Genomic DNA, 108,552 nt, shown 5'->3' with positions numbered 1-108,552 from the left:
TACTACTTAAGTGACTGAAAATGTGAAAAATATTAAAGGAAATAAAGAGATAGTTAAAACACTTGACCAAGTTTTCTTTTTAGCAGAATGTAATTTAGTGCCCAGAAAACATTTACTAGCCCAAGATTACAAGATTAGAGTTTAAAGGCTGTAAAAGCCTATGCATCTGTCTCCTTTACTCCTAGTTATCACCATAAAGAGGGGGTTATCAACTGAGAAGCACAAAGGTTAATCACAAGTGTGTTGTTCTAACACTGGCCATAAAATACCTCTGCGAGTTCATTGAGGAGAATGCTGAAGAAGCGCTTTGCTGACTCCAGAATCCACCCTTCCCGCAGGTGATCTTGTCTAAATCAAAGGGTGAGCAGGTTTGTTCAAGCTGAAAGCTTGGGTGGAAAAAAGGGACAGGTAAATTTAAAATTTTACAAAAAATGTGACCTTCAAAATCAATCTGAACAGTATCTCCACATTGAGAAATTAGAAACATATCTACTGACTTAATAGGGTATATTCTTAGAAAAACTACCTGCTTATTTAAACTGCTATTTACAGGTTAAAATATATTGGTTGTAGCCTAGAGAGAGGGGCTGATTTTATAATTTTTATCCAACTTGGCCTTATGTGATAGAGAATAATCTACAAGATAAAATATTTAGGGAAATAAACAAAGATCAGAATATGTGCATGGTATTCTAATTCTACCATTTATGCTTTTAAAACGAGAGGGAATTTTATATACATTTATATATAAAATACACACACATACATCTATATACATACATAATATGCATACATGAGTGTGTGTGTGTGATGTAATATGCATGAAATCTCTCTGGATAGAGACACAAGAAGCAAGTGACAGTGGCTACCTCTGGGGAAGAAAATTCAAGGACTGGCAGATGGGTTGGGAAGAAGGCTGACTTTTCATTGTATAAATTTTTCCAGTGTTTGAATATTTTACCACATTCATGTATTATCTTCAGAAATATTGTTTTTTAACCTTTTTATTATAAAATAAAACACATAAAAAAACACATAAAACAAATTAATGTCTTAGTGAATTATTATAAGGTAAACACTCTCGTAACTACCTACCAGGTCAAAAAATAAAACTTGGCCAGCCACCCAGAAGCCTTTCCACGTGCTCCATCTCAATCACAGTCCTGTCCCCTCCTCCGAAAGTAACTACTCCTTTGACTTTTATAGTAATCATTTTCTTCCACTATCCTGGCTTTGATAACTTTCTTGCATTTCCTTATAAATTTTATCAGCCAAGTATGCATTCCTAGCTGCTGTAGTTAATCTTGCCCATTTTTAAAAAAAAATTGGTCTTTCATGTTTTTTGTAATGTACAGGTTCCCCCCTCCATTCCTTTCTTTCCTGACACTTTTTCTATTGAATAACCCAGGCCATTTGGCCTATAGAGATTTCCCGCACTCTGGATTTTGCTGACTGCACACTCGCAGTATAGTTCAACGTGTTCCTCCTATTGCTTTTCCTGCAAATTGACAGCTGAATCCAGAGGCTTGATCGGACTCAGGTTCAGTCCCTTTGGCAAGATCTAGGTGGTGGTGTGTTCCTTCATCAGATGACACATAATGTCTGATTTTTGTTCTTCATTGTCAGCAGCATTTCATGTTCAATGCCTAGATTCATTAACTTATTGGGGGCTGCAATATGGTAATATTCCAATCCTATCATTTCATTTTTATTAGCTGAAATAATTTTATAAGAAGAGTCTTTCACTCATCTACTCTTTGGTTACCCAATGCTACAGTTCATATAAGAAAAGTGTGCTTCTTTCATTTCCCCAGTAGTCAAGATAATGTATGGTTCTCTGTCATCCTCAAAAAGAGACCGATCAGTTTGTTTTTTGATTTTTTAAAAAATTTTACTGTGAACTCATGGATGTAAGCATATCTGACGGGTTTCAGACTGTGGGAGCCAGAGTCCAAGATGGCCCAAAGGATCCCTGCCTCCTGGTATTCATTCACACCCTTGTGTAGTCCCCTCCCACATCGTACAAGGGTTTATCTGTGTAACCAATAAACTACAGCAGAAGTGATGTTATGTCACTTCTGAGATTAGGTTATAAAAGTTTGCAGCTTCCACCTTTGGTGCTCACTCACTGGATTGCTCTCACTGTCTCTCTACACTCACTCTGGGGGAAGCCATGCTGTCAGCAGCCTTATGGAGAGGCCCATATGGTGAGGAACGAATCTTCCTGCTGAGAGCCACGTGAGTGAGTTTCAAAGTAGATCTTTCACACCCAGATTCAAATGAACACATTCCCAGTGAACAGCCTGACTGCAATCTCATTAGGGACCCTGAGACAGAACCACCAGTTAAGCTGCTCTTGGATTCCTGACTCTCACAAACTGTGTGATATAATAAGTGTGTCTAGCTTTAAGCAAAGCTTTGGGGCAATTTGTTACACAGCAATAGATAACTAATTTACAATCCATTGCATTACTTACTGCTATTGAAACTCAATTTGTCTCCCCTTTGGTCAGTGGGGGCCTCTTCAAATTGTGTCCTGAGTTATTTGAGATAATCCTAGTAGTCTTTAATAGCTTCTTTGCTATCTAATATGTGAAGATATCCCAGGGTTTTCTTCTACATTTCCAGCTCCAAAAATAGAACTAGCAATTTCTCCAAGAAGTTCTAGTTTATTTATTGGGAATGGACTTGAGAAAGGCCACAGTCTGGGTGCCATGTGTGCTTGGTTAGTCATTATCTAGTTCTTTTCAGTAGAGAGATAAAATATCTTGTGAGGTCATACTTAAATTTCCAATTTAAATTCAAGATTAAAGATTTTTATTTAACGTTTTAAATATTAAATCTGATTCTTTTCAACTACACAAAGAATCCTGGTTCTCAAGGACAGAGACAATAAAATTAAATATCCATCAATTAGTCATTTGCTTTATCCCACATAAACACACAATAGTCTCAGAAAGCAATTCCAATCATTATGATTTCTGAAAATCATTTGAAAATTTTTGCACATGCTACCATAATTCTCCCCCTTCTCAAATAGTTGTGCCACATCTACATTCTCAGATCATGTAGCCATTACATACTATACACTGTCCCTTTTTAATACTCATTTAGTGTTAGTTCTACAAGAAACCATACAATATATTTAATGCCCACTACCAGGACTTATAATGATGTCTCTCACATCATTTTGGTTGGTGTTGTTCTTTAGTAGATTACTCAGGAAAAGCTCATAAAAATAATATTCTCTGAATCCTTGCATGTTGCTAACAGCTTATGCCCATCACACGTGAAGGTCAATTTTGTTAGATATAAAATCCTCAGCTCGCATTTTCTTTCCTTGAACATCTGAAATACGTTACTTTGCTTTCTTCTCGCATAGATTATTGCTGTGAAAATGTCTGATGATAAATGATTTTCTCTCTCTTATACAGCACACGCTATTTTTTTCCTAGATGACCAAGGATTCCTTTTTCTTTTTCTTTAAAGTTCAGCAATTTTACCAGAATATGTCTTAGTCATAGTTATTCCAGGTCAATGTTCTCAGATATTCAGTGTGCTCTTTCAATACATATTTCAAATCTTTTTATTTCAGGAAATCTTTTTCTAATTATGTTTTTTAGTATTTGTTCTGTTCTCTTAGTTTTTCTTCTTTAGGGACTCTTATGACCCATACATTGAATCATCTTTGTCTATCTTCAATATTTGTGTTTTTTCCTCAATTTTTTCCCCTTTTTCTTCTCCTCTGTTTTTTTTCTTTCCTATTATTTTTCTGTCTTTATTATTATTTGCTGTGTTCATTTACTCTTTTGTATCTTCTGGTTTAGTCATTTAAAAATATATTTTTTGTTTTATTCTAAATCTTGCTTGAATTCTGTCACCTCATTTCTAAATTTTTCTATTTCTGATTTATATTGCTCATTCATGTCTTATTGTCTATTTGTTTCAAAATAGTTACAATTTTTAATTATTACATTATTTTTAATCATGTTTACATGATTACATTATTTTTAATCCTGTTTTTCTGACATGCTTTCATATTCTATAGGGATGTTTTTCTGATCCTTACTCTCTTTTTTGCTTATAGTAATTTTGTGTGGGACTTGAACTCAATACTTTTCTGTTGCTTATTTTATGTAAAATCAATTTTCCTGAGATTTTAAAAGGAGTGGAAGTTCAGATAGTTTTTCTGTCTTCACAGAGCTCCCTCTTATAGTTTCCATGTAGTGTGCAGAAATATGGTGACTCACTTTCTGAAATTTCCTGGCTCTACTTCCATCTCAACTTTTCTCTTGACTTTCTCTTTCCTCTTTCTCTGATTTCCCCTCTTGCCCAATTTTGATTTCACTTCCTGCAGATTTTCCCCTGTTTGGGCCCTTCTGGGAAGAAACTCCATAGGGTCCATTTCAAGAGTTCATGGGGTGGACTGCACCAGGCTCTTTATGCTTTATCACAGGACACTCACCCTCTCTCACTAGTGGAGTAGGCAAAACCCCTTCCAGTTTTAGCTTCTGTTCTCAAATTAGCCCACCACACTTTTCAGTGAATATCTATTGGCTCCTTTGAGTTTCTCCTGTTCTCAGTCCATCTGCCACCCATTGTTTCCCTCTGTTATCTCTCACATAGATAATAACATACGCAGTCTGTAGGTTTTGGTGACTTCTCTCCACCTCGTTTCATCTGGGGTTTCCTAGAGCTAACTTGTCACTTAGTTTGGTATTTACCCTGCTTGGTATTCTCTGGGCTTCTGGATTTGTGGTTTTGTATGTATCATTAATTTTGGGAAATTCCAAGTCATTATTGCTTCAAATATTTCTGTTCCTTTCTTTCTTCTCCTTCTGTATTCCCATTAAATGATGTTACATATTTTGTAACAGAATTGAATATGTTAGGTCTTTTTCTTTTTTTTTTTTTCTTTGCATTTCAGTTTGGAAGTTTCTATTGACATTTCTTCAAAGAAGAGTTGTTGACTTTTGGTTTGTTCAGCTTTTTTCTTGTTGTGGCATTAGGAGTGACAACTTCTAAGCTCTTCACATGCCAGGCTGGAAACAGAAGTCTATTTAGTTTTGTTGTAAATGTTGTTCATGGGTTTTTAGTTTTGCCATATATTTTATATGGGGGGATTTGGGAGGATCAAAAAACTATACAGCCACTGCTATCTTCTCAAAATCAGAAATAATGTTTAACAACAATAAAGTAAGAGGTATTCAGTACAAAGTAATTCAATGTTACCATTTAAGTTAATTTTCTTGGTTTAAAAATGATTTGATAAGCATTTAATTATAAATTAACAAGAAAAAGACAAGAATTTCCTTAGAAAAAAATAGACAAAATATTTTCAAACAGGCAATTTGTAGAGGAAAGTCAAGGAAACTGAAAGAAACATGAAACAAGATTTTGAAATGCATTAGTAAAAAAAGCAGCACCAATTAAAACAACAATGAATTATCATTTTAACTCTGTTAGACTAGCAAAGATTGGAAAGCTAGGTAACACTAAGTGTTGGTAGGGTTGTAGTTTTCTATAGAAGCTCTGCGCGTTGCTTTGGGAGGCAGGGAGGGAATGTCTGCATAGACTAATGCCACCATCCTGCAGTGAAATCTGGTACTTCTTAGTCAAATTAAATAGATATATACTCTGTGATCCAGCAACACCATTCCTGGAGCTATATCCCAAATAAATTATCACATTAGGTCTATGAAGGAACAATACAAGATTGCTCATATAGTTTATAATAAAAGGGTGTTGTAGGTGATACTGATTTCTATCACTGGAGGTATAAACAGGTGAAATGTGGTGAATTCACACCATGGAGTACTATGTCGCAACTAGAAACAATAGATCTATACCGTAGCAATATATATAGATCTTAAAAACCTTAGCGCTTAGTGAAAAAACTAAGAAACAAATTGAGATCCACAACACATTACTACATATATAAATGTTTTAAATACATGCTAAAAAACAAAAATTACAAATTTTACAAAAACAGGAAACACATTAACCACATTAGAATGGTTGCTGTGGGAGTGAAGGGGAACGATAACAGGGAATGGGGATAAAGAAGAATACATAAATAAATAAACAAACAGATAGATAAAAACAAGAGCAGGATCTCGCACAGATCAATAATGTTAAAGTGCCCTAAACTGAGAAGTAGATTAACTTATTTCTCTACATCTGAATTTCTAATAAAACATTTTTTAATAAATTTAAATAGTTTTCTTCAAAACCTGTACTTTTTGAGAATACCTCTACCCACACAGTACTAATTATTTTCCTTGTACTATTAGCCTTTCTTCTAATTATTTTCCATTCTCTGACTTCCTTTTTTAGCAGCATTTCCAACCTCATAACTTTTTATTCAACTGACTCATTTATTTATTTATTCAATGAGTATTCAAGTGTCTACTCAAGTACTAAGTGTACATAAAGTATTGCTCTGGGTACTAAGAGGATATGAGGGAAATGTCTTATGATCCCTGTTTCCGGGAACCTACATTCTAATGGTGGATGCAAAACATTAACCCCTGAAATGGCTCGAAACAGTCCCAGGCAGCACGGACTTAGTGTCTAAAAGTGAGAGGTGGATGTCAAGGTGTGATGGAATCCAGAGAAGAGACATCAGTGAGGACTGGGGTGGGTGGGAAAAATCTGTTGGAAGGGTCATAGTTGAGTTGGGTCTTATATAATGAATAGTGTACAGGGAGAGGAAAGAGCATCCCAAGGAGGGGACCTGTCTTTTCACAAGGCACAGAGTTAAGATTGAATAAAGAACAATCAGAAAGCATAAACTAGACAGTGGGAAGTGAAGTAAGGAAGTAAGGGCAGTAAGATTGAATCAGCAGAGAACAAATTAGAGAGGACTTGAAGCCCTCACCAAAGAATGGAGATTTTATCCTGTAGGCAGCAGGAAGCTTCTGGAGATTTTCAAGTGGGAAGTTGAATAGATTTTTGTTATATTTCATATCAAATCTCCCATAAAATATTGCTCAGGATCATAGTTCTCTTTTGTCCAGTCCCACAGTGGTAGACCTTGTCCCAGACAGGTCCCTTGAATTCCTACTACGACCCCTCCCTCTTTGCTGGCGTCCCCTCTTGTGGCCTTTTCTCCTTTCGCTTCTTCTACTTCTATGGCATCATCCCATCCCATCAGAGTATGGGTTAGGTATGTTCCCCTGGTATCCTGTGCTTACCTCTACCACATTAATTGATCATTAGTTCATTCATCAAATGCTTCATGATCCCCTACTGCCTACTAGGCACTCTGCTAGGGGCTGAACCCACAACGATGAATAAAAATGGAACCAAAGCCTGCTCTCCTGTAGCCTAGAGGCAGAGCGAGATGTTATCATATTTCAGAATCCTATTTTTCAGTAGAATTTATTGCACTGTATTTCCACTGAGCTCAGAGTGTCCAGCACTTTGTAGATGCTCAACAAATGTTTATTAATTGAATGAATGCGTAGATGCTTGGGGAATCCTACTCATACAGCCACAAGAATTATCATCAGTCCCGGACTGATAATGGCAATCTCATCCCTTCTCAGAACTGCTGATCACATGAGAACGTAAACTCTAGATTACAGGTTGGCAAACTTTTTCTGTGAAGTGCTAGGCAGTCAATACTTTAGGCTTTATAAGCCATATGGTGTCTGTCACAACCACTCAGCTCTGCCACCATAGGGCAAAAGAAGGTGTGTAGACAGTATGTAAACACATGAACGTGGCTGTGCTCCAATGAAATTTTATTTATAAAAAAAGGCAGTGGGCTGGATTTGGCCCATGGGCCCTAGTTTGCCACCCCGTGCTGTAGATGATGCCTCTTCAGTCAGTTTCTCAGGACTGCCTCCATGCCTGGTCCATACTCTACTCTTCAGTTGGGTAAATTTAGTTGGTACACCCAACGTCTGAGTTTGCCTTTAAACCCGTGGCTGATATCTGCAATTGGGTACTGTGAAAGAGGATGTAATCTGGAGCCCAACAGACCTGTTTTATTCATTGGTTGGCTTTTTGGCAAGTTAATTTAGTTTTTTTTTTTTTTTTTTTAATAATTTTATTTATTTATTTATTTTTCCCCCAAAGCCCCAGTAGATAGTTGTACGTCACAGTTGCACAGCCTTCTAGTTGCTGTATGTGGGACGCGGCCTCAGCATGGCCGAAGAAGCGGTGCGTCAGTGCTCGCCCGGGATCCGAACCCGGGCCGCCAGCAGCGCAGCGCGTGCACTTAACCACTAAGCCACGGGGCCGGCCCTAATTTAGTTTTTTGAACCTCTATTTTCTCACTGTGAGTGGAGTTAGGTTTTTTTTAATTGTGACTATGAAGATCAAGTGAGAAATGTATATTGAGAACTGAGCATGATACCCAGCACACAGCAAACAGTCCACAAATATCTCCCCTTTGCTCAGTCATGTTCTTTCCCTCCTTTAAATCAAATCACCAGATATTTATTGAGAATCTACTATATCCAAGGCACAGTAGCAGGTATCTTTAAAACTATACTAAATCCTCCCTGATATGTCTCTTGACTACTAGTTCTCAAACTTGGCTATAACACGATTTACCCGGGAGCCTAAAAGTACTGATGCTTGTGTCCCAACACTAGATAGTCTGCTCTAAGTGTGGTAAAGAGTAGCCTGGGCATCAGAATTATCCCCAGATAATTTCGGTATGGAGCAAATTTGAGTCATTGCTCTAGACTAGGACTCCGGCTTCAATCAATTCAGATAGTCTCCCCCTTCCATCTGCCTCCTCTTTAACAGTTAGTACCTATATACACATCCTTATAGAGATAGAGTTGATGGATTCTTGCATCTGTTACTTACTCATTTTGAATATATTTATGTTAGGGAGAGTAGAAAAGAAGAGAATGAAATAATCATCATCCTTTGTGTTTGACATTTGCTATTTGACTATCAGGCATCCATTCCCGTTTCTTATGGTGACAGCCCTGATTTTTATTTGGGAATCCACCTCTCCCCACCCTCAGTCCACTTGGCCTGCTTGAGGCTTTCTCCCTGGCCCTAGAAGCTCGTGAAACCAGTACACGAACTCTCCTGGCTACAGTTAGAGTTGGTCCACTCTGAGTGTTGTGATTTAGTTTTCTAGGAATGCTGAATGACACTCACTGTTTTCTGTTGGATTGGACTCTGAAAGAATATCGTTTCTGGAGAGTCTGGCAGCTATTATTTTACAGCCTCGGAAAGAAAGCTGTATGAGAACAGAGTAAGAGAGAAACAGACAGACAAAGAGAGAGAGCATTCTGAGCCACAGTGTCTAGCTATTTCTCAAGCCAGGTGCACCATTAAACTGCTATGTGAGCCAATAAATTAATTTCCTTTTGCTTCTACTTCTGCTGATTTTAGCCAGGTGTTCTGTCCTGGGCAACCAAAAGGATCCCAAACTGATTCAGCCTCCTCTCATCTCCCTCAGAACCAAATCCAATCACTTATATACGCAGAGATTATGTGCCAGAGTCAAGGCCCAATCATTCATTCAACAAACATGTACTGAGTGCCTATTGTATACGATGCTTGCCTTAAGAGGAGGGATTACAGTAGTATGTCATTATCAAGAACTGCACAAATGTTTGTGGAAAAATACCCAGCAACAAAACCGTCCCCCTACTGTGTGTAAGGCGTGTGCTAGGTGTGGAGGGCAGAAAGGATCATAAGACAGGGTCTGTATTCTCCAGGGTTTGCAATCAAATTGGAATGATGGCATGCACATAAAGAGATAAGCAGCAATCTGGGATGTTAGATGCATGGGTTCCTGGGGATGGACATCAAACCCAAAGCAAAATGTCTAGGCAGAAAATCTTAAGTGAACACAGGCACCACAACATTTTCATTTCCTTTTGAACCAGAATTGGCCAGAAAAGGGAAGGAAAGTGTTGCAAAACGTGGGAAAGAAGAAGAGGTAACACGAGAGGAAGACAGATAAGATGCTTTGAAAGTTAGTTCTAAGTCATGTTTTTATTTTAAAAAATGAAGTGGATTTTATCTGCTTACAGATTAACCATGATAATTTTTAAGAATTTAACTATTACAGAAATATCTTCATTCATTCATTCAGCACTATTTATTGCATGCCTGTTACGTGCTAGACACCATTATATTCACTGAGGGTTTAACAGTAAACAAAACAATGTCCCTACCAATTACATTCTAGTGTCTGCAAAGTAGAAACTTTCTCATTCAACCACCAAAAATGGCCACTGTAAATGGCTTGGCAAATATTGCTAAAGACATAGTAAATGTAGATACTGGTATTTTTTGTTTTTACAAAAAATGATAATATACTATACTTATTATTTTTTGAAACTTGCTTTTTTTTTTTTTAACTTAGCACTATAACTTGGACTGGTTTCGTGTTAATAAATATAGATGTACCTCATTCCTTTTTATGTGTTTTGTAGGTTATGTGGTATTCCATTGTATTTAACCACTATCCTGTTCATTAACACTTTCTCGTTTCCAAGTTTTCACAATGATGAACAGTGTTGTAAAAAATGTGTGTCATCTCTGTAATTTTTCAAACACTCAGAAGAAAAGTGTTCAAGTTCTCCAAAACGGAATGGTTTGATTCATAGTGGGAAAGATGTGAATTAAATTCCTTTGAAGTAAAGACCCTATCTTATACTTCCTTTTTGATTCATCATTGACTTATTCATTACTTAAGTACTTAGTAAGATTCTACACAAGCGATAGAAAATATCTTTTAAAATCCATTAACAAAAGTGCAGACTAAAAAATAGATAAATAATCAATAGCTATTTCCACAAAGTCTTCTATGTGCCCAGGACTGTTCTAGGCCTCAAAGAAGGGAAATCTGTATTTTTCTTGAAATAAAAGGTCACCAGGTCACCACATGGAAATGGGCAAGAACACAGTCATTACTCTTCTAATGAAAGTCCTTTTATTATACCCAAATAGCATTTTCCTTTTCAGGAAAGACAATAATTGAAATATCAATATAGGTCTCACATATAAAACTGTTATGACCACTTCAAATAGATTTCAAGAAACAAGAAAAAAAATCACCTTGCTGAATAGAAACACACAGCCATACAACAATATTTCTATTACAACCAGAATTATTTGACATTTGAAGTCAGACTCTAAATGTTCCATCCAGTTCCTACCTTGGTTATTTCCAATAATCAAAATTATTTATGTCTTTTCATTCACATAAAATTGTCTACTGTCTGTTTACTGAACAGTCCAATGTTTCATCAATGTGGAAAAACATTTCAACAACAGTTCGATTAACTAAACAAGTAATTTAATAAAAATAATTTTTTTCAGGAGGAAACTGAAGCAATTTTATTTGGCATGCATGCTTCATTGTGTGTTTTAATTTCTTGGTTTTGTCCTGTGATGACTTAAAAACAATCATCAAGCAAATCTAAATGCTTAACTGTAATTACGAGATTACGCCTTTTGCATTTTATGGTGTATAAAATCTAGCATAAGAGAAAATAAAGATAGGAGCAGCAAAGAGGTTCATTCACTTACCCTCTTCATAACCACAGCCAGGGTAAACTTCACTCAGCCTTCGGCCACTGACTTCTGTCCTGAAGTTTCCATCTACCACACAATCAGATAAACCCCAGCTTGTGGGAGCAACTAATGAAAATAGAGCTGTAACAAGACTTGCTGAACAAATTTCCATGTGCTTAATCTAAAAGGGAGAAATTGCAACATGAACTGAGTAAAAGTTTTTAGCTGTTTTTAAACCAGAGGCATGATTTCACTTTTAGCAGGAACTTGTGACTAAGATTGCCTGGTCGGGAAATGATTAACACTCCTGTCGTCGTCATCAACTTTAGCTCTCCAGCTGCGGGATATTGGCAGAGGGAACCTTATCAATTTTGTTTCGAATACACTGTCCTGAGCCGGCATTTGTGTGCTAAATTCAACTTCAGTGTTCGGTTATTTTAAATAAAAATGTATTTAGAACCTCTGCCAACTTCATTAGTGGTTATTTTTACTGAACTATTGTTATAAAAGGTTTTATTTTCACTTTTCATTTCTATGCCCCACCTTAAAAGATGGGTTATCACTCAGACCCTTTTTCTTAAAATTTCAAAGTTCTACAAGTAACATTAGCAGGATCTCTGGGTTCCCTCAACCTTGTTCTCTTCTCAACCATGCTTGAGTCTAAAAACTCCTGTGCCTTTTCAAACTGTCAGTTCTCATTCTTCCGGAAATCAGGGGCATGGAAAATTGGAGAGGAACTAATTAACAGGTGTAAATAACTTGGAGGTCCAAGAAAGTCATCAAAAGTTTTTTTTTTTTCTTTTAATGATTGTTATAAAGAGCAACTACTACATGATCAGTCCTTTATACATGCTTCTATGAGAAGTGAAAAAAAAAAAATTCTCACTCAGGTATGAGAAAGAAATGGCAGATTTATTTAGATAAACTTCTGTGCAGTATCTTGTGAATAGGAGCCTGAGATCATACTGCAAACTCCTGGCTTCTCTTAGGCCATACCATGGAATTCCACTCCACCAACAGGGCGAACTTGATTGTGCATTTCCTGTCAAATAGCTGAGGAAAGTCACCACTGGGTCTCAAATTACAGCGCCATGTAAGAGTTTAAGAGCTACTTGTTGGTCATGTTTATTGGGCTATAAACTTGACTTTCCTCCTGGCCCTTAGATTGCTGATTTAGAAGCAGATTGATGACTCAGAGTTCTTATCGCCCTTCCTGAGGTATTTTCCATGAATTGCCAAGTTCATTTTAGAAACTCAATTACATCTCCCCTCCTATCTCCCGACCCCAACACCACCACCAAAAAAGGCAAGTTTGAACGGTTACAATGCTCAAAAACTATTCTAAATAAATTCAATTAATTTCTCCCTCTGCATTGATATATTGCTTTTGTCTCTGAAATTTAACAAGCGCTCTAAGTGAATTTCAAATACTCTTTGCGTGCCTAAAATGGTGAGCACTTTATAGTCTTAACTATCATACCCTCACTTCCTTTTGTTGGGCTACAACAAATCACTAGGAAGTTGGAGAAAAATGCCACACACACACACACACACAAAAAAGCTTTAAATCACCTTTACTGTTTAGCATTATAAAGTGCCTGGCACATAGTAAGCACTGAAAAATCATTTACCATTATTACTCAGTTGTTCAAAAGGATGGTGTCCACAATCATATGAAACAAACAAACAAACAAAATCTTCCAGAACTGAGGTTCTTAACCTAGATTTTAAGGGAACCAGAGGATCTGTGAACACCCTGAATTGTATGTAAAATTTACAGTTGTGTGCATTTTTCTGGGGAAAATGCTATTAGGATTCATCAGATGGTTAATTGAATACGCCAATGAGACACATAAATGCCAGATATGCAGACAAGAACAAGAACCTCCACCCTGGAGAAGTATTAAAAATATGTAGTCTCTCAGGGTGGGCTTGTGAAGCAGACTCTAGAGTTGGACTGAAACTTTCAGGGAAGGATTATATCATCTCCATAATACGGGAAAGCCCAATATTAACTATTTTGAGTGACATACAATGTCACTACCACTGTTTGTTTTGCAAATATTCCACGGTTACTATCATTATAGCATAGTAAACACACATGAACAGACAATCACAGTGGATATTCAACTGAGTCAGAGTCAGTTAATGACAGCCATACTTGTGGCGTTACAAGGTAGTTAGACATAAATAATAAGAAAATGCAAGTGCCTAAAACCAGCGTTGCTTTTATGTGGTCAAATCAAATCTCTCTCTTCATGGTTTAATTTGTTAATAGCTGCAATAACCCTAATGTCAGCATTCGGTATAACCTGAGATGCTACCTGAGTCCTTCCTGAGATGATTTCATCCTCACCCAGACAGGGGAGATGGTGCTGGGTTGCAGAGAAGTCCCAAAGAAATGAACAGCATATCTGGCATTTGGATAGAGAGAAGGAATCTCATCCAAGTTGAAAAGAAACAGGGAAGGCAGGAGATCAGGACAGGCAACAAAGGCCTAGAGCTGGCAACTGAACTCAAGCAGGGAATGTCTCAGACTGGAAGAACATGCACTGCTCCATCTACCTCACAGCAGCTGGGCAACTGGTGTCTGGAGGAGGGTGGGGAGCATTCCTTCTCCTATATCCTCTCTCCCTTTCTAGAAAGACTTCATCAGGTTTATCGACTTTCCCCCTACCTGAAATTCCTCCCACAGGAGAGAAAGCAAGTGCATTCCTCTCCAACAAACGCTTTGGAGGAGAGCATGCGTGAGGAGCTTAACCACCATCATTCAGCAAGCACCAATTAAACACTGGGTGCTTGCTTTACACTCATTTTCTTATTTATTCGTCACAACAATACTATAAGGTAGACACTATAATTATTCCCATTTAACAGACTAAATCTTCTCCGGCTTGAAGTATTGCAACTTGGAAAGAAGTATGCCAGAACTCTCCAATTTTCATCACAATGTCTTATCGATAACTTTTGTTTATTCTCATTTGGTATAAACCTTTATTTCTTCATTTCTGAACCACTAGACTTGCTGCCTACCTGGTCTCTTATCCTCCACAGTCTCTGTCCAATTCATTCTGCACAGTGCCATATTAGCACATGCACACACACATAGGGCCCCACAAGCATACCGTGAGCCAGTCTAGAGGCCTCACCACTGCAAGGGGCTGGAGTAGACAACAATAAACACTTTTCTGGCTTCATAGAAAAAAGTGGAATTATGAACACTTTAATATTCATGGCTTTTTTATAATTTCAGTCAAATTTTCAGGGTTTTTTTTTAAAGGAAAGATGTATTTTGATATATTTATCTTTAGAACTCATTGAATAGAACATTGTTAAATATTTACTTGGAGTAAATAAAACCTAGTAGGACTATGATTCTGATAGAATGTTAACATACGAGTGACAGTTCCTACTACAAAGACAGCTCTTGAAGCATTCTTTTGACTTGGCATCACTGAGTGACATTTGGCCCAATGAGGCCATAATTCCTGGTCACTTGATGATTATTTGCATAGAGCTGATTGTTTCGGAGAGCCATTAGTACTCCATAACAATGGAGTCATAGTTGGAGTAACACTTGATAAGCAGCACAGATGAGCTAAAACAAAATCTCTTACACTAAGTGACCAGCAATTAAAATAATAAAATAAGATCCATAGCAAAATTGTGCACAAGTCAGAGAAAATGTGACAAAGAAAATTCTAACAAGGCTTTGCAAAAAGACCAAATAGGAATATATCTTGTCTGAAGTTTGACTTTCACCTAGAGCTCTGCAAATCCTAGAATCATGCATATATCTGTATAATATGTTGATGAGTAACAAAAAAAAATAATATGAATCATACGTATGTAACCGTGCAGTTGTCAACAAATGCATGCTCTCAGATAACTACCTAATGGGGTTATCCTGTCTACCTTTCTGGCGGCTGAGATATCTCTAAGGGTGAGGATCATATTTCCTAACCATCCACTCTCTATAAGCCTCTGGCTTTCATTCCTGAAAAATCATTCTTGAAATACACCAACAGCTTGACTTGACTTTTGCTAAGATCCATCTTCTTTGATTTCTCCAAACCTTCATGACATGTAGTCAAATAGAAACTCTCCCCACCCACTTGGTTTTAGAGATGCTGTACCCTCTTCCTTTCTCTCTGTCCTTCTTCTGCCTCCTACACTTTCTATAGCTTTACTGCGGCAGTGGTCCTGGGCACGTGGCCATAGTCGTCTTTCTGTCTTCTCTCTCAATATCTCAACCAGTCTCGTTGCTTCAATGGGCACCTCCAGGCAAATGACTCCAAAATCTAGTACTTCAGCCTTAAGACTTCTCCAGTCTGAGATTCCTCACTACCTCCTGAACCTTTGCAACCACCACCAAGGTCAGTTCAACAATTCTAAACTTGCCTTGTTCTCATTCTCACAATTCTCATTCTTACTTCTCTATTTCTAGCAATGGTCCAATTATTGGCTCTCCTACCAAGGTTTGAAACCTCAGTGTCATATTTTACCTACTTTCTCTCTCTCATGGTTCCTTTCCATTCACTAGTACATTTAATCATTGCCGAAGTTTTGTGGGTCTTTTTCCTTCATTAAAAAGCTCTTGCCTCCATTCCTTCTTTCTCAAAATTATTTTTAATTCCTACTGTCATTATCCAACTTCAGCCATTCATCCCCAGATTTCTGGGTTATTATAATTTCCTTCTAGTTGGCATCCCTCACTCTTCTCTATTTTTTTGCCACCAAATGAAATTTTCTTAGAACATCACTTCAACAGTATCCTTCCTCTGATCAATAAGGTTTAACAACAGTATCTCATAGAGGTTTAGACTGGGGCTTCTCAAACTTAATGTGTACATGAATCACCTGGGGCTCTTCTTAAAATGTAGATTGGGATTCAAGTGGTCTGGGGTGATGCCTGGGAGTCTGCATTTCTAGGTCCCAGGTGATGTTGATGTTGTTGGTCCATGGACCACGTGTTGAGGGTTTACGACCTTGGCCATGTCCAAGTCTCATTTTCCTCATCTATCAAATGGGGAGACTAACAGCTAATAACAGGCCACCCTTCCCTCACCCTTGCCCCATTCAGTCTATTCTCAATAAAGCAGATAGAATGATTTTCTTAATATGTAACCTGATCACGTCCCTCCTTTGATCAAAGACTCTCAATGGTTCCTTCTCATTCAGGTAAAAAACAAAGTCCTTACAATAGCCTGCAAGGCTACATGATATGACCCATCCTTTGCCTCCCTGACTGCATCTCCTTGCACTCTCCTTCTTGCTCACTCCATTCTAGCCACACCGCCTTCCTTGTTTTTAGAACACCAACAAGCTCCTTCCTCCAGGCTTTTGCTCCAGCTTGGAATGCTCTTCCTCCAGAGTTGCACAGCTTGCTCCCTCACTTCCTTTAAGCTTTGACTCAAAGGTCATTTTCCCAGTGATATCTTCTTCCTTAGCCTGCTATCTAAAATTGCAAAAATCCCTCCTTCATCACCAGCTCCTCACATCCCTTTCCTTGCTTTATTTTTCTCAGTAACATTTATCTAAATCTAATATACAAAATATTTATCTTACAGGATGTGAGCTCTGGAAGGGCATAGATTTTTGTCTGTTTCATTTAACTATTCATAGATTTCTATCTGTTTCTTTTAGATGACTCCCCCAACACCTAAAAAGTGCCTAGTGCATAATAGGTACATAAATAAATATTTTGAGTGAGGAATGAACAAATGAATAATAGTACCTACCTCATAGGATTATTATGAGGATAAATAACATAGCACACAAAAAGCATTTAACACAGTGTTTGACCGATTTCATAGAAAGAGAGAATAGAATGGTGGTTGCCAAGAGCTGGTGGGAGGGGGAAATGGGGTGATGTAGGTCAAAGGGCACAAATTTTCAGTTACAAGAAGAATAAGTTCTGAAGATCTAATGTACAGTATGGTGACTACAGTTAATAATATGACATTGTATGTTTGAAAGTTGCTGAGGGTGAATCTTAAGCATTCTCATCACACACAAAAGAGTTACCTATGTTAAACTATGTGAAGTGATTGATGTGTTAATTATCTTGATCTTGTTAATCATTCTACAATGTCTATGTATAAAGTCATCATGTTGTACACTTTAAATATATACAATTATAATTGTCAATTATTCCCCCAAAAAGTAAAAAAAAACCCCACAGTCTTTGAAATATAGAACCATAATTCTTTGATTCTAACTCAACTGTCTTTCAATCATCAAATGGATAAATAAACTGTGACATATTCACATGGTGGAAGTCTATGAACCCATGAAAATAAACAGCTACATGTAATCATACGGATAAATCTCGGTAACATAATGCTGAACAAAAGAAGCCAACACAAAGGGAAATTATGTGTGTGTGTGTGTATGTGTGTGTGTTTAACAACAGGCAAAACTAATCTAGAGTGATAGAAGTCAGAATATTAGTTTCTTTTGGTGGTGGGAGGGCAATGACTGGGAAGGCAGACAAAAGTAGGCATCTGAGGTGCTGATTATGTTCTATATCTTGATCTGGGTGGTACTTACACAGTTGTGTTCCCTTTATAAGAATTCATTGAGTTATACACTCATGATGTGTGTACTTTCTGTTGGCATGTTACATTTCAATAAAACAGTTTCCTTTAAATAAGAAAAAACGATCTTTAGACTAGGAAACACTAAGTACAATTGAGGGTAGAGAAATTAATCAAAATATTACATAATAAATATCTAGACCACCAGTCTTCTCTTGGCTTGACTTCCAGAATGCAGTCAGTCAGGGTTTCCTTCTCCAGACAGGAGATTAGAAGATTCTTATCTGGGAACTCTGACTACTTGGGAGAAAAGACCTAAAAGTACTGATATTAGGAGTTCCCCAACATAAGGCCAAGCCAGACCACTCTATGAGGAAGGCCCCAGTTGACATGCCTCACACACGCACAAGCATCTAACTAGTTTTTTAGTATGCAAATCCTAAATATGAGCAAATAGCTAAGAGCTACCTGATATTTCAAAAAACATTTAATAGGAGTAAACAAGACAAAGCAAGGAGAAAAAATTTTCAAAAGAGAAATCTTTCCTGTCCTTAGACAGTTAGGAACATATTGCATCCATGAACAAGAACAGGATTGTTATTTTAAAGGGAATATTCTGAGAACAAACAAAAGCTCTTAAAAGTTAAAAGTGTAGTAGCAGAAATAAAAAACTCAATAGGATGGCTGGAAGATAGAAAAAAATCCTCCAGAAAATAGGACAAAAAGACAATGATGTGAAAAATAGGATGGAAAGCTAAGAAAATTACTAAACCAGCCCAAGAAGTCTACGATAGAAAAGAAAAACCAGAGTCAAGGACATTATCAAAGAACAGATTCCAAAAAATTTCCTAGAATACAAGAGCCTAAACTTGCAGTTTGAATGAGCCTATTGAGCACTCAAAACAAAAGAGGAAGACAGTGTCAAACTACTGGGAAATTCTAGAACACTGGCAACAAATAAAAGCTCCTAAGAGAGAAAATTTCAAGAGAAAATTGTCAAGCTTTCAAGAGAAAACTGTCATACAGAAACTGAAGAATCAGAAGGGCATTGGTATCTCAACAGCAACAATGGAAGCTAGAAAACAATGGGTCCAATGGCTTCAAAATTTTGAGGGAAAATTATTTCCAATCTACAATAACAAATCCAGGTAGACTATAAAATGTGAGGTTAAAGATATTTTCAGGTGTTCAAGATCCCCAAATTTCCCCCCTCTATTTCCCTCCTTAAGAAGCTGCTGGAGGGTTGTCTCCACAAAAACAAAGGAATAAACCAAGACTAGGAAAGTTCGGTATTCAGGGAACAGGGGGTTCAACACAAGGAAAAGTGAAGAGAATCCACAGGACAACAGTGAAAGAAGAGCCCAAGGTGAAAGCCGTGCAGCAGGCCCAAGGAGTAACGAGACGGAATTGAGCAGACCTGCAGAACATTAGGAAAACTTCTTCATAAGTTGTAAGTGATAAAATTCCTACAATACACTTAAAATAATTCACAAATTTGGGGAGAGTTTAGGTTTGAAATATTAGTAAATACATAGAAAACTAAGCAAGCAATAAAAAGCAATTATTGGGGCCGGCCCGGTGGCGTAGTGGTTAAGTTCGCACCTTCTGCTTTGGCAGCCCGGGGTTCACAGGTTCAGATCCTGGGCACGGACTGACACACTGCTTGTCAAGCCATGCTGTAGCGGCATCCCATATAAAGTAGAAGAAGATGGGCACGGATGTTAGCCCAGAGCTAATCTTCCTCAGCGAAAAAAAAGAGGACTGGCAACAGATGTTAGCTCAGGGCTAATCTTCCTCAAAAAAAAAAAGCAATTATTAATTCCAGGAAGAGAATAATCATAGTACACTATACTTTCCTTTTCTGTGCAGATAAGGAAGAGTAATCATAGTACACCATATAACTCCCCTGAAAAGAGCAATTCTACAGTCGTAACACTGTAAACCTGAGGTTATATGTCTACTTGGGGAAACGGGAGTGTACGCATGGTGGGGGTGGTAAGAGAGTTACCTCCACAGCTTCCACGTGAGGCACCAGGACAAAATACCCAAGGCGAACCAAGAAACAACAATGAAAGCATTTTATTGAGGGACATGGAGCTAAAAACAAAATAATCAGCTGAAAGAGTTGAAAGTGGTTGCCTGGGAGGAGAGAAAAATGGGTGGCAGTGCTGTGATGAGCCTTGTAAAAGTATTTTATGTTTAAAAAAACATACATATTTTGATAAAAATCAAAGCTGACTTTTAAAAAACAAGTTCAATAAATGACTTTTTAAAAACGTCTGGTAGCTGTTGAGAATCAAATTGTACACTGTGAAATATTAATTGGAAGAAATATCTCACAATGTAGAGAAAAAGAAATGGAAATCATGCAGGAAAAGATAAGTGATTTGGAAGACAGATCTGAGCCCTTACCTGCAGACAAGTTATTCCCTGAGATGAAAACAGATGAGATGAAGATGTAACAATTAAAGAAATAATTTTTAAAAAGTGTACACATTTCCCTTAGTTGATGAAAAACTTGAGCTTGACATTGAAAACATTCATTGAAGTCAGGCAAGGTGAATGAAAAAAATTTATGTATTTAGCATATAGTTATCAACTGCCTATTATGTGTCAGCATTATTCTAGGCTTCGGAAATACAGGTAAACAGCACAGAAAAGGTCTGTATCTGATGGGATTGCGTGTGGCTATAAGTTGTGGAAAATTCAACAATGGCCTAAGGAAGGCAGGATTTTATTTGATGCATAAGAAGTGGGGAAGTTGGACTCCATGGCTGGTGCAACTGTCCAAGGATCTTTTTTTTTTTTTTTTTTTTTTTTTAAAGATTTTATTTATTTATTTTTTTCCCCACCAAAGCCCCAGTAGATAGTTGTATGTCACAGCTGCACATCCTTCCAGTTGCTGCATGTGGGACACAGCCTCAGCATGGCCGGAGAAGCGGTGCGTCGGTGCGCGCCCAGGATCCGAACCCGGGCCGCCAGCAGCGGAGCGCGCGCACTTAACCGCTAAGCCACCGGGCCGGCCCTGTCCAAGGATCTTGAGGAACCATGCTCCTTTCAATCTTTCTGCTCTGCCACCTTTAGCATGTGATTTCTTACTTCATGGTTACAAGATGGCTGCTGCACAACCACACAAGAAACACATGATAATATTAATTAATTAACAAAGGATAAAATTTAAGAGAAATCCCTAATAAAATACCTATTTGAGTTTTCTAGCTATAAAATTTTTTAAATCTGCATAGAGAGATAATTTTCTCTTTTCTTCTCAATGTTTCACTGATTATTTTAGCTTCCTAAACATGAGCTAGAACCTCCAGAACATTTTTGGAATAGAATAATGATAACGGACATTGTGCATTGTTCTTAATTTTTCTAGAAATTTATCAGTAATTCACTATTTTTATTTAATTCTCTTACTGTATTCGTAGGAATGCCAAAACAATGTTGAATAATAATGATAATAATGTACCTTTTTATACTGTTCTTAATTTTACTAAAAAATGTTTCAGTATTTTATATTTAGTATGATATTTATCATTTTTAAGCAGTTTTCTTTTATTTGAGTTTGACTTAGAATAATGCCTAAAATGTTCTGCGAGGGAAAAATGAGACAAGAATATTACACCTAGTCAAGCTTTGTTCACATGTGAAGGCAACAGGCAAGGTCCACCGTGCACGAGCTGAAGGACTATAGGAATTGGGCATTCTTCTTGGGAAAACTCCTCAATTATCAGTTCTAGACAATCAAAAATGAAAGGAGGAGCTCTTGGGAAAGTACTAGAGCACCAATAAATACCATAGTGGAGTAATATCTACAATGTTCTAAAGGAAAGACAGTGTAACTAAAGAATTTTATACCAGCCAAGATGTAATACAAAGTTAAGGCATAGGCACTCTTGAACAAGCAAAGCAACACATATAAAAATGAACTTTAAAAAACTATACAGCAGTGAAATCAGCCAAGTTGGAGATGAAATTTTTTTACTCCTCTACAATGGATGAGATATAGTAAAAAAAATGTTAAGAAACATTTAATGCATTTATATATAGAACTAAAAGTAAATAAATATGGGAATTATGATACAGAGGGAATGTAAATGTTTTTAAATTGACAAAATAAAAATAATTTAAGTAACAAAAAGGAGAAGGGAAATTTTAAAAAAGTATAAGAACGCTAATTTCCTTGTCTTTTAATAAAGAACAACAATCAATATGATCTAAAATTGAAACATCTAGGTCATGTAGTGTTCTTCATAACCTTTTTTAACTTTCAATAATCTTTTATTAGCTAAAATATTTAGTGATAAATATTTAACTGAGGTTTAACTATTTCTTCTATTTTATTTCTATTTTTTCTATTAAATTCAAGTAAAATTGCATGTAATACCTTTTATGATGCCATTTTATAAAACTCCTTCTATCTTTCCTCTATCCACCTATGTATTTCCATCCATCCATCCCACTATCCATCAAGAGGTGCTAGATATGGTGCTCACTTAGTGTTATCAAACATTACTTCTAAGTGATAGTGGTGGCATTTCTTACACTCTTCTTTGTACTTATCTATATTGTATAAATTTTTATGAGTGTGCTTCTTTTTATAAAGCCAAAGCCCTTATATTTTAAAGTATTTGGGGATTTCAAGCTCACAGAAAGGTCACAAAAGATGAGCATATTATGGGGCCGGCCCGGTGGCTTAGCGGTTAAGTGCACGCACTCTGCTGCTGGCGGCCCGGGTTCAGATCCCGGGCGTGCACCGACGCACCGCTTCTCCGGCCAGGCTGAGGCCGCATCCCACATACAGCAACTAGAAGGATGTGCAGCTATGACATACAACTATCTGCTGGGGCTTTGGGGGAAAAAATAAATAAATAAAATCTTTAAAAAAAAAAAAAAAAAAAAGAATAGCATATTAAAATAATTCAAGAGTGTTCTACAAAAACACAATGTGAATTTGGAAAAAATTATATATTTAGCCATGTCCATGTATTCCTTTGATTAAATCAATAAATAATGATAAATTCAAATATATATGTATAACTATAGATAAGAAAAAACAAGCTAAAATATTAACTGTGGTTGTCTCTGGGAACAGAATTTTAATTTTTCTGTATCTTTTTGTGCCTTCATGAATTTCCAAAACGTGCATATATAATTTAGATAATATATATAATAGAATTTAGATAATAGAATTAGATATATATATAATATAGATATATAGAATTTAGATAATCAGAAAAAGAGTATACATTATTTCTTTTGCTAAGGAAGATTCTCCCTGAGCTAACATCTGTGCCAATCTTCCTCTACTTTATACGTGGGTCGCCACCACAGCATGGCTGACGAGTGGTGTAGGTCCGCGCCCGGGCTCCAAACCCACGAACCCAGGGCTGCCGAAGCAGAGCGCACAAACTTAACCAGTAGGCCACGGGGCCAGCCCCTACATTATTTTTTTTAATTGATGGATTTAGTTATGTACAGATAGGGAGTCATGTACTAGGTTAACACCTTTGCTTGCAAGACATTTCAGCCCCTTGTTTAGCAATGAAACACAGTAATCAAATGATGCCCGTAAAGCTTAGGGTTGGAATGCTATTAGACGCTATTGAATACACCCACACTTTTGCACCTGCAGTTTTACAAGCTTAGGTTAGAAAACCTATCATATTAATAAACATTAAAATATTGTCTTCAAATTTTCATAAGCATTGTAGAATTATGTAATAATGCCCTGTGTAATTCAGATAATTACCAGCTTTCATCTAAAGGGCAAGTCAACATATTTTAAAGAGTTCATTAAAAATATTGAGCTATTTATATGGAGAACAATACTATTTTAAAAATTCCAGGTGTTCGAAAGACTCATTAAGCCTTAGAAATAATCAAATAAAACATTCAGGAGTAAGAATGACTAAAACATCACTCGATCTTAGACTAAAAACCAAAACCAAAACAAAACAGACAAACAAAAACCAGAATTATCTTATTATAAGGACAAAAGAATAACATTTGTATCTATTCAATTTATTTTAGTAGATCAGAGAGGAATATCTATTTTTATCTTTTTATATATTATCCTTTTAGTATATTGTTAGATTTATTTGTCAATATTTCCTAGAGGATTTTTGTGTTTATGTTTATGAGGGGTATTGATCTATGGATTTCTTTTCTTGTAAAATATTTGGCTGGTTTTGGTATCAGGGTAATGCTGGTCTCATAAGATGAATTGGAAAATATTCTCTCCTCTTTTATTTTTCTGAAAGAGATTATATTATTGCTTCCTTAAATGTCTGGTAGAATTCTCCAGTGAAACCAAATAAGTCTGGAGTTTTATTGTTGAGAGCTTTTTAACTAAGAGTTCAATTTCTTTAACAGATATAGGACTATTCAGGTTATCTACTTCTTCTTGAAAGAGCCCTGGTAGTTATGCCTTTGAAGAAATTTGTCCACTTCCTCCAAGTTGTCAAACTTAGAGGAATCAAATTGCTCAAATATCTGGGACTCTAATGACACACATACATCACACATTTTGATACTGTCCCACAGGACGCAGAGGCTCTGTTCATTTTTGAAATCTTTTTTCTCCTTGTTTCTCAGATTGGAGAATCTCTATTGATCTACCTTCAAGTTTACTAATTCTTTTCTCTGTCATCCCTATTCTGCTACTTAGCACATTTACTGAATCTTTTATTTCAGATACTATATTTTCCTCTTCTAAAATTTCCATTTGTTTCTTTTCTGAAGTTTATATTTCTCTTCTAAGAAATTCTACATGTTCATTAAGTTTATTTCCTTTATGGAGTATAGTTTTAATAGCTGCTTTAAAATCTTTGATAATTCTAAGTTTTGTGTCATCTTGTAATTGGCATCTGTCAATTATCTTTCCCTTGAAAACTGGTCACATTTTCCTGATTCTTTGCATGCCAAGTATTTTGGATTATGTCCTGAATATTATGTTGTGAGATTCTGGATCTTGTTAAAATCCTCTAGAGGATGTTGATTTTCTTTTTTTTTTGAAGTGGGAACTCAACCCAGTTAGGTTCAGACTATAAGTTCTCTCTCTTCTTCAATGAGTGTGGTTCTAAGGCCAGTTCAGTTTTCAAAGCCTTGACCATGGTGGTTTGGGCCTGTCCCATGCATGCATCACTCAAACATTAGTGTCGGACTTGTGTGGAAGTTTATACTGTGGTTTAGTTCTCAAAGTCTTTGCTATATGGCTTTCAATCTGTCCTATGCATGTGTTTGCTCCTCAGGGATGAGCCCAGGACATCTGCCAGTTTATATACAGAATTATGGGATCACTTACCCAGCTCTGTCATCTCCAGAATTCTTCCCACTCTCTCTTGCTCAAAGCAGCTCCCTTTACCGGTCTTCTGGCCAAAAATATAGGTTTCTCTCAGAGTTTGGGCTTCACATGCTGCCACTGCAGTTTAGCTGGGTGTTGACTCTTGGTTCAAAGCTGGGAGAGACAGTAAGAAATAAAATCAGAAAACTTAACTGTGTGAGTTACTTTGCCAAGATTGACTTCCATTCCCAATCTAGTAATGCTTCCATTTTCAGAGACCACAGGTGCATTTTAGCTAGAGCTGTTAGTTGTAACTGATGGGGGAGCAAGTCTAGTGAGTTTACTACATCTTGATCAGCTCTGAAAGTCCTAATTTTTTCTCACTTATTTTTAAGCATTTTCCTATATCATTAAAACTCTTAACACCATTTTATGATTTCATTATGTTCTATTATGTGTATTTTAATTATCCTTCCATCCTCTTAAAAGCTATTTTTTATTTATATCTGTTACTATTACAAATACCACTGTGATATATAAATTTGCATGTAGTTTTCTGACTATAGATTTCTAGATACAGAATTACTAGTTCAAGGATTATGATAAGGCTCTTAAGGCATATTGCCAAATTGCTTTTCAGAAAGGCTTTACTAAAAATAAAGCATTATCTGCAACTTTTGCCAATTTATATAGGAAAACTATCATTTAAAATTTGGGGTCACAATTGAGCAGAAATGTTTATTTTTTATGCTTATATATATTTTTTATTTTGTAAAACTATTTTTCCATGTCCATTACCCATTTATTAGAATCATAGTTTTATAATAAATTTGCATGAGTTATAAATACATAAATAAAGAAGAAATTATATGTGTATCTGCCTATTAGTGCAAAAGAAAAACACCAGAACCAACCAGAAACTAATGAGATTGTTTACTTACAAGGGTAAGAGGGAACAAAGTAGGAAAAACAAAGGAATGAGAATGGTGTAGAAGAGTTAGAGGGACCGACATTTCTCTGATTATACATTTTTATATAGTTCTGTCATGTAGAACCATGTGAATGTTTTACAAACCTATAAAATTAAAAAAAATAGATGGAAGGTCAAAAATAAAACAGAAACAAATGAACCCGACTATATTACAAATAAACAACATAACCACTCTGAAGAGAGGAATGGAAAAAAAAGGAACCAACCTAATTAACTTTGGAAAACAATATTTTAATTGAATATCCAAAGGCTAAAGACAAAAGAAATATATACTGGTATTTACGCTAATTAGCAGGCCTGTTTTTTACAAAAATATGGGTTAGCAGTTTTCAAACTATGTTACGCATATCTGAAGTCTGAGCAAATAAATAAATATTGTGGACATAAAATCCAGTTTTCTCACTGTTGGAGAAAGGAGTTACAAATAAGGAAAGAGGGGAAGTTAGAATGAACCCTGTGGTGTTGGACTGGATTTGGAAGTATCGGCATGAACTCGTGTGTTTTTTAAAAATATATATACAGATATAGATACAAGTATACAGATAGATATAGAAATACACATATAGTTGTATACACAAACATGTATTTTATCATTTTGTTAGCTAAGAGAACCTAGAAGCAATGATACCCAGTACCAGTGAGCAGATCTTGCACCTAGATCCTCATTTCTAAATACCATTCTCCAACAAAGGAATCAGGGCTTTTGGGAGAAATGATTCTAGGACTAGGGTGGAGAAATCACATGAGAGACATCTGTGCCAGAACATCATGTGTGAGAAGGTAAGGAAGTGCTAAAAAAATGAAGAGGTCTGTATTAGTTTTCTATTTCTACATAATAAATTTCCACAAACTTAGCAGCTTAAAAAAAACAACAACAATTAACTCACAGTTCTGTAGGTCAGAAACCCAGCTTGACATCCAAGGTTCTGTTCAGAATATCACAAAGCTTAAATTAAGGTGCCAGGCTTGTCAGGCTGTGTTTCTTCTGAAGGCTCTGGGGAAGAATCCACTTCCAAGTTCGTTCAGTTGTTGGCTGGGTTGAGATCCTTGAGGTTGTAGGACTGAGGTCCTTGTTTGCTTGCTAGTTGACTGTTGGGACTCACTCTCAGCCTCTGGAGGCTGCTCTCAGGTTCTTGTCATATGGCTGTGACAAGAGCCAGGAGCCAGAATCACTCTCATAATGATCCCTCCCATACTTTGCACCTCCTCTGACTGCCTCTGTCTCTGACCTCTCACACATACTTAAAGGGCTCATGTAATTAGGTCAGGCCCACCTGAATCATCTATCTTAACATCAACTGGTTTGGGCCTTTACTTACATTTGCCAAATTTTCCAACAGTAGTACCTAGATTAGTGTTTCATCAAAAAACTGGATGTTACACCAGGGGCTGGAATCTTGCAGCCCATCTTACAATTCTGCCTACCACAGGGTCATATCAAAAGCACACAAGACACAGCAATCAATAAATATAAATTTCTAGAATATTATTGTTGTTTAGGTCTGTGGACTACAGATAATTCAATAGCTGAAATTCTTTAAAAGTGATCTTAATCAGAGTGTTTACCTCAATCAATTTTAGGTATTGTCAGATATCACTAATAGTTAACTATCTATTGATCTATCTATTTATCTACCTGAAAGATGGTGAAAACATGCATTTCAAGTACTACAGAGATATTTATTTAGCGCCCACTACGGGTTCCCCACAGCCATCATGTCATTTCATCCCCATCCTGCTCCTCTGATGTGTGTATTAGTGGCCCCATTTTCAGAGGAGGATGCCAAGGCTCAAATTGTTTAGTGAACAACACAGTGCTGCATAGCTAGCAACCGATTTCCATCCATGAATCTTGTAAACGCAAAAGTACACTCACTCTCAGTGTTAACCAGCATTCACACAATAAGCAATAAACAATGTTAAAAAAGGGGAAGGGCACAAGAGCCAACTTGAAAGGCCTCCCAATGGCTAAACTGGATACAATTTGTGTAACAATATGATAGTAATGGAATATAACTCATAAAGTAAAATATATACTCACTAATAATTGAATAAAGAAATAAAGGGGAAAAGAAAGCTGTTCCTTTACAAAATTCCAATTAATAAATGTAGAAGAGATGATGGAAATAGAAAATTACCATTTGACATAGAGCAATAAGTATTTCAGGCCAAGAATCAATAAACCCTAAAATTTGTGGGCAGAATATGATGAGAAATGGGATATTTACAGTCTCAAAGTATCTTCCCAGAAGATAATTAATTACAAAGGAGAAAATAGTAGCTTTACAGTAGAGAAAACTAGCCGACACCACCTTAACCAAGTAATCAAAGTTACAATCACCAATAATGAGACGAGTTGACATCCAGTGCCTCCTGGGATGATGCACTAAGAAAGATACAACATACAACTCCACTTCTGTGGAGTTCTTACCAAAACTGCATAATTATGAGAAATATCAAACAAACCAAAAGGGCCATTCTAAGAAAGAACTAACCAGTACTCTTCAAAAAGTAACAGTCATAGAGGCAAAGAAATTCTGAGGAATTTAAAGACTAAGGAGATACAACATGTGACCCTGGATTGAATGCTCGGCCAGAATAGGGATGTTAGTGATACAATGGTGAAATGTGAATCAAGTCTATAGATTTTGTAGATTTTTTCTTGGTTTTTCACATACATCCTTTAAAAGAGTTGTCTGCAGTCACTCTTTCCATGTCCTCATAATAGCATAACAGAATTATGTTAATTTCCTCATTATCACAATTGTACTGTGGTAATTTAAAATTTTACATTAGGAAATCTGAGTGAAAGCTATACAACTTAAAAAAAACATCCAAACTACTTTCTAATTTCCACCTCAATTTATCCACAATGCAATTTTGCCAAGTTACCTGAGGTTTACTAAATTACCAATTTTTTAAAGGATGGAATTATTTCAGATCTCTCTCTATTCAGGTATGTATATACATATGTATATGCATACACACACCCTACATGTATATACATATTCTACATATTAAACATAATTCACATAATACATATCTATATAAAAATATTATACCTTTAATACATTAACAGCAAATACTTTCCCTGAATCTTTACCTTATGGTTTTAATGTTCTTTTACACATAATGCTTGAAAAATTGTCCAAGCTACGCTTTGAATCTCCCATTCACTCAGACACTGCAACGTGGTGTCCCACGAAATTTCACGCCATATAACCATCTCCTATTTTTCATTTGGTGTACATGTCTTAGTCCTTACGTTATTATATAATAAATTCAGCAAATTTCCAATGTTTTACTATTTGATCTCTGCAACGAACCTTTTGTATACGCATCCTTGGGAAGACAGCCTAGCTTTGTAAGCTATATTCCTAGAAAACTGCTGGCATTACCTTCCCATCAACAGATAAGAATACCCATTCCCTTGTTCGTGTGATATTTACTGTCGTCTATGTGGCAGGCACTGTTCTGGGCACTAGGAAAAGCAGTGAACAAAAACGGACACATTCCTACCCTCAGAGCAAACAGAAGACAGAAGAAAAGTTTGCCATTTTATTTTTTCCCACAGTACTTTTAACTGTTTCCCCCACTTGCTCACTACCCTTGCTATTTCTTCAATTCCAACTGCTATCCTGAAACTTCTAGTAGCAATTTAAAGTAGAATGAAGTCAACTATAGGAAGCATGTTTACTCTATTTTTTTGTACCTACAATAAAGTTATTATGAGAATTAAACACGATGATGCAAGTAAAGTACTTAGTACAGTGCTTAACAATAAACAGTCTCTCCGAGGTAGATGTTATTTATTGTTTCTCATTTTTACAAGTGAGGAACATGGGGCTTGGAGATGAAAAATTATTTGCTTAATGTTACATACGTAGAATGTGGCAGTACAAGACTTTGAACTACGTCTGACTCCAAAGCCTTAACTCTCAACCACAATACTATACAATTTGTCTTCTATTCTACAATGTTCTTATTAACGTCAACCCATACTTAAATCCTGCAGTACACACAAAACATTGTTTTTGTTTTTGTTTTCTCATTGGCACTTATCATCCTTCCTGAATTTTGGATCTAATGTCATTAACAACAAAAATATATAAGCAAGGATGAGTTACCCAATTACAAAGCCAACATTCTCATGCAGTATAAAAGTTAATTAATGTAATCATTGAAACTCATATAACTCAAACTGCTTACTTTATTTAACAATGAAATAGTAATAACACAATAATTTAGTTGTAACAAAGACATCAACAAAGCAAAATAAAAACAAAGCTTCAGCTCAAATTAGTCATCTCCTTTAAACAGGAAAAACTACCATTATTAGTCTAGTGGTTCTCAAACTTTTCTACACATTTGAGGAAATGGGGGGAGAGACATGGACTGGTGCTTAAAAAAATAGGTCCAAGGCCCACCTAAGAACAATTATAAATGAGAATCTCTCAAGAGTAGTGCCCAGGCAAAGATTTCTGAACTGTGGTCAGTGTTGAGAACTACAAGTCTAAAGTAATAAGCAACAAATATCATGCCCTCAAAGCAATTCAAAACCAAGAAATTAAAAAAAGAAATATGATAAATGTCTTTCCTTTTACCCTGGGAAAAGGAGGAGGGAAGAACCTACTCTTTCTCATTGGTCTTTATCCATTTTTGATTGCCCAAAATAGAGTTTAGAGTTTAACAAACATCAAGCATTGGGAGTTATGCAAACATGCTACCCAAAATGAAATTCTCACTACTTTACATTTAGAAAGCTCTTTTAAAACACTACTGGCTTTCAAAAAGAATCTCCCACCTTTTAAGTTTGCATAGATGTTTAAGTCAGCTATTTGTTCAACTAAGAAGAGTCAATAAAATATATTAGAAAGCACTTATTAATAACAGTTATTATAAAACAATATTCATTTAATGTACCACTAATTAACATTTTGGTGCAGACGAGAGAAATATTTGAGTGTTTCCCACCTATTTCTAAAACTGTCAGAACTCTTTTTTTATAAGATCAATATCTTCAAATTTAGAAGCTAAACATAAGTTTTTCTTTAAGAATGTATAGATAAAATACTTCCCCTATAACTGCACGACATCCTTGACAAATCCCTGTTAGGAGGGTCAGCAGTGACTGCAGGCATTTATCTCTGAAACAACTTTTCCTCATTTTTCAGGTGTGGGAATGATATCACATTAAGTATGGAAAATAACTTTTTTCCTTAAGAATACATAAATTCACTTAGAAAATGTCTCCTCAAATTCAGAAAAACTCTTTTCTTCAGCTCCTTCTGTCAGGACTCCATGTCAATCTCAACCACTTCATTCTTGCCCTGAAGCACTGCTTCTGTAAGGCTGTCTTCACTTACATCTTCAATGTCTGCCAGATCAACAGGTGGTAAAGGATTCCTCCAGTACTGGAAGGTGTTATACTGCCAAAAGTCTTCATCGAGCTTTAGAGAAAAAAAGAGAGATGAAAGTACATCAATGGCTTAGAAAAAGTTAAGCTTTTTCAGGAAACAAATTTTCTTCTGTTTTAAAAACAAACTCATGTAAGATTTTGCAGTCTTTTATTTTGCATGTTCAACAAATATACATTTTTAATTCTGCCTAATCAAAGAACTTCATGGACTCAGTCAAATCTGGGCACTTTTACATTCATGGATTTGTGAAAGTATTTCTTGTTACTAGTTTAAATTTAAAAGAATTTCTTCCAAGACCATCTCTTCCCACAATTTTCTTCCATTTTTCAAGCAAAAAAAAGTCTGAAAACAGTCTTAAAATTTTTTACCTTTCGGTGAGGAAAACAATTTATTTTAAAAATAGACCTTAAAACTTATTTTTGGTCTTTTTCCTGAAGTTTTGGTATTTTAAGGTATTGATTTTACATAAGCTAAAATACTTCTGACAACCTGCTAAAAAGTATTAGGATATAAACAACGTAAACAGCAAGAAAATCTTAAACTGATCATTTTATTAAAAATACCATTTGGGGGCCGGCCCCATGGCTTAGCAGTTAAGTGTGCGTGCTCCGCTGCTGGCGGCCCGGGGTTCGGATCCCAGGCGTGCACCGACGCACTGCTTCTCTGGCCATGCTGAGGCCGCATCCCATATACAGCAACTAGAAGGACGTGCAGCTATGACATACAACTGTCTACTGGGGCTTTGGGGGAAAAAATAAATAAATAAATAAAATTATAAAAAAAAAAAATACCATTTGGTTCAAGGTATGACTTTTAAATCAATATTTAACAAAATTGATAAAACCTAGTGAGTGCTGGCCCCTCAAAAATTCAACAGCTTACTCTGAATGGCTATAAAACTGTTTCAAGTAACTATGAAGTGAAGCTGATGTTCCAATGAAGTTCAAAATTGGCACAGAATTTTAAAAGCATCCCCAAAACACTTTCTGCAAAGGAAGCAGCATTGGAATTATATACAGGCTTCCAGGTGACTATTTTGCAGGTTAATACCCTTCCCAGATGGATATATATATATCTTTATCTATTCTACTATGTCACGTTCTTACTTTAGGTTCACACTTGCTATAGCAGCACTATCCAACACATATAACGGGAGCTACACATGTAATTTAAAACTTTCTAGTAATCATAGTAAAAAAGTAAAAAGAAACAGGTGAAATTACTCTTAATATTTTATTTGACCTAATATATCCAAAATATTATCATTTTACTATGCAGCCGATATTAGGAAAAATTAATAAGATATTTTATATTTTTCATATTATGAGTTTTCAAAATCTGGCAGGCATTTTACACTTCCAGCACTATTCACACTAGCCACATGTCAACGCTCAACAGCCACATGTGGCTAGGGGCCAGTCTACTGGAGAGTACAGGTCTAGAAGGAAATCTCATTAAGTTCATTCAGTGCCTTAGACTCTAAGGCTTACAGAATTAAGTCTCTTTGGAATTTCTTAATACTGGGATAACAATGTAATAATTCAAAGGATGCCAAGAAAAATTTCATTTTAATAAGCATATAGGGTTAAAAACAAGGATCTATTTCTCTGCCTTTTGGAAAAATCTATTCAAATTATCTACTTATAAAGATGGGCCAAAAAAGGGTCCTTTAATAACATCAGCATAACCCAGTAGCTAACAGCACAAACGCTGCCACCACACAGACCTGGGTTTGCATGATAAATCCACCAACTCTGCTCTTGACCTGAGTCTATTTCTTCATTGGCAAAACTATAGGACTGTCGTCATTGCTCAATACTTCTAGGTATTGTAACCCAAGAAGCCTATGAACCATTAACCACTTTCTTCCTAGTGGGAGAAAAACATTTCTGCTTACTTTCTATTAAAAATATCTAACAGTAAGGGACAGCACTGAGCACAATGAAGCTGCATAAAGTGACACTAACATGAGAAAATACATGAATATTTAATTAGGTAATACCTGGTTTTAATTGTCTAATAAAAAAAATCTGAAACTCAGGAAATATTCTGAGGTTCTAGGACAGAAGAGAGGTACCATTATTCTGCCTAGATTGCATCCTCAACATAAAAAGAAGGAAGATAACTGAGAAAGAAATTTCCTAAATGCGATCTCAAGGGTGAAGGTAGGTAAGTTCTGTTCTGGGTGCAACATGAACCAGGTAGACATTTACTGCACAAACTGAAAAAGCATGTGCTTTTTTTTTTTAACTCCTCCATGTTTCTGTTATATCTTGGTTTCCCTTGGTAATTAGCTATAAAACCCTTAAAATAAAAACCCTGTCTCTTCAGAAGAAGAAAGGTAGGAGGGACGCTGAAAGAAAATATGTCCCACTCTTAAGTCTGCACAAGAGAATCAGCTCAAGGAACAAAACCAACGAAAGGAAGGAACATGACGGTTCCTGGGCTTCTGCCAAAGAAGAGAACAGGGGACTAGAGGAACCCCCAGAGCCAAGCTTGTTCCCTGCCATGGGGCTTGTAGTGACTACAGGAAGGAGAGCTGACAGAGGTAGTCACTGCAGTGAAAAAAGCTACAGGGGTGTCTAGATTCTAAGCAGGCATCTGTGTCAGTCTACCAAAAATGGTCTGAAAAGAGTTTCAAACCACACAGTACTTATCTCCATATCAAATAAGTCTGGATGACTATCATTCTGCTTTTTACTGTTTTATTTTTTGTTTTCTTTAGGTTTTGGACATTGGCACCAGATATGATTTAATTGGAAATTCTAATTATTTTATTTTCAGAATATAAGTGCTATCATTCAGTTTTAAATAAGCTGATTTTGAACATCTAAAAGCAATCTGAACAAAAAAGTCTACGTAAGGCTCATGTTCTCTAAATTCCAAGAAAACAGAGTGGAAGTATTTACAATTTATAATTTCATCCAGAAATGCCCACCTTAATGATTATGTCTCAAAGACGATTTCTCACAACCCAGAAGAAAAATCTTTCCCAACTATACAATTCTCCTTTCATCCCGTTTTTCACCAAGAAGTCATACCAAAGGAACCTCAATTCTTTTTTTTGGCAAGGTATTTGATAAATTCTGCATGAGATACTTAAGTCAATGGAGAAATGTGGACCAGATGCTATGATGTAGTGTTGAAGACATGGTGGTGAATTCTGAGGCCTACATTTGGTTCTTCCATTCCCAAAGCTCCAGGCAAGTCAACCCAGAACTGCCAAAAAGCAGCCTGAATTCCTAAGTCTAGACCAAAGCTGTCCAATAAATACATCATGCCAGCCAAACACGTAATTTAAAATTTTCTAGTGGCCATATTAAAAAAGTAAAAGAAATCGGTGAAATGAATTTTCGTACGTTTTATTCAATCCAGTATCTCCCAATTATTTCAGCATGTAATCAATATAAAATATTTTGCCATGTTTGAAATCTATTGCGTATTTTACACTTACAGTACATCTCCATTTTAACTAGTCACGTTTCAAGGGTTCAGTTGCCTCACATGGCTAGCGGCTGCCACACTGAACAGCGCAGATGAGACAAATCAGATCATCTTACCTGAAGAGATGGGGCAGGCTCACTACCCAACAACCAGGAACTCTCCAATGATCCTGATACACGCTTTACCTTACGGCCCAAATTAATTTTCCGCGACAATCTTGTTTCACAGGATCAGATTTACCACTGTCATTTAAAACGCCTTGTCTCAACATACGGAGGCCTCTCCTGTCCACCAAAAGAGCTGTACCAGGTCTAAAGAACGTCAATGGACGGCTACCACATTAGTCACCCTCTTCGTACGAAATCTATCACGAATTCTAGAAAAGCCCATCGTTAAACCAAAGAAGGCGCGCTACACCTGTCTTTCGTTCGTCGTTGAGCCGAACCGATCGCGGTTCCCCGTCAACGTCTTCGTCCCGCTCCAAGAGCTGTCGTGAGCCACGCTCCCGCTTCCCTCCCGCACTGCGCCGGCGCCGAAGCTGCCAGGCCACGTCCAGGTCCCCCGAGGGTCTGTCGCCCCTAGTTCAGGCAAACACCCTCAGCCCGACGGACTCTCCCAAAACCCCGACGAGGGTGGGCTCTGGGGCCCTTGGGGATAGCCTGGGAGCCGGCGTCTATTCCTGCAGCGGGAACCCCGGCTTTTCGCCTTTTGGGGCGTCTTCACCACCACGAGTCTAGAGGCGGTTCATCTGTTCCTTCCCGGGGCGCGCAGTGCTGGGCAAAAGGCGACCCCTTGCCCCTCCCCGCGCCCGCCCACTAGAGCCCCCAGCCCCTACCTGGCCCGCTGCGGCCCCCCAGTCTTCCCGCGGGGGCTCTGCTCGCCCCGCCCCGCCGTCGCCACTGCCCCTCGGGGGCCGGGCGCGCCCGGGCTCCTCCCCCGGCCCGCCGGGCCGCACGGGCGGCTGCAACAGCGGCGGCTCGCCCGTCTCGAGGCCGCGGCCCTCAAGCTCCGCGCCGCCCGGAGCGCGCGTGTCCCCGCCGTCGCGGCGCTTGCTGGGCGAAGACAGAGGCTCCGTCATCGCCCCCGCGTCGATTCTGCGCTTTCGGGGCAGCTCCGGGACGCCGAGAGGCTGCCCGGGATGCGAGGCCCCCGGCCGCGGGATCCAGGGCGCCGGCGGCGGCTCCTCCGGAAAGTCGCAGAGCACGAGCCGCTTCCAAGGCACGTGGAACGTCAGCGGCTCGGCCGCACGCCGCTTGGCCATGGGCCCCGGAGGCTCGGCGGAGCCCGCCGGGCGCGGGAGGCCGAGCGCAGACAGCTGCGAGGGCGGAGCGCGCGAGCGAGGGCGAGGACCAAGTCGGGGCGAGGCGGCGGCAGGAAGGTGGAGGCAGCGGACGAGGCGGCGCGGCCAGGGACGGCGCGACCGGCACGCGCTGCCCTCGCCGCCGCCCAGGCGCGGCCGGACGTTGGGGAGCGCCCGCGACGAGGTGCAGATTCGAACCTGCGCACAAACGTGCGCGCGCGCACTCGCGCCGGCCAGGCGGAGCCGCCGGTTGGTGGAAGCTCACGCGGCGCGCTCCCGAACGGCCCCGTGGCCGGAAGTGCGCGCCCCGGGGGAAGGCGGGAAGGCCGCGGCGGGTTTATTAAAGGCCCAGCGAGTCGCCCGCGGAGGGCGTGACCTTGTTGCTTCCGGGGTGGGCGGGGATGTGCAAATCGCCAGCCTGGGAAAACGGGGTAGAGTTAAGACTCCTTTCCTGGAGTCAGTGGCCACGGGGACGTCACCAGGCGGTGAAAACATCATACAAACTTTTAATACGCTAGTCTTAAGAGGCTCTAGTACTACGTTAAGTGATTATTCGAGACAGACTACTGAATGGGAGACTGGGCGCAGGGAAGTAGCGAGAGCCAACACGCAAAAACAAAAAGACCAACCAAGTGGATGTTTTACAGTGGCTGCTGTGGAAGGTGAAGTAGGCACCACATTCCTCCAAGACCTTTTAATTACAAGTTCATTGATGAAGCTGCAGACGTGTGTAGCTCATGTAGAATAGCTCATCCAATAGCTAAGCCTGAGGCACAGCTCTTTTCCAAGTGAAACCTAAAATCGTTTGGCTCTTAAGTGGGAGTTCCCTGCTTACTCTCTGCGCTGATCAGAAGTGAGATTCCCAGACCTTCCTTACAGCAAAATTGTGTGTATTATCAAGCAAAATGAGGAGTGGCTAACAGCAGTGTATTTACTGTAACATATATATATATATATTTTTTTTTTTGGTGAGGAAGATTCACCCTGAGCTAACATCTGTGCCAATCTTCCTCTATTTTGTATGGGGGTCACCACCACAGCATGCCCCGGAGGAGTGGGGTAGGTCCACGTCTGGGACCTAACCCAGCCACTAAACCCAAGCGCACGGAACTTCAACCACTGTGACACCAGGCCGGCCCCATAGCTTATATTTTAATAATTGATAAAGGCAATAACCCAGTAAAAAGTGAGAAAGAAAACTGTATATGTGCTTTGAAGGGAGAAACTACTATGATCTTCTAGAGAGAAAGTGTGCAAGGATGATAATTGTACTGTAACTGGTAGGTAATACCTATATATTAATTGTCCCACACCTGTACACCTCAAGGTTGTTATGAGAAGGCAACTTATTAATAAGCACAGAAATATGACAAGTAGGGTAGTAAACAATAGCTTTTCTGTTTGATCTTTCCCTTCCCCCTTCTTTGAAACTGATAACCAATCTGTCTCAAACAGATGAAGACTTTGCCATTTTCAAACCAGTGACATACATCAGATAGGAAACAGCTTAATTTTATTTGAAAGGTTTTGAGGGTGTGCTGCACAAAAATGATAAAAGTGCAGTTTAGCAAATACAGGTTCATTCGTTTGTGGTCCTCACTACAGAATCTCTTTTTTTCTAAACTGTGAAATTTATATTCACAAAAGGTCATATAAACACACATGCAGTTAAAACGATAGTAAGATACCCAGCACCCAGGTTCAGATGTAGACTATTACTAGTACCAGAACATGACAAAGTCCCTAGGTGCCTCCCCCATTCCAGGTAACTACTATTTTCAAATCTGAGTTAACCATTCTTAGTTTCCTTTGTAATTTCCCCACCTGTGTGTGTGTTCTTAAATAACATTTTTAGTTGTGCTGGTTCTTTAGCAGTATTATTGAGGCCTGACGTAAAATAAACTGCTTATGTTTAAAGTGTTTAATGTGCTGAATTTTGAGATATGTATAAATTTGTGAAACTATAACCATAATTAAGATAATGCACATATCCATCACCCCCAAAAGTTTCCTCTTGCCCTTTTGTGATCCCTCCCTCCTCCCCCAGCAATGTAACCTCCTCCCAAGGCAATGTAACCCCTGCTTTCCTATCACTGTACAGTCTGAATGAATAAGAGGCATAAACTGTAAAAGAAGCAAAAACTTTATTTGGGGGGTCCCAAGCATTGCAATTCAGGATACACCGATTTGAGTAGAAGCTCGAATGTGCTCCTAGGAAGACAAAGGAGGTAGAGGTTTATAAAGGCAAAGAACACAGCTTACAAAAGTTTACACTGAAGTTTACACTGAACAATCACTGAACAATGATTGGTTCTGGCATGGGGCGAGCTGATTTGCTAGCGTGTAGTTGGTCCTCATTTAGGCAAACTGTCCCTTCTTGGAACGATGAAACGCTTCAAGATGTGACCTCTGGTGTCAGGTAAAGTTCGAAAGTTCAGTTAACATCTAGTGGTGGATGTGGTGGATGCACATAAGCCCCACATCCTTAATGGCCCCTCCCAGCCCCATTTTAGAAGCCTTGACATACGTTACTCCATTTTGTTATCACCGTTCATATTTCCACCTTTTGATTGAGATCTTTCAGCAGAAAGCACGGCAGATCAATTGTTTGATATATATATGTGTGTGTGTGTATATATATATGTATATGTGTATATATATATGTATATGTGTATGTATGTATATGTATATATGTATATATGTATATATGTGTATATATATATGTATATATGTGTGTATATATATATGTATATATCCTTCGTCACCAGGAAGGTGCATTCCCAGGAACTCATGTCCTATGTGGGGGGAAAGTGAGATGCTCAGTCATCAGTAGCCGTCAGAGGCTTTCATCACATCTCAGCAATAAGGAGGTGGTCAGGAAAAGAGTCTTAGGCATAGTCTCTACCTGGAAAAAGTATCAAGTCCTTTGTTTGGGATTGCAAGATTGGTCGATCATCTCAAGTCACTACGCAATCATCACTCTAGCAGTACAGACAGACATGCAGCATCATGAAATGCAAATCATTAGCAGTTTAACAGTGGCAAAGATTGAAAAAACCAGAACAATAATCATTAGTAAGGCTTCAAACCCTGATCTCAGAATAGCTCCGAGCCCAACTCCAAACAGGTGAAAGTGGTCCAGGAGGCCAGCAGAATGACCTTTATCGCTAAGGAGATTTATATTATCTTTTATGACCTTTAGTTCTTGTTTTATGTGACTAGACTCATTTACATAGAAGCAACATTCCTCTCCCAGGAGTGTGCAGGTACCCTGTTCTTGAGCAGTTAGGATGTCAGGAGCCCTTCAATTCTGAAGGACAACCTCTGCTACACTCTCTCTCTGACCCTCGTGATATTCGATGGCTTGTTGGGTGACATTGAAGATGGAAGCCATCATTAGACAAAGATTGCTGATGGACGTTTCAAGGGCACTAACTCCAGAGGTGGGGAATAATGCCCTAACAAGGGCATCCCCCAATCCTGTGTCATCTACAATAGGGTTATATGTGGGGAGTCCCTCAAAGTCACAATTCCTTTTGGCTCTTTTAAGTTGATAGAAGAATGAGCCAAGGTTTGGTATGTAGGCAGTGGAAGGAAGCTTTTTTCTGACTAGCATCTGGAGAGAGTGCTGCTACCCTGCACTGTCCCTTCCAGGAGGTAGGGAGAAGGGAGAAAATATCGGAGACGCATAGGAAGAAATATCCCGTATTCTCCAGGGACAAGGCATAAGTGGGCCCACGTGCCCAGACCTTCTTGTTAGGCTCAAAGGAAGGAATCTCATGGTGCAGAGGTAGTCATTTTCACAGACGATACAACAATTAAGACGAGTATTATTGTGGGAATGCTTACAGGGACAATGGAGGATCCTGTAGACTTGGAGCAAAAGATGAGATTGATTTGGGCTGGCCAAGTTTGGTGGAGGCTCGACTGATTGATTAGGGTCACCATAGGTTCCGTCTAGTTTCCAACATTATCCTGATTTCTAATCAATGGAAGGAGGCAGGGTTGAGAGAACGACAGTGAGTAATAGTGACAGTAGGTGAGGATAGAAGGAGAAGCTCATAGCAGGTTAACCTGCTTGCGCAGAGGTGTTGAGTGATGGGAATGAAGGAGGGCTTCCACCGAGTGAGGTACATAAATGGTCAGAAGAGAGCCCATGACGGTTTCTTCGGCAGTTCTAAGAAGAGCTGCAGTCGCAGCAACGGCTCTCATGCAGGGAGGTAGTCCCTTAGATACATAGTCTGTTGACTCTAATAGCCTATTGCTCTATGTTGCCCTCCATGTTGCTGGGTAAGGACACCCAGTGCATTTCCTTCCTTCTCATGAATGAAAAGGAAAAAGGGCAACGTGTACTTAGCTTGTCCCAAGGCTGGGGTGTCAAGGAGACCCTGCTTGATGGTCTCAAAGGCATTTTGATTTTCTTCAGACCACTTGAGGGGTTCTGGTTGGTCAACCTTAAGCAGAGAGTATAAAGGTTGAGCTCTCATTGAGAAATTAGGAACCCAGTTTCCACAATAACCAGCCAATCCTAAAATTCCCCTCAATGGCCTTTCGGTCTGGGGAACAGGGAAAGGATTCCTTTTACTCTATCTGGGTCAAGCATTAACCCCTTGGTTACATATCAAATGTCCCAAATATTTAACTTGGGGCTGACTGAATTGCAGTTTCTCTTTAGAGACTTTATGTCCCTTAGAAGCAAGTTTCCTTAAATGATGTAGTCCTTCTATGATAGATGCCTCTTTTGATGGCGAACAGAGGAGGAGGTCATCCATGTACTGTAATAAAGCCGAATGTTCTGAAAAGGTTACCTCTGCTATATCTTCCTTTAACATTTGAGAGAAGTAGTCTGGGCTTTCACTGTAGCTTTGAGACATGACTGTCATGTGTACTGCTGTCCATCTCAAGTGAAGGCAAATAAAAATTGGCTATCAGGATCTACAGGAATGCTAAAGGCACTACAAAGGTCTATGACTGTAAAGAACTTGCTATTTGGAGAAACAGCAGACAGTAAGGTATGAGGGTTGGGGACAACAGGGTGCCAGGGTATTAGAATGTTATTGATGGCTCTCAAATCTTGTACAAATCTCCATCCTTTTCCATGAGGTTTATGTACAGGAAGGATGGGAGAATTGCAAGGACTTGTGCAGGGAATAATGAGCCCTTGTTTTAGATATTCCTCAATTATAGGCTTAATACCTTCAACTGCTTCTGCATGAAAAGGATATTGCTTAACCTGAGGTAAGGGCTTATTTGGACCCACCTCAATTTTTATTGGAATGGCAGAGTGAAGACAGCCAATATCCATAGAGCTTTCTGACCAGAGGCAGTCAGGAACAGCATCTGAGATAGGAGTCTGCTGCTTTTTGACTTCAGTGGGTAAGACAAGGACGGAAACCATTACACAAGCAGAGTTATCCATAGAAGAACAGTTAAGATTAGGGTCTCTTAATTCAAGAAATATTTCCCCCTTTGGAGAGAAAGAGATGTGGGCTTCATAAGTTTCAAGGAAATCACTCCCAAGTAAATGTACAGGAGCAGAGGGGACCAGCAAAAATGGGTGAGATCCTGATATTGAGCCTAACTGAATAAAAATTGGGAGTGACTTAAAAAGAGTCATGGGCCGATTGGACACCCCCACCATTTGTATGGTTTCTGAACTCCAAGAAAGGGGACAAGAAAGGCTGGTGGAGTTGACAACTGATAAGGTGGCCCCCATATGGATAAGGGCTCTGGTGACCTCACCTCCAATTATTAACTCAATTTCCCCTAAGAAATTGGCTAGGAGGAAATGTCTGCTTTAAATCCTCAGAGCAGCTGTATTACTGAAATGACTGTAAGGCTCTCCCTTTTGGAACAGACAGTCAAAACCGAGATTCTTGCTAGGGGGCCTGATTTTTCCTTTTTAGGATATAACAATTTTTCTCCAATGGCCTCATGTTTTACAGTGATGACAGACACCTTCCAGAGAAGTCCTATTGGTCTGAGGAGACTTGTCTTTTAGTTGCGACATCTGAACCTGCATGATTTATGCGACCTGGACTTTAATGTTGAGGGCTTTGCCAGTTTTCTTTCTCGCTGCCTTTTGGATTGTTCTAGATGACTGTTCAGCTAAATTAACAAAATCATGTATTTCTATGGTGGCCCAGTTAAATGCATGTCTCTTGACAAGAGTAGCAATTTCATCTTCCAACCATTGACAAAAGTTGAATCATTCAGGGAGGAAGTTTTGTCATCAGTGAGATCAATTTCACACTATTGTTTAAAAGCCTTCTCAAACCTGTCAAAACAGTCAAACCCAGATTCATTGGATTTACGTATACCTTGCTGAATCCTTTTCCAGTCAAAAGTCTTTGGGAAGACATTAGGAGTTTTTTCGGGAAGTCTTTTAGCTAACATCAACATCTCCCATGGCTCCCTTGCCTTACTTAGAAAGTCGTCCATGGGATTGTTTCAGCCTGCTTTAGAAACCATTCTTTGGTTTTCCCTTCTCCCACAAGCATGTGGATAAGTTGATACAAATCTGAAGAGCCAGGTTGATAAGTTTCAATAATTAGTTCAAATTCTTTTGCAAATTTAAGAGGGTCTTCCTTGGGATTGGGGACTCCCTTAGTCACAGCTAATAATTCAGATTTTGTCCAGAGGTTGTAGGATATTGTGGGGTTATTTCCATCTCCTGTCTTTAAAGGGAGCTGCTAGTGCAGGGCAATCAAGGAGAGCTTTAGTGTCATCATTATAAAAAGGAAGTCCATCCACAGAAGGATACAGAGGTGGGAAAGCAAAGGTTGGGGTAGGGGAGGAGCAGAAGCAGCTGCAGCACCAGAGAAAGCATTGGCTGATCTTTCTAGTTTTGCAAGCCTTTGAGAGAGATCTGAATTGACTTCAGTAAGTTTAGAATTAATGGGCTTGTAGGGAAATGACCTATTCAGTGTTCCATTTAGAGGCCTCAGGATACCAATTAAAATAAGCTTCTCCTTTGATTTGTTTGGTTCGATAGCCTTTTTTCCAATTGAACGCACAGATAAACCAATTTAGGAATTTCAAAGGCGCCCCATTTAGGGCAGTGAAGCCTTAAATCATCCTGAGAAATGTGAGCCCAGTGGGACAAAAATCTACATGTAGAAGGTCCATATTCTTTAAACATAAAACAAGCAGGAGTCCCGCGGGGACTGCCCTTCGGCTGTCCCCTTAGAAAATGCACTTCCCATTTCTCTGTACTTACCAAAGGATCAAAGGCCCAACAAAGAAACCAAACAAACAGAAGGTCCTAACAAAGCTGACAACAAAAGGACAGCCAAAACAGGTATCAAAGGACACCCAAATAAAGAGTCTGGACCTCTACCAAAAATGGGAGATCCAGGCCAAGGAGGACTTACCACCAGTAACCACAGCCATCAGGAGGAGACAATAGAGCAGAAAAGATTCTTTGCAGGCGCCTTCCTCCTGTCTGTGAAGAGGTGCCAGAATCGGAGGTCAGTAGTTATGGATCCCACTTCTGACACCATGTAAAGTCAACAAATAGGCACAAACCACAAAAGAAGCAAAAAGTTTATTTGGAGTTTCAAGAATTCCAATTCAAGAAACATAGATTCAAGTAGAAGCTCAAATGTGCTCTGAAGAAGAAAAAGGCAGGGGTTTATAAGGGCAAAGCACACAGCCTTACAAAGGTTTACAATGAACAGTTAATGATTAGTTCTGGCATGGGGTGAGCTGACCTGCCAGCACGTAGTTGGTCCTTGAGTTGCATCTAGGCAGACTGTCCCTTCTTGGAATGAGGAAACACTTCAAGATGTGACCTCTGGTGTCAGGTACAGTTCAAAATTCAGTTAACATCTTGTGGTAGGCATGCTGTGTGTGCATAAGCCCTACTTCCTTAATGAACTCACAAATCCCTTTTAGAAGGCTTCGTATATGTTACTCCATTTTGTTATTGTCATACACAACTGTCATGCAATGAGTAACGGCATTAACAATGTTCTGGTCACCGACGGACCACATATACGACAGTGCTCCCACAAGAGTAGCATCATATAGCCCAGGTGTGTACTAGGCTATGCCGCTTAGGTTTGTGTAAGTACACTCTATGACGTTCACACAAAAAACAAATCGCTTAATGATGCATTTCTCAGAACATATCCCTTTCGTTAAGCGATATGTGCCTGTACTGATTTTAGTTTTGTGAATGATGAATAATGAATTTTCTTCATTTCAATAATTTGAGTCAGCCCCACTGAATGAAGATAGGAAAGGCTGAGTGAAGCAAAAAAATTAAATTTCCTGTTCAACATTCACAAAACGAAATAAGCATACAAGAACTTTAAGTTCTATATCAGGGTTCATGTACGGCAAAAACATGCTAAAGCAAAGACGGATTTGAGGACATATGTGATTCTGAGTGTAAATGTCTGGATACAAGCAAAAATTCCAGGCATCTCAGACTTTCAAGACAGCGGAATTGGTGAAACCAAAGTCAAGTTCTCCAAACAGTACAGGAGGACTCAGGCAATATCTGGGGTACAGATGACACAAGCAGAAAATTTAATTAATGTAATTATATGATAGGATGAAAGGGCGGAGTTGGAAAACAGGATGGCAGGGCAGGTAGAGGGACCTAGAGGGCCCAGGAGAGGTGGAGAGATCTGCTAGTCTGGTGGGTGGGGGAGGGGCTCAGGGAACACCCTCTTCGTGCTGTCCCCTCCCCCACCCTCTGAAACCCTTTGTGACTCTTCAATGCTCTGTGATGCAGGCTTGGGACTATAGTCCAGCCCCTGAACACTCAGAGCTCAGTTGCCTCAGGCAGCCTTGCGATTCAGACAATGGAGTTCAGTCAATGCAATGTTCTCTCATTTCTGAATAGCCTTATTGAGGTGTGTCCGAGCGTCTGCTCAACATTCTTAGATACTGACCCCAACCTCACCATTGTGTGTGGGTTGTGGTTGCTCCTTCTGTTCCTGTGCTTGCTGGTGGGGATTCCATCTGCACCAACCTGCTGGGAAACCAAAGTCTTCCAAAAGGTAAAGATCCCTGGGCAAGCCCCCAACAGAGATCCCTTATTGTTGTTTCCATTTCTAGTCCCACAAAATGAGTTTGGTTGGCTCAGAGAGACACCCAAGATGGGAAGTCTGAGTAGAGGATAGAACATTATCCTTCTAGAGAAACAGGCTGGGCAGGGCTAGGAGTTCAGCTGAGACTGTTTCTATTCGAAGCTCACAGACCATCTGGGTGTGGTGGAGGATTCCTGGATAAAAATCCCAAAACAGTGATTTTGTGGCCCTGCACTGGGTTATTTAGAGAGTTTGGGATCTGTGCAGGGAAACACTGTTCCCAGCACTTGATCATGAGTCATATCCCGGTGTCAGGCGTCACTCGACCAAGGCTTCCTTTGTATTGGGCAGATCAGGAGAGCAGGGCTGAACCTCTGAGCAGAGACCGGAGCCTGAGGTCTCTTCCAGTATACAGGGCTCTATCTGAGGAAGCATAGATGTGACTGTTGGCCTCAGATTCTACGCCCTCCTTGAGCAGAGAACTTCTGACTGAGAATATCAAGTGTGTAGTAGAAGATAAAAACAACAAAAAACAAACACATAGAGACAGAGATTGGATTGGTGGTTACCAGAGGGGAAGTGGGGAGGGAGGAGGGTGAAAGGGATGATTAGATGCATCTGTGTGGGGATGGATTGTAATTAGTCTGTGGGTGGTGAACATGATGTACACTATGCAGAAACAGAAATATAATGGTGTACACCTGAAATTTATATAATTTTATAAACCAATGTTACCACAATAAAAAAAATAGTAAAAAAAAAAGAATATCAAGTGTGGACCTCATAGACAAAAATCCTTCAAGTTTTTCAAACAAGGAAAAATTGAAAGTATTTTATCACCTTTAAAAATTGATAAAAGGAAAGAACACAAAGTTCTAGTAATTAAAATAGAGAGTCATATTATTCTCAAATAATGGATACCTGAGTTTCCTAGAGAGAGGAGCGAGAGAAATGAGGCCCAGCCCCTCATTCTTTTCTGTTTGTTCTCAGCGTCAGGGCAGAGCCAAGAGGAGAAGGAAAGGGGGAACATCGAGAGGTAAGGTTCTGCCTACTCCATGGGAGCTCTCCAAGGGTGACTGTTCCTGTCCTTGTCCTTCCCATGAGCTCTCAGCTCCATGATCTCTGAGGATGTTAGTCGCTAGACCCAGTCCCTCTCAGAAAACAGAGCCCTCAGGGGAGAGGCTCACAGGAAGGCAGTCAGAACCTGAGACACTTCTCAGATTCCCTGCTTGGCCCACCCCTGGGCGTGAAGCAGTGATGGACCTGGACAATGGGTGTTGCCCAGTAGGTGGCCATGGGAGATGTTGAGAGTCAGAACTTCTGTCTCCTGACCTTGTGCAAGTACTTTGACTTCCTGGATGATCAGACTCCTCTTTGAGGTAACCACTGACCTACACTCCTCACAGGGTGGTTTGGAACATCACATAGGGTACTGTATGTGAAAGTACTTTATAAATGAAGCAACATACACATGTGAACCTTGTTAATATTACCACTAACCATTTGACCCCATCTGCTGATTCCTGGGGCTTTCAGAGTCTAATATCCCAAGGGTCTCCCATAAAGGGACTCCTGTATAACACCTATACTTCTACTCACTCCATTTTTAACCCACTCTGCTGATTTCCCAGGTTGGAGCTACTGCCAGAGGGAAATAGAAGAGAAAAGGAAGCTGATTTCTATTCTGAAAAGGTGATTAGTCTTTCCCCTTCCTTCCTGAGCCCCCTTTAGCATGTTCTATGTAACTCCAGTGATTTGGTGCAGCCTGCAGTAGTCATGGGAGCGGGCAGCCATAGGAACGGCTTTCGGAATGAAGGCCTTGGGGTGAGGGCTACTGAGTGTATTGTGAAGTCACGGATGTGGGGGGATGTGAAGGGGCAGCAGGCTTCAGGTGGCCCCTCCCCTGCCAGGCCAGCAGGTCCTCCTTTCCTTGTTCTGGTCCTGGCTGCAGCTCTGTACCTCCTGTCTCCTGCAGCCCCTTGGGCCAGCATCACAACACCATCCGCGTTCGTCAACTCTTATGTCCAGACCCCTTCTGTGAGGTGTGTAATAACGCAACTGCTGAGGTCAATCGGCTGCTGTTCCTGGAGGACCTGGAAGACGATACTCCCTTTGTGTCCTCCATGGCTTCCACAGCTTCTGTGACTGAGTCATCGTTCACTGTGTCCTCTGCCTTCTCAGAAGTCCCTCTAGGAGACCTCATACCAGCCCCTCCGCCTGAGCCTTCCCCACGGCCCCCCTCCTTAGCTGACTGTCTTTCACCCTCACCACCGGGTCACCATCTGCCACCAGAGCCTTTTCCTCCCTTGGATTCCAAATTCCCAGCAAGCCATTCCCCACCCCAACCCCTTGCCTTTCCCTCTCTCCCACCACAAGACACTCAGATGACAGATCCTGTTCTCCAACCAGAGGCCACTTTGTCTCTGCATACCATCTTCTCTCTTGACCCCACCCTTTCCCAAGATATCAACCCCTTACCAAATTTGTCCCAGACAATGAATCCCACTGATTCACTGGCTTCTCATCACGCACCACCGACCCTGTCTGTCTCACCACCACCAGACTGTGCTTTAACCGTGACTCAATCTAAATCGGTTTCCATCTTATTGAAGCCTATTCCAGAGAGCTCATCTCCAAATAGCCCTGGTTGGTTGTCCACTTGTGGCCCAACAATCAAAGGCACTGACCATTCAAGCCTGTCAATTTCAGAATTCTCCCGGTGGCAAGCTCATGCCAAAGACCTGTTCCCTTCCACCTTGCCACCATGTGATTTTCATCAGGAGTTTCTTGCCCTCCATTCTTCAGAGGCCTCTTTTGAGAGAGACCCTGCAGCCAACCTTATAGAGCCTGGTAACCTCTCGTTTCTCAGCCCTGATATCCGGGCACTCCTAGAGAGACAAGTCCAAAAGAGGAGTGACTTCCTGATGCGGAAGGAAAGGGACAAGGAAAGCGGTTCTTTTCCAAAAGAATTTGGGGCAGATGACCAGCTAAATTCTTCGGGGAAAATGTTAGAGTCAATTGCTGATAAGCATGACTCAGCCGTCTCCCTTCCTTTTTGGAGCGGCAAAGGCAAACCAAAGGAGTTGCACGTGCAACAGCAGCCCTCATATCCTAAAACCTTGGAGGACCATTTAGAGCAAAAACGTATCCAGCTCTTCTGGGGTCTCCCATCTCTGCACAGCGAGTCCTTCACCTCTGCTGTCCATGGGTCAGGTGACTCTTCCTCAATCTTCATTTTCAATACCATCTCGAATGCCTCCACAGACCATGAACCCCCAGTACCTCCCCATTCCCTACCTCTGTCCTTGCCTGAGATAGAGCCTCAACCCTTGCCTCAACCCCTGCCCCAATCTCAGCCCCTACCTCTCAGTCAGGACCAGCCCCAGGCCCACCTTCAATGCCCACTCCCAATCCTACCATCTGGTCCTCGACCCCAGATTAGGATCTGTGGAGTGTGCTTCCACAGACCCCAGAATGAACCAGAGTCTCTCAGCACATCTGAAATTCAACACCTGGAATGGAATGTGTTGCAGAAACAACAGGAAAGTTTGTGGGGTTTACCATCTGTGCTCCAAAGATCTCAGGAGGACTTCTGTCCTTCAGCTCCCAACTCAACTTGCTGCCGGGCCTCCCAGGCCCATGGTTCAGTCTCCATCCTTCCCGCAGAGTTTCCTCTCAGTGATGAGCTGCGGAAGCAACTAGACCATCACCTTCGAAAGAGGCTCATCCAACACCGGTGGGGCCTACCCCGCAGGATCCATGAGTCTCTGTCACTGATGATGCCTCCGACCAATTTTGCAGAGACATCTGAGTTGGAGAGCAGTCACGGACTCTCGTTGATCTCTGTGAACAAAAAGCTAAATGTTGGATTGAGCCAACCTGAAAGCTTCCATGAGAGGGGCTCAGAACTGCTTCAGCTAGAGAAGGACGTGGGGAAGGATCAGCAGCACAGCCCAGAGAATGGCTCCAAAGCTCATCTATTGAGCGACACAGAGACCTCTTCCCATAAGGATCTGGGCTATGACTCTGAGAAAGACCTAAGTAGTCACATGCCGAGTCTGTCAGGGAAAAACTCAGGGGCCTCAGCGGGGAATCTAGATCAGAAACAACTTCAAAATGTCCTGAAAGTACATCTGAGCAAGAAGTTTGAGGAAATCAGTGAGGGTCGGCTCCCTGGAACTGTGCATAGTTCACGGCATGCTATCAAGCAGACATTGCTGCTTTCTGACAAATCCCACACCCAAATAAAAAAGAGAAGTCTGCCACCATCACTGGGTGGGGACCACTCCCTGAATACCTTCCAGGAGCTTTCCTTCATTGATTCCAGAGCACAACAAATGCTGGAAGCCCATATTAAAAGGTTTCGTATGAGGATGCTGTGGGGCCTTCCCCGCAGGGTCCTTGAATCCATAGAGATCTTTAAACTGAAAGATGCCGCATCCCAGTCCCTGTCCCGTTCTCACTTTCCCTCCTCAACCAACCTGATTTCTGAGGTGGACTCCAAATCTGGGGGCTTCAAGCCCCTCAGAGGAAGTTCTAAATCTCTTCGTGGAGAAAAAGTAGGAACAACAATTTCAGCCCCAGTCCTGGGTCGTCCTCTCCCAGCCACCTCACCTGTGGGCAGGGAAGGACCGGGGACCCTGGGACAATCACCCTCTGGTATCAACCAAGAGCTTGCAGAGGATGTTCAGAGAAGTAAAGGTGCCAGACAGACTCTCCAGCCTGTCACACACGGCATCACACGCAAAGCAAGTCAGAGACAGACTCGACTGTATGACAGACACCCCCCAAAGCTGCCCGCAAGGCAAGCCGAGGTCGGACATGTGCCAAAGGATAACAGAGTGAGTTCCAGTGATAGAGCAGAAATGCGACAGGGCAAAAAGATGGAGAAGAAGTCAGAACCTCTCTCTGTGCCCAACGTGTCCAGGGAGATATTCAGGGCCAAGGAGCTCAATGCTCTTCAATCGAAAACTGGTAACATCCTGACAACCAGCAAGCCAGGAAGCTCCCAAATGATAAATGCGAATGAGAAGGAAGTAGAAATTACTGTGACCACTGAAAGCCCCTTGCCAAAAACATCAGTTCCCCGAGATCCTACATCATCAGACCTTAAAGAACAGCTGTTGAGAGAATTAAAGTCTAAACTGGAGAAGAGGGAGCAGAGCCAGGCCCAAGGCCAACCCACTGACAGGCCCCTTGCCTCAGAGAGCTTGACTGACAAGGCCTCACTGACTCATACCCAGGGTGTCTCCAGTGGGGACACGTGCGCTTCCCAGGTGCTGCATGTCCATCTGGAGGACAGAGGAATCAGCTTGGAGCAGCGGCAGGAGAGCTGGGTCCCTAAACATGTCTTAAGGAGGTGCCACGATGAGAATTTCCCACCAGCTGCAGAGAGAGTGAGCCCTACAAGGCCCAAAGCAGAAGAGCGTGGTGGAGGGGATGCAGGGTTGGGGACATCCCAACGTAGAAGGAAGAGTTTGCCTACTCAGGACATGCCACTAGAGGAGACGCTTGGGAGCAAGTCTTCCCAGATCCCATCACAGAAGGGACAGCCTCCTCCTGAGAGCCTCTTCAGGAAAAAAATGAACCACTTTTTGCAATGGCTTCATCCCGGGATAGAAGGCAAAAGGCAAGAAAATTCCCAGGGAAAGGGCAGCCCCATATCATCTGCACAGAGCAGAGGTCTAATTACAAGGAGAGCTGCTGTTACTGGGACAACCACAGCTCAGAAGACCATGACAGACGCTGGGAAGTTCCCAGAGGAGAAACTGGGGCGTAGGCATGTGATAGATACCACCTGCCCTCAAGGGCCCCTTCCCTCCCCGAGGAAGTCTGGGAAAACTCAGCAGAAGGCAGAAGCACAGGGCAGGGCAGAGCCTGTCCAGGGGCATCCTTCCAACTACAGGGTTCCCTCCTGCAAAGCAACAAACACCAAGTCCTGCCGCCAGGAAGCTCTCACTGGCAGCCAGAGTTATCCTATAAGCGTTAGACGGAGCAGAGACGAGGACAGACACCCCCTGAAAACTGTGAAAGATCCGCAATGGGGTCAGAAACCTCCCTCATCCGTGCCCCCCAGGGAGCTTGTGCCCCACCCAAACCCCACCTGCAGGCATCAAGCTGGCCAGGGGCCTCCGGTCGCTCTCACCTCTGATGAAGGCACTGTGTTCAGAGATCTGTCTCTGCTATTTCAACAGAAAATGCTTCTCCAGCATTTCCAGACAGGAAAATTTCCCACCCCAAAATAATTCCTTCCTTGGGGAGAATACTCATTCTCCCCAATAAATGATCCTCTAATAATAGTTAAGTCTTCTCTGTGTATTGTGTTGGGGGCATGGGTTTTGGATAGCTCAGGACTCATGCTTAGGGAAAGGAGTTAGTTAGTTCAGCTCTTACTAATTGCTTCCTTTGGCTTCTAAAAGGTGGCCAGTCTCCCGGAGCTGTTGTGGAGAAATTGATATCACGTGCCCCCCCAAAGCCCATTTCCTCCCTGATGAAGTCTGAGATGGGCTCTGTTTCCTGCCTCTTAGCTTAGCCTTAATAAAAATGTAGGGGCCGGCCGAGTGGCACAGCAGTTAAGTTCACGAGTTTTGCTTTGGCAGCCCGGAGTTTGCCGGTTCGGATCCTGGGCGCGGACCTACTCACCGCTCATCAAGCCATGCTGAGGCAGCATCCCACATAGAAGAAATACAAGGACCTACAGCTAGGATATACAACTATGTACTGGGGGCTTTGGGGAGAAAAAGAAAAAAAGGGAGGAAGATTAGCAACAGATGTTAGCTCAGGGCCAATCTCCTCAAAAAAAAAAAAATAAAAAATAAAAAAAAGAAAGTAGAGCAGCCCACACCTTGCCCTCATTAAATGTTTTCTATCCTCAGAGCAGTAGGGAAGACAGGTCTTCTATACCTGAAGAGGGTCAAGGACAGGTAGATTTTTCAGAAAATAATGTGAAGAAGAAACTGGCTTCATCATGATTTAGAGGTCGGTGACCAGAGGACCCCAGAGGTGGGTGAACCCTGGATGGGAGTGTTTGGCAAGGGTGGGTATTGCTGCAGTGGATCCTGGGCTGGTGGGGCAGGGGCTAGGAACAGCATAGATGCTGCTTAAGAATCTGTCATATGGGTCATGGCAATGTGTTGGGGAAGCACACTTGAGACTTGACACTGAGGTTTCCCTGCTGGAAATCCACCTGGGGCAAGTGGTTCCCCTTGCCGGGTATTTCTTCAGGCTGCAGAGTGACAACATTTTGTTGCAGAGCAAAAGCATCACTCAGCTGCCAGTGGTAGCAATGTTGACCAGGCAGCCACCTACCTCCCAGGGAAAAATAAAGCTGAGAGTAAGGAAAAGATGCCTTAGAGGGAGTGGGGAGGGAAGAAAAAATGAAGAGGGGAAAGAGTGACCCTGCTGGTGGAACAAAGGTTTATGCCACGTCATCCATATTGTGAGCCTGTCCTGCTCCCCCGCGTCCTCAATCTGATCCAGGCTCTACCTCCTTGAGGCTGATCTGAGCACGCACAGCACACCGATGCCTTATACCAAAAGGCACAGGGCTGTTCTTTGGGTACTGAAACAATATCTGCAGGCATGGCATCTCCCTCTTAGGGAAAGGTGATCTTGGTGCTTTCCTTCCATCCATGCTGGATGCAAATATACAAGATCTTGCCCTTAGTGTGTACAGTTCACCTATCAGGATGGAGGTGCCACCTTTGACGTTCATGGCCTCGGTGGAGCCATGGTAGGTCTCCCACAGAACACCTGCAGCTCGTGAACCAGAGGTGAGTCCTAGACTATGCACCAGGTTACAGATATCTGGGGGGCTCCCCATGGACTGCACACATACCCACCCTTACAATAGGGGTCTGGAGGGAAGGCCACTCCACTGTACAGAATGGGACTCACATATGGGGTGAGTATCCTAGAGAGCACTTGAGGTCGTTTTTCCAGAAAGACTTGTGAACGCCGGGTGTTAAAACAAAAAACAAAAACAAAACCGATGTCCCCCATAGCCCTCTCTCACTCCCACACTTTATCTTCTTGCACAGAGTTATGCCATTGACCCTACAATATCTTCTTGTCCAGAGTTATGCCAATGACCCTACAATGTCTGAAGCTTGGGGTCAAAGAAAGAATGCAGATGCTGTGGAGGCCCTGGGAGGGACAATAGGTGGGATGGGGCCCAGGGTAGGGAACCTGAGGAGGTGAGGAGGCCGTGGAGGCTCTAACATCCATGTGGGTGGACCAGCCACTAGCCCAGCCTCTCAGTTTCTACATCATCTCATCTTAGGGTCCTCTACTTCCACTCCAGTGCAGTTACTGCCACACTCCAGAGCTTATCACCAGGATCGCTTCTGCCATCTGGATTAATACGGTCTGACATTCCACCCTTTGGCCTCATCCCCCAGTTCATATGCCCCTTGTTAATTTTTCAACTCCAAGCCATTCATTTTTCCACTTACTCCTCGTCTATCCACCAAGCTCTTGTCTTCATTTCCTCCCTCTCCAAGGCAGACTTGATGGTCTATTAGGTAAACAACATTTTAAAAGCTTCACCACAAATGGGCCCCATCTAATCCCCTTTAATCCTTCCTGTCTGCCAAAATCCCATCTCTCTGCCTTTTCCAGGAACGACTTCCTATAAGTAACTGATCAATACTGGATTAAATCTCACCATCGAGTCTACTGGTGCCACGAGAAATTCGGCCCCAGCACTACGAGGAAATCATTCACTTATTCGACAATTAATTACCCCATGCTTACTAACATGTGAACAACAAAACAAACGGAGCTTAGGTCACTGTTTTCTTAGGCCATTCTCTCTCTGATGCTACTCAAATTTATTTCAAATCTCCTTCACTTTCCTCAAACTTAGGCCGTCCCCACTGCTCAGCACATGTCCTGGACCACCACTCACAGAGGAGCCAGAAGCCATGAGATGGGAACTTTCCATCAAAAAATCTTCACAAAAACACTTTCCCGTTCCTCCTTTCCTGTTATATGAAAAGAGGTTTCCTCCTAACCTCAAAGGAATTGCACTTCCTGAAGTGTCCTTTTTGAGAGAGAGCTAAACCCTGGTCTTGATGGACTGAGCCCCCTTGCCAGGTATCCTCTCGGTCCCTCCCTCTCCTTATAGGCATGCAACTATTACTGTTTTAAGCTTTCAATTACAGAAATGTTTAAACATGCACAAGAACAGTGTAACTTCCCACGTACCCCTCATCCAGCTTTCCGTTATCATCTGGCACCTGTGATACGTCCCATCTCCTACACCACGGTTAAAGGGCAAAAGCCCATTGGGACATCCTGCCATCCGTCTCTCAGACGTATGCTTTGTGCCCATATCACAGCTCTCACACTTCCTTGATATTCACTACCTGTGGAGCACACTGATCCACAGCAGATGGACACAGCATCGGTGACGAAAAGCCTTAGAGGCTTTGGCCATCAGTTCTGCTCTGCCCTGTAGTCAAGCCTGAGGAATCATTTTAGTGGATTCCTCCTCCCTCAACCCACACAGAAAATAATCCTACTGAGCAAATTCAGTGCACAGTGTTGCAGTCCCTTAATCACACACTAACTACAGCACGCAACAAGTACAGAAGTAGACAACGGTACACGTTGAGAAGGACTTCACATCACTATATGTTTTCAAATATTTAGAAGACAATTGGCTTCCTGTCATACATTTTAAAACGAGCTATTGTGTTTCGAGTTAAACACAGTAGATCAAACACACTTGTCTATTTCCCCTCCTTCCCCAAATGCCATCAACAGATTGGATGAAAAGATGCTCAACATCATTAGTCATCAGGGAAATGCAAACCAAAACCACTAGGAGACAGCACTTCACATACACAGGGAGGGCTAGAATCAAAAAGTCAGATAATAACGAGTGTTGTTGAGAACGTGGAGAAACTGGAACCATCATACGCTGCTGGTGGGAATGAAAAACAGTGCAGCTGTTCTGGAAGACAGTCTGGCAGTTCCTCAAAAGTTAAACATAGAGTTACCATAAGACCTAGCAATTCCACTTCTAGGTATATACTCAAGAGAAATGAAAACATATGCCCACACAAAAACTTATCCACAAATGTCCACGGCAGTATTATTTATAATAGTCAAAGGGTGGAAACAACCTAAACGCCCATCAAGTGATGAATGAGTACATAAAATACGGTATATCCACACAATGTAATAATTTTTGGCAATAAAAAGTACTGATCCATGCTACAACATGCATAAAACTTGAAAACATTGTGCTAAGTCAAAGCGGCCAGTCACAAATAACCTCATATGATCCCATTCATACAAAATATCCAGAATAGGGAAATCTAGAGAGACAGAAAGTAGACTAGTGGTTGCTTAGGGCTGGGGGGATGAGGGGAGAGGGCAATGATAGCTAAAGGTTGTGGGGTTTCTTTTTGAAGTCAGGAAAAGGTTTTAAAATTGACTGTGGTGACAGTTACACGTCTGTGAGTATGCTAAAAATCACGGAATTATACACTTTAAATGGGTGAATTGTATAGTATGCGAACTATATTTCAATAAAGCTGTTAAAACCAGTAAAGGATTTAAAAAGAATAAGGCACTTGAGGATGACAAGAAGGGGAGAAGATATGACAAAGGATGTCAACACATTTTTGGAAAATGGAAATCCGGTGGAGGACTGGCCCAGTCCCTAAACCCACATGAGTTTGATCTTGCAGGCTGTGGTCCAGCACAATTGCTCCGTAAAATAATGGAAAAATTTAAAATGTTGCTGGGAAGGGCAGATTTGGCAGAGAAGACAAAGAGGGACCAGCAGAGTGAGACACTGTATGGGTGGAGGGGGCTAGATTTGAGAACCCTTAGGGGCTAAATAGCCTAAGAGGAACTTGGGGAAAAAAAGAATCACTAAAGATTTTTAAGCTGTTTGCCATGGGTCCATGGGTGTGCCATGCCCTTATCTCCCTCTTTCTCATGCTTTCTGTTCGTTGGTACAGGCTACTCTGCTCTCTCATGCTTTCTGGTGAAACTGGATTCTTTTGAGGAGCTATGGGGGGTGGGGCTGCTGCTGAGTATATTTCTGGTTTCATACAGGTAAAAACACATTATGTATGAGGGGAAGCTGTAGTTGATGGCAGAGGAGATCTTGTGGGTGTAAATCCCTGGGCACAGCCAACTTTCAAAGATGATGTGGGGTCCGAAAGGAGATCACCAAGCAGTAAAAGGGCCTCAGGCAATATCTGGGTAACAGAATAAACAGAAAACTTCAGGTAAATATATGCTATGATGAATGGGTGGAGTTGGAAGGCAAGTTGGAGGTATCTAAAAGGCCCCAGAGGGATGGACCAATCTGCTGGGCTGCATGGTGGGGGAGGAATCGTGGCTTCACATCTCCTGTGTCGTCCCCTCCCCCACCCTCAAGAACCTTTGGCGTCTGTGCTAAAGCTCTATGATGCGGGCGTGGAACTCTAGTCTAGAATGTGCACTCTTAATGCCCAGCTGCCTGAGGCAGCAAGGCACTTCTGATGATGCGGACGACCCTCTTTGTCTGAGGAGCATTACTGCACCATGGCAGAGCTCCAGCTTGAGTTCCTAGGTATTCCCATCTTTCCCTTTCTATGTGGGGTGGGGGTCCTTCTTCTGTCACTGTGCTACCTAAAGAGGAATCCACATTTCCCAATATTTTGGAAAGAGAGAGACATCAATCAGGTAAGTAAATCAGAGTCCCTCAGAAATATTAAATCTTTCTTTGCAAATAGATGCATTCCATGCTATCAATTTCCCTCTAAGTACTGCTTTTGCTGCACCTCATAAATTTTAATAAGTTGTATTTTAATTTTTATTTAAAATATTTTTTTTATCTTGAGACTGCTTCCTTGACCAATGTGTTTAGTAGTGTGTTGTTTAATCTCCAAACATTTTGGGATTTCTAGATATCCTTCTCTAATTGATTTCTAGTTTAATTCCATTATGGTCTGAAAACACACTTTGTATGATCTCTATTTTATATTTGTGAAAGTGTGTTTTGTGGCCCAGCACATGTGTATTCTGCTGTTGAATGAAGTAGTCTATAAATGTCAATTAGATCAAGTTGATTGATGGTGCTGTTCAGGTCAACTATATCCACATTGATTTTCCAACTGTACAAACAGTCCATTTCTCATAGAGGGGTTTAAATATACAACAATAACAATGGATTCATCTATTTCCCTGTAGTTCTACCAGTTTTTGCCTCACATATTTTGACCCTCTGTTGTTAGATGTATACATGTTGAGGGTTGTGTGTCTCATTAATGCCCCTCTTTATCCCCGATAATTTTCCTTGTCCCGAAGTCCGCTTTGAAATTAATATAGTTAGTGCTGTTTTCTTTTGGCTAGTGTTAGCATGGTACATTTTCCTCTGTCTCTTTATTTTTACTCAATTTGTATCTTTTTTTTTTCCTATTTTTTTCCTCCACAAAGCTCCAGTAGATAGTTGTATGTCATAGTTGTACTTCCTTCTAGTTGCTCTATGTGGGACACCACCTCAGCATGCCTTGATGAGCAGTGCATAGGTCCACCAGATCTGAACCAGTGAACCCTGGGCAACCGAAACAGAGTGTGCAAACACAACCGCTAAGCCACAGGGCCGGCCCCAATATATCTTTAGTTTTTAAGTGTGTGTTTTGTAGACAACATCTAATTGGGTCTTGTTTTGTTATCCACTCTCACAGTCTCTGTCGTTTAATTGGTGAATTCGAACCATCTACATTTAGGGATTTTTGTTATATAGTTGGATTAATATCTACAATGTCTGTAACTGTTTACTATTCATTAGACCTATTCTTTTTACTTCCCCACTTTTTCTGCCTTTTCTGGTTTTAAACAAGCATTTTCTATGATTCCATTTTCTCTTGTCTCCTAGCCTATCAATTGTTCTTTAAAAAATATTTTAGTGGTTGCCCTGGACTTAGCAATATACATTTACAACTGATTTAAGTCCCCTGTAACATTGTTGTCATTCATTTCACTTATCCATACACTATCATCACCCAATACATTATCATTGTTAGGTCAATTGAGAATAACAAAAATAAAAGTTTTATTTTACCTTAATTTATTCCTTCTCTTCCCTTTTTTAATGTAGATCCAAGTGATCATTTTCTTTCTCCCTCAAGAACTTTTTAAAAATATTTATTGCAGGGCAGGACTGCTGCTGCTGAATTCCCTTACTTTTTGTCTCAGAAAGTTTTCATTTTTCCTTCACTTTTGAAGGATAATTTCACTAGATAAAAAAATTCTAGGTTGGTGATTTATTTTCTACCAATACTTCAAATATTTCACTCCACTCTCTTCTTGCTTGCATGGTTTATGATGAGAAGCCCATAACAATTATACTTGTTCCTTGAGATGTAGGGTGATTATTTTCTTCGGGGTTCTTTCAAGATTTATCTTTTGGTTTCCTACAGTTTGAATATGATATGTCCAGGTATAGACTTTTTTTAGTATTTACCAGGCTGGGTTCTTTTCTGAGCTTGTACAATCCATGGTTAATTTGTCATTAATTAATGACAATCCTTGGCCATTATTACTTCAAATATTTCTTCCCCTCTCTTCTCTCTTTTTTCTCCTTCTGGTACTCCAATTACACATATCTTATACATTTTGAAACTCTCTTGAAGTTCCTGGATATTCTGGGCTTTAAATTTTTTTTTTTTTAACTCTTTTTCTCTTCACATTTCAGTTTGCAAAGTTTCTATTGACATACATTCAAACTTACATATTCTTTCCTTGGCCATATACAATCTACAGATGAACCAATCAAAGGCATTCTTCATTTCTCTTACAGTGTTTTTGGTTTCTAACATTTCCTTAGGATCCTTTCTTAGAGTTTCCCTCCATCTGCTTACATTCCTAATCTGTTCTTGTGTGCTGCCTACTTTTTCCATTAGAGCCGTTAACATACTAATCATCGTTATTTTGGATTTTATGTATGATAATTCCAAAATCTGTGTCGCATCTGAATGTGGATTTGATGCTTGATTTGTGTATTTAGACTGCTTTTTCTTGCCTTTTAGCATGCCTTGTAATTTTCTGTTGAAAGCCAGACATGATGTATTGGGTAATAAGAACTAAAGTAAATAAACCTTTAGTGTGGAGTTGTATGTTAATCTGGCTAGGTGCTGGGCTGTGTTTAATATTTACTGTAGCTGTAGATGTCAGAGGCTTCAATTTCCTCTAGTGTCCTTGTTGTTGTCTCCCCTGGTGTCTTTACGTTTCCCTCAATCTCCTCCTTAAATAGAGCCTATGCCTTGCAGCTCCTTCTGCTATGATCCCATGACTTGACTGCAGCCCTGTGGATGTGGTGGTAAGGTGTTGGGGGAGGGGATATGATTAAATCTCAGTCTTTTAGGAATCCTGTGTCCTTGGGCATGATGTTCACAAGTGTTTCCAAGCTTTTTTTTCCTTTTCTTTTCACTCTTTAGATGAGACAGGAAGGCTAGAGGCATTGTAGCTGGGTAGTTTCCCTTTGCCCATGTGAGATAAGGCTTGGTAGTCTTTTCCATGGCTCAGTAGGCTTCCGTAATGGAGAACACTTGGGATATTTCAATGTTTTCAAAATGGTTACATTCTCCCTCCCCACCCTCCCCCACTAGAAACATCAGAGTTTCTGCATGGCTCTTCACTGTCAGAACCTGGTGGGGTTCCTGGAGGTAAAACTTATGAATGGGTGGGGTCCCCTAAGACAGCAACTCCTGGAGTTTCTCACTCTCATGCTAGTCCACATGCATCCTCCAGCAGTTTGTCCAAGTGTCCCTCCATGTGTTTCTACCAGTTTCCGGCTCCAGGGGCTTCTGCTCCAGGTAAGCTGATACTGACTATGATTCTCTGCCGTCACCCTCTCTGAAGATTTTGGGTAGTGGTTTGCCCTGCGACCTCAAAGTCTCTGATGACTCCAAGAAAAGTCACTGATTTTCAGTTTGTTCAGCTTTTTGCTTCTTCTAAGACTGGACTAACGACTCCCAAGCTCTTTAAATGATGGAGCTGGAACCAGAAGTTGCCCATCAAAGGATGATTCTTTATTTTCCTGTTCCTCTTCTCAAATTTCTAAATGAGTTTGGTTGGGTCAGAGAGACAATTAAAATGGGAACTCTAAAGAGGGGAGAGAACATCACTGTTTTAGGGGAAGAGACTGGGCAGAACTAGGGGTTCAGGGAGGTCTAAAGTTTCCATTTGAATCTCACAGACTGTCTGGGTGTGGCAGCAGGTTCCCAAATAAAATCACAAACATGGTGATTCTGTAGTCCTTGACTGGGTTATTTAGAGAGTTTGGGGTCTCTCTAAACAACTCTCCCTGTTCCCAGCACTTGATCATGAGTCATATTCCCACATCAGGCATCACTCGACCAAGGCTTCCTTTGTATTGGGCAGATCAGGAGAGCAGGGCTGAGCCTCTGAGCAGAGACCAGAGCCTGAGCTCTCTTCCAGGATACCGAGTCCTATCTGAGGAAGCACGGATGTGACTGTTGGCCTCAGATTCTATGACTTCCTTGAGCAGAGAACTTCTGACTGAGAATATCAAGTGTGTACCTCCTAGACAAAAATAACACTGAGAGTTTTTCAAAGAAGAAAAAATTGAAAGTATCTTATCACCTTTAAAAATTAATGAAAGGAAGGAACATAAAGTTCTAGTAATTAAAAGAGAGAGTCATATTATTCTCAGATAATGGATACCTGAGTTTCCTAGAGAGAGGAGCGAGAGAAATGAGGCCCAGCCCCTCATTCTTTTCTTTTTGTTCTCAGCGTCAGGGCAGAGCCAAGAGGAGAAGGAAAGGGGGAACATCGAGAGGTAAGGCTCTGCCTACTCCACCTGAGCTCTCCAACGGTGACTCATCCTGTCCTTTCCATGAGCTCCCAGGTCTATGATCTCTGAGGGTGTTAGTCGCCAAACACAGTCCCTCTCAGGAAACAGCCCTCAGGGGAGAGGCTCATGAGAAGGCAGTCAGAACCTAAGACACTTCTCAGATTCCTGCTCTGCCCACCCCTGGGCCAGAAGCAGTGATGGACCTGGGCAATGGGTGTTGCCCAATAGGTGGCCATGGGAGATGTCAAGAGTCAGTACTTCTGTCTCCTGACCTTATGCAAGTACTTTGACTTCCTGGATGATCAGACTCCTCTTTGAGGTAACCACTGACCTACATTCCTCACAGGGTGGACTTTAACATCACATGGGATAATATATAGAAAAGCCCTTTGTGAATGATAAAGGAAGACAAGTATGTAAGCACTGTTATTACTCTCATTAGCCACATGATCTTGAATCCTAATTCTTGGGGCTCTCCAGATCCATCTACCAAAGGTACCACTAAAGGACATTCTACTCAGCCTCCTAAAAGATCTCTTTGCTTCTATCTTTGTCACTTTCCTTGTTTCCCAGGTTGGAGAACTTGCCAGAGTGAAGCAGAGGATGCAAGAAAGGTGCTTTCTCTTCTCCAAAGGTGACTAAACATTACCCTTCTTTCCTGTATTCCTCTTTTTAGCAGAGTCTATAAATTTCTAGGGCCTCGGTGAAGCCTGGGATTGACATGGGAGCGGAAGTCCTCAAAGTCAGAATGTGAAAGTCTTGGGGAGAAGGAAACAAGGCAGATTGTGAGCTCAAGACAGTGGGGCAATGTGAAAGGACAGTATGTATTGGGTGGCCCTACTTCTGCCATACATGCAGGGTCCCAAATGTTTGTTCCGGTCCTGGCTACAGCTTTGTACCTCCTGTCTCCTACAGCCCCCTGGGCCAGCATCATGACACCATCCGCGTTCGCCAACTCTTATGTCCAGACCCCTTCTGTGAAGTGTGTAATAGCGCAACTGCTGAGGTCAATCGGCTGCTGTTCCTGGAGGACCTGGAAGATGATACTCCCTCTGTGTCCTCTCTGGCTTCCACAGCTTCTGCAACTGAGTCATGCTTCACTCTGTCCTCTGCCTTCTCAGAAGGCGCTCCAGGAGACCGAATACCAGCCCCTCTGCCTGAGCCTTCCCCACCACCTCCCTCCATTCTCTCACCTAACCCAATGACACCCTTAGCTGACTGTCTTTCACCCTCATCACCAGGTCACTCTCTCCTACCAGATCCTTTTCCTCCTTTGCATTCCAAATGCTCAGCAGACCATTCCCCACCCCTACCCCTTGCCTTTCCCTCTCTCCCACCAAAGGACACTCAGACACCAGATCCTATTCTCCCATCAGAGGACACTTTGTCTCTGAATACCATCTTCTCTCTTGACCCCACCCTTTCCCAAAATCTCATTCCCTTTCCAAATTGGTCCCAGACAATGAATCCCACTGATTCACTGGCTTGTCATCATGCGCCACTGACCCTGTCTGTCTCACCACGCCCAGACCACCCTTTAACTCTGACTCGATCTAAATCAGTTTCCATCTTATTGAAGCCTGTTCCAGAGAACTCATCTCCAGATCGCCCCGCTGGGTTGGCCACTTGTGTTCCAACAGTCAGAGGCACTGACCATTCAAGCCTGTCAATTTCAGAATTCTCTTGTTGGCAGGCTCAGGCCAAGAACATGTTCTTCCCCACATTATCGCATGCTGATTTTCAGCGACAGCATGTTTCCCTCCATCTACCAGAGACCTGTCTCTGGGCAGACTCTACTACCAAGCACATGGAGGCCAGTACCCATTCTTTCTTTGGCCTTAACATTCAGGCACTCTTGGCAAGACAAATGAAAAGAAGAACGGATTTCAACACTTTCGAGAAGAAAGAAAAGGAGGAGGCACTATTTTCAAAACAAATGTGGTCACAAAAACAACAGACATCTTCAGGAAATTCACTGAAGCCATCTGATCTGCAGGACACCACAGACGCCAAAAGTGGCTGGGACATCAAAGGCAAACCAGAGCAGCTGCGCATTTGTCAGCAGCTACTGTACGTCAAGACTTTGCAGGAAAACTTGCAGCAGAAATATAGCCAGCTCTTCTGGGGTCTTCCCTCTCTGCACAGCGAGTCCCTAGTGGCCACTCTCCTGGTTTCTAGTAGTAGTTCCCCACTAGAGTCTCCTTTTGTCTTATTCAATGGAATCTGCAATGTTTCTGCAGTCAAGATGTGGGATCAAGAATTTCCACCACTTCCCCATGCCCACCCTCTTCCCCTCCCCAACGTACATCCCCAACCCTTGCCTCAAACCCTGCCCCAATCTCAGCGCCTACCTTTCACGCAGGTCCAGCCCCAGGCCCACCTTCAATCCCCACTCCCAATCCTACCTGCCTCTCCATCCCAGATTAGGAACTGTGGAGTGTCTTTCCAAAGATCCCAGAATGAGTCAGACTCTCATATCTCAACTGAAAATCAACATCTAGAGTGGCACGTGTTGCAGAAGCAACAGGAAAGTTTGCGGGGTGTAGTCCCTGGGTTCCAAAAATCTCAAGAAGCCATTTGCCCTCGAGCTCCCAAGCCTTCATCGGTCAGCCAGTCGTCCCACGCCTATGTACCAGTCTCCATCCTTCCTGGCCATTTTCATATTACCAGTGAGCCCCAGGAGAAACTGGAGCTCCACGCTCCAAGGAGGCTAATCCCACACTGCTGCCTCCACACCTGTAGGAATCTAGAGTTTCTAGCACTGAGGGAGCCTCAGTGTAAATTCACAGAAACATCTCAGCAGAAAGGCAGACACGCTCATTCACAGCTCTCTGAGCTTCACGGCCAGAGTAGCGAGGATCTAGCAGAGACTGAATTGAGTCTCCCAGGAAGCTTCCACGGGAGGATCCCAACAAACCTTCAGCTAAGGAAGGACATGAGGAGGAATCTTGGGTATATCCTAGAGAAGAGCCCAGAAGACAGCCCTCAAAGGGTCTCCGAATGCTACCTAGTGAAGGGTCTGAGGGCTGCCTCAGAGACAAAAAGTAACTGTGTGTGGCACTCAAGCATTCAGTCAGGGAATGAATTCTTAAATGTCTCAAGGAAGGACATAGACCAAAATGAAATCAAAACCATTCTTACATTACATCTAAGCAAGAAGTTTTGGCAGATCACTGAGGGGAGGATCCCCCTAGGGGTGTGTCTTTCATGGCTGGCTGATGACAAGCCATCTGCTCCTCCTGGGAGTTCCCACACCAATATAAAAAGCAGAGATTCAAAAAACACAATAGTAGGTAGGGTCTACCACCAGATTACCACTCTAGAGCTTTCTTTTCTTGATCCCAATACCCGACAGGTGCTAGAAGCCCATATTATAAGGTTTCGTGTGAGTCAGAGGTGGGGCCTACCCCTCAAAGTTCTTGAATCTATAAAATTCTATAAGTTAAGAGATGCCAAAACACGGCCTCTTCCCCAATTTGACTTTCTCTCCTCAGCCACCTGTATTTCTGGGGTGGATTCCAAAGCTGAGGTTTCCAAGCCCCTGGAGGGAAGCTCTCAAAGTTTTCAGGGAAACAAGGTGAGAACAACAAGTTCAGTCCCCGTCCTGGATCATCCTCTCCCTGCTACCTCATCTGTGGGCAATGAAGGACGGGGAGCCCTGAAACCATCCCACTCTGATACCGATCGTGAGCTTGCCGAGGATGTCCAGACAACTGAGCATGGCAGACAGACTTTAGAGCCCCTCCCACACAGCATTAAAGACGAAGTGAATCAGAGTAAGACTGTACTACACAAGAGATGCAGTCCAGAAGTGCCCACAAGGCAAGCTGGGGCTGGACATGAGCCAAGCGGTGAGAATGTGGGCTCCAGTGAGAGAGTACAAACGATTCAGGGCCAAAAGACGGTGGAGAAGAAGTTAGAACATTTTTCCATGTCTGCCATGAACTTCAGGGAGATATTCAAGGCTGAGGAGCTGTGTGCTCTTAAATCACAATCCTGTGACATCTTGACAACCAGCGAGTTACGAAGCTCCCAAATGGTAAGTGTCAATACAAGTAAAGTAGAAACTACCCTGACGACCGAATGTCCCTCACCAAAAATACCACTTCTCCAAGATTGTAAACTACCAGACGTTAAAAAACAGCTCCACAATGAGTTGAAGTTTCAACTGAAGAGCAGAGGGAACACCCAGGCTCAAGCCTGTCACACTGACATGTCCTTTACTTTAGATAGCTTGCCTTCCAACTCCCTGACTCAGTCCCAGAGCATCTCCAGTGGGGACACGGGAGCTTCCCAGGTGCTGCATGTCCACTTGGAGGACAATGGAGATTGGCAACAGCCCTGGGTCTCTAAGCGTGTCTTATGCAAGTGCCAGCATATGAATTTCCCACCAGCTGCAAAGAGAGTGAGACCTCTGCACTCCAAAGCAGGAGAATGTGGAAGTGAGGATTCAGGAGCTGGGACATCTAAAGCCAGGCAGAAGAGACACCCTGTTGAGGACACAGAATTAGAGGGCACTTCTCCGTCTCTGTCACAGAATGAACAGCTTCCTCCTGAAAGTTACTTCAGAAAAAAAATGAGGCAATTTTTTCAGTGGCTTGCTTCCAAGAGAACAATCACAGGGCAGGAAAGTCCCCAGCAAAAAGCCAAGTTCACATCAACCTTTGCGCAGCACCAAGACCCCGCTGAAAGTGCAGCTCTCCTTGAGAGTTGTGGGCCTCCTGAAGCTCATGAGCTCATGATAGCCATTGGGAAGATCCTAGAGGAGAAACTGGCACGTAGGTACGAACCTGAGCCCTCGGAGTTCAGTCAGCAGAAGGAGGAACTGCAGGCCCAGGTAGAGCCTGACAAGGCACATCCCTCCAACTATGGGGCTCTCTCTGACCCACAGCAAGGGGCATGGGCAGGTACCAAGTCCTGCAGCCAAGTCTCTGCTGATCAGAGTTGATTTAAAAGTGTTAGACAGAACAGAGACAGGATCAGACATCCCCAGAAAGTTGTGGCCTTCAAGGACCAGCATTTATGCCAAAGTCAACCCCCTTCCCCACCCTCCAGGGAGCCTGGGCCCCATCCAAGCCCCACCTGCATGCATCAAGTACACCAGGTCCCTCAGGCCACCCTCAACCCTCATGAAGGCACTGTATTCAGAGATTTGACTCTTCTGTTCAAACAGAAAACGCTTCTCGAACACTTCCAGGGAGAAAAAATGTCCCCAAAGAAATCATTCAGTTTTGGTTGAGAAAGCCTCACAGTTTTCATGGTAACACACCCTCTGATGAGAGCAAGCTTTCTTTAGCACAACCGAGGATACTGATCCTCCTCAATAAATGTTCCCGCTAACAGAGAGTGGTGTTCTCTGTGTAGTGCACTGGGGGCGTGGGTTCAGGGTATCCTGGGGCTTCTGCTCTGGGAAAGGAAGGAGAGAGGTCAGCTCTGACTGATTTCCTCTTTCAGTTTCTACAAGATGACCAGTCCCTTGTAGGAGGCCTGACAGTGGCCTTCTCAGTTTTATCCTGGGGTCTTTTATTTGACCCTCCTCAGCCGTGCCATATTTAAAACACTTTATTTTTTCATAATAAGTCTACTCTAAAAACTTTTGGGCCTTTTCAAAGAGGGAAAAACCCTTCAAGTCCACAACTTGGCTCAAACTTTCTTTTCATCTGCTCCCTCACTATCCTGAACTATACACAGCTGCAGGGTGGGGTGAGTTCCTCTGGAACGATACAGCCAGAACACCTCCTTGTTGCCTCAGGACGTCGTGGAATTGGGGGTGGTTAGGCCCCGAGGTGAGTGGTAGGGAGAAATCTTCCTTGTGGATCTCTTGGTGAGGAATAAATGCCACTTGATTCTAAGAGCACTTCTCTCCCTCATGAAGACTGGGGTGATGGGCCACGTGCCTCCCTCACCTGACCCTAATCAAAATGGCTGGCAGTTCAGCAGTCTCCTTCCTCTGCCCTTACTGAAACAGTAGGGAAGACAGAACTTGCAGCTCTGAACAGAAGCAGGGACATGAATATTTTCCTGAAAAGAGTGGCTTACCTTCAGTTAGAAAAAGTTGTTGATTCCAGAGTATCTCACAGGTAGGCGGTCACTGAGAGGGGTGTGTATGGATAGGTTTTGTGATCGTGCACACTGGGGTGGCCAGGGGTGGGTCTAGAAACTGGGTGGGTCTGGCTGAAGAATCTGTTATATGTGGAGTGTTAATCTGTCCGCAAGGCACATTTTGAGCTCAACAATGAGGTCTCCCTGCTGGTGAGGGCACCTCGAGGGATGGAAGAGCCACTCCTCAGGGAAACCTCCTCAGGAGGCCTAGCTTGACAGCATTATTGCAAGACCAACAGATCACCTGGCCATCATTTGTAGGAACGGTCATCAGGCAGCCACCCAGAATTTGGGGGAAAGGGAGACAGAGAGTAAGGAAAATCTAATGGTGGAGTGAGTGGAAAAGGAAGACAAAAATGAGGAGGGGAAGAATGAGCTCATCATCACTCCCCATGACCCCATCCTGGCCATCTACTCCACCCAACACTGCCTTACCTAGGCCGCACCTCCTGGAGACTGATCAGGGCTTGGTAGAGTAGAAGGATACCACTGCAGCATAAGAGGACATGGGACAGTCTTTGAGCATGAAGACAGTATCTCCAGGAATGTTGTCAGTGAGGTTGTCCTCCTACTCGGTGCCTGCCTTAGCAGCCATGCTACATCTTACACCAAGGTTATGGTAATTTAGCAGTCTCTTAGCTATCTATTATGTAACAAATACCCCCAAAATTTAGTGGCTTTAAAAAACAAATACTTATTAACTCATAGTTTTTGTGGGCCAGGAATCTAGGCAAGGCCTACCCGGGTTCTCTGCTCCAGGATCTCTCACAAGGCTGCCATTAAGGTATCAGCTGGGGCTGGGGTCTCATCTGAAGGCTCAACTGGGGAAGCACACACTTCCGGGCTCACTCATATAGTTGTTGGCAGGACGCTGGCAGTTCCTCAAGGCCTGTTGGACTGAGATCCTCAATTCCTGGCTGGCTGTGGGCTGGAGTTGGCTGGAGGCCACCTCACTTCCTTGTCATGTGGGCCTCTCCAACATGGCAGCTTGCTTCATCAAAGCCAGGAGACTCTGCTAGCAAGACACAAGTTACAATCTTTTGTAAACTAATGATGGAAATAACATCCCATCACCTTTCCCTTATTCTATGAGTCAGAAGCAAACCACTAAGTCCAGCCTACACTCCAAGGGAGGGGTTTACACAAGGGTGTGACTATCAGGAGGCAGGGATCATTGGAACCTTCTTAGAAGTCTTCCTAACACCAGGGTTTCTTCTTGGACACCTCACTCAGTTCACAGAAGCAAAAGTGACCAAAGGTGCCAAGTGGATCCTTGTCCTCATCCATCTCCATGTCATCAAGGTCAAAGCTGTTTAACAGCTAAGTGGAGTGGTGGCTGGCAAGAAAAACAACAAGGGGGGTGGCGCATCCAACGAAAGAGGAAAGGTGGCATAGAGGTAAAGGTGGTGTGGGGTCCTCATGAATGGGAGAGTGAAAGGAGCCTGTAGAACCACCTGACTCACCACTGCCAGTATTCAGACTTAGAGGGGAGGAAAACTTAGGTGGAATAGGGCTCACCCTGGCTCCACCACAGTCTCTCTACTCTGCTCTAGCTCGCAGACCACAGGCCTAAAGATGCAACCTTCAGCTCCTGTAGAGATAGCCAGGCTTATCGAGGAAGCAAACCCTACAGGCTGCAAAGTTTAACTTCTCCTCTTATTAATAACTGTAATAGAGCACATCCATCATTTCAAATTTGGTTCTCACAGCTTGAACATCAGAGAGAATGAGTCACACAATTGATGGCAAAGCCTCTACTAGAGAATTCAGCAGATAACTCCCATTCTGGGATGTTTTCCATGTACCCAGGGTCCAAGGACTTCTAACCAAGAGAGAGGTCATGGTTTAAAGGGGCTGAGTTACTGGCTTGAGGTCACATAAGTCATACCTGGTGCCCAGATATTTGCTTCCATTCAGAGAAACATTGGAGGAGGCAATGAGACAGAATCTGCACACTGAGCACATCTAGGAAGTGACCTGTCCAAATAAGGTAGCAGCACCATCCAGGAGTGATCCCACACTCTTGCTCTGCTTCTAGGACTGTTTTCCTTTTCACCAGACTCCCGTTCCTATCAGAAAGCAGGACTGTCATCAAAAGCAGAGGACTGTATTAGCTGAACAATGATTGGAGAGATGAGGATCAATTTCTCTAGAAAAAGATTTCATGTGCTTTGTGCCCACACCTAAGGATCAGTGTTGTGCAAGTTCAGAGGCATCTCATTTAGATCATACTTTGTGGTGCCTGAAGAACTGTCACTGACATAGAATTTAATGGGAATGGGCTACCTGAATTTTTACAACCTCAAGCCCACACTCCAAACCTAATGTTAGGGCAAATAAAATGCATGAATTGACTAGCACCTTGGTGTGCACTGGGCACAGGAGCCCAAGATGCCAGCTTCAGGCATTGTGAATTTCTCTGGTGCCAAGCGCTCCCTAAGGGGATCAGCTTCCCTCAGGCAGCCTTAATGGGGATTAACACTGAGAACTCTGCCGCAATCTGCAGTCACAATCAGTGGGCCCAGGCTATGAGAAGGGGCTCTTCTCTTGAGGCCTCTAGAACTTCCACTGGCCTTGAATCAGAGCCTAAATCAAGCTGTTACTTTCCTGGGGTCACAAGGACACGTTTGGTCTTCATTAAGGAGGCAAGTCGCAGCTCAGAGACTTGTGGAGGCTGCCACCTTCTCTCTCCCATGAGACTCAGGGTCCGTTTCTTCCTTCTAGGGGGGCAGGGAGCAGCGAAGCAACGGATTATTATGCAAGTTTAGCAGTGCTTCACTGTGGGAGGGGGTTGGGCTGACAATGACAAGAATGGGTAATTCTCCTCTGCAGGGATTCTCGTCCAGCTTGAGGCAAACTTCATTTGAGGCGGGATAATTTACCAAGTTGTTGAGTGCCATTTCTACCCTCTGCCAGAGAGGACTCCAGAAAGAATAAAAGTTAACTTTCCCCATTTGTCTTACAGCAAGTTCTGGGCTTCTAGTCTCAGGGGTTATCAATGGCTTTCACCTTTCCTGACCCCAACCAGAAGTTGGGAGGCACCTGTTGTCCAGTCCTGTCCAGACCCTCATGGGAGACAAGAACTTAGCTGGGTGCTCCCAGGAGAGAGGAGACAGTGGTTGACACATATGCTGGGGTGAGAGAAGGCGAGTTGCCTAAAGGTAGCAGTGGCTCCAATGCCCTGAGAAGCAGGATGTAGAGACGAGTCCCTTAGGTGGACAGGTTCTGTGTGGAAGTCCTCTAGGAGACAGCACAATGTTTTATGGGATGAAGTGATGTGCTGAGGTGACTAATCATCAAGCCCCACCATCTTTAGAGCTGCAGCAGACACCCCATCGTTCACACTTGGCACAGAGGCCGTGCAGCCTCTGGCCTTACAAGGGCCAGAAGGCAGAAGGGCTTGGACAATGGAAATTCCAGTGGCAACCAAGACGGACTCAAGATCACAGGCTCTTTCCTACTATTGGACAGGGAACACTAAACTACTCAAGCAAAAGACCCCAGTAATGACCAATATTGGATATCTTCCTACCCTTTAAAATGGGGCTTTGAGCCAGATTTAATTCCCCCCGCGCCAAAGCCCCAGTAGATAGTTGTATGTTGTAGCTGCACATCCTTCTAGTTGCTGCATGTGGGACGTGGCCTCAGCATGGCCGGAGAAGCGGTGCATCGGTGAGCGCCCGGGATCCGAACCCGGGCCACCAGCAGCAGAACGCGCGCACTTAACCGCTAAGCCACAGGGCCGGCCCGAGCCAGATTTAATTTAATTTAGAAAAGTTAAGTACTGCTTGTTGTACTTCAATGTTGTGGAACAAATTTATGCTTTTATGTATATTATCCCGCTTAATCTTTACAATCCTTTAAAGCAGGTTTCTTTACCCTCTTTACAGAAGGGCATGACCTGAAGGTCAGAGAAGGTAATACATATTCGGTGTGCTAGCTCAGAAGAGGGAGCCAGGGATGGAGAGCCTCCTTACACTGTGAGGGATTCTCTGGATGTAAATGACAGCAAACACAAAGAGGATCTGTTGACTCAGGCACCTGAAGAAGTCTGGGAGTAACGCCGCCCTCAGGCAGGAGGGTTCATGCTGGGGCTCAGTTGATGTCATCAAGTTACAGTTTCTATCCATTTCTTGGCTCTATATTCTGCACTGGCTTCACTGTAAGACTTTCTGTCTGGCAAGTTCGTAGCTACATCTTCCAAACTAAAAGTGCAGCTAAAAATGGGTTGTCTCTCCCACTAGTCCCTTCAAAAGTCCTACTGTGCCTTATTGGTCAGGCCCATCCCTGACCAATCACTATTGCCAAAAGCATGGAATGATCTTGTCGGCCAAGCTTGAGTTGGACACCCATCTTTAAAGGAAGAGCGTTGGGGATGGACAACTGTACTTGCCCATGGACCAAAATTGACAATGGGGTTAGTTCCCCAGAGGGCAATAGAAGGACAATTTCCAGAAGAGTGAATGCTGGGTGTCAAAACAAAAACAAAACAGACGACTACCACAGTACCACAGCCCTCTCGCTCACTGCCCCATTTCCGCCTTGTCCAGAGTCGTGCCACGGACTGAAGCTTAGAGTTGCAGGAAATGCCAGTTCTCTGGAGGACAGGACAGGAACTTAAAGCAGAAGGAATCAGTCAGAGGCCTCAATATCCATGTGGATAGACCATCCAATAATCTGACCTCTCACTGTCTACTCCTTCTCACCTTAGAGCCCTTTACTTCCATTCCACTTCAGTTATGGCCATATCCTAGAACTTATCACCAGGAACTCTTGTGTGTTCTGAAAAAATACAGTCTGACATTTCACCCTTTATCTGCTTATGCCGTCAGCAGGCCAGTTCCTCAACCTACTCAAGAACTACAAGCCCCTGTCCATCTGACAACTTTTTGTCTTCATTTCCTCCCTCTCCAAGGAAAACTTCATGGTCCATCACTTAACCCCAAACCTAAAGAGCTCTACACTAAACAGCCTACCCCATTCTCCTTTCATCTGTCCCACCTGGCAAAATCCAACTCTGCCTTTTTCAGACCTGCCTTGAATAAGAGGCTGATTCCTCTTGGATAAAATCACACAAGTGTGTTCGTGCCCCATAAACTTCAACTACTCAACTACTGGTCAGCTCCACCACTGCCTGAGAATCATCAGTCATTCCTCCTGTGTCACCATGTACCAGGCACTCTTCCAAGCACTTGGGACATCCAGTGAAGGAAACAAACCAAGCCCCCTGTCTTGGTGGAGCTTTTATGACTGTTTTCTTAGCCGATTCTCTTCTGTAAGTTCTCAAAATGATTTCACTTTCCTACAAGTTGTCCACACTCCTCACTTGTTGAGCACACGTGCTGGACCACCACAGGGGAATGAGAGGCCATCAGATGGGCATTTTTCATCATAAAAACTTCAACATAAAAACACCACCAAAACGAAAAAGTGAATCCACATCCCTTCTTTCTTCTTCCCTTCCCATCATACTGAAAGGTTTCCCTCGATGCTTTCCTTGATCCTCCCAAGCTGGGATCTGCCCTTGCTTTCCAATGCACAACACTCTTCGCGTGTGGAATATTTGGCTTAATTATCTACCTTCCCAGAGGACCTGGACTATGTTTACCTCATCACAGCAGGGCACACCTAGCAGAGCTCAGAAACTTCTGGAGAAATGTATAAGCAATGGGACGGATTTCTATGGGGAGGCCCTGTCAGGCATGCTCTGGGGACGGGGCCTGAGAGACTGAGAGGCCTGTTTGGCTTCTTAAAGGTGGCAACACCAGCGAGATGGCCAGATGTCTCACCTCAGGCTTCTGGATCCTGTTTCCATGGCTTCTGGAAGACAAGAGTTGAGATTCAATTCAAAGACAGGTTCTGACAAAGGTTTCTGGATGCCTGAGAGACCATGCCCCTGCCTTGCCTGAAGGATCCTTCCCTCCATCCGCTATTTCCATCCTGGAGGGCAGGGCCTCACAGCCTCTCAGCCCCCAAGCCCCTCACTCCAGGCACAGCCTTAGAAGACACTCAGAGGCCGGGGGGTGGGGCTGTGCCTGCCCAACATGGATCCTTGGGGGAGGGCACTCTAAGGAACTCCATCAAGGTGATCATAGTAATAACTAGAGTAACAATACTGATGTCTGTTAGGGCTTCACCTGGCACTGGCTGCCTGGCCTTGCACAAGTAACCTAAGTCTCAGATCTAGTCTATTATCTACGGAGATACTAACATGTATTAACAGGGCTGGCCCAGAGAACTGGAAAGAACAAGTAAAGAGCTTTGAACAGTGTTTACCTAACACTAGAAGTTTAACATGTGTTACCTATTATTATCACTCATTTAAAATGCTAGCCCTCCTCTTTATCATTTTAGAACTATCAATTTGCAACTCATGCATTCTTCCTTCCTTCCTTCAGAATGAATTTATTTAGTACTTGATACATGCCAGACACTGTGCTAGGCTCTGGAATACAAAAGTAAGCAAAGACATAGAGTCCCTGCCTTCATGGATCTTACAGGCGAGTAGGGAAACCAGGCAGAAATTAAACAATCATATAAGATCATATACATGTCCTGTGATACATTCTATGAAGGGTTCCTGAGCTGGTTGATGGTGCCAAGGGAGTTAAAAACATGGGGATTTGGCCTCACCAGAGAGGAGAGGGTCTTCCTCAAGTGTCCCTCAGGAGCTGACACGGGGTATGAGGTAAAAGGTGAGGAGACAACTCGGCAAAGCAGGGAGGCAGGAGTGTTCCAGGCAGGGGAATCTGTGTGATGAGAGCAGAGAGTGAGGCGGGAGGAATGTGATGCAACAAGAAGAGGAAAAACCACGGGAGGCATAGCTTATGCAGAACACTCTGTGCCAAATCACCCAGTTAAGTCTTTGGAGCAATGGGGAGCCAGAAAAAAATTTAGGTTAGGATTTATGTGTATGTGTAGGGTATTCAGATTTTAGTTGTATTATTTGAGTTTCCTAAAGATTACTGTAAATTAATACTGTAAATTAATGAATTACTGTGATTTAATGTGAAGAATGTTTTGGATGGCGTAAACAGAATGTGAGAGACCAGTTAGAGGCTACTGCAGTAATCTGCAAGAGACATGACGTCAGCATGGACCACGCTGGTGGTGGCCAAGGTGGAGTGATGTGGATGGACGTGAGCGGCATTTCACAAAATTCCTAATATGTAGAGATGGATGAGGTTGAGGATGGGGCAGGGAGAGCTGGGTACCATTGCTGACTTCATTAATTCTAATAAGTTGGAACACGCTTTCTTTTGTTTCCCTCCTGTGCCCAAGAGGTACAGGTTGGTGCAACATTTGGGGTCTTTTATAGAGTTGGAAAAGTCAGCAGACACAAAATATCTGAAAAGGCTGCTTGAGCTGCTGATTAGCCAAAATCAAAGAGGAAGTTCACCTTCAACCCTTATCTTTGTTTTTTCCAGCTGCAGAAATCATTTTCGGTTGCTCTCTGACTCAAGTAAATAACACTCCCTATCACCTTATCCCTTTTTTTTTTTTCAGGAAGATTGGTCCTGAGCTAACATCTAAAGCCAATCTTCCTTTTTTTCTTTTTTCTCCCCAAAGCCCGGAGTACATAGTTGTATATCCTAACTGTAGGTCTTTCTAGTTCTTCTATGTGGGACACCGCCTCAGCATGGCTTGATGAGCAGTGAGTATGTACGAGCCCGGGACCTGAACCAACGAACCTCGGGCAGCCAAAGCAGAACACGCCAACTTAACAGCTGAGCCACCGGGCCGGCCCCTCACCTTAGCAAAGGCTTGCAAACCCCTTCCTCACCGACCCTCAGAGGGTCGGTTCCACTTCTACATTTTCACTGGGACATGACTCTCACTGACAGTAGAAAGTTCGGCACCCAGACCTGCAGCTGTGAAAACACTTGCTCCTCTCCAGAACTATTAGTACTTCTGGGAAACACGTCCCAGTGCCAACCACTCACTGGTCCTGAAGTGACCCTGTTACTTGGGGAGGTAGTAAAGGAAATGATATTTTAAAAACCCCAAGTGGCACTCTCTTTGGCTATCAAAAGGTGTAAGTGATTAAATGCTTACTAGAGTTAAAGAACAGGCAGTAAACGGGGGCTGGATGCTCCCCAGAATCTACGTGTCAGCAAAACATATCTCAAGCTCAGTGAAATAACCCAGGACCAAGTGTTCTCCTCAGTGGGATAATTAGACAACAGAGGTGGTCAATTAGAAAAGCTAACAATTTCTTCTGTCCCTGCTTTAGAATTTTTATTACAACCAAAACTCAATCCTTAGGCAGATTTAAGAGCACAGGACAAAGACTGCTAGAAGTTGAACTGCTGGGAGTGGAGCCCATGTTTTATGCATGTTTGTATCCAAGCACATCCCCGGTGCTTGTTATGTGGTCGATTCTCAGTGAGTGTTGGTTGGCTAAAGGATTCCTCTGTGTTTTCATGGGGTATTTATATGGTGTGGGGAGTTAGTCATTTTTTGCACCACTTGGTAGAGATGGATGCTTCCTGTACTCCGGATTTATTTTGAACACTATTTAGCTACAGGGAGGATCTAAAAAGAAATAACAAAGACATCAGTTTTAGTATGATTTTACATATACAGATAGATACAATTGCTGACTAGGTGCAGATATGAATGCTCTCCCTGGAAGATGCCTTTGCAACCTAAATTGCACTAGAATAAGGTTACTGATGTGGGAGGAAGAGAAAGTAAGATAAAACTCACAGCATATATTCTAGACAGGACTGCTATTTTACAAATGGATTTAGGTGCTTACGTGTACCTGGCACAGACACTGGAGATTTAACGGTGGTTTGTGATTTGACATGGTCCAGAACATGGTCCAGTGGTCCCCTGTCCTTTGAAGCACTTGGTCTGTTCTCTTGATCACTGTTCTGTACTCTCCCACCATCACCTCCCTGTCAGGGCCCCATTCCTTCTGCTCTTTCCTGGTGGAACAGTCCCTTGACCTCCATTCCTGCACTACTCATCTCGACTTATCCTTGTTGATAGGTTATTCTGTTACCAGTTCTCCAACTGTGGTTCACAGACCAGCAGCATTAGCACTGCCTGTAAACTGATTAGAAATTGAAATCCTTGGGCCTCACCCTGGACCTACTCAAGAAGAAACTTTAGCTGTGGGGCCCTGCAATTTTGTTTCAACAAGCAAGTTAATCTCCAAGGTGAGAATCACTGTTGTACATAAATCTCAGTTCTGAGCATATCACCCCTTTGCCCAACACCGTTTACTGCCTTCCTGCCAACAACCAAGTGAGTGTGTATGTGCGTGTCCTTCTATCCAAGGCTTTCTGCAGTCGAGCACCAGCTCATGTGTCCCTATCCACGGAGGTGTGTTCCACACTGTCATTCTAATGGGTTACCCACTCTTCCCTCTGCTCTCCTGCCTCCTCTCTCTGTTAATGTTGGGTCCTCTGCTAGGAATGCACCCCCTCTTCCCTCTCCTTGTAGAAACCTTACTCATTCTTTAAAGACTTGCCACGTGACATAGTGGTTAAGTTCAGCACACTCCACTTCGGCAGCCCAAGTTCGGTTCCTGGGTGCAGACCTGCACCACTCGTCAGTGTCCGTGCTGTGGTGGTGGCCCACATACAAACTAGAGGAAGATTGACGAGAGATATTAGTTCAGGGCAAATCTTCCTCAGCAAAATTAAATTAAATTAAAAATTAATATTTATCTAAGGAATTCACACCTATGCCTTTGAAATCAAATAGTAATGAAGGGTTTACAAGGAACCACGACAGGCCCTCCCCTAGCTTGCAACCCCAATCCTTCCGATCCCCCCAGTTCCATTCCCCACAGAAACCGGTTTAGCCATTTCTATTGTAATTCTTCTTGTGTTGCCCTCTATCTATATAACTAATACACAAATACTTCTATTTAAAAGTAATTTTAAAATATTATGTACTTCTTGCCACGGTAGATAAAATCTGAACAGATAAACTCGTAGGTGGATAAAATTTGGTAGACATCCCATTCCCCTCTCCACTCTTCCTAATCAGTCCTCAGTTAAATCTTGATTCATGCCAAGTTCAGCTTGGCATGAAAGGTGATCCCTTTCCTGGAATGTTCTCAGATACAGCTCCTCTCGTGCCCGCAGAGAGCTTTGTATCTCTCTTGTGCATTGTCCCCCCCGGCCCTTGTATTACAGCCACGTTTGTATGTGTGTGTCTCCCATCCCCAGCAGCTTGGTAGAGCCAGGGAAGTCTAACCCGTCCTTTACTTTCTCTGAATCCTCCCAGGGCAAAGCACAGGGCCTGGGATGTAGTACACACTGCGTCAATGGGGCCAATTTCACCATAAAGTAAACTATTTGCCTGACATTTGAAGCTTGGTGGTGTGACGGCAATACAAGGAATGAGTCTTCCCTTTCCAGTGTGGTTTTACAACATTATCATGGGGAATACTAAACTGGAGTCAGGAGACTTGAGACAGACTAGTGTTCATGGTGACGACTTCTAAGACCCTGGGTAAGGTACTTGATGGTTTTGCTTCCATTTTTCCATCTATAAAGTGGCAACAATAATGTGTATGGACAGAGTTGTAGTGGGGACCAAATGCAATACCACAGGTTATCAAATATAAGGTATTGCATCGATTCCTTATATGTAAAACAAAAAGGCAACCTATTTTCTGGTCACACATAGGGCTATTAAGAACATTAAAAACAATCTTTAAATAGAAAACTTCATTTTTAGATTATCCAGAGGGTCTTTCTTCCAAGATCAGCCTAAGATTTTCTCGGGGGAAATTGTATTCTCATTTGTCCAAAATTTAAAAAGAAAATTCAAACGTTTAGGACCATTTGCCTATTCTTACTTGTTGATGAGAAATCAGTGTTACTGCCAACCTTTCAGGCTTTGAGGGGATTTCAAGTTTTATCTTGATTTGATGGTTGAAAAACAAAATCAACCAAAGGCACATTTTCTAACTCCTTATCTGGCCCTACTCATTAAAAAAGTGTGAGCTACTGTTCTATCAAAACTAACTAAACCTTAAATGTATTACCAACTCTCACTTACCAAGGGTAATGGGACTACAACACATACATAATTGTATCTTACATTTATACAGTGCTTTTAACTTCTTCAAAGCACTTTTCACTGTACTACATATATAGAACATACGGATTTTTTTTTTTTTCTTTTTTGAAATCCACAAATAAGGTAAAAAAGAAATCTTAGAGTTAATAATTTCAACTTTGTACCTTTCAAAAGCTATTAGAACTTGTAAATTTGTCTAATAGGACTTTCATTGCTCTACTCTCTTCTTGACCCCTGTCAACTAAGGCTAGAAATGACTGAAAGATCTAGAGGAATCTCCAGAGGAGAGGAAGCCAAGGAGGGAAGGAAGCCAAGGCCCTAGGCCATCCACAAACTAGATCATTAGTTCCAGGGTAATTACAAATAACTGACTGTCTATGTGACTATATCCAGCGAGTCCAGAAAGAGATGAAAAGGCATAGGAAATGATGTGTGAGTAACAGTATTTACAGGGCTCTTGTCACTGTCATTCTCTCAACAAGCATTATTGAGCACCTACTGTATGACAGGTGCTTTCAACAAAGAGGATGGGTACCGTGGTGAACAACCCAGGCAAGACTGCTACTGTCATGGACATGACCTTCCTGAATGGTGCAGACAGACAACAAACAAGAATATAAACACACTTCAAAGTAACTTCAGGTAGCACTAAGCTCTGTGAAGTCCACAAACACAGGGATGTGATAGTCAGAGCCTTGGGAAGGGGATGCTATTGTAGATAAGGTCACTAGGGAACCTTCTCAGTATTTGAGCTGTCTTCTGCAAGAGGAGCCCACCTTGTGCAGGTCTGCTAACCAGATGATGGGATGAGGGAACTTGCCAAATATGTTAGAAGGAGGAGGGTCCAGGCCCGTCCCAGTTCTATGGTTATTCACTTTGCATCCTTTTGGAGATATTCCTAAAACCTTTCCAGGACCCCTGAATTACTGTCTTTCCAATGGGGGTTGCTAATACTGATCTCCTCGAGAGGAGTGCTCTGAGGAATAATGGGTAAACAACTGTGAGGAGCTCTATAAATGCTAAATAATGATCACAGTAACAACGTTTCATTAAAGTCAGCACCTTGAGAGGCAGCTCACACTCGGGTGCCTCGGCAAATGCGTAAACTGATATGGCTGCTCCCTGCACACAGCAGCACCATCCTTTAAAACAGAAAAAATAAATGAGCCAATGGTCCTGATACTCAAAGTGATTAGTGATCAACTATCTTGAGAGAAAGCTGGTGTGTGAAGTGTACCATGGGAGAAGCAAGATAATGGCACATCACAGCCCAGCACAGGCAGAGGGTAACTGGTGAACCAACTGGTCACTTGCTGGTGCACACGTCACCCGCTACAGGGTGGTAATTCTGACCTCGTCAGGACGAGGCGCTGCCACCACCAACAGCCCTGGCAGACAGAAAGTGGGATGACAAGGAGCCAGATCAGCAGCATCTCTGCCAGAGTCCCCTCTTGGCCTTGGAAAGCCTCCCCTGGAGGAGGACTGAGCAGCCAGCACCAAGGGGCCCTACCTGGAAGAGCACCAAGGAAGCGGGGATGGACACTGCATTTTCTCCTTTCTAGAACGAAATATCCCAATGACAAGACAGACTTCAGCTGTCTTCAGAGCTGCGCCTCCCCACATAGAGATATGAATCCATCCTCCTGGCACCAAATCTTCCTTCTGGAAGACCTCTCCCCAAAACATAACATTAACATCACAAAAAATGAATTCTTTCTTGTGGGTGCTACCATCTCTTTGATATAAATATGCATGTGCCTAAACATTCTTTCCTGTCTCCTACCCCCCCCATCAGAAACCACATTGTGTGATATACACACAAGCACATGCACACATACACCCAACTCCTTTGTTAAGCCCTGGCTCAGCTATTACACAGTGCCTGTGGAGTGTAGGTCACATAGCAGAAAAGTTTAAATTATTGTTGCTTCTGCTCTAAAAAGCAGAGAGGAAGAAGAGAATAGAAAAAGAAACCCTTATTTTAAGGGTGATAGTAAACACTTTGCTCCAGGTTGCTGAGCAGGTCACTTTCCCCCTGTGGGACAGGGAGAATCGACATGATCTCTGAGGTGCTATGAACCCTCAGTGCAGATATTTGAGGCGTGACTGGAAATGAGAGGGGTTAAAAAGAATATGGCAAGATAATCCTCGTCTTCAGGAAATTATGGTTTAAATTGATTGGGTGAGGCCCAAGACCCTCAAAACAATCTGATTTTAATAAAATGGAGTAATTTTAAAATGTTAAATACACTGGGAAATTACATTAAAGTACTTTGGGTGAGTATGCTGCACGGGACATGGTGAGTGCTCAGTAACTTCCTGCTGGTAAGTGAGGCATTTCCATCTGCCAGTGTCTCAGGCTGCTCGGACCTGAACCATTTATTTAAGTAGACCATTTGTTCAAGTGTTTTGTTTCCCAAAATAGGCAGCGGAGGAATCTAGGGAGAACTGTTCTCAGGAGATGTGGTCATTCATCACCACGGCCAAATCAGTCTGGACTAAGTTGGTTCATGAGCAGGACTGCCCAAATGGCTTCCAGATCTTGTTTGGTAAGTGTTTTTAATGCCTTGGCGATAGCGGACTATCAATCAGGTGGAAGATACAGTCATAAGGAGGGAAGGTACCTGCTCAGAGCCTCTGCTTTTAAATTAAGCTAACCACATTCAATGAAATCCAGTAACAAACCCCAAGGAATGTTCCCGATTATTGTCTTGGACCCTTTATTTCACTGTGCCTTGTGTTTTTTCAAATCTCTATTTCTGTTTTTACCTGCCATTGACTTTCTGGATTCCCTTCTCCTTCCAGCTTCTGGCTCTGTGCTCCCCCTTTACACTTGATGGGTATTTTGGTTTTCCTGCTTTTCACCTTTGGCACTCTTTCGAAAATGGGTTAGGTTTATCTTCTGGCTCTTTCTACTTCTGGCTGCTCAGAAGTCTTAACCCTACTCAGCCGAGTTTTGATCCCAGGACCATTTCCCGGCTTTGACCCGGCTCAGTGGCATCCGTGCTGGGCTTGACCCCTCCAGGTGGGGGCAGGGGCAAGAGGAAGGATCAAGCAAAGAGCAAGCAGGGAAACAGGAAGAATCTCGGGCTCAACTTCAACTGTGCAGGGCACTGAGCCCTTGCTGGCTGTCCATTCTCTGCCTCCTTCTTCCCCTGCTGCTTTCATTCCCTCCTGTCTCTGAATTTTTCATTTTTACTAAGTCTCCACCTTCTAACTGGTCCATCTTCTTCTAGCATCCTCTTGTAAGATTTAAATGGCAGTGAGAGTAAGTGATATCCATTAGCCAAAATACATTTGATAGCCGGGAGAAACTGCTGAATCTCTAGTGTCTTTATAGCACTTATCAAATGCCATTTAACCATAGTCATTGCCAAACTGTTCTGGGCTTTCCAGGAGTCAGCTGGTAGCTAAGTCAATAAATATCTGTCAAATGAATGAGTGAATGCACACTAGTTGTGTAACACTGCATCAGGTACCTTAAATAATAGAAAGGGTAAGACTTCATCCTGGGCTGATGAAGGACATCTTCTCATGCCCATTCACAAAAGGACTGTTTTGAAATATCACTGAGGGCCAGACCAGGTTCACTATTTCTTTTAGAACACAAGAAGTCATCTCTTAATGCACAACCGGCTTCATGTGGACAAAACAGAACATGAACAAAGCTCTGGTTATGGCATAACAGACGCCCACGAGCTAATGAGCTGTCGAAGGTGAACACTGCATTACTGCCAGTGGATTTTCTACATAACTTCTTCATAAACAGCAAAATGCATAAAACATAAATGAAGAGAATGAGCCCCTGTATACCCACCATTCATGTCAAGTCATACAACATTGACGTCGTCCCAGAAGCCTCCACTCTCCTGTCTATCTTTTACTCACTTGTCTTTATAATTTCTCCACCTTTATAAACTCTGCTAAAACATTCAGTTTTACCCAGTTCTGAAATCAAACTAGGTTAAAAAAGAAAAAGAATAATTGCATGCACATTCAACAATGGACATGAAAAACTGGTTTTTTTTAATAAGACATTTTGAAGTGTACAATTTCTTTTGCTAATTGAGACATTCACTTTTTAGTCCACTTTTCTGTTTTCTGACTGCCAGTCACTCTACTCCTTAATACTTCAAAGGCATTCGTCCCAAAGCTGCCTTTGGTGTTATTCTAACGCTTTCCTGGACTCAACTGAGTTTTGAAGGAGACTGAGCTCATCATAATGAAATGGAATGTTGACATTCCACGATCATCACTGTAATCATTCCTAACTTATACTTTGCTTCAAAAACTCTCTTCCCCTCCTCCCTAAAGTCTGTACTTTCAAAATAGTGTCTACACTTTTAATTATGTCTGACAATAAACTTCTCTCACCATAAAATCTGATTAATCATGGACTACACCCATCCTTATCTGCAAATATCCTATTCTTTTCAATTGCATTCATATCGGGCTCCCAAAGAGTCATAATATTAGCAATGAATGTTTTAACTGTTTCTGTAATTACTGTTTGTCATATTGCAAATCAAAGTTGTACAAACTTTGCAATGGATGCTGGTTGAATTATCTACCAAATTGGGGTGAAGGATCCTTTAAACTACTGTATACTGAACAATCTACAGAGTAAAAACTGAAATGGAACTTAAGCGACTTGGTCTCCAGAGAGAATCAAATCTGATGCTGTAGTGTTAACAAGGTACTTAGGGTCCAGAATAATCCTGCTAATGACACTTCTTCCAAATTAATCAGTTAATGTTGTGGGTCCTGATGAGACAGGATTCAGGAAGGCAGAGAGCAGCGGGGAAAGCTCCCGGTGATAGCATCTGATAGAGCAAAGGACAGAAGACAAAAGGAGAAGGCTGTATTCTGTAGAAGTGATCTGGACCACAGTGCTGTAATTACAAGTTTACAACGCTGCCACACTGCTTTGTGAAATGTAATATTTTTGTTATTATTTTCCTTGATTGAGATTCATATTTTTCAAGATGTAATAACTAGTAAGATCTAGTCTCATTTTTCTGTATATTTCGATACAGTGAGTAGAGTGCTCTGGCTGAGTTAACAGTTTCATGTAGGGGAGACCTGAGAAACAAGATTGGCAAGGAAGGGCAGGTCAGATTATGAAAATCCTTAAAACATTTATACTGGACTTAATCCTTCAGAAGTCATTTAGTGTTCTCTTTTTTTTTTAATTGAGAGCACCATGAGGAAAACGGTGTTCTTGATGGTTTCTAAGGGGTAAAAACTCTAGGCAGGGAGATTAGGTAAGATAACAGCAAAAATTCAGGCATTAAGAAATAAAGTTAGACTAGGCTGGCAATAGTGACAATGGCTTAGAAAGAAAGGACGGATGCAGCATTATAAGGGAAGAATTTGGCTTCTTTCCCTTTGTCTTTTCAGCCACTTGGGCTTCATACTATTCAGTCTTCCTGATTTATTTCCCTTCCCACTTATATTTTCCTTCTTCCCTTGATAATCTACTTTTTCTTTCCCATTTTTATTCTCTCCTTTCCTTTGCCTGCATTTAAAAAAATTCTCTCATTACCTTCCTGGATAGGATGATGACTGAATCAGTCAGGTAGAGATCAAATGTGAGATCTGAGTAGAAATTACCTATAAGATTTACTAACTAATTAGAAAATGTTGCTGCTTAAAAAGCATCTTTTTTTAACTTTTTATCTGCAGTGAGAAAGAAGAAATGAAAGAAGAAAGATGATGAGGGTGTGGGAGATCAAGATTTGGCCACCCTAAAATCTATCTCTTTACCTTGGTTGTTTTCTCTAGGGACATTTGACCTCCCCCACTAACCGCCTAAAGAATTTGACATGGTGGCTCCTTCCTGGAACAGATCTATCATGATGGCTATAAAGATAACGTAGGATGGAGATTACAATAGGAAAGGCACCAACAAGCCCCTCTTATCAGAAGTTCTGTCTCTCTGGCCACATTCTCTGGATGACCCTGTGAGGAGTTGCCAGACAATCATTTACATTTATAAGGGAAATCTCCATTTGTAAAGGTATCTCCCTCTCTGTTTTGAGAAGAGAGGGGGATGGCCTCATTTCTAGAGGCTTATCAATGTGGAAGGTGAGGCCTTAAAGCTGCATAATAACCTTACTCTTGTTTACTGTGCTTTAGTGGTAATCTCCTGTAACTGACTCCCCCCACCCCCAAAATCCTCCATTGGCTGAACATGGTATTTAAGACGAGAATTTCTGCTATTGTGTTGAGAAACTCAGTGTCCCTGCCTTCTCCCATGTATACATGTTATTAAACTTGGTATTATTTTCTCCTGCTAACCTGTCGTGTTAATTATTTGGCCAGCCATAAGAACCTTAAGGAAAAGGGCAGAGGGAGATTCTCCCTCTTCCCCCTACAAGGGAAAAAAAGAGTAGGATGGAAAAGGAAGAGACTTTCATTTACTCATCCATTCCAGAAGTGCTGTGTTTCCAGAGAAAGAGACAGAGCCAAAGAGACAGAGAAAATACCACACAATAATTTGTGTTATTGTAGTCGTATTATATTTTTCCCCTTCTAACTCACTTGGGTAAAGTAGAGCTACCAGGATGGGAGGCTAAAGACTAGGGTGAGATGGGCAGTCTCCTTTCCTCCCTTATTGTCATGCTATGTCTCATATCAAAAGGTGGAGTCTACCTCCCTCCCCCTCAGCCTCAGTGACTGGCTCAACCAATAGGATGCCTTGGAAGTGACTTTCTGGGACTTTTGAGGCTAGGCTGTAAGAAAACTGGGTCTTTTGGAACATTTACTCTTGGATGCTTTCTTTTGGAACCCAGCCACCACTTTGAGAGACGCCCAAGTCACATGGAGAGGCCACACGTAGACCCTCCAGTTGGCAGCCCCAAATAAGATAATAGCCAGCATCTCCTGCCACCCTAGGAGTGAACCATCTTCACATCCAGCCCAATTGAGCCTAGAGATGATTGCAGTCCCAGCTGACAACTGACTGCACTTCCTAGGAGACCCCAAGCAAGAACTTCCCAGCCAACCCCACCCAATCCACACAACAATGAGAGACAAGAATTACTCCTTCAAGCTGCTATACTTTGTTGTGGTTTACTATAGAGCAATAGATAACTTTTTTCATCCTTACATGAGACATAAAGAATATTAAATGTCTGAAAGATTCATAATGTATGTATGTTCAGAATGAATGTATATTTTTTATGATTTTTTTCCTTTTAAAGAACACTTTATTACTCATTAGCCTTGAAACTGGAATCTGAATTGACCTTGATCAGAAATCTTAAGAAATGTTTCAGCAAATCTTTTAAGCACTATCATATTTTGAGTACTGGTTCAGGATAAAGTATCAGGTATCAATACTGGTTCAGGTATCGATGTGACAAGAAAAACTGATGTGTAATCAGAAGATGGAGTTTAAATTCTAGTTCTGTCATTTACCACTGTGTGACCTAGGACAAGTTATTTAACATCTCTGATTCCTAGTTTCCAATGCTATCATGTATTTTAAAGTATTAGTGATGCTTGGCAAAACATAGATAGTCAATAAATTTCCATTTCTTTCCTTCCTATGAAAGTCCTACACTCACAGGTGCAACCATGTCAAAGCTTATCATACTGCTTCCTAACACTGAATATTTTTATTATTTATCAAATATTTCCCTTGATAATTATTTCATAAGCTTCCATAGTGTTGCCTTTACTAGTGTGATCTACCTTACTTTTCCTGTGGGATAGCTTGTTTAATACATTTCGGGGACGCATTCTGCTGCTAGATTCTCACAAAGGCACTTTTGTGACAACCTTCTTTGGTTTTCAAGGACAGGACCCTGTCTCACGTCTTGAATGAGGTTTGCTACCATACCGCAAACGTTAACAAGTTAAGTGCATACCAAGTAAGAATTTTAATTCAGTTCATCATATGTTTATGTATTTAAATTTAGAATCAAATTGATATAATTGGTAACATTACCCATTTGCTTTGAGATGCCAAGTGATTGAAAAACTTTAATTCAGAAGCGAATTACCTTGCTTATTTATCATTTTTGCATAATTAGGATGAACTAATTTAAGTTGCAGTTATCCTTTAAATGACTTAACTGATGTCGGCTGAGATACTGAGATACTCAAGGCCACATGATTAGTGGAGTCATCCTGAACATCACTCTGTCTCATAGGGTTGGAAAGTACACGTGCACCTTGTGAAGCTTAGAGACAAAAGTTGCAAGCTTGATCTTTTCTCCATTAATATTGTTTTTCTGTTTTGTTCCCCTCACCTCACTCTAGGCTACTTTATGGTTTCCAGAGGGACCACACATTGCATTTGGTGATGGGCCTCCTTTTCCAACTCTGTCCTGATTTTATGTCATTTTTACTCAGTGTAGAGCTCACATCTCAGGTCTGCAAAGGGAAGGCTGGTTATTCATTTGGTGACTTATGGTAGGAATCCCCAAGACAGTGTTCTTTATAGGATAGGGACTGAAGTTCCTTTAGCAAATACTGCCTTTTGATGATGCATTTTAATGAGCGTTTTAAACATCTGGACACCAGACCACCGGTTAGGGTACCTGGAACCCATAATTTTAAAATAGCGTTTTTCAAATGGCAGGTCCTGACCCATTAGTGGATTATGAAATAATTTTAGGGGTTGTGACAGGCACTTAAAAAACAAAATAAAATGGAATAGATAATATTAGAATGCATTACATGTAATAGGGTAAGTAAAGTTTCATAAAACTTTTGTACTAGTTTTGTGTGTGTGCATGTATATACTGATTTATGATAAAAATCATTCTATATATTTTTTCGTGAGTTGCTGTCAAGAGTCTGAAAGCCACTGCCTTGGATTTAATGCTATCTGAAACAGTTTCACAATATAGCAATTTGAAATGAAGCCCCAACAATATATTTAACATATAAAAGTGTAGATAGCTTTTAGTTACATATTTTAAAGGGATTGGCAAGTTAATTTTTCCTGAGGAGGCTAGCCCTGGGATGACTTGGCATTTTCCAAAGGTCCATGAATCAGTTATCCCAGTAAATGGTAGGAGCCCAAATGCCCTCTCCCTGGGAGGCTCTGAGGTAACAGGTTCCTCATCTCATCTGTGATGTTGCTGGGGCCCTGCTGCAGCGGCTGTTGGAAGTACCATGTCTTCCCTAACCACATCAGAAGGACCCAGTTTTCCCAAAGTCTCAGGCTACCAGAAAGATGGAATCATATTTCTCCCCCATTCGTGGAACCTGCACCTGGCTTGGAGAGCTGGAAAACTCCAACCCTTACCTACCCTCTTTGCTAGAGAACCTCCCTTTTCCTTCCCACTAGGTCCTGGGAAGTTGGGAGGCAGCAGTAAAGGTTACTTGTGTTTTATCCACACCAGGGGAGTCTGTGTTTTTGTGTGAAGGCTGACTCACGTAGAGAAGAGTTCCATCCCTAGAATTAGAAAATTAATCCTAATCAGAGTAATGCAGGGTCCCACTTTCAATCTGCTAATGAGCTTTAGAGAGAGATGGCACATCTTCCTCCAGTTGATGGATGCTCCTTTTAGAGGATCTATGACATCCTCCCCAGGTCCTCACTCTTCTGGGCTAAGATACTTCAGAACCAAAAGAATCCTCAGGGCAGGAAGGGACCCCTTGCTTTTCTGGCTCTTGCCCCTTGAATTTTCCCAACTTCTCACTTTGCAATCTACTCTCTCTGCCATTAAAATGGCTGCCTATTAAACTCATTAGTGGAATCTGCCATACTGTGTCACTTAACTTTTTCCACCTGCTTATGGTTTTTAATTTTTTTTCCATAGAAAGCCCTGACCTAAATCTTTACTCTTCTTTTACAATGCTTTCATTTTGACCTTAGCAATGCTGAAAACCAACCAAACTCCTTTATCACTGCCCCTCCCCCAAATTTCCATCAACATTTTCCTGTAATCCAGGTTGTTTATATACACTCAAGAGGTAGTCAACAAAGACAGACTAAAGCTTTATACGGGACTTTTTTTCTCCCCACATGGGACATTTTCAAGAATAGAAGCTTTCAGATGAATTCACAAAGCAAGGTAGATAAATCTGTTACCAACATTAGAATCTCATTCTAAAATATTTTCTACATCTCAAAACATGGCATAAGGCAGATCCCTATTTTAGAGAAAGGGCCTTATTATATAAAGTTGTCTTGAAGACCCTGAGATTGTCCTTAAGAGCAGTGCTATGGGAGGATATGAGGCATAATCTCGGTCATCCCAATATTTAATTTAAATGGAGAAAGTGAGATGGTCTCCCAAAGCACTGGAACTGATTTTGCCCTGAGCCTCTCCTTGGTTTTAAATTTTTATAATCACAGAATATAGAGAAGGAAAAAATTTGGTGTTCATTCTAACTGCCTCATTTTACAAACTAGGAAATTGAGGCTTAGAGGCATGAAGTCATTAAGGTCATCCAGTTATTTAGTTGGTTACTTGGACTAGCGTGGTTTCAGAAAGGATGCAGAAAAGTAGAAGTATTTGAGAGCTATTTAGGGACTGTGATAATCAGCACTGACTGACTGGTTGGTGATGGGATGAGAGACTGGGTACTGAGGGAAAAAGGATATTCAAAGATGTTGCCTGAGTCATTAGCTTTAGCATCCATGCAAAGGGGAGGCATTCATTCTGAAGGAGAACATAGGAGGAAAAGTATCTGCAGAGAAAGACTGTGAGTTCAGTCTGGGAGTGTTGAGTTTGGATGCCTTTGTAAAATCCAAGACAATGTACTACAATCGAATATACACAGGAGGGAAATCATGAGACTACTGAGTTATGAAAGTTTAGTAAAGAGAGTGTCTCCAAGAGGACGTTATCATCATCCACAGCTGCTGTGCGGCCAAGTGAGACAAAGATAGAAAGGTGTGCATTAGGTTTAACAATAAGGAAGTCACTGGAGACCTTGGCAACTCCTAGAAGAAAACATAGGGAAAAAACACCTTGACATCCATCTTGGCAATGGTTTTTGGATATAACACCAAAACACAGGAAACAAAAGCAAAAATAGACAAGTGAGATTGCATCAAACTAAAAAGCTTCTGCACAGCAAAGGAAAGAATCAACAGAGTGAAAAGGCAACTTATGGAATGGGAGAAAATATTTGCAAATTATAATAATAATTATAAGGGGTAAATTTCCAAAATATATAAGAAAGTCATACAACTCAACAACAAAAAAGCAAAAAACCAGATTTAAAAAATGGGCAAAGCACCTGAGCTGACATTTCTCAAAAGAAGCCATACAAATGGCCAAGTATACAAAAACGTGCTCAACGTCACTAATCATCAGGGAAATGCAAATCAAAACCACAATGACTTATCACCTCACACCTGTTAGAGAATGATGATTATGAAAAAGATAAAAGATAAATGTTGGTGAGGATGTGGAGAAAACAGAACCCTGTACACTGTCGGTAGGAATGTAAATGGGTAGAGCCATTAGTGAAAACAGTATGGAGGTTCCTCAGGAAACTAAAAATAGAACTACCCTATGATCCAGCTATTCCACCTCTGGGTATGTACCCAAAGGAAATGAAATTAAGATCTCAAAGAGATATCTGCACCCCCATGTTCACTGCAACATTATTCAAAATAGCCAAGATATGGAAACAATCTAAATGTCCATTGATGGGAGAATGATTAAAGAAGATGTGGTATATATACATACAATGGAATATTATTCAGCCAAACAAAGAAAGTAAATCCTGACATTTGCCCCAACGTGGATAAACCTTGAGGACATTATGCTAAATGCAATAAGCCAGGGGCCGGCCCCGTGGCTTGGTGGTTAAGTGAGTGCGCTCCACTGCTGGCGACCCGGGTTCGGATCCCGGGCTCACACTGACGCGCTGCTTCTCCGGCCATGCTGAGGCCGCATCCCACATACAGCAACTAGAAGGATGTGCAGCTGTGACACACAACTATCTACTGGGGCTTTGGGGGGAAAAAATAAATAAATAAAAATCTTTAAAAAAAAATAAATAAATAAATAAATAAATGCAATAAGCCAGACACAAAGAGACAAATATTGCATGATCACAGTGGAATCTAAAACAGTTAAACTTATAGAAACAGAGAGTAGAATGGTGGTTTCCAGAACTGGGGAGATGAGGAATGCAGATGTTGGTCAAGGGGTATAAAGTTCAGTAATGCAAGATGCTATGGAGATCTAATGTACAGCAGCAATGTGACTATAGTTAATAATACTGTACAGTATTCTTGAAATTTGCCAAGAGGGTAGATCTTAAGCGTTCTTCCCACACAGAAAATAAAAGAACTATCAGGTGACGTATATGTTAATTAGCTTGATAGTGGCAATTAATTCACAATGTATATGTATATCAAAACATCAAGCTGTACACCCTAAATATATAAAATTTTTATTTCTCATTATACCAATAAGATGGAAAAAATGTGCAAAAGCCATGAACAGACATTTTACCATCTAAGGATATATAGATGGCATATGAGCACATGAAAAGATATTTAACTTCACTAGCCATTAAAGAAACGCAAATTAAGACCATGATGAGATATCATTATACACCTATCACAATGACTAATACAAAAAATAGTGACAATACAGAGTGATGTCAGCATTGTGGCAGAGTGAGTTGCTCCTTTTGCTCCAATAGGACATCCACAGACCAACAAAGGATCCTCTGCACAGCACGCTAGAATGCCTGAGAGATCCATACATCTATACCTCTGACGGTGAGTGGACTGGACCACGTGGAGGCGCTGGAACTAGGGGAGCAGCAGAGGCAGCTCCCAAGACAGGAGGCTCCAGGAACTGTGGCTATGCCCAAGACCAGAGCCTCCAGAAAATGTGGCGGTGCTTGCAACTGGAGGCTCCAAGAACCGCGGTGGTGCCTGTGACCCAGGTACCTCTCCCCCTGTGGTGGTGGCAGCGATGCCCACAACCCCAGCCCACCCGGCAACGGCAGTAACACCTGCGAACCCAGGGCCCCTGGCAGTGGCAGTGCCAACACCTCCAGAAAATCCAGGGATATCAGTGGAAGTGACGTGCATAGCAGCAGCCCCCCAGCTGCAGCATTGGACCCCTGGCTGTAGCAGCACCAAAGGCCATGGAGAACGCAGTAGTAATGACACTAGAGCCCGTGACCCCAGTTCCCCCAGCACAACCCCAGTCCCCCCACCCACAGCAGCAGCACCTGCGAAGCCAACAACCCTGGATGTGGCAGAGGTATCTGTGACCCTGGCGTCCACCTCAGTCTCTCCCTCCCCCCACCGCAGTGAGGAAACTGATAACCCAAATGACCCTAGAAAGAGCAGAGGTGCCCAACATCCTGGTGACCCCAGCGGCGATGCCTATAACTGCAGTGACACCGGAAGCAGAAAGGCACCAGCAACCTCGGAAGCACAAGCAGCACAACGAGGGCACTGATATAACCTCTGGAAGAGGCAGTGGTGGGTGGAAAGCACTGGCCCTCAAATACAACCAGAACTAGCTCAGAATCAAAGTAACCAAAGCCTTACCCAAATAAGAAAGATGTTCATTAATACAAATGGGCCGGCAGAAGAACAACTCATCAGGCACCATGAAAAATTATGGTAACATGGTATCACAAAAGGAAAATGACAATTCTCCAGAAGCCAAACCTGAAGTCACAGAAGATTGTGATCTAACTGACAGAGAACTTATAATAGCTGTCATGAAAAACTCAACAAGCTATAAGAAAACTCAGAAAGACAGTTCAGTGAGCTCAGGAATAAAAATTAATGAACAGAAGGAGTACTTCACCAGAGAATCTGAAACTGAAAAAGAACCAAACAGAACTTCTGGAGCTGAAGAACTCAATAAATGAGATGAAGAATAAAGCAGAAAACATTGGCAATAGAACAGATCATGTTTCCACGGGAAAGAGAATTAGTGAACTCGAAGATATAAATCTAGAAATGATTCCCGTGGAAGAGGAGAGAGAACCAAGACTTAAAAAAAAAAAAAAAAAAAGAAAGAAAATTTATTTCTCTACATGAGAAATATCTGACTCAATTAGGAAAAGCAACATAATGATAATTATGGGGTATCCCAGAAGGAGAATAAAAGGAAAGGAAGCAGAGAGCTTATTTAAAGAAATAATGGCAGAGAATTTCCCAAACCTGGGGAACGAACTGAATATAAAAGTACAGGAAGCTGACACAACATCTAATTATCTCAACGTAAAAAGACCTTCTCCAAGACACATTATATTAAAACTGTCAAAAGTCAATGACAAAGAATGTTAACGGAGGCCAGAGAGAAGAAAATAACTTACAAAGGAACCCCCATTAGGCTATCAGCAGACTTCTCAGCAGAAACTCTACAGGCCAGGAGAGAGTGGAATGATATATTCAAAATATTGAAAGATAAAAATTGTCAGCCAAGAATACTTGATCCAGCAAAGTTATCTTTCAAATATGAAGGAGAAATAGAGTCTGAGGAACAAACAAAAACTGAGGGAATTCATCACCACTAGACCTGCCTTACAAGAAATGTTAAAAAGAGCTCTCCTACATGAAACGAAAAGGCAAAGGTAGACAAAGCTTTAACCAAGGTGATACAGAGAGAGAATCAGAAAACTACAAATACATATTAGAATAGGGGAGTAAACACTTATAACATAAAGGTTAAATAGAAAGAAAGCATTAAAAATGACTATAACCACTCCAATTTGGTAACATATTCACAATACAAAAAGAAATAATTTGTGACAACAAAAGATAGCAGGGGAAGAAGAAAAGGACAGAACCTGTATAGGCAAATGAAGAAAAAATGCTATCAACAGAAAAAGGACTATCTCATCTACGAGACCTTTTATACAAACCTCTTGGTAACCACAAAACAAAAATTCAGAGCAGAGTCATGAAACATAAAAAAAGATAAAACTGAGAAAGACATCAACAAAAACCATCAAACTGAAATGGTAGAGAGAAACGCGAGGAAAAAGAAACAAAGGAAATATAGAGCAACCAGAAAACAAAAGATAAAATGGCAGTATTAAATCCCTATATATCAGTAATTACCCTAAGTGTAAATGGACTGAATTCACCAATCAAAAGACAGAGTGGCTGGATATATTTTTAAAAAGACCCAACAAAATGCTGCCTCCAGGAGACCCATCTCAGCTCTAAAGAAAGACAAACACAGGCTCAGAGTGAAGAGATGGGGATGGAAGATGATACTCCAAGCAAATGGCAACCAAAAGAAAGCAGCTGTAGCCATAATTCTATCAGACAAAATAGACTTCAAGCCAAAAAAGAAAACAACAGACAAAGATAGGCATTATATATATAAAGATAAAGGAGACAATCTATCAAGAAGACATAACGCTTATTAATATACATGCACCTAACATAGGAGCACCAAAGTATATAAAACAACTATTAACAGGGCAGTATTAACTATTAAAGGGAGAAATTGACAGCAACACAATAATAGTAGGGGACTTTAATATCCCACTTACATCAATGGATAGATCATCCAGACAGAAAATCAACAAGGAAACATCGACCTTAAATGAAATACTAGACCAGATGGATTTAAGAGATACATATATAACGTTCCAACCAAAAGCAGCAGAATACACACTCTTCTCAAGTGCACATGGAACATCCTTAAAGATAGAAAAAAAAAAAAATGAAGAAATTCTATGAGAAATATCTGACTCAATTAGGAAAAGCAACATAATGATAATTATGGGGTATCGCAGAAGGAGAAGAGAAGGAAAGGAAGCAGAGAGCTTATTTAAAGAATAAATTTTGGGGGAAACAAAACAACTCTCAATAAATTTAAGAAGACTGAAATTATATCAAGCATCTTTTCCAACCACAATGGTATGAAACTAGAAATCAACCACCAGAAGAAAGTTGGAAAAGCCACAAATCTGTGGAGACTAAACAACATGTTATTGATTAACTATTGAACCAAAAACGAAATTAAAGGAGAAATCAAAAAATACCTAGAGACAAATGAAAATGAATATACAATGTACCAAAATCTATGGGATGCAGCAAAAGCAGTACTAAGAGGGAAGTTTATAGTAATACAGGCCTACCTCGAGAAACAGGAAAAATCTCAAATAAACAATCTAACACTACATCTAAAAGAATCAGAAAAAGAAGAACAAACGAAGCCCAAAGTCAGTAGAAGAAAGGAAATAATAAAAATCCGAGCTGAAATAAACAAAATAGAGACCAAAAAGACAATAAAAAAGATCAATGAAACTAAGAGCTGGTTCTTTGAAAACATAAACAAAATGGACAAACCTTTACCTAGACTCACTGAGAAAAAAGAGAGAGAAGGCTCAAATAAATAAAATCAGAAAGGAAAGAGAAGAAATCACAACCGATATCACAGAAATACAAAGGATTATAAGACAATACTATGAAAAGCTATACATCAACAAATTGGATAACCTAGAAGAAATGGATAAATTCTTAGAATCATACAACATCCAAAAACTGTATCAAGAAGAAATAGAGAATCTGAACAGATCAACCACTAGTAAGGAGATTGAAATAGTAACTAAAAACCTCCCAAAAAACAAAATTCCAGGACCAAATGGCTTCTCTATTGAATTCTACCAAACATTCAAAGAAGATTTAATACCTGTCCTTCTCAAACTCTAGCAAAAAAACTGAAGAGGATAGCACACTTCCTAACTCATTTTATGAAGCCAACATTACTCTGATACCAAAACCAGACAAGAACAACACAAAAAAAGAAAATTATAGCCCAATATCACTGATGAACATAGATGCCAAAATCCTCAACAAAATATTAGCAAATTGATTACAATAATACATTAAAAGGATCATACACCATGATCAAGTGGGATTTATTCCAGGGATATTAGATATTAGTTCAACATCCACAATCAATCAAGGTGATACACCATACTAAAAAAATGAAGAATAAAAATCACATTGTCATCCCAATAGATGCAGCGAAAGCAGTCAACAAGATTCAGCATCCATTTATGATAATAACGCTCAATAAAATAAGTATAGAGGAAAGTACTGCAACATAATAAAGGCCATATACAACAAACCCACAGGTAACATTATACTCAATGGCAAAAAACTGAAAGCTATCCCTCAAAGAACAGGAACAAGACAAGGATGCCCACTCTTGCCATTCTTATTCAGCAGAGTACTGGAAGTCCTGCCAGAGCAATTAGGCAAGAAAAATAAATAAAAGGTATCCAAATTGGAAAGGAAAAAGTAAAACTGTCACTATTTGTGGATGACAAGATTTTATATATAGAAAACCCTAAAGAATCCACCAAAAAACTAAAAACAAACTACCAGAAAGAGAAGTCAAGAATACAATCCCATTTACAATCGCAACAAAAAGAATTAAATAGCTAGGAATAAATTTAACCAAGGAAGTGAAAGATCTATACAATGAAGACTATAAGACATGGTTGAAAGAAACTGAAGAAGACTTAAATAAATGGAAAGATATTCTGTGCTCATGGATTGGAAGAATTAACATGTTAAAAAGTCCATCTTACCTAAAGCAATCTACAGATTCAATACAATCTCTATCAAAACTCCAATGACATTTTTCATGGAAATAGAACAAAGATTCCTAAAATTTATACAGAACAACAAAAGTCCCCAAATAGCAAAAGCAATCCAGAGAAAAAAGAAGAAAGCTGAAGGCATCACATTCCCTGATTTCAAAATATACTACAAAGCTGTAGTAATCAAAACAGCATGGTACTGGCAGAAAAACAGACACACAGATAAATGAAACAGAACTGACAGCCCAGGGGCCGGCCCCATGGCATAGCAGTTAAGTGCTCGCGCTCCGCTGCTGGCGGCCTGGGTTCGGATGCCGGGCGCGCACCGACGCACCACTTATCAGGCCATGCTGTGGTGGCGTCCCACATAAAGTGGAGGAAGATCGGCACGATGTTAGCTCAGGGCCAGTCTTCCTCAGCAAAAAGAGGAGGATTGGCATGGATGTTAGCTCAGAGCTGATCTTCCTCACAAAAAATAAAAAAATAAAAAGAACTGACAGCCCAGAAATAAACTCACACATTTATGGACAGCCAATTTTCAACAAAGGAGCCAAAAACATAACAATGGAGAAAGGAAAGTCTCTTCAATAAATGGTATTGGAAAAATGGGCCAGCCACATGCAAAAGAATGAAAGTAGACCATTATCTTACACCATACATAAAAATGAGCTCAAAATGGATTAAAGACTTGAATGTAAGACCAAACCATAAAACTCCTAGAAGAAAACAGGCAGTACGCTTTTTGACATCAGTCTTAGCAGTATCTTTTTGAATATGTCTCCTCAGGTAAGGGAAACAAAAGAAAAAATAAACTAATGGGACTACATCAAACTAAAAAGCTTCTGCAAGGCAAAGGAAACCATCAAAAAATGAGAAGACAACCTACCAATTGGGAGAAGATATCAGCAAATTATTTATCTGATAAGGGGTTACTACCCAAAATATATAAAGAACTCATACAACTCAACAACAAAAAAACAAAATCAAAATATGGGCAGAGGATCTGAACATTTTTCCAAAGAAGATATACAGATAGTCAATAGGTACATGACAAGATGTTCAACATCACTAATTTTTAGGGAAATGCAAACCACAATGAGGTATCACTTCATGCCCATCAGAATGGCTATTATTAAAAAGACAAGAAGTAATAAGTGTTGGTGAGGATGTGGAGAAAAGGGAACCCTCATACACCGCTGGTGGGAATGTAAATTGGTGCAGCCACTATGGAAAACAGTATGAAAATTCCTCAAAAAATTAAAAATAGAATTACCATATGATCCAGCTCTTCCATTTATGGGTACTTATCCAAAGAATACGAAAACACTATTTAGAAAAGATATATACACCCCTATGTTCATGGCAGCATTATTCACTATAGCCAAGATTTGGACATAACCTAAGTGCTCATCAATGGAAGAATGGATAAAGAAGATGTGGTATATATACAATGGAATACTACTCAACCATAAAAAAAAGATGAAATTTTGCCATTCGTGACAACATAAATGGACCTTGAGGGTAATATGCTATGTGAAATAAGACAAACGTAGAAAGGTAAACACCATATGATTTCACTCATATGTGGAAGATAAAAAAAACAACAACAAACACCAAGATACAGAGAACAGATTAGTGGTCACCACAGGGGAAGGGGGGTCGGGGGAGGGCACAATGAAGTAAAGGGGCACATTTGTACAGTGACAGATGGCAAAAACTAGACTTTTGGTGGTGAACACAATGTAATCTATATAGAAGTCGAAAAAACGATGTACACTTGAAATTTATATAATGTTATACAGCAACGTTACCTCAATAAAAAAATAGTGACAGTATCACGTACTAGGAAGGATAGGAAGTAACTGGATTTCAATACACTGCTGGTGGAAATGCAAAATGGTACAACCATTCTGCAAGATACTTTGGCAGTTTCTTTTTTTTTTTTTAATAATTTTATTTATTTATTTATTTTTCCCCCAAAGCCCCAGTAGACAGTTGTATGTCATAGTTGCACATTCTTCTAGTTGCTGTATGTGGGACGCGGCCTCAGCATGGCCGGAGAAGCAGTGCGTCTGTGCGCGCCCGGGATCCGAACCCAGGCCACCTGCATCGGAGCGTACGCACTTAACCACTACGCCACGGGGCCGGTCCTTTGGTAGTTTCTTAAAGAACAAAATATATACTTACCATACAACCCTAATCACACTCCTGGGCATTTATCCCAGAGAAAATAATTTATGTTCACACAAAAACCTGAACATGATTGTTCACAGCAGCTTTATTTATAACAGCCAAAAATTAGAAACAAGCAAAATGTCCTTCAATAGGTGAATGGCTAAACAAACTATGATACATTCATACAGTGGAATACTATGTGGTAATAAAAGAAATAACACAATTGATACACACTACAACTTGGATGGATCCCAATCTCACATCAAATACTCTGATTCCATCTATATAACGTTCCTGAAATGGCACAATTATAGAGATGCAGAGCAGATCAGTAGTGGGCAGAGATCAGGGAAGGTGTGGGAGAAGGGATGGGTATAATTACGAAGAGGAAGCATGAGAGAAATCTTTGTGCTGATAGAATAGTTCTGCATCTTCATTCTGGTGGTGTTACACGAATCTCCACATGTGATAAAATGGCACAGAGCTATTCACACACATTGTACCAACGTCTATTTACTGGTGTTGAGTAAACTATATTATAGTTATGTAAGACATAACCATTGGGAGAAACTTGTGAAGAATACAACTGTGCTAATTCCTGTGAATCTATAATTATGTCATATAAAGGTTTTTTAAAAGTATGTGTAAAAACCAAAAACAATCCGATAACATTTTCTTCTTAAAAATGCAAGCCAGGCCGGCTCCGTGGCTTAGCGGTTAAGTGCGTGCGCTCTGATGCTGGCGGCCCGGGTTCGGATCCCGGGCACGCCCCAAGGCACCACTTCTCCGTCCAACGCGAGGCCGAGTCCCACGTACAGCAACTAGAAGGATGTGAACCTATGACATACAACTGTCTACTGGGGCTTTGGGGGGAAAAAAATGAATAAATAAAATCTTTAAAAAAAAAAAAGATTGCTTTAAAAATGCAAGCCAGAGATGGAGAAAAAAAGTTTGCAAAACACATTTGATAAAGGTCTGAACTTCTTCAACTCAACAATAAGACCAAAAAACCAATAAATTAAACAAAAAACGGGCTAAAGATTTGATCAGACACTTCATTAAAGGAGATTATGAATGGTTAAAACGCATACAAAAAGAGGTTCAACATTGTTAGTCACCAGGGAAATGCAAATTAAAACTCAGTAAGATACAACCATATACCAACTAGAATGTTTAAAAATAATAAGAGTTACCAAAGCATCTGTTGGTAACCAGAAAGCAATGAGAACTCTCAGACATTGCTTATGGGCATGAAAAACAGTACAGCCAGCTTGGAAATATTTGGCAGTTTCTCCTACAGTTACATATAAACTTACCAAAAGACCCAGCAAGCCCCCCCGCCAGGTATTTACATAAGAGAAACGAAAACATGTCAACACAAAGACTTGTATGTGAATGTTCATAGCATCTTTATTTCACAATAGCCCCAAATTGAAAAAAAACCCACGTGTCTATCAACTGAAAGGATGATAAACTGTGGTTTATGCACACAAAGGAACACTACTCAGGACAGAAAGAATAAACTAGCGATACACACACATGCACGAGTCTCAAAAGTATTCTTCTAAGTGAAAGAAGCCAGACAAAAGAGAGAATATACTTTATGATTCCATTTATATGAAAGTCAAGAGAAGGCAAAACTACTGCAATGGAAAGCAGACCAGTGATTGCTCTGAGGGGTCTGAGAGGTAGGGGTGGAGGGAGGGGACTTACTGCAAAGGGGTACAAGGATCTTTCTGGGATGACGGAAATATTCCAAATCATGATTTTGATGATGGTCATCAACTGTATAATTTTTCAAAACTCACTGACTTATACACTGAAAGTGCTGAGTTTTATTTTCCATTAAATACATCTCCACGAAAGTGATTAACACTTAAAAAAGAAAAAACAGAATTTGCAGACTAAAGGGAGTTGCATGGTAAGGGTTACTCACCACAGAGACGAGGTGGCTGTAGCTCTCCAGCCTCATCACATCTCTGTACAGGGCCCACCTGCTGCCACTCCTCCTGGTGAACTCCACAGTCACGTCCCTGAATGACACTGGGACCTGTAACAGCACATTTCTAATCAATTTCTGGAGGGTCCAGAATCAGGTACATGGAAAATATTTCTGGAAACTAAGTTTTACTATGTTTACTGTTCAGAGTTTAAAACAAAATACTATAAAGGATAACTACCACGGCCCTAACTCTGTCTTACACTTACAAGAGACATACACACTTAGTAAAAAAAATTATTCTCACGCTCTGATTTATTCATATTTGTTTTAATTTATACACAAATATTGTCACTTAATACAATGAGAAAGCTTAGTGCCTTATTTTTTTAGGTGAAGTTATTATAAATAGGATTCCTGTATACACTTCCCATACACCAACAGATTATGCTGAGCACTCTGCAAAATATACACACCCCAACCTGGAGATCTCTTCTGGGGTAATAGGGAACCAACAAAGAAATACATGTAAGCCTGGGAAGTATTATACACGACCAGATTCATACTTCAGCAATGCTCTAGAACACTGAGCATTCTTCAACTTGGCACTACTGACACTGTGGACCGGATGATGCTATTTTTTGTGGAAGACTGTCCTGTGTATTTTAGGATCTTTATCAGTATCCCTGTCTTCTACTGACTAGATGCCACTAGCATCCCCAGTTATGACAAATAGTGGACAATGTCTTAAGCAGCAAAACAAAAGACCTAATTTAAGAGATTACAAATATTAAGGCAAAGCAACAAAGATAAAGAATGGGAAACTAAACTATAGGAAACAAAACATGGTCATTATTTTCTTGTGCAGCTATACACAGAGATGCTGCACAAGCAACTGGGTAGATGCTGATGCCATACAAAGAGACTGGCAGAATAAATAAGAGTCAGAGGTTGGGTCGTAGCAAGGCAGATGTTTTTCCTTTGCACTCAAAACCCCTGTGGAACACACAGATGAAATTACTTATTTCACTGTTGTTGCATAATTCTGGAACAGAGAGGTAGGTCTAAAATGCAAATAAGGATTTAAGAGACATTAGTCATCAAGATGGTAACTGAAGTCATTAGAGAAAAAGGGCTGGCTCAGAAAGAACATAGATACTGAAGACAGAAAAGGACTAAGTACAGAAATCAAGGGAAGAGCAAAATTTAAGAGGCAGGTGGAAAAAGAATAGGCCACGAAAGTTGAGAAGGAATTTCTAAACGTTGGAAAGAGAAATCAGAAAGATTAGAGTACTGGAAATTAAGAGAAGAGAGAGTTAGAAGCATAAATGATTTCTCTAGTTCAAGGGAATAGACTGAGCACAAACATTTACAACCCCGACCTCCAAAAACATGCTCAGGTAAAATATAAAAGCTACTATAAAACCACGACAAAAAAGGAATACAGAGAAATGTCCCAGCAGAAGGCCTGAAAATTTGAACAAATGCTGGAAGAGAGTAAGATCGTATTAGATAAGAAAAACAGGACAATGCTGCCCACAATCTAATGCAGAGAAGTGGGGAGAAGGAGCAGGGTGCTGATGAGGGCCCAGAAAGACATCCAAGCTTCCAGTGAACAAGACCTGGAACAAAGTGTGTGGTGGGGAGAACAACTAACAGAGTAAACTTCCTGTTTGAATACAGGTGACATCATACAAATGAGTGTGGAAAAGCTGGACACTAATATCATGGGGACAGCTAGAGGCCGTCTGGGAAAAGACAGATCTCTCTCACATCACAGAGCAGGACAAAATTAAAATGCATTCTAGATCTAAATGTAAAAAATAAAATCACATTCTACAAGACTACACAGAACAATGATTTTACAAAGTTAGAGTGGGAAATACCCAACTATGCCTGAAAATCCAGGAATCGGAAAAGACAAAACTGCTTAACAATATAAAAATCAAATGTCTTTATGGCACAAAAAAAAAAATCATGAGCAAAGCAAAAATACAAAAAACTGCAGGAAAACTGTGCAATTTATAGCACAGAAAAGGGATATGAAGATATACTGGATACAGTCATTAAAATCAGCACAGCAAGAGGCCGGCCCAGTGGCATGGCGGTTAAATTCGTGTGCTCCACTTTGGCGGCCTGGGGTTCGTGGGTTCGTATCCTGGGCACAGACCTACACACCACTCATCAAGCCATCCTGTGGTGGCATCCCACATACAAAGTAGAGGGAAACTGGCACAGATGTTAGCTCAGGGACAATCTTCCTCAAGCAAAAAGAGGAAGATTGGCAACAGATGTTAGCTCAGGGCCACCCTGCCTCACACACACACACGCACACACGCACACACAAAAAAATCAGCACAGCGATAGGAAAACGAGTAAGGGATAAAGAGTTCAACAACAAAAAAATATAGATGAACTACAAACAAAAAAAGATGTTCCACCTCACTCATGAGGAGAGCAAAGCTTATAAAACTAAACTGAGAGATCATTTTTAAACCACACTGGTAAAAATTCAAAGTTTGATACACTCTATTTGCAAGGCTGTAGGGAAGAAATGCACGTTCTCCGACTGTTGGCTCTACCTTCAACTACATCCACAACCTGACCACTTCAAAGTAACTAACACCCTTATGATCATCATTTCTTGCTAGGATTACAGAAACGGCCTCCTATATTGTTCCTGCTTCCACTACTGCCCCACTAGAGTCTTATCTTCAAACAGTACACAGAGTTACTCTTTTAAACTGTAAGTCATGGGCCGGCCCCGTGGCTTAGCGGTTAAGTGCGCGCGCTCCGCTGCTGGCGGCCCGGGTTCGATCCCGGGCGCGCACCGACGCACCGCTTCTCCGGCCATGCTGAGGCCGCGTCCCACATACAGCAACTAGAAGGATGTGCAGCTATGACATACAACTATCTACTGGGGCTTTGGGGGGAAAAAAAAAATAAATAAATAAACTGTAAGTCAAAACTACCCTTTTGACTCAAAAGAATAAAAACCAAAACCCTCAAAACCCTCCACATCACCTAACTAAATGGAGAGAGATCCTGTGTTCATGAATTGGAAGACTCACTATGATCAAGATGTTAACTCTCCCCAAATTGATCTATACTACAGATTCTATAGGTTCAGTACAATCAAAACGACAACCCCAGCAGGCTTTTTAGAGATAGACAAGCTGATTTTTAAAACTTTCTATAAAGAAGGAAAGGACTGAGAATATCCAAAACAATTTTAAAAAAGAATAAAGTTGGAAGGCTCGCATTACCTAATTTCAAGACTTACTGTAGAGACACTCATCAAGACAGTGTGGTATTAGCAAAAGGACTAACACAGATCATCAGAGGTGAAAAGAGTCCAGAAACAGACCCATACACACATTGCTGGTTGATTTCCCACAGAGGTGCCAGGGCAATTCAATGGAGAAAGGACAGTCTTGTCAGCAAAAGGTGCTGATAGGTGGCTGTGGAAAGCTAGAGAGCACAAACATGTCAAAGGCATGTTCCTCTACTCCTAACGTTTTAGAGTCCGCTGCCAGCACAAAATATTAAAACCCTCAGGGGGTCGGCCCCGTGGTGTAGCGGTTAAGTGCCTGTGCTCCACTGCTGGTGGCCCAGGTTCGGATCCCGGGTGAGCACCGCCACACCACTGGTCAGGCCATGCTGTGGCGGCATCCCACATAAAGTAGAGGAAGATTGGCACAGATGTTAGCTCAGGGCCAGTCTTCCTCAGCAAAAAAAAAGAGGAGGACTGGCATGGATGTTAGCTCAGGGCTGATCTTCCTCACAAAAATAAAAAAATAAAAATAAAATAAAATAAAATAAAACCCTCAGACCCTGAAATTCTAGTTTTCAGATTGGGCCAACTAGAACATATTTTGTCCTTTTCAGATTAGCAGCCTTTGTATTAAAATAAAATTTAAAAGCTGATCAAAAAAGGAAATTATTGATATAACAGATAAAGATTTTGAAATTCTAAGAGAATACTACCCATAAGCTCATGAAAATACATTTAAAATCATAAATAAAAATGAACAATTTTCTATGAAAATGTAATGACAAAAGTTATACTAAGAAAAAAATACAAATCCAGTATAGGTTTATGACTAATGAAATAATTCAATAATCAAAATCTTCACACAAACAGTCTTCAGAAGGCCCAAATTTATAGGTGAGTTTCACAAAATCTACATGTAACACAATTTTCTCATCTAAATTATTAGAAAAGAAAGAGTAGGAAAGTACACCCATTTCCTTTCATGAGACTATGACCTAGATACCATAATAGGACAGGGAAACAAGAAAGTATAGTCAAATCCAACTTGTGGATACAGAAATAAAAATCCTAAATATAGTATTAGCAAAAAGCCCTAGGAAAATACGTAAGAAGCAACTTACCACACTTATTAGCAACTAGGGTCTATACAGCAATTCAAATTAATATTAGAAAATCCATTACACTGTTTACAGTATTTATAGATTAAAGGAAATAACCTATAGCTTTATTCCAATAGATGCACAGAAGATAATATAATTCAATGCACATTCATGACTAACATGAAATCTTAACAAACTGGTACCTGGAGGGAACCTACTTGTCCTGACAAGGTTATCTATCCAAAGATGACAGCCAGCATCACAGTTAATAGTAAAATGGTATATTTTCCCTCAAGATTGACTTGATCTATTTCTATTTCTCCTTCTCCATTTCATGCATGGATCCCTCTAAACCTTATACATTCATTACAATATAAAGTGGGGAATAAAGAAAGAGCTCACCTGAGGGATGTTCACTTTCTGTGGCTCCTGGGAGTGTAGAGAACTGTGGCTCAGCTGACAGGACAGAAAGCAGACGGGGATCCTGAGATTTGACCTGCCTTACATCTCCTAATTCACCTCCCAAAATCTCAGCACCCCAGTTGGGGATCATCCTCCCAATAGGCATAGGGCCCTCCAGGCCTTGAAAAGGCATGAGAAGGATCATGGAGAGGTGGCACCACCTGTCTTTGTGTGACTATGAAATGACCATGGGGCTTAAATCTGCAGTCTTTTACTGAGTGAACACAAACTTTTCTCGATGATTTCACAATAATGCATGTGTCCTTCTGACTAACACAAAGAAATAAAAACAACAGAAGATTAGTTGAATTAAACTTTACACCAAAGGATAAGACACTATTCTTTCATTAAAATTAACTTAGCAGAAAAATACTCAGCATGCATCATTTATCTATTCTTCTCAGTAATATTATTTAACCGTTGGTATAGACATTCCATGGAAAGCCTAGTAAAAGAGATGGGATGCTTTAAGGCAGGAATTTTTAATTGTTTGTTTCAGCTGGGACGTATTTCTCAAAAGGCCCTTTTGATAAGATGCTTTTGTCTCACCTGTGAGAGAGTGAACTGTCACAAACAAACTGGGTTTCCCTGGACAAGTCACTGAACCTTTCAGGCCCAATGTCTTTAAAGCTTTCAAAAGAGTTAGAAGTAGATGACCTTGGAAAACCCTTCACACATCATCACTCTGGGATCCTGTGACGTCTGGACAATGTCACTAGCGTCACACATGGTGATGGACACCTGTGATAGCAGCACAGCATCTGTAGGGAGTGGAGGCCATTTAAGGGGAGTGGAGACAGAATTCCCCCCTCTGCCTGGTTATCCCGTACCCCCGGACCTTGCCCTCACAAGCTCTCCTATGAAGTGGCCTTTCCTGAGCAGCCTGCCCCTGGGCCACCCCAGCTCACCTTGCTCTTCTCAAGGATAGCCCAAACAGCCCACTGTCACACAGTGTGGTGGCTTCTGAAGGTGGCATCATCATTAAGCTGGCTCCTTCTGGGCAGGGGGGACAAGAACTGCTTCTGACCCTGCAAATGTAGGATCTGCTCCTTTCTGGGCTCTCTGCCTCTGCTCTGAAGCTCTGGAGAGAGGTCTAAGGTCAGAGGGGTGCTCTCTTCCAGGTGAGACTCCTGTTCACAGAGGCCCCCTGCTTCCTACCTCACAAGGGTTGCTCTGTTTCAAGGCAACTGGGACATGGATGTGAGAAACAAATTCATTTAGGGGCGAAAACCTGGCTCTTGGAATTCATTATAACATCAGACTTAAACAACAGAAAGCCTGACAATGCAGAAGGGGCCAGGACAGAAAGCCTGACAATGCAGAAGGGGCCAGGACAGAAAGCCTGACAATGCAGAAGGGGCCAGGAACCTCTGTCTGAACCAAGGGACCTGAAGAGACACTAGAAATCCCAGGATACAATGTGACACATGGTAGGATTCCACCTACATTCACGTTCCCTTCTATCCCTGGGGATTTGGGCACGAGCCACTTTGCTAAGCGCTGTGAGGGCTGCGATGCCAGTTTAAGGCAGGTGTGATATTAGATGAAGCCCGAGACTGAAGTAAGCACACCTGCCCCTGAATCCAAACTTCCTCACTGCTAGCTCCTGACTCAAGCCCATCGTTCCCCCAACCTGAGCCTCAGCTTTTGTTAAAGTGGTTGTGAGATTATATTAAACCATCCAATAAAAAAAAAACAAAGCGTCTTCCACCTATATTAGCAGTTGTCACTTAGGGCTTACTACCTGTCACTTGCGTAAAAAAAGTGATGACTTAGATCTAAGTTTCGAAACAACGTCGTGAAACAGTCATTATTAATGTCACTTTCAGATGACAACCCTCTTACCTAGCTTCCTTCTGTCGCCCCTGCTTACAGGTGACAGAGCTGGGACTTACCGGGTCTTTCAGGCTCCAGAGCTCGGGCTGCACCGCAGACCCGGGGTCACCGTCCTCGTTATAAACGCACTCCTCCGCCCTCCACCGCCGACTTGTGCTTTTCTCGGGTCGGGCTGCAGCGGGGCCAGGCACACGGTCCCCGCAGACCCCGGGCTGCCCCGGGCGCCTGCTCCTGACGGACTGAGCCCCACCCGCGCCCCGGGAGCCCGAGGGCCGGGGCCCCCACTGGCCTTCCCCCCGCCGAGGGCCCGCCCGGGCGCACACACCTGCGCTGGGGGCGACGGGGTCCCAGAGACTTCCCGCCCCCATCCCTAGGCACAGGCGCCCCCCTCACAGCTGGTCCCCCGCACTCTCACCTCAGGCGCGCACCCTTTACTTTTCGAGCAGACCGGGACAACCTCCAACGCTTTCCTGGCGTCCAGAGACGACGAATGAGACGGCAGGGCTACGGCTGCACATGCGCAGAAGGAGATCGGCGTCCCCTTCCCAGAGTGCCGCGCGTTGAGCCAGAACGATTCAAGACTACATTTCCCATAGGTCTCCGCGTCCATTTTTGAAGTCCCTCTTGGCGTTTCCGCGTAGTAGAAAACTGGAGGACAATGTTCTTAAAAGTCTCCTGCCCAGATTCTCTCCGAGCCCCGAATAGGTTAAGGGTTAAACTTGAACTCTACCCGCCAAATGCAAGGGATGGTCCTCTATTGGCTCCAGATTAAAATAGCATTTTTTCATAAGTCATTTGGAGATAATTGGGGAAACTTGAATGTGGATTGGATGTTGAAAATATTAAAATTACTCTTACTTAGATGAAGTGTGAAAAAATTTTGGAGTTATGTAGGAAAATTGATTTTGTAAAAAAAAAGGGGGATGAGGACTGAAGTACTTAGGATTGAAATTATATAGCTGTAAAATTATAATTTTTCAACCCGGGACCTCCACCCTGTTCCTTTACAGCCACCTGACCCACCGACCCCTGAGCCCCATCCTGGCGCCCCTGGAGCCCAGTGTGGAGGTTATATTGGGGGTCAAGACAGGTGCTCCAGATAGAGATGTTTATAGGAAAGCTGTTGGTTTTTATGCATTAACATTGTTTCTTGCTGAATTCTCTTATTGTTTCAACAAATTTTTATGTTAATTATCTTGGATTTCCATGCACATAAGTTTGCTTGCTTTTTGCTGACATTTATAATTCTTTAACAAATTACAAAGAAAAGCACAAAAATGCTGGTCAAACTATATTAAATCAATCATGATAGACTTTCACGTAAAGATCCTGAATGAGAGAAAGTGGTCACAATATATGTTCGTTTAACAAACATTTATTGAAAATCTGCTGTGCAATAGACATCATTCTAGATGCTGGGATAGCAACAACAAATAAAAGAGATTAAATTCCCTACCCCTATGGAGTTTAGATCAGGGTTGCTGTGGGGACCTATTAGTCAGGGTCCCCTTAAGAAACAGGTGTCAATTGTCAAGAAACAATGGGACACTTGAGGAGAGTCTAACAAACAAGCCTCTAAAAACATGAGTGGGGGGGGGTGAAGCATCCTGTAACTAGTGATGGTAGGGAGTCATTATCACCACTAGGCCTATAGTGAGGATAGATAACATTACCAGAACTTGGCAGAAAAGGCCATCCTTATGAGAGCTGTGGCCTTAGGAAGAGAAACATTGTAGGCCATTAT

At 41.6% G+C, this 108,552-nt stretch overlaps 3 protein-coding genes and 1 pseudogene across 47 annotated transcripts; 2 read left to right on the top strand and 2 right to left on the bottom strand.

The window, feature by feature from the left end:
• Positions 1 to 30,112: 30,112 nt before the first annotated feature.
• Positions 30,113 to 36,660, bottom strand: C20H9orf40 (chromosome 20 C9orf40 homolog). Its single transcript, XM_004439635.3, has 2 exons — positions 36,020 to 36,660; positions 30,113 to 31,770 (listed from the first exon to the last, which is right to left on the bottom strand). Exons 1-2 carry the CDS (start codon positions 36,443 to 36,445, stop codon positions 31,612 to 31,614), a joined length of 585 nt encoding a protein of 194 aa, XP_004439692.1. The 5' UTR covers positions 36,446 to 36,660; the 3' UTR covers positions 30,113 to 31,611.
• Positions 36,661 to 38,606: 1,946 nt separating this feature from the next.
• On the bottom strand, positions 38,607 to 107,310 carry LOC106803402 (uncharacterized). 45 transcript variants are annotated; one of them, XR_015555409.1, is made up of 12 exons: positions 107,224 to 107,299; positions 105,881 to 107,020; positions 105,522 to 105,733; positions 104,913 to 104,966; positions 100,134 to 100,247; positions 76,932 to 77,048; positions 74,084 to 74,199; positions 73,240 to 73,270; positions 68,192 to 68,465; positions 45,399 to 49,368; positions 40,334 to 43,976; positions 38,607 to 38,695 (listed from the first exon to the last, which is right to left on the bottom strand). XR_015555409.1 is itself a non-coding variant. In XM_087444478.1 (9 exons), exons 4-8 carry the CDS (start codon positions 105,115 to 105,117, stop codon positions 73,241 to 73,243), a joined length of 582 nt encoding a protein of 193 aa, XP_087300604.1. In that variant the 5' UTR covers positions 105,118 to 105,242; positions 105,522 to 105,733; positions 105,881 to 107,020; positions 107,224 to 107,299; the 3' UTR covers positions 44,016 to 49,368; position 73,240. The 45 variants fall into 45 exon arrangements, 4 of the variants coding, with proteins under 4 accessions (XP_087300604.1, XP_087300605.1, XP_087300603.1 ...); XR_015555422.1 differs by having other exon boundaries at positions 38,607 to 43,928; positions 45,399 to 45,470; positions 49,087 to 49,368; XR_015555423.1 differs by having other exon boundaries at positions 38,607 to 43,928; positions 45,399 to 45,467; positions 49,087 to 49,368.
• Positions 45,298 to 51,834, top strand: LOC101392209 (spermatogenesis-associated protein 31D3). Its single transcript, XM_087444476.1, has 4 exons — positions 45,298 to 45,495; positions 46,516 to 46,561; positions 47,157 to 47,217; positions 47,501 to 51,834. Exons 1-4 carry the CDS (start codon positions 45,298 to 45,300, stop codon positions 51,768 to 51,770), a joined length of 4,575 nt encoding a protein of 1,524 aa, XP_087300602.1. The 3' UTR covers positions 51,771 to 51,834.
• On the top strand, positions 57,073 to 66,612 carry LOC101391953 (spermatogenesis-associated protein 31D1-like; annotated as a pseudogene).
• Positions 107,311 to 108,552: the final 1,242 nt, after the last annotated feature.

Source organism: Ceratotherium simum, chromosome 20 (genome assembly GCF_057802395.1).
Source record: "Ceratotherium simum simum isolate JZ-2026a chromosome 20, ASM5780239v1, whole genome shotgun sequence".
In the NCBI taxonomy this organism is placed as follows: Eukaryota; Metazoa; Chordata; class Mammalia; order Perissodactyla; family Rhinocerotidae; genus Ceratotherium; species Ceratotherium simum.
Note: the sequence above shows the minus strand (reverse complement) of the source record. Positions and strands in the feature narration are given on the sequence as shown.

What these genes read in the sequence shown, in the direction of transcription:
- C20H9orf40 (XM_004439635.3), bottom strand. Translation starts at nt 36,445, where the DNA reads ATGGCCAAGCGGCGTGCGGCCGAGCCGCTGACGTTCCACGTGCCTTGG. An exon ending in GGGGGGCCGCAGCGGGCCAG is followed by an intron (nt 31,771 to 36,019) that starts GTAGGGGCTGGG and finishes TTTTCTCTAAAG; the next exon opens with CTCGATGAAGACTTTTGGCA.
- LOC101392209 (XM_087444476.1), top strand. Translation starts at nt 45,298, where the DNA reads ATGGAGTTCAGTCAATGCAATGTTCTCTCATTTCTGAATAGCCTTATT. An exon ending in AAACCAAAGTCTTCCAAAAG is followed by an intron (nt 45,496 to 46,515) that starts GTAAAGATCCCT and finishes GTTTGTTCTCAG; the next exon opens with CGTCAGGGCAGAGCCAAGAG. An exon ending in CTGATTTCTATTCTGAAAAG is followed by an intron (nt 47,218 to 47,500) that starts GTGATTAGTCTT and finishes TGTCTCCTGCAG; the next exon opens with CCCCTTGGGCCAGCATCACA.
- LOC106803402 (XM_087444477.1), bottom strand. Translation starts at nt 107,176, where the DNA reads ATGGGGGCGGGAAGTCTCTGGGACCCCGTCGCCCCCAGCGCAGGTGTG. An exon ending in TCTGGAGCCTGAAAGACCCG is followed by an intron (nt 104,967 to 106,867) that starts GTAAGTCCCAGC and finishes CTGTCCTGTCAG; the next exon opens with CTGAGCCACAGTTCTCTACA. An exon ending in AGAAAGTGAACATCCCTCAG is followed by an intron (nt 100,248 to 104,912) that starts GTGAGCTCTTTC and finishes GTGCTGTTACAG; the next exon opens with GTCCCAGTGTCATTCAGGGA.